This window comes from Lycium barbarum, chromosome 5, assembly GCF_019175385.1.
Source record: "Lycium barbarum isolate Lr01 chromosome 5, ASM1917538v2, whole genome shotgun sequence".
Classification (NCBI taxonomy): domain Eukaryota; kingdom Viridiplantae; phylum Streptophyta; class Magnoliopsida; order Solanales; family Solanaceae; genus Lycium; species Lycium barbarum.
The window spans coordinates 126,846,135-126,990,313 of NC_083341.1; the positions used below are offsets into that span (position 1 = coordinate 126,846,135).

Sequence of the window (144,179 nt, forward strand, 5' to 3'; positions counted from 1 at the left end):
AAGATCTAACATCAAAAATTAAAGTGTTCATGTGTTGAAAGGCTCACTAGGGTTAGTAATCTTCAAGATTTACTTGGGTATTAAAGCTAGGGTTTTACACAAGTTGATAACTTGCTCCAAAGCTCATTCTTATGGGATAAAATGTTAGTTTTTATGCTTATTTCATGTTATTAAGAATGCGTAGTTCTTGAATAACTTGGATGAGGAAATGAAGTAGAAAATGCAGCTTAAATATAGATTTCATGATGTTTTGAGTAGTAAGCTAACTTGAGTTATGATTCTTAGTATAAAATGGATATAATCATGTTATGGAAGGTAATAATGATGATGAGGAAGTGTTGTACAAAAATCTGCAAAGGGTTGGTGTGAAGTTGTTAGTATAAGTTGAATATGAGAATGAATATTGAAGACTTAATGGAATGTGACTACTTGATTATGATATTGCGAATGTTGTTATGGTTGTTAGGATTTGTTTTGTAATATGGCGGAAGTCGATGAAATGGGCGGAAGTCGATGAAATGGGCGAAATGCTGCCCAATTTTCATTAACTCATGAATTTGGCTTAACCACGGTATGAATCCTTCTAAATGTTGATTTTCCAAACTTCGACGGTGAACGTTAAGTAGTTAAGAAGATGAAGAGGTATGTAAGGCTAACCCTTCTTTCATTAAGGAATGATTCCACTGCTATATACCTTCTCATGAGTTCCATAATGTCTTCGAAATGACTTCATCTCTAGAGTTACTAAAGCTCATGATTCACGGTATTTTCACGATGTTATTACCTCCTTTATATGATAGTTGATCCTTTAAGGAAAGACGTAATGAAAACAATGACGATGATAATGTTGATGATACTTATGGATTCTTATGTATAAATGTATAAGTATGTATGGATATTGTCTAACACGGAGCTTTTATGGCCAGGTATAACGTCTATCGCGTGCACACCACTGCAATTGGGTACGGATAATACTGAGCCTTGGTAGGGCCAGGTATGTATAACACCGAGCCTTGTCATGGCCAGGTCTGTGAGACACCGAACCTCGATGGTCTGTTATGGTACTATTAGTATACAAGTAAGTAGTAGAAATTGAAGGTTCCTATTAGAAAAAAGGGGTAAGGAAACATGATGATTGTCGCTAGAGGTATAAATGGCTCTATTATTGTCACGACCCAACTAGGGGGCCGCGATGAGCACCCGGTGCTAGCCCACCCGGGCACCCTCTTAACTTACTCTAATGCTTACATTTAGGTGAGCCACACAATTAGGCATACATTTCCTTTCATTCATCAAACTAGTCCCATTTGGACAACAACACCTTTTATATCATCATAGGCATTTATGCCGCATCAATGTACATGGGCCGACGTGGCCGACAAAATGATATACAAAATATAGGCCGACAAGGCCAGACATATCTAACCATATACACGTGACTACGAGCCTCTAAGGAGAGTATGTCATAACACATGAGTGGGACAGGACCCCACTATGCCCATAATTATATACACAAAAGAATAAGTACCCAAAATCTATGGCTCCGAAGGAAATGGAGCTCTGCTATGAAATCTCTGAATAAGCAGCTATGGATCAAGTCTGTCTCCCTGTGCACCTGCGGGCATGACGCAGCGTCCACAAACAAAAGGACGTCAGTACGAAGAATGTACTGAGTATATAAAGCATGATCAACATCAATATAGAAGCATAATAAACAGCATATGAAGTAACATAGGAGGGGAGACAATAATATCATCATTAGGGCACTTACTTGCTTTCCATAGGGGCATTCCGTTTCTAGCGCGTATCCGTGTACATACATCCACATCCGTAATACATTACCCTCACAATCATTTACATCTCTTATACATAGCATGTTCGTACTCTTAATGATACTATATACATAGCATATACACATATATACAGATATACATAGCATACCCGACCATAAGGTTCGGTATTTCATACATACTTGGCCAACCAAGGCTCAAGGTTATATCTACCTGGCCCTACCAAGGCATCAGGGTTACCCGTACCATCTGCAGATGTGCGCGCGCGTTACGTAATCATATACATACACATACGTATATTCTACTCGGCGTCATAAGCTCGGGGTTTCATTATAGCCCTTCATGGGCACACATAAGTATAATAGCCCATAGGCACTTTTAGCATCATTATTATTATCATCCTCATTACTATCATCATCATTACTATCGTCATCCTTATCATTACGTCTACATTATATGCTTACTCGTCATATGAGGAGCGTAGTACAATCGTAGTACATATCAAGGATCGTGAGCTTACGAGCTCGGAATATCAATCATTTGAAGACAACATACTCATATAGAGAATTTAGAAATTTGGCTAAAGAACCATGCCTTATGAAATAAGGGTTAGCCTTACATACCTTTTCGTCGAATTATTCTACACTTGCACGTACTCCTCTGATGCTCACGTTTCTACCTTCATTAAGGTCATACTATCATTAGAATCGATAACTAGCACACATGGGTAAAGCTAGAGAAAATCGGGCAGCGTCTCCTTTATTTATACAACATTTGACCATATCGTAATTCGACTCCCAAACGTCAACAATACATTCACAATATCATAACAATAGCCATTAATCATCCACATTATCTAGATTTCTCAATTCGCTTCTAATTCACCTATATTCATGGTCATAACACCCAACTTCGTCCGTTCGCCTAAAATGTATAGTTCACGATTTTAACACCATTTATAACACATTCATATCACAACACAACAACATTCATGGTTCAATTCAAACTATTTCTCAAAACGTCACTATTCATCATTCATGACCCATTTTGCTATACCCTTCTAATGACCAAGCATTTCAACTCTCAAATACCTTAAACAACACATAATGTCATGAATCTTATCTTAGATGTTGTAGGAACGAGCATTAGTTGATAATACTCCACTTTGAGCAAAACCCTAGTTTTCCTCCATTTGGATTTCTTGACTTTAGATGATCTTTGATGGGTTCTTACTCTTGATTCCCTTGTTTAATGTTGTTGATGGCTTATAATCCTTGAAAACTTGTATAATAAATGTAGAGAGATGTTTTAGAGAGAGGAATTAAATGTTGAAATGATTTAATGAAATTGGTCCCTTATTTAATAACATTCAACTGATCTTTCGGGATCCATTATATGGTCCGTATAATTGACCGTGAAATGGGTCTGCCTTGCACCCTTCACTGTGACCATTTGACGGTTCGTTATACGGGCCGTATAAATTTATACGGTCCGTATAACTGACCGTGAAATCCCACCAGCGACCAACCTTCTCTGTGATGGTTTTACGGTCCATTATATGGTCCGTATAATGAGCCGTATAACCTATCAGTCCACTGAACATACTCTCGTCACTTCGTTTGATCTCCGATCCTTATGGAACCTTCTTAACACTTGTTCAATAATTCATTATCGATCTAAGGGACATTATAACTCTTCTCCAAGACCTCATTAAGTCCTTACCAACTCGTTAATCGTAATTCCTTTCCGATACTTACCAAATTCCTTGCCTTAACTTAGCCGACTTTCTCGCCTAACATCGGATACCTTTGAAACTTCACTTAGGATTACCAAACATCATTTCTTACTCATGAACATATCGTATACTCGTACCCCTTACTATTTCACTCATTCACGTACCAACGGAAGATTTTTCGAGGTGTAACATTCTCCCCCCCCCCCCCCCCTTAAGAATATTCGTCCTCGAATGTTAAAGTGTTCGGGATTTCTATAAAAATTTTGCCAGAGTTTTCCCTATAATATGGCATCACCAACCTGCCACAGCAACCCATAATATCGATGCCGCACAGGGCTATAACACAATAGCATAGAAATTTGGCCACACACGACCCAAAAGCATAAAAAGGAAAGCACACATACCTTATGATCTTGACGTCTCATCTTGGACTTCTTGTAGGGGCTGAAATAAATGTGGGTATTTGGATCGCATACTTTCTTCCGCTTCTCACATCATTTCCTCTCGTTTACTGCCTCTCCATAGAACCTTAACTGAGGCCACCTCTTTGTTTCTAAGCCTCCGTACTTGCCTGTCTAATATGGCAATGGGTACCTCTTCATAAGTCAATTTCTCTGTCACTTGTACATCATTTACTGGGACGATCCTAGTAGGATCTCCAATACATTTCCGGAGCATCGAGACGTGAAATACTGGATGGACTGACTCCAACTCGGGAGGTAGATCTAACTCATAGGCTACTTTGCCTATCTTTCGTACAATTTCATATGGCCCAATATACCAGGGACTAAGTTTCCCCTTTTTGCCAAACCTCATAACGCCCTTCATCGGCGACACTTTCAAGAATACCCAGTCTTTCACCTCGAATTCCAAGTCTCTTCGCCGATTATCCGCATAGGACTTTTGACGACTTTGAGCCGCTAACAACCGATCTTGTATGAGCTTAAATTTCTCTATGGCCTGCTGAACCAAGTCTGTCCCTATCAACTGGGCATCTCCTGTTTCGAACCACCCAATTGGGGATCTACACTTCTGCCCATATAAAGCCTCATACGGTGCCATTTGAATGCTAGAATGATAACTATTATTGTAAGCAAATTCAATGAGTGGTAAATAATCATCCCAATTTCCTCCAAAATCTATCATACATGCCCGTAACATATCCTCAAGAGTCTGAATAGTACGTTCAGCTTGCCCATCGGTCTGTGGATGAAATACCGTGCTAAGGCTAACTCAGGTCCCTAAACCCTCTTGGAAAGACTTCCAAAATTTTGATATAAACTGAGTCCCTCTATCGGAGATAATAGATACCGGAATGCCATGGAGTCTCACTATCTCTTTAAGATAAAGCTTTGCATAATCTTCTGCCACATAGGTCGTCCTGACCGGTAAGAAATGAGCTGACTTGGTGAGTCTATCCACAACCACCCATATGGAATCATACTTACGTCGAGAACGGGGTAAGCCTGAAATGAAGTCCATGTTAATCACTTCCCACTTCCAAGTTGGGATTTCTATAGCTTGCAACAATCCACCCGGCTTTTAGTGCTCGATTTTCACCTGTTGGCAATTTGGACATTGAGCTACAAATTCCGCTATATATTTCTTCATCCCATTCCACCAATATATAGACTTAAGGTCATGATACATCTTCGTCGCTCCGGGGTGAACAGAATAACGAGAACAATAAGTTTCCTTCAATATCTGGTGGCGTAAATCTGCCACATCGGGAACACATAATCTGCCTCGGCATCGGAGAACTCCGTCTCCTGAAATATCAAATGATGACTCCTCTTTCTGAGGGAATGTATCTCTGTACTGCATTAGCATGGGATCCTCATATTGTCGCTCCCTCACCTCTGCTACTAGCGACGAGACTGCAGAATTTTGAATACTAACTTCGCTGCTACCCGAGTCCACTACTCAGACTCCTAGGCTAGCTAACTATTGGAGCTCACAAGCCATTTCCCTCTTCTCTGGTCGTACGTTACTTAGACTTCCCATCGACCTGCGGCTAAGAGCATCAACCACAACATTTGCCTTTCCGGGGTGGTACAAGATATCAACATCATAATCTTTCAGCAATTCCAACCATCGTCGTTGCCGCAAATTTAACTCTTTCTGCTAGAAGATGTATTGGAGAATCTTATGATCTGTATAAATATCCACATGGACACCATATAAGTAATGTTTCCATATCTTTAATGCATGGACCACCGCGGCCAATTCTAAGTCATGGGTAGGATAATTCTGCTCATGTTTCCGCAATTGCCTTGAAGCATACGCAATCACCTTGCCATGTTGCATCAACACACAGCCTAGCCCAACACCTGAAGCGTCGCAATACACAACGTATCCTTCCAATCCCTCTGGAAGTGTCAGAACTGGGGCAGAAGTCAATCTACCCTTTAACTCTTGGAAACTACGTTCGCAAGCATCTGTCCACTGAAACTCTGCCGATTTCTGGGTCAACTTTGTGAGTGGTGCAGAAATAGAAGAAAAACCTTCAACGAACCTCCTGTAATAACTTGCTAAGCCCAGAAAGCTACGAACCTCCGTAGGAGTTGTTGGCCTTGGCTATGTTTTCACGGCCTCAATCTTTTGACTATCCACTCGAATACCATCGGCTGCAACAATATGCCTTAAAATGCCACTGAGTTCAACCAGAACTCACATTTGGAAAACTTTGCAAATAACTCTCGAGTTCGAAGAACTCCAAGGATAATACGCAAATGATCCGTATGTTCTGCCTCGGATCTAGAATACACCAAGATGTCATCCATAAATACTATCACAAATAAATCCAGGAAGGGCCTGAACACATTATTCATCAAATTCATAAATACTGTCGGCGCGCTCGTTAGCCCAAATGATATTCGTCGAAACTCAAAATGACCATATCTTGTTCTAAAAGCTGTCTTAGGGATATCTTTCTCCCTAGCTCTCACTTGATGATACCGGAACCTCAAATCTATCTTTGAAAACCATTTGGCACCTTGCAATTGATCAAATAAATCATCAATCCTCGGGAGAGGATATTTATTCTTAATCGTCACCTTATTCAATTGCCGATAATCAATGCACATTCTCAGGGAGCCATCTTTCTTTCGGACAAACAATACGGGTGCTCCCCACGGGGATGAACTAGGCCTAATGAAGCCTTTATCAAGCAAGTCTTTCAATTGCTCCTTCAACTCTTTTAATTCTGCGGGTGCCATTCTATATGGAGGAATAGATATAGGTTTAGTGCCTGGAAACACATCAACGGCAAAATCAATCTCCCGCTCGGGAGGAAGGCCTGGAAGCTCTTCTGGGAACACATCCGAAAATTCATTCACTACGGGAACTGACTGAAAAGTTGGCGACTCAGCTTCTACATCTTGAACTCGCACTAGATGATAATTACAACCTTTCGTAATCATTTTCCTTACCTTTAGGTAGGAAATAAACCTACCTTTTGGTGACGCCGTATTCCCTTTCCACTCTAAGACTGGTTCCCCCGGAAATTGGAAATGAACTACTTTCATTCTACAATCAACATTGGCATAACAAAAATCCAACCAATCCATGCCCATAATGACATCAAAATCTACCATTTCTAGCTCATGCAAATCAATCATAGTACGACGATCACAAATCATAACTACACAATCTCTATATACTCGGCTAGCTATTACCGATTCACCCACGGGTGTAGACACCTCAAAAGGTTTGATCGACTCCGGCTCAACTATAAATTGACCCGCAATATATGGAGTAACATATGACAATGTGGAGCCCGGATCAATCAAAGCATATACATCATGAGAGAATACCGATAATATACTTGTGACCACGTCAAGACAAGACTCAAGGTCTTGGCGTCCAACCAAAGCATAAATACGGTGCTGAGGACCGCTAGAACTGGGAGCTCTGCCTCTACCTCTACCATGGCCAACTGGCGCATGTGAACCTGGTCCCGTAGGGCGTACAGATGCTGAAGATCCCGCTACCGACCCCAATGGCTGGGTCCTACCTCTACCATGGACTGAGGGGCAATCACGCATAATGTGGCCTGGTCAACCACATGAATAGCAAACATCTGAACCTGATAGACATCGACCCCAATGCAACTTCCCACACTGGGAACAACGTGGTACAAGTGGCCTTGACTGGCCTGAATCATCTCTGAACTGAGGTCCTGAATAACTCGGACTCGGCCCTGAAAGAACAGATCTATCAAGACTCTGGACTGGAAATCGTGAAGGTGCACTGGTCATGGAATAGCCTGAATGTCTATGGAACTACTGCCTGTGTTCGCCTATGGACTCACTCATCGGGCCCGAAGATCTGGCCCTCTTGCTATGACCCTATCCTGCTCGCGCTCACTTATCCGTTGTTGTAGGCCTTCTTCTAAGTTCTGAACATGCGCCTGAATGCGTGTAATATCCATACCGTCCTGAAAGGACGCAGTCAAGCATTTATCCATCAAGTGTGGCCCTAAGCCCTTTACAAATTGGTGTACCCGGTCACCCATATTCGCTACCATGGCCGAAGCATACCTAGCCAAGGAATTGAAGCGGAGGTTATACGCTAGGGCACTCATACTACCTTGCCTCAAGTTCAAAAATTTATCGGCCCTAGCTCGCCGAACTTCTGGAGGCATATAATGACGGAGAAAAGCATCGACAAACTCTTACAATACTGGGGGAGGTGCATTGGCCCCCCGTGAAGCCATCCATACCGTATACCACTGGATCGAGACATCTCTCAATCTATATGACGCTAACTCCACCGACTCGGTGTCTGAAACATGTATCAACCGAAGCGTCCTTAGCATACCATCAATGAAATCCTGAGGATCCTCCTCCAGCTTTGACCCAAAGAATTTCGGAGGGTTTAAAGTAATGAAATCACGGATCCTTGCACTAACAGCCCAATCACCACGCCCTGAACTTTGCCTCTGAGTCTGGGACGCAACCAATTGAGTCAACAAATTAATGGCCTCTTTTACATATTGGCCAGAAGCATCCAGTGGAGGTGCTGGAGCTGGGGCTGAGGCTCTCTCATGCTCCTCAGTAATTGGCACTGTGTGGGAAGACTGAGATAGAGCCGCACTCTGGGACTCACTTGCCTCTACTACCGGTGGCGGCGCTCTTTTAGCCCGCTTTTCTGCCACCGTCTTGCCCTTTTGGGCTGCTGTAGCCTTTTTCTTTATAGGCATTTCTGAAATACACAACACACGATTAAGGAACAAGAATTTCTTACATCATAGCTTTATCGCACGATTCTTATGAAGAAAGAAGGTCAATCATTCCTAAAATATTCGCAGCTTCTTGTTTATAAGTGTGGCGCGCAACACACCCATAACCAAGACTCTATTAGACACGGCTCATAGACACACCCTAGGACTGAACTGCTCTGATACCACTTATGTCACGACCCGACTAGGGGGCCGCGATGAGCACCCGGTGCTAGCCCACCCGGGCACCCTCTTAACTTACTCTTATGCTTACATTTAGGTGAGACACATAATTAGGCTTACATTTCCTTTCATTCATCAAACTAGTCTCATTTGAACAACAACACATTTTATATCATCATAGGCATTTATGCCACATCAATGTACATGGGCCGACGTGGCCGACAAAATGATATACAAAATATAGGCCGACAAGGCCAGGCATATCTAACCATATACACGTGACTACGAGCCTCTAAGGAGAGTATGTCATAACACATGAGCGGGATAGGACCCCGCTATGCCCATAATTATATAAACAAAAGAATAAGTACCCAAAAGCTATGGCTCCGAAGGAGATGGAGCTCTGCTATGAAATCTCTGAATAAGCAGCTATGGATCAAGTCTGTCTCCCTGTGCACCTGCGGGCATGACGCAGCGTCCACAAACAAAAGGACGTCAGTACGAAGAATGTACTGAGTATGTAAAGCATGATCAACATCAATATAGAAGCATAATAAACAGCATATGAAGTAACATAGGAGGGGAGACAATAATATCATCATCAGGGCACTTACTTGCTTTCCATAGGGATATTCCGTTTCTAGCGCGTATCCGCGTACATACATCCACATCCGTACTTAATTATCCTCACAATCATTTACATCTCTTATACATAGCATGTTCGTACTCTTAATGATACTATATACATAGCATATACACATATATACAGATATACATAGCATACCCGACCATAAGGTTCGGTATTTCATACATACTTGGCCAACCAAGGCTCAAGGTTATATCTACCTAGCCCTACCAAGGCATCAGGGTTACCCATACCATTTGCAGATGTGCGCGCGCGTTACGTAATCATATACATACACATACATATATTCTACTCGGTGTCATAAGCTCGGGGTTTCATTATAGCCCTTCATGGGTACACATAAGTAGAATAGCCCATAGGAACTTTTAGCATCATTATTATTATCATCCTCATTACTATCATCATCATTACTATCGTCATCCTTATCGTTACGTCTACATTATAGGCTTACTCGTCATATGAATAGCGTAGTACAATCGTAGTACATATCAAGGATCGTGAGCTTACGAGCTCGGAATATCAATCATTTGAAGACAACATACTCATCTAGAGGACTTAGAAATTTGGCCAAAGAACCATGCCTTATGAAAGAAGGGTTAGCCTTACATACCTTTTCGTCGAATTATTCTACACTTGCACGTACTCCTCCGATGCTCACGTTTCTACCTTCATTAAGTCATACTATCATTAGAATCGATAACTAGCACACATGGCTAAAGCTAGAGAAAATCAGGCAGCGTCTCCTTTATTTATACAACATTCGCCCATATCGTAATTCGACTCCCAAACGTCAACAATACATTCACAATATCATAACAATAGCCATTAATCATCCACATTATCTAGATTTCTCAATTCGCTTCTAATTCACCCATATTCATGGTCATAACACCCAACTTCGTCTGTTCGTCTAAAATGTCTAGTTCATGATCTTAACACCCATATTCATGGTCATGACACCCAACTTCGTCCGGGTAGAGAGAGATGAAGATGAGGAGAAAGGAGAGAGAAAGAGCAGCGCATGTGCGGCGTCTGTTTTTGGTTGAAGGGGTTAGGGTTAGAGGATGAGATGTATTAAGCGTTGGGCCGGACGGGTCAGAAGCTGTGTGGGTTGGATCGGGTAAGTGATAGATTTAAAGTGGGTTGCTCCGTTTGGATGGAATGGGCTTGATTGTTTGGGCCATTAATTGGCTGAAAATATGAATCCTCCCTCCTTAAATTTTTTTGGGCTTCTAATTTAATAACTAGTACAATATATACTATGATAATTAGTGATTAATATGTAGAAAATAAAGGACTTAATCAAGTATAATTAATTTAACGAGTACAAAATCTGTAAATAAAATAATGATGAACCATTTTGAAATTTTGTGATAAAATAATGCTAGTTATGTTGATAGTAAAAATAGTGAAAATGAAAGTAGCAATATTAATAGTAGTAGCAATAAAATAATAATGAAAATAAAGTGTTTAGCTCGTCAATAAATTTAGAAGTCCAAAGAAATAAAATAGGAATAAAGGAGGGACGAAATTGGATGTCAACATTCATTGACTCATTAAATAAAAAATTCATAACAATTGAATCAAATAAGTATAGAATATGCATGTGATGTATAACTATAACAATCAAACACAATGTAGTAATAAACAACTTCAATATTGTTCCGTAAAATGAGTTTTGCTTAGCTTTTAAACATTTACTTAAAAAGTCTATCGCTAAATGAACAAAAAGATTATAACTCAAACTTAGCATTAAGAATTAATTATACACCACAAATACTTACAAGGAGGATCATACAAGAGGTGTTTGTTAGAGGTTCCCAGTGGACAACACTCACAAAAAAATTGGATGAGCTGATTTTCTAACCTTAGTCTACTAGTTTTGTTTATTGTTTGAGTTGTTTTGATGTGATAAAGGCTAGTTTTGATCGCTCCTAGGCTGTTCTGCCATAGTAGTGTTTTGACATTGGACAACAGTAACTATTTGTAATGAAAAAGTCTTTTTTAATTGCCAAAAAAGAATTAATTATACAATCGGATGTGGTACCAATTCTTAAATGGATTGCATCACGAACGAAGCTGACTAATCAATGCTTAAAAGTGATAAAGCTATACACGTATTTATAAATTATATATGTATAAAAATATTTATAAATTGTATATATATAATCGGATCGGTTTGGTCTCGGTTTGACTTTTTTTAGTTAAAACCAAACCAAACTTATTATGATCGGGTTTTTTTATCCAACACCAAACCAAACCAAACAAACCACTACTCGGGTTTTTTTTTTCCGGTTTGGTTCGGTTTGTCGGTTTGGTGCGATTTGTTGGTTTTCTTTGTATAGCCCTAATTACATGTATGGTCATCCAAGTATCAGCAGAGTCACTCAAGTTATTAGACCACTTTATCCACAAAGTCATTATAGCTAGAAAACTAAAGGGAGAATTTCATAAACCTCTCTCAAGTTTGATTTCATAACAATACTAACTTCCTTTTTTATTTCTAATATTACGCTTACATTCTTTATTTTAATTTTTTTGTAACAACTATTTTAATTAACTTGATTATTACTAATATAAAATTTTGTGTTTTGACAAATTTATCCTTTTATTTCTTTGGTTTAATTATTTTTTGTAATTCATTAGTCAAATCACAATGCTTCATAGTCCATTCACACGTTTTATAAATAAAAAAATTAGTCAAATCATGCTATGGTGGTGAAATTGTCGCGGCAGCACCGTAAGTTCTCTCACACGAAAAGCAAGTGCTAAACGTAGCTACCAAACCGGATGCCTTACGAGGAGTGAGGTATGGAGCCACTGGAGAATTCTTATTCAGTGTAGTTGATAACTTGATAGACTCCAGACATGATCAACTTAATTAATTATTAACAGGGGCGGATGATCTATGTAGAAGGATGGGGATGCCACGCCACCTGGACACTTCGGTAGAAACTTTGTATGTATAAACACATATGTATAAGAAATTCAATATATACGAATCTTGCCACCCGGACTAACAACAGAATGAAAGGTGCCACTGGCAAAGGGCATATACTCCAGACATGATCAACTTAATTATTAACAGGGGCGGATCCAGAGGCGGAAGGAGCACTATAACTTGGGGTTCAATTGAACCCCAAACTTTCGATGCGGTGTACAAATTTATGTGTAAAAATTTACAATAAATAGTGGATATGAACTCATAAATTTAGAAATATAATGGTTCAATGCTAAAAATTTTAGAAGGTTGAACTCCTAGAGTTTAAATCCTAGATTTGCCACGTAGGAGGGTGGGAATGCCACGCCACCTAGACGCTTCGGTAGAAACATTGTATGTATATGTGCATATGTATAAGAAATCCAATATATACGGGTCTTGCCACCCGGACTAACAACAGAATGAAAGGTGCCACTGGCAAATGGCATAGTAGAGCACACAAGTGAAGCGAGTTCGAATCTTGTGAAGCACTTTTTTTGGTTTGCTTTTTCGCTTGCGGAGTAAATACACGTTTTAGCTGATCAGCTCTATTCTTTAATTGTTCTTTATTTGTTTTGGGGTTCGAATCTAGCGAAGCACTTTTTTTTTACTTGCTTTTTCGCTTGCTGTGTAAGTACACGCTTTAGCTTATCACCTATATTCTTTTTCACTTTTTCTTTAATTGTTCTTTACTTGTTTTGGCTCTCCTCTTTTGCTTGCTGCTAAAGTACACACTTCAGCTCTATCTTTTTTATTTTTTTAAATCATTTTCTTCAATTCTTCTTTACTTGCTTTACTTTATTATCCAAATTAACTCTTTTTTTCCTTATTTAATTCTTGACTTCTTTTATTTACTCTTTCTTTAAGTATTAATCTCTCGATATGCGCGTTGCGTGCGTATTTGCGTGCATATCCCAAATCAATGAGTACTAAATTTCAAACATCACATAAATATTAATAAAAATATCTTTAATAGTAAATTATAATTTTCTTTTGTAAAAAAGGTATAGATAAATAATATTATGATTGAGTTTTTAAAATTTAAAGGATATTGTGATCTTTCACTGATGTTCGCGTCAGTGAAGATGACTGAGTTGAAGCTGCACTTCTTGATTCTTTCTCAACTATATATCTGCAACAACACACAGGACATTGGAGTATAAATACTAAACATCAAAACACTTATACTATTTAATTAATAAAAAGTATACCTACCGATAATAATCAACTGCACTGAAATGAGAGGATTGCCCAATATTACTCATATCAGGTGTATAACCCCTAAAAAGATACAAAAAAACCATTACTATTACCATACGTATAATAAAATAAAATTGTGCTATTACACAAAATAATAATTAAAAAATGGATATTTACCAATTTTCACCGTAATTTTGATTAAATTATTAGCTTAGAGTTTCCAGCGGCACTTGACCAGTCAAAATGTCTCCATAAGAACTCAAGTCCGTATAAGTGTTACCATGAGTAGGCTGGACTTGAGGGACTTCCTGACGAGTCCTGGCCAAGACTTCACTACGACTGTGAGGTATCTTTTCAACATACATTTCAAGAACATTGAGGGTGATTAGCCCCCTATATTCTTCCGGCACCTTTAAATATTCCTTCAAAGACTCATCATCAATGATATTCCATTTCCCATAAAGCACTAAACCTTGCGGTGCAATGGACATTGGATATCTGTCTATTATAGATAATCCATATTCACGATTACTTTTAATTCTTTTGTGTATGACATTGAGTAATGTTTCGTAATCTAAGGTAGTTGGAAACTTAACATGGTATTGTGGTTTAATACTATAACGATCAGTATTATTATCATGAAGAATCTCTCCATCCCAAACTAAAGAAACCTTAACAGTTGAAGGAGGAGAGGCCTTTTTTTTTATGAACTTTGGTGTTGAGTTTTTTTTCAGGAATTTGAAAAAAGATGACTTAAACTTATGAAATGAATGAGTTTTCACCTCGTCCAAAATTAAGATTAAATAGAAAAAATGTGAGCTAAAAGTGAACATTTAAAAACCGTGGGTTGCTAAAAAATACTACCTATTGCACAGGAATTTTCAGTGCAAAAGGACTTAACAACGCCGTTAACTGTTAAGTCCTTTTGTGCAGGAAATTCCTCCGCAAAAAGTAGTATTGTAACTTCTTTTTTTAGTGGGTATTTTGGATCAAAATCTCACTTTGAGGGTCAATTAAGTCGCGGACTCCTTGCTATCCTACCGTTTTCTTAAATGAGCAAAAAAATTGTATTGTATTTATGTACCCAAAAAAAAAAAAAAAAACTGTATTAGTTCTACAAATTGGTTTGGAAAAAAAAAACCTTATCCACATCTACTGGACGCACTGAACTATTTAAGTTAATTTAATTCTAAGTTAATTTAATTCTAAGAGAAGCATTATTATTAGCTACAATAGGTGAACTTGTTTTTCACAGGAGTAATATTCCTTTCTGCAATTATGAAGCGTTGTCACAAACTGCATAAGTAGCTTTTGGAAAAGGACTTCGTCCATTGGATCTAAATTTATAAACGGTTGAAATTGCGCCATTCACTTTCCCGTTGTCACGTCCGTAATTAGATTACATACATATATACGTACACCAAAACGAAAAAGCTAACAGTCTATGGCGGACGACGAGACTTGGTCCTTGACGTCAGGCCACAGGTTCCATTACGACATATTCCTCAGCTTCAGAGGAGAAGACACACGTCACAACTTCACCAACAAACTCTACAATGAACTGGTACGTAACGGCGTACGTACATTCATCGACGATGAAGGCTTAGATCGTGGCGAAGAGATCGCACCGAGTCTAGTCACCGCGATTGAAGACTCAGCGGCTACAATCGCGGTGATATCGGAGAACTACTGTTCTTCAAAGTGGTGCTTAGAAGAACTTGCGAAGATCACGGAATGCAAAAGACTATTGCTGCCTGTTTTCTATGGGGTTGACCCGTCGGATGTAAGGAGACAGAAAGGTCCGTTTGAGGAGCATTTTAGGAATTACGATATTTTGGTGGAACCACAGAAGGTTTCTCGGTGGAGAGAAGCTATGAAGAAAGCTGGTAATACCTCCGGTTGGGATTCTAGGCTCTGGTATATACTTTCATCCCTTTATCTTTTCCACTACTTCAAATTTTTTTTTTCTGTAAATAACTAGATGTATTATAAACCAAAATGAGAATTCAGTACAAATATAAAGCATTGTTACTGGACATTGTGCCCCAGTAGTCAGCTCAAGCTTAAAACCATAGCAAACCTCTAACAGCATCACAGATTACATCATCATAAGTCTCCTACAGTTACAAAACAGTCCATATCCTGCATGTAGACTGGGTAAAAGTTGAACTTCTCCAGCCACCTTTCAATCTTTTTCTTACTTGTAGCCCTCTGGTGCACCTCTTGTATGATCTGCTTAGTGAGATGATTAATACTTTGTGTTTTCTGTTGAAAAATACTCTGGTTCCTTTCCTGCCATATAGAGTATACTGCAATACCCAACACCATTCGATATACTTCTGCTTTGGGTGTTTTTCCCTTAGCTTTTTGCTCAGCCCAGCATAGTTCATCAGTCCAACCTTTTGGTTACTTATTATTTCTTCACATGCAGCAGGAAAAGGCCATAAAAGAAGGGTAAATAGAGGAACACCAGTCAATAGTTGACTTAAACCGGTGAATTTATAAAGTTACTGAAGCGTCCTAAAATTTTGCAAAGTTCAAAATACTAATTTTATATTACAATTTATATGTGTGATATTTTATACATATACTATTTAAGTATGTTTGGTTCGTCAATTTTTTCCCCCAAGGTTTATATGAAAATAAAAATCCACCCTAATTATTTTAGTCTGTTTGGCCAAGCTTATTTTTCCCTCAAAAGTACTTATTTTTTCAATAAGTGTTTATTTTAAAAAAAGTGAAGTGTTTGGTCAAGTTTTTGGGAGAAAATAAATGTTTTGGGAAGTAGCAGAAATAGTTTTTCAGAAGTTTAAAAAAAAAAAAAAAACTTTTGCCCAAAAATACTTTTTTGAAAAGTACTTTTGAGAAAAATACACATAGAAACACTTTTTAAAAGTTTGGCCAAGAACTAATTGCTGCTCAAAAGTAATTTTTAAATTAATTGATCAAACACAAACTGCTTTTGAAAAAAATACTTTTTAAAATAAGCTGTTTTTAGAAGTTTGGCCAAAGAGGCTATTAGTAAGGTAATAGGTTCATATAAAACCCATGCATTTATGAAAATAAAATACAAATATTCGGTTCAGTTTAACTCGTTTCTCAATATTTTATGGCAACAAAAATAAAAGGGTCAAAAATACAATATTTTCTTGGAAGCTCCAATTGGGTAGGTCTAATTATTTTGTCGAGAAGAGGTTAAATGCGAACTATCATTTTTTTTTTGGCGAGTTTCATACTCCAAAATCAGCCGTTCCTTTTTCCTACATAAACTATCATCATCTATGTATTAAAACATACTACCTCAATTATCAGTGGTTTCCTTTTCCTACCTGAAAATCCTAAATCATATCAATATCATATAGAAAAAGGGAACAACCTATTGAGGTGTTTTTTAAGTGCATAGATGGTGATAGTTTAGGTAATAAAAATGAACAACTAATAGTTCGGGTGTGAAACTCGCAAAAAAAAAAAATGTGATAATAATTCAACTGTGTTTTTGACCATTAACTCCTATAATTTTGGTAATGAGTTTGTAATAGTGTTACACACTTCAATGGTCAATATTGAGTAATAGTGATCACATTTTTTTATTTTTGGAACAGGCATTGATAGGTTTTATTTATAGTATCGGGGATGGAATTATTTGAGAAAACGTAGCTTGTTCAAGAAAAGTAATCACCAAGTCTCTATTAATCAGAGGTCTTGGGTTCGAGCCCTGGGTATGGAAAAATTCTTGGTAGGGAGCGCTCTCCCCGAATGGGACCTTACGTGGCGCAAATCCAAATATAATCGGGCTCCAATGCGAGTATCGGACATCAGGGGAAAATATTAAAAAAAAAAAAAAAAAGTAATTGCCGAGCGGCTTATTTGTTGCTAATATTGTTGGTAGAAAAAAGGGTGAAGCCCATGAGGTCTTTGCGCTTTAGGGGCTTTAAAAGATTTGAGTGCAGTAATAACCTCTGATTTTGTTAGAGGTGGTGTAAGTTGGAACTATTCAAGGAGGGGGTGTGCTAGATGCTGGAAATTTTTAAGAAAGTGACTGAGAAAGAAAGGAAATTGCTACTGGTAATAGATTGTCCATGGATCTTAAACACAATTTACAGACTTGAAATCTATCCGTATGGAGTGGACAAAACTCCCAAAATCTGTTGTTTAAACATATATTCAATAATCCTAATAATAAGTCTGACTAGATATTTATACATATATATTGTCTAAAGCAAATAACTAAAAAACCGTAAAGCCTAATCTGAGAGCGGTTGGAATATTGGTAACTGCTGGAGAGAATCCTGGAGACAGTTTCTTCAAGTTTGACTGATTGGTTCCACCTCACGTAAAGTTCCAAAATCTCTGTTTTCCCTTTCACGCTTTCTTTTTCTAAAATATGTCTTCAAAGGTGGGGTCGTATCAATACACCCCCTGAAAAGACGCCATGTCCTCAAGGCGAAAAGAAGGAAATTGACCAGCAGGTAAGTCATACTCTTCCCAACTAGCTTCTTCAACAGGACGATGACACCATCGAATGAGTAATTCTAAAGTTGAAATCCCAGGTCCTTTCACCCAGCGGTGTGACAAAACATTTTTAGGCTCCACAATAAATTCCAAATCAGCCGAAAGTGGTAATGGTGGAGGCGATGGAATATCAGCATAATCATGAGCAGGATGAAGCAAGGAGACATGAAAAATTGGATGTATCTTTGGCGTTGAAGGCAGCTGCAATTCGTATGCAACAGGACCCACTTTACGAACAATTTTATATGGACCAAAATAGCGAGGAGACAACTTCTCATTAGGACGTTTGACCAGACTCTTCTGATGATACGGCTGCAGACGAAGTAAAACAGTATCACCCACGTTAAAAGACTTCTAGTCGCTTTGAATCAACTAGGGATTTCATACGAGATTGAGCCTTCAAGAGGTTGGACTGCAGTAACTTTAACATCTGGTCACGGGCCAACAACTGCGCTTCAAGATCAGCAAGTTTTGTTTCACCAGGAACAAAAAGATGCAATGGTGGTGGCTCCATCCCATACACAACTTGAAAAGGAGTCATACTAGTTGATGAATGGTAGCCGGTGTTGAAAGAATACTCAGCCCAAGCTAAATATTGATACCATGATTTAGGCTTTTCATGATCAAAACAATGCAAATAGGCTTCAAGGAACCAATTAACCACCTCCATTGGGCCATCGGATTGGGAATGGTAAGAAGCACCCATACAAAGACGAGTACGACTAAGACGAAAAAGATCTTGCCAAAAAGTACTCAAGAAAATAACATCACGATCTGAAAGAATGGAACGAGGTAAGCCATGTAGCCGAACAATTTCCCTACAAAACAAAGCAGCCACTATTTTGGCAGTGAATGGATGAGATAAAGCCATAAAATGACTATATTTGCTGAACCTATCTACTACGACAAAAATAGTGTCATAACCATTTGAAGAAGGAAGACCAACAATAAAATCCAGGGAAATGTCTTGCCAAACTCAACTGGGAATTGGCAAAGTCTGCAAAAGACCACTTGGAGCCAAAGTTTCATATTTATTTTGCTGACAAATCAAACAATTCTGGACAAACAACTTAACATACTGCTTCAAACATGGCCAGAAATTTTTTGCAGAAACTCTTTTAAGAGTTTCCAAATATCCCCCATGTCCTCCGGTTGGAGAATCATGTACCTCAGCTAAAATCTTGGCTTTAAGCTCAGGATAATCAGGTATTACCAACTGAGATTTGTTGTAAAGATGGCTGGGCGACATTGAAAAATCCAAATGAGAAGGTCCGCAAAAAGTTGATCTAAAAGTTGCTTGGTATATGGATCAGCTTCATGTGCTTCCCTTAAGTGCTAAAATCTAATGAAATAGGCATTGCTAGAGTCAAAAGATCAGCATGTCGAGGGCGGCAAGACAATGCGTCAACTCTTTTATTTTCACTACCCGCTTTATAGGCAATAGTGAAATCAAATGGCAATAGCTTCATCAACAAATGTTGCTGTTCATCAGTAGTTACCCTCTGATTCAGGAGATATTTAGGCTGCAATGATCAGTTGTGACGATAAAATGCCGACCCAATAAATAGTGCTTCCACTTTTGTAATGCAAGAACTAAAGCCAATAACGCACGATCATATGTAGATTTAACCCGATTAGAAAAGGAAAACCCCTTACTGAAATATGCTAGAGGATGACTTTATTGAAGTAGAATAGCACCAACACCATCAGCCGAAGCATCACATTCAACAGTAAATTGTTGAGTGAAATAGGATAGACAAAGAATAGGTACTGATGTCAAGAGTCTTTTAAGATGCTGGAAAGCCACTTCTGCTTTTTGATTCCATATGAAAGCATCTTTTTTGGTCTGATCTGTCAAGGGACGAGCAATAATAACATAATTTTTAACAAACCGCTGATAATAACTCGTAAATCCCAAAAAACCTCGAAGTTCCTTCACACTCTTTGGTAGAGGCCAATCCAAGACCACAGTTATTTTTTCTGGATCCACGGCTACTCCTTTTTTGGAAATCACATGACCTAGAAACCCAATCTGAGGTTGCGTAAACAGACACTTCTTTGGATTAGCAAAAAAGGAATTGGTTAAAAGGAGGTGAAGAACTATCTGGAGATGGTTTCGTTGTTATTGGAGGGTTGGACTATAGATTAAAATATCATCAAAGAAAACCAAGATGAATGTTCTAAGATATGGTCATTCATTGCGGACTGGAAAGAAGCATTAGTGAGTCTGAAAGGCATTATCAGAAATTCATAATGGCCAGAATGAGTTTGGAAAGCTATTTTATGGATATCGACTGGCTGGACACGAATTTGATGGTACCCTGAACAGAGATCTATCTTTGAAAAAATAGTGGCGCCATGTAACTCATCCAGTAACTCATCTATATTGGGAAACAGATATTTATCTAGTACTGTTACCTTATTGGGGTTACGGTAATCAACACAAAACCTCCACGAATCACCTGTCTTTTTCACTAGTAGAACTTGTTGTAAGCGACAAATAGAAAGAGATAGAGAAAAAAAAAGAACAAAAAAGGAAAGAGCATAAAAAAACAAAGAAACGGACAAGGAACTAATTACTATTTAGGTAGGGACCACCTGCAAAATCAAACGAAACAGAAAAGCTTATTATCAGGAAGAGTGTCATTCGGAAGACCAAGAATAGGAAGACCAAGAATTGGATGAGCATGACTAGGCTAGCGAATGGACACTACTTGAATCCAGATTCTAGTAAAGTAGCAACTTGGTTCTCGATTTCAGTCTTTTGGCCATGTGGGTGTCACACCCCACCCTTGGTCAGGCGTGATTGGCACCCGGCACCTTACGGAAACCGAACGAACCAACTTATAACTTGTATTCTCTATGTCTCGAATGAAAAAATAAGGCTAAGGCTAGATATGAACGTAATATCATGTATAAGTATATGTCCAATGGACCCACGACGCCAATATAACGATCGACAGAACATAAGGAAGTTATACATAGGAACTGTCTACAAAGCCTCTATGAACATGACTGAAGTATACAAGTCGGGACAAGGCCCCCGACATGCCCTGAACAAAAATCATACAAACATATATACATCCAGACTCGACAGCGCTCCAGGAAGAAGTGGAGCTCACCAATCAGAACTGGTACCTGAAGGCAGCCTACGATAAAGGATCCTCGTCTTGTCTATCTACACCTGCGGGCATGAACGCAGCGTCCACAAGAAGGGACGTCAGTACGAACGATGTACTGAGTACGTAAGGCATGAATAACAACATAATAGTAAATATAGAACATAACATGAAATAAAAATAACCTGTATATCTGATTGCCTCATAAGGCGGATACCATGCATGCTTAGCTTTCTTTTGAAAAAAACATTCCTCATATATATATATACAAATAATAGTGTTGCGGAACGTGCAACCCGATCCATAAATAAATAATAGTGTTGCGGAACATGTAGCCCGATCCATATATCATATCATCATCTTGCATATATATTGCCACGGAACGAACGGCTCAATCCATTTATCCCATATATCCCACGTCCATGCATCCCGCGTATTTAGCTAATCAGGTGGCTATGCGTATATAACACCTCACCTTTCCCCTTACCCCATATGTACATATATATATATATATATATATATATACATATATATACACATTATATATATATATATATATATACACATTATATATATATATATATATATATATATATATATATATATATATATATATATATATATATATATATACACACACACATATATAACATAAGTAGCATGCATGAAAGCCTAAATAAAAGTTATCACTCTATCGGAGTGACGTAAGGTCGATAGCCTCCGACTTATATTATGGAACAATTATCATCGCTCTATCTCACCTTGAAGGAACAATGATTATAAGGTGAGATCAACAACAATGAGTGGAATCAAGAAAATCATAAAATAAGCTCAGTAATCTCATATGAGCATTAAAATCATAAGCTTTGGAATTTCTAGAATTAAAATCATCATCATCATATTCATCATAGAAAACATATCATCTTTAGTATCATAAAAAGCTTTTAAGAATCATGAACTTCTAACTTTTGGAAGTAAGAAGGTTATGGTAACATATATGGAATCATAGCATAGGAATCATGCCTTTTGAAAGGGACTAGCCTTAATATACCTGTTCAGCCTCCAATTATCTACAGTTATTCGTCCGAGCTCACAAGTCTACATTTAAGAGGATTCATACAATCGTTAGACTCATCGTAGTATATTTGAGCTAAGCTCTCAAGTCAAACTATTTTATATCCTGCTGAAAATCGGGCAGCATCTCCCTTGTTTATATGCCTAGCCCGGAATCTCAATTCAGCAACCAACAAAACAACAACAATACCAACATCAATAACACCATTTCCAACACCAATATGTACCATAAAACAGCCCACACGCTGTTTTCCAACTCCCATAACTAACCAACTTACTACACAATTATTTAACAACTTTGTCTCTGAGAATAAGCCTTAAATAATACCAAAAGAGAAAGATTCATACCTTATTACCAAAAGAGAAAGATTCATACCTTACTCTTGTTGAAGTAGAAATATCCCCGATATCCGCTTTGAATCCACGTCAAAATCCACCGCAAAACAAGACTACAATCACAACCATGCGCTATCCGGACCTAAACTAATATTCCGTCACTTGAAAATTGCTCTTTTTTTTTTATATTCTCACACCCTCAACTGTTTTTCTGGAATTTTCTAGGCAAATCTGATGAAAAAAGGGGGTTATTACCCTTTATATAGGGGTCAAATTCCGGGTGGGGTCACTGTAGTAAATTACTGTAGCAAGTCAGTACTGTAGCAAGTCAGTTCTGCTTTGTTAGCCGAACTTGTAACGTCCATAATTCTCTACTCCGATGTCCTATCGACGAGAGGTTTGTTGCGTTGGAAACTAAACTCGACGAAATTCATTTTAAGCTTTTGTTTCACTTCAAAACACTTCATATGCTAAGAGATATTCGTCCCTCAAGTTGGACCAAAAGTTTCACACAAAACATTACCCATTCTTTCTCCAAAGTTGTACTACTCCATTTCTTCCACTCATTTCCTTATAAAACCTTCCGGTATACCTTATATACATCCTTCACTCATTAAATATACTCAATACTGCTTGCTCCTTATATTCCAAAGTGATTTTACTTAACCATAACTCAACGTACTTATGTTTCAAATTTGATAAGTGTTTCTTCGAAGATACGGGGTGTAACAGTGGGTATATCGATAAGGTCTTATGTTTGGAGGTTTAGAATTTGGTAACAGAGGAAAAGCATGGGAATATGCTCTAAATGATGGAGTGATGTTGGTTCAGAAAACACCGAATGAAACTCACCTAAAAGTGTCTGAATTGCATTACCTGGACTCTCTCACAATTTGTGAAAAGATTGGAAGGAAGCCGTAGTGGAATTTGTCGATCTCATCCTTTGCAGTTTGTAACGTTTCCCTTGCCAAGTAAAAGTTATGAACATATCTTTCCAGTTAGCTTGAATGTGTTAAGAGAAGCCAGCCATTTGATACCAAAGACCAAATCAGCCCCTGCAAGAGCAAATGGGTAGTAATCTTGAGTGATTGTAGGGCCCGGCAACTGAATTTGAAGATTCTGGCTAACTTTACTGCAGCGGATGATGTCCCCATTCCCTATTTGCACACCGAATGTTGGAACTGATTCTACTGGCAGTTTATGCTCCTTAATAATGGATTCCGCCACAAAATTAAGTGTGGAACCACTATCCACAAGTATTAAAATCCGTCTCTTATTGATTTCACCCTGAAGCTTCATTGTAGTACCAACTGAATTTCCCAAAATGGCATGAAAAGAAATTTCAACAATGTCAGTTTCTTGAGGGTCGACATAGTCACCATCTGTAGCATTGACTTCATCAACACCATCTAATTGATCTCCTGCTGTAATCTCCATGAGTGACAATTTTATGGGTTTGCATATATGACCAGGTGCAAATTTCTCATGGCAACGATAACAAACTCCCTTCGCCATAAGATTTCTCCTTTCTGTATCCCATGAACCAGATTGAAAAGGTTGGGACGCGACTGGGTTGGAAGAAACACTGCTTCTTAAATTTTGATGTGCAGAGGAAGAAGTAGCGTCGTTCTGGGTATGTTTAACAGAGTGCAATGGGTTTTGTACGACAGGTCTATTGGTTGGGGTCCAATTGGACTCTCTGTTGCTGCGCATTGGGCTTAATTTATTTTCAAATTCAAGTGCCAAACTCATAGCCTTGTAAACTGTTCTGGACTTGTGAATTCTAACATCAGATTTAAGTTCCTCTTTTAGCCCATTCGTGAAAACCCCTAACCCTCTGTTTGGATGGTTGTTTCCCGTGGTTCATTAATGTACAGTATGGTATGGTACAGTATAGTGTTGTATTGTATTGTACAGTATTAATGAACGCAATATTTGGATAGACTGTATCGTTTGTTGTGGTTTAATAACATTTATATATTTTGATTTGACTGTATGGTATTATATAATAACTTGTAAGTTTACTAAAATACCCTTAACTCTTAATTAGAAATTAATTTATATATATATTAATAAAACTCTGGTAAAGAATAAAATAGGAACTTTAAAAAATAAGTAGGTAGTGGGTGGGAGTGGTGTGACATGGGTGGTTGTGGGATGAAAGTGGGGGCAATTGGTGGTAGGGTGGGGGTGAGTGGTTGTGGGGGTAGGATTGGGTGGTGTTGAGGGTAGTGGGTGGGGGTGGTGGAGGGATGAGTGGTGTGAGGTGGGTGCTGTGGGATGAGAGTGGGGGTGAGTTGTTGTGGGGTGCGGTTACGCGGTGGTGAGGGGTAGTGGGTGGTGGGGGTGGGTGGCAGAGGAGTGGGGTAGTTGGGGGTGAGGGTGGGTGGTAAGGTAGGGGTGAGTGGCGGGGGTGGGGGTGAGGGTAAGTGGTAGGGAGGGGCAGGGGTGGGGGTGAGTGGTATGGTGGGGTGGGGTGGGGAGGATGGTGGAGGGTGGATTATAATGGAAAAATGAAATACATATCCACGGAAAAACCACCAAATCGGTGGTTTAAAAAATTAGGACTTTTCATGGTTATATAATCATGGAATGAACAACGGGTTTACAACACCATATCACATAATTTTAAGAACAATGGAAACAAACATGGTTTCATAGCAAACCATACATTAATGAACCACGAGAAACCACCATCCAAACAGGGGGTAAGAGACAGTGATCTGGACAGTCTACGACTCTAGATGAACGTTTCGCAAATTATTGACGGTACTTTTGTATAGAACCAGTTTATCGGATGCTACAAATATGCTCGTCCGGATGTTGGAACTCCGCAAGATCATAATATTCTTGCAATACTTTAACCAGTTCTTCCCAATAGAGCAAAGTTCGCTCATGATTAATCCAACAGAAGAGATCAAGAGCATCACCTTCAAGATACATAGCGGCGACATCAACTTTGTGTTCATCTAGAGTTTGATAGTAGCAGAAATATTTTTCTGCCTCCAAAAGCCAACCTCTAGGATCCCCTCCTTTAAATCTGGGAAATTCCATCTTCATGTGTGGCCTCCGAGAAGGATTTTTTGGCCATCCTAGATTATTGATGTCTTCTTCTTTTTCTTGCCAAGTGTTTATGTTTTTTTCCTCCATTACGAGTTCGGTAACTGATTTCCTCTAGTTGGGTGCGGCCGGTCTGGGCTTTCAGCGTAGCAACAGCTTCTGCCATCGAATCAATTGTATGTAGTTTTGATGCTATGGCAAATAGTTGTTGGGAAAGAGATTCAACATTGGGAACGGCTTCTTGAGAATTAGAAGATCTGGTATTGACCATATTGGATCAACCTACTCTGATACCAAACTGTTAGATGCTAGAAATTCTTAAGAAACTGGCTAAGAAATAAAGGAAATTGCTACTGGTAATAGATTGTGCAAGGATCTTAAACACAATTTACAGCCATGAAATCTGTCCGTATGGAGTGGACAAAACTCCCAGAATCGGTTGTCTAAACATATATTCAATAATCCTAATAATAAGTCTGACTGGATATTTATACACATATACTGTCAACAACAAATAACTAAAAAACTGTAAAGCCTAATCTGATAGCGGTTGGAATATTGGTAATTGCTGGAGAGAATCCAGGAGACAGTTTCTTCAAGTTTGGCTGATTGGTTCCACCTCATGTGCATTTCCAGAATCTCTATTTCCCCTTTCACGCTTTCTTTTTCTAAAATATGTCTTCAAAGGTGGGGTCGTATAGGGGTGTGTGTGATGAAGGAGTAGGTTGAGACAATTTATGCCAGGTCAGCCTATAAAATGGAGAAAATTACAACCAAATACCATTTGACCATCTACTTTACAAAATATTTTACGCAGTGTATAGGTAGTGTATAAAGTATACTAAATATACATATGCTATATACACCTATATATGTAATATACATATTATATTCATACTTATACAGCCAAAGCATATAGGCAGTGTGTACTTCGATCATGTTTGGTAAACTAGATGGATGATGATTACATTTAGGTAAGTTTCCCTATAAAATTCTGATGGAGAATAACCCAGAGGGCCAAAAATGGCCATTGAAACATACAGACTTGGAAGGTAAACGCACACTCAAAGTACTATGCTTTGTATGACTTGTGGCTATGAAGGCTTGTCTGACTCATGAAAACCTAACGAAGAGGGGCTTTCAATTAAGTTCCACATGCCATCTATGTGAAAAGGAGGCTAAGGATAACTCTCGTTTATTCTTACACTTTTGTTATATCAACTATTGAAATGTTCCTAATATGGTTCGTATGAGCTGAATTATGCCAAAAGTAACAATTGATCTTCTGATGCCAGTGTAGTTGGGGGATGTGAGAAGAAACAGTGGAGAAAGAATTTAGCATGCATTTGGTGGACTATGTTGAAGGAAATAAATTTCAGATGTTTTGAGGATCAAAGAAATTCCATACAAAGAATAAAACTGAATTTTATATTGTTTTTTATTTTATTCTGGTGTAATAGCAACCTTGTAAATGATTGTGAATCTATGCTAGAAATCATATAGTCCCTGTAAGCTTTTGTCTAGGAGATCTCTTAGACAGTCAATCTAGAGATGTATTTTGTTTATCAATACAACATTTATGCTGAAAACATTCTATATACATTAGACATTCTCAAAAAATAATTTGTCATAAATATACATAGGATTGTATCATAAAATATCCCTATTATGCAACTTGCTTATCCTAGGGATTAAAACTTGCTCCTCTGACTTTCAGTATTGTCATATTTGTGCCAGGGAAGAAGCAGAGTTAATCCAATCTATAGTCAAGAAAGTTTTGGGAAAACTCGATAATACACCTATAGGTGTGGCAAAATACCCCGTAGGACTTCATTCTCGTCTTGATGAGTTGCTCAGGTTACTGAATGTTAAAGAAAATGGTGTGATAGTACTAGGATTATACGGAATGGGAGGAGTTGGCAAGACCACTCTTTCCAAAGCTTTGTACAATCAGTTTGTTGTGCATTTCAAGAAACGTAGCTTTATTTCAGATGTTAAGGAAATGGCAAGGCGACAAAATGGTTTGGCCACTCTTCAAAGCAAACTCATTGGTGATCTTACCTCAGGTGCTTCGCCAGACATAGATGATACTACTAAAGGTATCCAATTAATGAAGGAATATATGAAGAATGAGCCAGTTGCTATTTTTCTAGATGATGTGGACAATGCAGACCAACTTCATGTATTGGTTGGTGGGAGAGACTGGTTTCGCCGAGGAAGTAGAGTCATCATCACCACTAGAGATAAAAATGTGTTACTCCCAAGTATTGTAAACGAAAATTTTGAGGTAAAAGAGCTCTCCTCGTCCGAGTCACTTACATTATTTAGTTATCATGCGTTTGGAAGAGAGCAACCTCCTAAGAACTTTTCGGTTCTTGCTGAAGAAGTTGTAACACTCAGTGGGGGATTACCTCTAGCTCTTGAAGTTTTTGGATCTTTATTGTTCTACAAGAAAAGAATGAAGGAGTGGCAAGATGTGGTGCAAAAGCTGAGACAGATTCGTCCTGGTGATCTTCAAAAAGTCCTGGAAATAAGTTTTGAAGCACTAGATGAACAAGAAAAGTGCATCTTTCTTGATTTAGCATGTCTTCTTCTTAATACAAGGCTTGAGAGGGAAGATGCAATTGCAATATTTAAAGGTTGTGGTTTTGGCGCTGAAAGTGCAATAATAGAGCTCACAGCAAAATCGCTTCTTAAAATAGTTGATGGGAATGTTTTGTGGATGCATGATCAGCTCAAAGACATGGGAAGGCAAATTGTACAACGTGAGAATTTTGGAGATGTTGGTAAACGTAGTAGACTGTGGAATCGTGACGATATTACGGATGTCCTAAAGAACCATAAGGTATGGTTTTATGATCTTGTTGACACCTTTTGTATTTGTTGTATTGTTTAACTTGAAGTTAGTACATACATGCACATTGAGATGAAAACTAGAGATTCCTGTTTTCGACATGGTGGTTAAACGGCTAAACAAGGGTCTAATTGCTCATGTTGCTTGCCTGAACACAAGTTTCAAAATATCTTCTTTTTTTTTTTTAATAGAAGAAAATTATATTATCAGTGTAATTTAGTTGATTGTAGCAGGTAATTCATGCTCTTTTACTAGGCTTTTAATCCATGTACAGTGCAAACACTTACTTTTAATTGATTTTTCGAAGGATCTATTTGTATAAAAACTTTTTATGATGTTACTGAATAGTTTCTTTCTATGATCTTTCAAGTGAGGGGTACACTTTGAAAAGTATTTCCAACTGTAACTCTTTTAGTAATAGAAGTTGAATTTACTAGTTTAACAAAATACTCAGTGTATTTAGTACTAGTTTATTATAGATACAAGAAGATGCAACAAAAAGATACCTTCATTGGAACCAAGAAGCATTTTGAAGTTATTTGTCTTAATCACTCATTTTTTAATTGAGCATTTAACTTTTTGTTATTTGTCTTCTATCTTCCCCCTTTGATTTCCTTTTTATCTAATTTGAACAAATTCAAGGGCACGAGAAAAAATGAGGGTATTGTGCTTGACTTTGAGAAGAGGAAAGATCAGAACTCCAATGAAGTATCTCAGATCTATTTGAAGAAAGTACTTAAAAGGTGTATTGGCCAACGTAGAAAGGAAAATGGTGTAACATTTTGCACAAGAGATTTTCAGTGCATGGTCAATCTGAGACTCCTCCAAATCAATCATGTCAAATTGGTTGGAAATTTCAAGCTATTACCTGCTGAACTAAAGTGGCTGCAGTGGAAAGGCTGCCCTTTACAAGTTATTCCTCCTGAGTTACTGTCCCGAAAGATAGCGGTTCTTGATTTATCGGAGAGCATGATTACACACGTCTGGAAGAAGAAAAAGTGGAATTGCTACCAGAACAAGGTACGTGAATTAGTTGAACCAATCTCCTTTTTTACAACTTTGTTTGCTCGTAAGTAGGAAGAACAACAGGTCTCCTTTTTGACAATGACAACTTTCTCTGGTTGGTTATTAAGTTGGAAGTACTACATGTCCCTTTAATCATCTATAGATGATTTTTAGGGTCCGTTTGATATGAAGGAAAATGTTTTCCTGGAAAATAAGTGGTTTCTTGCTTATTTTTTGGTGTTTGATTAGTAAGCAAAAAAATTATCCTAAGAGCATTTAAATGTAATCTAGGAAAACACTATGGGGGTGGATATAGGGGTCGGGTGGCTTGGGTGGGTTGGGGTTGGGGTTGGGGTTGACGAGGAGACAACAAACTATGAACACCATGGAACTTGTTTTCCATTCTTCAATTAGGAAAGTTATTTTCGTCATTCTTAAGGACTTGTCTTCCTAGAGAAATTATGTTTCCAAAACATTTATACCAACCAAACATGGAAAATTTGAACCATTTTCCTCCATACCAAACACACCCTTAGATTCACAAGCTTTGTCAGGTAAGTGGCTAATTGTTTTTCAAGTTCTATGAAGCTGAAAGAAACAAAGGAAAGGTGCAGTTTTTATTCTTTTTAATTGAAATGTTTGTTGCTTCGTCTTCCCTTATCTAGGCGCTAAAATCTCTTCTTCCTTAATGTTTAATTTCTTGGCTTTACTGTTTACTGATCTCAATGGGTTATTCTGCTAGTCTCTCCCTCTCTCTCTCTCTCTTTTTTTTTTTTTTTCGCAATGACTGAAAATCTTCATCTGATAGATGGCAAAGCAGCTGAAAGTTATGAATCTACATAGTTGTCGCCAACTTAAGGAAATCCCTGATTTATCTGGACTTCAATTGGAGAAGCTGATTCTTGACCAATGCAAGGAACTGGTTAAGATCCATCCATCAATTGGAGACTTGACTACGTTGACCCATCTAAACATGAAGGACTGTCAGAGCATTTTGGCATTTCCAGATGATGTGTCGGGATTGAAACGTCTTGAAGTACTTATCCTATCTGGTTGCTCGAGTCTAAAGAAATTACCAGAGGACTTGAGTGGCTGGAAATCTTTGAGAGAGCTTCTTCTAGATGGTACAGCAATAACAAAGCTACCTAACTCTATCTTCCACCTGAAGAAGCTTCAGATGTTGAATTTAAATGATTGCCGGTGTTTGGAGTTGTTGCCTATAGCTATTGGGAATCTAAGTTCGCTGAGAGAGCTCTCTTTTAGCAGATCAGCTTTAAAGGAACTGCCTGATTCCATTGGAAATTTGAAAAATCTTGAGGAATTAAGCTTGAGAATGTGCAAGGGGCTCATCTCACTTCCTGATTCCCTTGGCAATCTTAAATCTTTAATAGGACTTTATCTTAATAACAGCTCGATAAAAGAATTGCCACCTTCCGTTGGTTTGTTATCTCATTTGAAGTTTCTTTGGGTCAACAATTGCAAGTACTTGAGCGAATTTCCCAATTCCATGAGTAGCTTATCGTCATTAGTTTGGCTTTGTCTAGAGGGGACCTCAGTTAGTGAACTAAGTTTCCAGTTAGGTAACTTAAAGTCTCTTGAGAAGCTTGAGATGGGAAACTGCGCGTCAATCAGATCTTTACCTAACTCAACTGGAAATATGTTATGTTTAACTACTTTGGACCTACACAATACATCAATTACTGAGTTACCAGATTCGATAGGCTTATTGGAAAGACTTTGGAAATTGAACCTGAATAACTGTTTGAATCTCCAACAACTCCCGGCTTCAATTGGAAGCCTTAAGAGTTTGTGTTACCTTTATATGGCTGAAACTGCTGTATCAGAATTACCCGATGAAATTGGAATGCTTTCAAACTTAAAACTACTGAAGATGAGAAAGAAACCACAGCATAGAGAGGATGAACTGCTGGACATGGTAGACCTGCATGTTGAAGAAAGCTCTAAACGCGTTACTCTTCCAGAATCATTTTCGAACCTCTCATCCTTGGAAGTCCTAGATGCTCATGCATGGAAATTCTCTGGCAAGATTTCTGATGACTTTCAGAAGTTGTCTGCTTTGGAAAAGCTCGACCTTGGACACAACGATTTTTGCAGCCTCCCTTCTAGCATGAAAGGACTTTGTGTTCTCAAGCATTTGCTTATCTCGAACTGCAGAAAGCTCAAGTGTCTTCCTGAACTTCCCTCAAGTTTGGAATGGTTGAATGCTGCAAACTGCTCCGCATTGGAAGATATAGCTAGCATATCAAATTTGGAATATTTGGAACAACTCCAATTCAGTAATTGCAAGAAGATAACAGATATTCCTGGCCTTGAAAACTTGAAATCTTTGGTAAGGTTGTATACAGTCGGTTGCAACGCATGCTTTCCTTCCATAAAAAGAAGGATTTCTAAGGTTCTTTCTCCTTTTATCCTCCATCTGGTTCTTTCACCTTTTCTCCTCCCTCTCTCTCTCATACCTCAAGATTATATATGCACTTTTATATCAAGTTGACTAAAACTCTGAATGCAGGATTCTCTAAGGCATATCAAGTATCTCTGTGTTCCAGGCAGTGACATTCCGGATTGGTTTATTCAGGAAGTACCTAACGTCTCAACTCGCAAGCACCGTGATATCAAGAGTGTGATCATTGGAGTAGTTCTCTCTCTAGACCAACAAGTAGAGGACAATTTCAGACACAAAGTCCCAGCAATCGTGGATATTCAAGCAATGATTACCAGACCAGGTGATGCTGAACCTAAACTTAAAAAAACTTTGAACTTGGAGGGGGTTCCTGATACAGATGAAGATCAGCTCTATTTATGTCGATTTCAAGAGCATAGTGATTTTATGTCCGTGTTGGAAGAAGGCGACAGGGTGCAAGTTGCAATTAGAGAGAATCCACGTTTTAATGGCCTCAAACTGAAGAAGCATGGGATGCACTTGGTTTACGAAAATGAGGATGACTTCGATGATAATGATGAGGATCTGTTTGATGAATCTCAGCAGTCTGTTTCGAAGAAACTTGCTAACTTTTTTAATTCTTTATGAAACAGTTCATAGCCGAAATGAATTCCGCATACATAGTCGAGGACAAGAATCGGACTATATAAAGACATTTATAAATGTGTGTATACTAAATGATTCCCCTATGTTAGTGGCCTGGCAAGTTTATTCAGAATAAACATTGGTGCAGATGGATTGATTGTGATAACCTGTACCTTTAACTAGCTACTGTCAATATATTTCATATTCCAACTCAGAAACTTAACAGGTCGTTAGTTATGCAGATTTAGTTATTTCATCTTTTACCCTGCATAAAAGAATACATAAATTGACTCATAACTTATAGTACATGTTTTAGTTAAGCGAGATTGTAAACTGGTAACCAAACACTATATTTGGTGTGTTGAATTTTATCCACAACAACTAAAATTCTACCAAACATAGTACTAGTTATGCTGGTTTTGATGTATAAATAATTCATTTCCTAACCAACAACCAAACGACCCCTGAATGCGTGTGAGTGCAATATAGCACAAGAGCACATATTGAGACTTCATTGAATCTAATCTTCCAATTTCAATATCCCAGCAATAGTTGCCTTGTTCATCTTTCAGCTGACTCTCTTTCTTCCCATAATTCAGATTTCTGGTCAGGGAGAATTCTTCATCTTCATTTCATGACATTAATTTCTTTGGTACCACATTTTCCTCATAATTAGCATACCGATCTTCAAGCCAAGTAAAATGATTTCAGTTTAGTTTATCAACTTTACCGGGGCATGGAAGTACTCAAGCTAAAGTAAATGCACCTAAAGAATGGCTACGGTCAAGTGATCCTGGAAGACCCTAGACTCGCTCTGATCCCTTCCTATGATGATGCCTTGATAGGTTTTTAAGAATTTAATTAGTAGATACACATAATTTTCCCTGACAAAAATACCAGAGCATAAGAAGTCCTAGAAGGAAAAGAGATCTGCCTGCCACCATTTCAAGTTTAAATTTTATGTAAAAGAAGATGAAGACTGCCCAAAGAAAATCTTCAATACCTGAAGGTGTTTTCTATGATATATTCTCTTGGCTTCCAATCAATTTTTTAATGCGTTGTAAGTGCATTTTTTAGATTTTGTAACTCTGTTGAATTAGATTAATCTTTTGTGAACACCATCAAAATCACGCTATCACCTTGATAAAAATCAAATTCCTTGCACACTCAAGGGATGAAGACTTTTTTTTTTTTTTACACCATAGTGGAATATAGAAAAGCCTCACTTTTTGTATAGAGGAATTAGATGGTTTTATAAAGGCAGAATACTTAAAAGACCCTTCTAAATTTGGCTATTTTATTTAAACTCCTCTTAAATTATGTCTGGTCCCAATTAACCCCTACACTAGTCTCTCTCTCTCTCTTTTTTTTTTTTTTTAATAATCTTTACCCCTCAAATAACCGCTAGTCCTAATTACTCTCTGTACTTGGCTTTCCTATAATCCAAATGATTTCAAATGACGTTTGGCGCGTGAGAGTGTAAAATAACAATTACATCGTATTAAAATCTGATTTGTAAAAAGAATATTTAGCCATTCCAACTACTATTTCCTTATCTCTATCCATGTGCCTCCATAAAAATACAACTCAATCTTTTTTCTTCTTTTACCATTTTTCTTTTGAGGGGTAACGATTATAGAAACGTCAAGTATAGAGAGGTAATTAGGACCAGTTATTCTTTGAGGGGTGATAATTATAGAAAAGACAAGTACATAAAGGTAATTATGAGCAGTTATTCTTTGAGGGGTGATGATTATAGAAAAGACAAGTACATAAAGGTAATTAGGACCAAGTATAGTTTAAGGAGGATTTGAATCAGGAGCAGATCCTATCAGATACGACGTCAGCCGAACCTAATCATGACTTTTTTCTTAAACTCTTTATTCTATTAAGAAATCTATTAAATATATAGAAATATTTAATTGTGAACATACTAACTAAGACAAGCTACGGGTTTTGTGAAAAATTCAGAATCCACAAACTTTAAATCCCGATTCCGCCTATAAATTCGGAATAAAACACACCAAATTCAAAATTATGTCGTTGTGGAAGTTAGATGTAAGTATGTAATCCTGAAGATAAGGTTCTGGACTTGATAGGAAAAACAGGAGAAAATTAGCAGCCATTTATATTTACGGCTATTTATTTAGACTAATTCTATTTTGTTTGGAACGTAATATGTAGTTGGACTCATCTTGGTTTTCTTTATTTCAATCATAACTTGCAAATAAAACTTACCCGCACCGGATGTTTACACCAAGTGTAGTTAAATTAATTATAGGAGATAAAGATAATGGTCTTCCAAGAGTATTATTATTTTTTAATAAATAAGAAACTTAAAAGAAGATTAGTAAAATCACAATAACCAACATTACCAACTTCTAGGTTTGCCGTCATCTTCTTTGTTTTATTTCCCCGCAATCATCTTCTTAGCACTTTTGCTGCATCTTGTCGCTTGAATATTATGTACATAATTGACTGTAGATATTCATAGTCCTCATCTCTCTCCCTAACTTTTTCTAAGTTCTAATTTTGTCTTTGTCAAATGCTTGGGTAAAATCTTGTCTTCTTCCACAATAGTTGTTATATGAATAAACACAAGACTGCAAAAACCATTAACTTGAAAAAAAATTAATCTTTGAAATAGCTTTCTTACCAATATTAACTAATCGCTCACTTTATGGTCAGGAGAATATCCGTTTAGCTTAATTTACTTTAGCTAATTGTTTAAGTTTGCAGGGAAAAAGAAATTGAAAAAAGATGGTTACTTTAAGTGTTTATGCAAATAAAATGATGGTTTTACTAGTACTAGAATATCAAAATCATAGAATCTTTGTCCAGTTATAGAATAAAGAAACACTATCGGAGTAACTAGCTAGATTATAAAGTATATTTAGTTATTATTTTTTATTTATGTGCAAAATAAATAAAAGTAAACTATGATTAAGCACTAATTGTTGTAGTTAGATTAAGTGACAAGTGTCATTTAGTTATTGGCTTGTGTAAACACCTGATACGGGTAAGTTTCTACTTAACTTGCATATCTAAAGATTTTATTATTACACTACCGTGGTACTTTCTTTTTGATGTTATTTTCAAGTTCTCTTATGAATTTTTTATTATGGCTGATGGAATACAGGCATACGCAGCGGAAGCAAATAGCTAGGATCGAACTTGCATGTAATAAAGACAACACATAATCAAGATCTTAATCAAATATAAAATTGATACTTATCTCTTGAAGCGTGAATGCAATCACGTATCTAGCCTTCAAGCACAAGCAAAAGTTGTCCACGCGTTCATCCTTCAGTTCCACAGTTTTCTGTTGTGTAACTCGAATAATACCAGAGTTTGTGAAATTCGTGTGGGCGAATTTCTATGAAAAAAGTGTAGAAACTTGTGAAACCCCTTGTCTTCTTATGGAATAAGACCTTTTTATAACTACAGGTTTTAGGGTTTAAACCCTTTTCCCAAACCTGATAGGTCTTTCTTTTCCACCAAGAAATCAGATTCCATTTAATTCGTTATTATTTAGGCACAGTAGGGACCACCGAATTTAATTAACGAGGCTTCCTATTATGGAATTAATTCAAGATATCTTAATTAATCCTACCATAATAAATTACGAATTATTCCACTAAACATTCGCAATTGCACTCCTCAATTCAATTTCGAAATCATACATTAAAACTTATTTAACTCCCCTTGTTAAGATTACATATACCAATCAATTACATTAAATTAAATTACTGACAATTAATTCATTAACTACTTGAATCCTTTATCTTTCCGCGTAACTTATATCATGTGACAGATACAAAATTTACCTGCAGGGTTTTCACATGAGATTTATAAGCATCCATAAAGGGGTATCATCAATCTCAAAGTCGAGACATGGATTCTATCAACTAATTATTATTTTATAAATGTATTTTGCCATTATCCAATTTATCAGGAATACATAGACCAGTAATTGAGTCATACCTTTTAATAAATCAAAATAATGAACAAATCACATTGATCATAATGACCATATCAAGATTAAGAGTATAAGTACATTTAATGAGCTAGAGAGATTGTTTTAGATATTTAGTACAAAAACACTTATCTCTACTTAGTCCGTTCAATACATACAAAATGTACTAGCACAAGAAGACGGAACTATACCGTTCCCATAATGAAGATACATTATATTTAATCTTGTGCTACAATCATACCAATGGCTTTATCCAATTTCCATCTTAGATTTGTGAACATAGGCTTTATACTTATAAGAACTTATCATTTAATCTTCCATGTATAAGTTAAACTCTATACACTAAATCATCTATTATATAAGTAAAGGACACACATACTAGTACCTGATCTATTTAACTCTTTATTAAAAAATGAATAAATAATTATTCTATAATAAATACTATATCCGAACACATGGTTAATAGTATATATTCCAACAATCTCCCACTTAGACTTTTAACCATGACAATTGTTAGAATATACCATGTCTAAATGCTTGGTTAATGGTATATACCCAACAATGATGTCGTATATAAAAAAGAGTACAAGTCCTAGAAGGAAAAGGAGAAAAACAATTATACATACACATTAAAGTTCCAAAAGGAACAGAATGAGAAGAAAAAAAACAAAAGCTAGCTGAACACAATGGAGGTTTTCTCATGGAAGTGAAGAATATGAAGAGTACTGCCGAAACAAAACTTGAAATTCCTCAAGATATTATTACTGATGTATTCTCTAGACTTCCGTCAAATCTTTAATGCATTTCAAGTGTATTTCTAGATTATGTAATTTTCTAATATCAGATCCCGATTTTGTTGACTTCCATCATAGCCGCTCTATATCCCGTCCTGATCATAGGACAAAATTATTCCTACGAACATGGGGCCGAGAAAACTTTTACACCATAGACTTAGTTGAGACAAACTGAAGCTTGCATTGTTCCACTTGAGAATTTGGATGGCCTTAACTATCCTAAATTCGAGTACGCTAAAGGTTCGTTCTGCTTATGGAGTGCATGTTTTCGGATTGCTGTTATTTGCAACCCTACTACAAGAGAGATGAGGTTTCTTCCTCGTCTAAATGTTGATGATGATTTAAGTTATCGATGACACTATTCATTGGGTTTTGACCCTGATAAAAGGAGACATAAAGTCTTGATGACACTTTATAATACAGAAAAGTCATCAAGACAATGGTTTTCACTCTAGGTCCGGGTGAATCACGGAGAGAGATCAAATCCATACCCTATTTTCACCTATTGACTAAGTCGGAAGGAATTTACATTGATGGAGTTATTGTTACTTTGGTTCAAAAATCAAGATAGCTGAGTTTAATTTTGGTGTGATGAAGAACATCGAACTAGCATAGAATTGTATTTTAACCTGATAGAAATTGAGGGCAAATTAGCAGCAATTTCTTCAAGATTTAGTGCTACAATACAACTTTGGATTTTACAAAATGCTGAAACAGAAGAATGGGTGCAACAACTTTCCATTACCCTTCCCAAGCAATATTCATCGTCACACTTTTATTGTAACACTCCTGATAAAGAGGAGATTGCAATAGTTGACTCAAGGCTCAAGCCAAATTGAATTTTATTGATAGAAACAACAATCCAGAATCACAAGTAAATCAATAGACGATGATGAAGAATAGTAAGGGCACTAACCTTGCTCCATTGCGGAAATAATTAGCTGAAGATATTCTCTCTTGATAACTAGTTATAAGATCTTCTAAGTCTTAGTACGCTTTTGTTGTTCTTTTCTAAGATGGGGTAGAACAAGAAAAAAGTACATACTGACTTAGGGACCACAACACTTATAATCTGACATCTCTTCCAAAAGGCAACTCTTTATAAGAGATACCATTTCAATTATAAGGCCCATCAATTATAATTAAAAATTAAATATGTTTCTATGCATAAATAAAGTCCATACTTATACCTTAATATTTCTATAACCCACATATATAATACATTATTAGATCACTAATATAGGTTCATTTAATTGATAGCAAATCAATATACATATACAATCATATTAAATATGTGAGTCCACTTAAATAAAAAATTACTAACAATCTCTCACTTGGACCACATATGTTTTTGAAAAATTGTACATAGTTAAAACTTTATAGTGCACTAGAATTTGCTATCGTAATAGAAATATTCCAAAACAATTTGGTCCATCAATTATACTAATATAGGATCAAGAAGGTTTTCATAACATGTATTCGTAGCTAAACCCATCAGTGGTCACAACATCAGTAAAATTAATGACATAGATCAAATATGGACGCATAGCATGGAAATTACATGTAAATTGATCCCAGTCATACCTATTCCCAACTGGTCCTACTTTATGACTTAAACCATCACTTTCTTATACTTTATGCAAAACTGCAGCAGAAAATCAATATCTTTATTTTTAGAGCTTTCGAGATACATATGGATATCATAATATTTATAAAACTTTAGTCTGTACAGAAATAAATTTATACATGTCAAACACATAAATAAAACAACAAACTCCCACTAAAGTGCCTCATCGTAAACTTTAACGATACCCATATGAGCAACATACTCATGAAATAATTTAGGTGGCAAACCCTTAGTGAGCGGATCCGCAATCATTGAGTTTGTACTGATATGCTCTATTGACACAAGAAGACTCTGAACTCTCTCCTTTACAACCAAAAACTTGATGTCTATATGCTTTGACTTTGATGAACTTGGGTTGTTCTTTGAATATAACTCAGTGGATTTATTATCACAATAAAGTTTCAATGGTCTTTCAATGCCATTGACTATCTGCAGCCCAGTGATAAAATTTCGTAGCCATATTCCCTGATTTGATGCTTCATAGCAGGCTATGAATGCAGCTTCCATAGTAGAAGAAGCTATTAGTGTTTGTTTGACACTTTTCCAAGAAATAGCTGCTTCATCCATCATGAAGACATAAACTGATGTGGATCTTCTACTATCAAGACATCCAGTGAAATCTGAATCGGAATATCCCACGATCTCTAAGTGATCTGACCTCCGATAAGTGAGCATGTAATCTTTGGTTCTTTGAAGATATCTCATAACCCGTTTTGCTGCTTTCTAATGATCCATTCCCGATTTATTTAAATATCTTCCCAACATTCCCACTATGTACGCTATATCATGACGCATACAAACTTGTGCATACATGAGACTTCTCACTGCAGATGCATATGGAATTTTGTCCATCTCTTTCTTCTCTATGTCCAACTTAGGGCATTGGTGGAAACTAAACTTATCACCTTTTGCCATAGGTGTATCTCCAGTGCACAATTTTGCATTCCAAATCTACTAAGCACCTTACCAATATAAGTCTTTTGCGATCGTCCAAGAATGCCTCTGGTACGATCTCTATGAATCTGTATACCCAGAACATAGGATGCTTCACCAAGATCTTTCATTTCAAATTTACTGGATAAAAATTTCTTGGTTTCATACAATAAACCTATATCACTGCTTACCAGTAGAATGTCATCAACATATAACACGAGGATAATAAATTTTCTCCCACTAAACTTGAGATATATGCACTGATCAACAGTGTTTTCCTTAAAACCAAAAGAGGTTATCACCTGATCAAACTTCCGGTACCATTGACGGGATGCCTGTTTTAAACCGTAAATGGAATTCTTAAGTCTACATACAAGATGCTTTGAATCTTTGGACTCAAAGTTTTCTGGTTACACCATGTATACCGTTTCGTCATTGTCTCCATTGAGAAATGCAGTTTTTATGTTCATTTGATGAAGCTCCAAGTCATAATAAGCTATAAGTGCCATAATGATTCTAAACGAACCTTTCGATGAAACTGGCAAAAAAAGTCTCTTTAAAATCTATGCCTTCCTTTTGAGTGAATCCCTTGGAAACTAGGCGTGCTTTATATCTTTCGTTGTTACCTTTTGAACCACGTTTGGTTTTAAAAATCCATTTACAAACAATCAGTTTCGATCCTTGCGGTAACTCGACAAGATCCCAAACGTCGTTGTCTTTCATAGACTTCATCTCACCTTTCATGGCTTCTATACATTTAGCAGAGTTTCCACACGTTTTTTCTTGACTAACAGTAATAGGATCTTCTTCTATTCCCATGTCAAAATCATGCTCTTGGAGATAAACAACATAGTCATCCGAAATTGTATTTCTCCTTTCTCTGCTAGATCTTCTTTTAGGCACTTCGACTTGAGGTTGTTGGGATATATCAACTTGAAAAGGTGGTATCATTGTGTTTTCTACATAGTCTTGATTTACAGGTTGAAAAGCTTCTGGTAAAGCTACTTGGTAACTTTCAATTGTAATTGTAAAAGGAATATTAATGAATTCCTCTTCAAACACAATTTGTCTATTTTGATCATTCCCACTATAATCAACATCTTCAATAAATTTAGCATTCCCAATCTTAAAAAAGGATCTTTTTGAGGGGTCATAAAATGTTAGAACCCGTATTTTTGTACATTGGAATAATCCGGATTAATTATGATAAGTTAAGGACAAAACAATTTCGGGATACAAAGTCGAAAATTTTTTACCTTCGATTTTATTCTGAGATATGAGTTGTGCATGAATTTGTTGGTATGGAACAATTAGGAAAATTTGGGACCAAAATTGGAATAGATGGACCTTGCAAATTATGCAATTTGTATGCATTTGGCCGTGTGGTTTTTTTTGGGATTGGCCCACCCAATGTGTGTTCACTTTTAATTGGAACAACACATGGTGTGGGCCAAGGCACCCTTGAATAAGTCTTCCACTAGCACAAAAGATGACCACAAGTCTTCATTTGCATTCAACACATAGAATTTTTTTTTTTTGAAGACTCCACCATTGGAGGCTCTCGGCCAACCTCCCCAAAAATTCAAGTCCCTTTTCAAGCTCTCCCAAAATTAATTCCTTGGTGTAAATCCACTATATTGAGGTCCCTAAGTAGCGTGGAGGTGTCGTTGGGGCGATCAACCCATTATTTTTCATCTTTTGGAAACCCTAGCCCATTGTGGAAATTGAAGAGAAAAAGTAAGATTTGATTATGTTTTGTATGTTATAAAGGTTGTATGCTTGTTGTAATATGTTATAATGGAGGAAAAATCATGAAATATAGTATGATTGGAAGTGGGTTGTGTGATGGGTGTGCTAGCCGTGCATATGGGTGTTTATTGTGTTGTGTTGAAACTATGAATTAATGCCTAGTTAGTTTGTTATGATCATTGTAAGGTGAAGAATGGTCGAGAATCATCCATTTATGTATATGTGTAGTGTTGGTCGAAATGGGTCATATTATATGACAATGAACGAATGAATATCGCTTAATGTTTTAGTCGTCGTCATTGTGAATCCTATGTTGGAAATGAATGTTCTATGACTCAAATGGATGTTGTGAATGTTGCGGACTGTTTTAGAGGTTATTGTATGTTTAATGTAATTGGTATATTGATGAGATAGCATTGTTAGAATGTAAATTGTAGATACGAACCATGATTCGGAAATGAAGAAAAAGTTAGAGGGGCTGTCTCGGTTAGGGGCTGTTTCGGGTAGCTTGGGAAAATTTATGGATTGTTGGAAAAGTTGTATAAATTGCTTAAAATGTATTGAAATGTTTTTGGTATGGGTTCGGGTTAGTATGTGAGCATATAAGCGTCGATTTTGGCTTGAAGGTAAGTCGTCGAATTGAATTTATGAAAGTTGATAAATGATGGCAAGAGAGCTATTATTGTTGAATTACCTTTCAGATTAATTATTAATGTTGTTAGGTTGGTTGTTGTGGTTGTTGTTGATTGATATGGCCGAGTTAAATTCTCGGGGTAGCCTATTTACAGGGGAAATGCTGCCCGAATTTCTGTAGAATTTAGGGCGAAATTGGAATTTATTGCCCAATAAGTCTTTAGCTGATGTTTGGCATTTTATGGCTTATTTTTAGATCGCGGGCAGCCCGAATCATAGTTTGGACTTAGCTTGAGTTGGATCATATTGGAGAGCGTTTGAGGTATGTAAAGTAACCTTTTTTTTTGGCATGCCTTAGTTAAAGTAGGCCATGATACGAGCCTCTAGGAAACTCTATTCTCGCAAATCCGAGCTTGTCTATGATTCGTATTTGTTTCCTTGGTATTCTTGGGCACATATGCCATAACATTGATCCTTATATCCTTGGAGTTTACAATTTGTAAAGATTTCATGAAAGCTGATTTTTGGTTCCAAAGCTTGTTCTTTAGCGATTCTAAAAGTTCAAACGCCCATAACTTCCTCAGAAAAGCTCGGATTGCTTTGAAATTTTCGTAGGAGTTTGTATGATATAAAATGAGTATGTTTTTCATAGCCGGGCTCAGTTCGGGTCTATACTCGTCCGTGGGTCCCGCGACGCCCTTTATGTAATTTCGGTAACTTTGGGAAGAAAATGTTATAATTATTGTTCCGATTTTTAATATGACTATTTTACTTATCTTTTGGATTTATGATAATGATTTTATGCATATGATTCCTCACTACTCCGCTCGTGCCCTATGATATCGTTCGCCGGTTCCCGGGCCGGTTCGGTTGTCGTGCGTATTATGATACATTCCGGTGTTATGCTGTGTTTATGGTTCACCGAGCTCCTCGCTCGAGGGCCGGGTTCCATATATGTTTGGCGTTATGCTGTGATTGGCGTTATGCTGTGTTGTGATGTGTGTCGGGGATTCGGAGATTTGAAACTTTCTGGTGTTATGCTGTGTTATGGCGCCATCGACAGGCGGGCGACCATATTTTCCTGTGCCCTATGCATAATTTATACTTTGGAAATAAACATTTTGATATTTTTGGATAAGTATTATTTTCCATACTTCTGATTCGATTACTGTTCAAGACTTATTTCTGTACCTTCTGCTTTGCATACCCAGTACATATTTCGTACTGACCCCCTCCTCCGGGGGCTGCGTTTCATGCCCGCAGGTACAGACACGCAGCCTGGTGATCCACCCGTTTAGGACACCCCCTTCTGCTATTCGGAGTGCTCCTCTCATTCCGGAGCTTATTATTTTGGTATATATATTTGTTAGTGCATTTATGTATATTCGTTCATGGGTACGGCGGGGCCCTGTCCCGTCATATGAGTCTGTCGGTCTGTTTAGAGGTCTGTGGACATGTTTGTGGGTTGGGGTCTTTCTGTACGGATGCGTGTATATGTTGTGTTTGGGCGATCCCATTCGCCGCGGCGGCCGGTCCGCATATGTTTAAATGTTGCTTTGTTGGCCCTGTGTGGCCTTTGTTGGTATTATCTGTGCGCAGGGTTAATTTGGATAGTCTGTAAAACAAAGGAAACTCTGCCGAAATTTTTCTGGAAATTATCTAAATTTGAAATATAGCCTTGTCGGCTTCTGCTATATACTTGAATGCGTTTGATAAAATTTGAGATAGCATTTGATAGATGTGTTTGGGTGCCCAGATCGGGCACTAGTCACTGCCTACTGGGTTGGGTCGTGACAGAAGTGCTATCAGAGCGGTTTGTCCTCGGAATTTCTACAGACCGTGTCTAGTAGAGTCTTGTTTATCGGTGTGTTGTGCACCACATCTATAAACAGGAAGCTACGGGACATTTAGGGTGTTTCCTTCCTTTGAATCTTAGATCGTCCGATAGGGCTGTGCTATTAGGATGATTCTGTTCTGATCCGTTGTTGTTTTCTTTCAGTGATGCCTCCGAAGAAGGCGACGGCCGCCCAGAAGAAATAGGGCTTGGTAGGAGAGATCGGCCGGGCTCAGAAGGGTACACGGACCCTTGCTCAGATGATGCGTGATATTGCGTCCCGGCCAACAGACTCTGCTACGTCTTCATCATCAGAGGAGTCTGGAGCACCAGCCGCTGCCACTAGGGATCAGGGGGCGGCTTCACTATCAGTTCCAGAGGCTCCAGCTCCCGCGCCTCCAGCACCCCAGCCAGGGGCGGAGGATAGGACATTAAGGGAGGCCGTATATTTATTGACTACTTTGGTAGCAGGGCAGGTTCATAGACAGGGATGAGGAGATGGTCGGGCAGACAGGCGTGACAGTTTGAGGGCCCGTGATTTTCTGACCTGTGGCCCCCCAGAGTTCTTCGGGTCAAAGCCCGTATAGGACCCTCATGAGTTTATTCGACAGATGCAGCGGACCCTGCGACTGATTAGTGCTTCTGATACAGAGTCAGTTGAGTTGGCGTCATACCGGTTGCACGACGTAGCAGCCAACTAGTACGAGTCATAGATGCTGTCCAGAGGTGAGGGTGCCCCTCCAGCTGTATGGGATGAGTTTACAGAGGCCTTCATGGCCCACTTTCTACCTCCGGAGGTGAGGCGCGCCAGGGTGGACCGATTCCTGCTGTTGAAGCAGCGGGGCAGGCCGATTCGGGAGTACAGCTTAGAGTTTGATTCACTGGCCCGATATGCGCCCACATATGTAGCTACCATGACTGACCAGATGCACCGATATATAGTGGGGCTGGATCTGTATTATGTTGACAGTTGTCTGGTATTGGCGGCCCAGCACGGTATGGATATTGCCCGTATACAGGCCCACGCCCAGGGCATGGAGGATAGACGCAGGGGGCGCCAGCCTGACAGAGTTGATGATAGGGGCCAGCCCAAGAGGGCTAGATCGTCCGGGTATTCTGGGGATTTCCGAGGCAGACAACCTCAGCAGCAGCAGCAGAGCAGATATCCTTCTCAGTCATCACGGGGTACACCCCCACAGTTTACCGGCAGGAGATCTGAGGGTGCCGGATATTCAGGGGCAGGCCCGAGCTCTAGGGCTTCAGGTTCACAGTTGGACAGAGGTTCCAGCAGTCAGATGAGGCCACCCAGACCTTCGTGTTCCTACTGTGGAAGACAGCACCCGGGGGAGTGTTTCCGAGCTACGGGTGCATGCTTTGTTTGCGGCCGTCAGGGCCATCAGATGAGAGATTGTCCGGTCAGAGGCGGTACAGGCAGTTCAGCTCAGTCTACCAGGTCAGCCGGTGGTTCATCTTCAGCTTCAGTAGCCATGCGTCCTACTGGACGAGGTACACCAGCATCAGCAGGCCAAGGCAGGGGTCGTGGTGGAGTTGTTGGTTCTAGCGGTCCTTTGAACCGCATTTATGCCTTAGCCAGCCGACAGGACCAGGAGGCGTCGCCTAATGTCGTCACAAGTATATTACTGGTTTTTTCTCGAGATGTGTATGCATTGATTGATCCTGGTTCCACATTATCGTATATTTCTCCCCTTGTTGCTAATAAAATTGGGATAGAATCTGAGTCGATAGAGCCTTTTGAGGTAGCGACACCAGTAGGGGATTCTGTTATAGCCAGTCAGATTTATAGAGATTGTTCAGTGATTATTTGTGGCCGTTGTACTAAGGCGGATCTGGTAGAGTTAGATATGACTGAGTTTGATGTGATTATGGGTATGGATTAGCTAGCTTCTTGTTATGCTACTGTTGACTGTCAAAAGAAGATAGTCCGTTTCCAGTTTCCGGGGGAACCAGTTATAGAATGGGCAGGTAATACAGCTTCGCCGAGGGGTAAGTTTATTTCATACCTCAAGGCTGAGAAAATGATCAGAAAGGGATATATTTATCATCTGGTTCATGATTTAGAGGCAGAGGCACCGACTCTTCAGTCAGTCCCAGTGGTTAATGAATTTGTAGATGTATTCCCAGATGAGCTTCTAGGTCTTCCCCCCGAGCGGGAGATAGAATTTGCTATTGATTTGTTGCCAGACACTCAGCCCATTTCTATTCCTCCGGACAGAATGGCACCAGCAGAATTAAAAGAATTGAAAGAACAGCTGAGAGATCTAGTGGAGAAGGGTTTCATTCGTCCTAGTGCGTCACCCTGGGGAGCTCCGGTATTATTTGTGAGGAAGAAAGACGGCTCGCTGCGGATGTGCATTGATTATCGGCAGTTGAATAAGGTAACCATCAAGAATAAATACCCCCTCCCCAGGATTGATGATTTGTTTGATCAGCTGCAGGGTGCCAGGTACTTCTCGAAGATAGACCTGCGGTCAGGCTATCATCAGGTACGGGTACGAGAGGCTGATATTCCCAAGACAACATTCAGGACCCGATATGGGCACTATGAATTCAGAGTCATGTCTTTTGGGCTGACAAATGCCCCAGCAGTATTTATGGACCTGATGAATCGGGTATTTAGACCATTCTTGGATATGTTTGTGATCGTATTTATCGATGATATTCTGGTTTATTCTCGGTCAGAAGCAGAGCATGCGGACCATTTGAGGACGGTACTTGGCACACTTCGGCACCAGGAATTATATGCTAAATTTTCTAAGTGTGAATTCTGGTTATCTTCAGTGGCATTTCTGGGACATATTATTGGGGCTGATGGCGTCCGGGTGGATACCCAGAAGATCGAGGCCGTAAAGAATTGGCCTAGACCTATGATGCCGACAGAGGTGCGTAGCTTTCTGGGATTGGCTGGTTATTATCGGAGATTCGTGGAGAAATTTGCTTCCATTTCAGCGCCTTTGACAAGGCTGACTCAGAAAGGAGCTAAGTTTCAATGGTCAGATGCTTGCGAGCGTAGCTTCCAGTTGCTGAAAGAGAAGTTGACTACGGCTCCAGTCCTGACTCTTCCCGAGGGTCCAGATGGGTATGTGATTTATTGTGATGCCTCTGGTATTGGTTTGGGATGTGTGTTGATGCAGCACGGCAGGGTGATAGCTTATGCTTCCCGGTAGCTCAGAAAACATGAAAAGAATTATCCTACTCACGATTTGGAGCTGGCCGCGGTCATTCATGCTTTGAAGATGTGGAGACATTATTTATATGGGGTTCACGTTGATATTTATACAGATCATAAGAGCTTTCAGTACATATTTAGGCAAAAGGAGCTGAACTTGCGACAGAGGAGGTGGTTAGAGTTGTTAAAAGATTATGATGTTGATATTCTCTACCATCCGGGGAAAGCTAATGTTGTGGCAGATGCACTTAGTCGCAAGTCTATGGGTAGCCTAGCAGACGTGCCATCAGGGAGGAAAGAAATGGTTCACGATATTCATCAGTTGGCTGGTCTTGGAGTTCGCTTGGCTGATTCTGGAGATGTTGGGGTTTCGGTTCGAGGTATTGCTGAGTCCTCTATTACAGAAGATATTAAACGGCATTAGTATGAGGATCCTATTCTGGCACAGTACAGAGATGCAGCTCCGGCACAGGAGAAGACTCCGTTTGAGATTTCACCTGATGGAGTGTTATTTCACAGAGGCAGATTGTGTGTACCTGACGTTGCAGGGTTGCGGCGACAGGTTATGAGCGAGGCACATTATGCCCGATATTCTGTTCACCCAGGGTCGACGAAGATGTACCATGATCTCAAATGCCTATATTGGTGGGACGGTATGAAAAGAGATATAGCAGAGTTCGTTGCTCAGTGTCCAAATTGTCAGCAGGTTAAGATTGAGCACCAGAAGCCCGGTGGGCTATTGCAGGAGATGGAGATACCGACGTGGAAGTGGGAGATCATTAATATGGACTTTATTACAGGTTTACCTCGCACTCCACGGAGGTACGACTCCATTTGGGTTATCGTTGATCGGCTGACAAAATCAGCCCATTTTCTTCCAATTAGGACTACATACTCAGCTGAAGATTATGCCAGGCTATATATTAAGGAGATTGTGAGACTGTACGGAGTTCCTGTGTCTGTTATTTCCGATAGAGGTGCCCATTTTACAGCTAAGTTCTGGAGATCATTTCAGGAGGGATTGGGGACCCAGGTGAGCCTGAGTACAGCCTTCCATCCCCAGTCCGACGGACAGGCCGAGCGCACTATTCAGACATTGGAAGATATGTTGCGTGCCTGTGTTATTGATTTCAGGGGTAGTTGGGATGACCATTTACCGCTTGTTGAGTTTGCTTATAATAACAGCTACCACTCCAGTATTCAGATGGCACCATATGAGGCTTTGTATGGCAGGAAATGCAGATCTCCGATCGATTGGTTTGACGTGGGTGATACTCAATTAATGGGCCCAGATGTAGTCCAGCAGGCGGTCGATAAAGTGAAACTGATCCGAGAGCGACTATTAGCGGCCCAGAGCCGACAGAAATCTTATGCCGATAAGCGACTCGACCGTTAGAGTTTCAGATTGGCGATTGGGTGTTCCTGAAAGTGTCACCGATGAAAGGTGTTATGCGATTTGGCAAGAAAGGAAAGCTCAGTCCGAGATATGTTGGGCCTTATCTGATTATTCGCAAAATAGGCAAGGTGGCCTACGAATTGGATTTGCCAGCTGATTTGGGAGCGGTACACCCGGTATTTCATGTTTCTATGCTTCGTAAATGTGTTGGTGACCCCTCCAAAGTTTTTCCTGTAGATGACATTCAGGTCACAGAGGAGCTATCCTATGAGGAGCAACCTATTGCTATATTGGATCGTCAAGTAAGAAGGTTGCAGAATAAAGATGTGGCTTCTGTTAAAGTACTGTGGCGAAACGACAACCGGGAAGAAATGACTTGGGAGGCTGAGGAGCAGATGAAGAAGAAGTATCCTCACCTATTTCCAGTACCTACAGGTAATTCAAAATCCTTACTTGATCATGTTGTTTGATGAATGAGTTGTTGATCAATGAATGAATTGTTGTGTTGGTTGTAAAGGAACCCCCCCCCCCCCCCCGGAACGCTTATAAGACCCCGTAAGACTAATCTAACATTCGAGGACGAATGTTCTTAAGTGGGGGAGGATGTTAGAACACGTATTTTTGTACATTGGAATAATCCGGATTAATTATGATAAGTTAAGGACAAAACAATTTCAGGATACAAAGTCGAAAATTTTTGACCTTCGATTTTATTCTGAGATATGAGTTGTGCATGAATTTGTTGGTATGGAACAATTAGGAAAATTTGGGACCAAAATTGGAATAGATGGAACTTGCAAATTATGCAATTTGTATGCATTTGGCCGTGTGGTTTTTTTTGGGATTGGCCCACCCAATGTGTGTTCACTTTTAATTGGAACAACACATGGTGTGGGCCAAGGCACCCTTGAATAAGTCTTCCACTAGCACAAAAGATGACCACAAGTGTTCATTTGCATTCAACACATAGAAATTGTTTTTTGAAGACTCCACCATTGGAGGCTCTCGGCCAACCTCCCCAAAAATTCAAGTCCCTTTTCAAGCTCTCCCAAAATTAATTCCTTGGTGTAAACCCACTATATTGAGGTCCCTAAGTAGCGTGGAGGTGTCGTTGGGGCGATCAACCCATTATTTTTCATCTTTTGGAAACCCTAGCCCATTGTGGAAATTGAAGAGAAAAAGTAAGATTTGATTATGTTTTGTATGTTATAAAGGTTGTATGCTTGTTGTAATATGTTATAATGGAGGAAAAATCATAAAATATAGTATGATTGGAAGTGGGTTGTGTGATGGGTGTGCTAGCCGTGTATATGGGTGTTTATTGTGTTGTGTTGAAACTATGAATTAATGCCTAGTTCGTTTGTTATGATCATTGTAAGGTGAAGAATGGTTGAGAATCATCCATTTATGTATATGTGTAGTGTTGGTCGAAATGGGTCATATTATATGACAATGAACGAATGAATATCGCTTAATGTTTTAGTCGTCGTCATTGTGAATCCTATGTTGGAAATGAATGTTCTATGACTCAAATGGATGTTGTGAATGTTGCGGACTGTTTTAGAGGTTATTGTATGTTTAATGTAATTGGTATATTGATGAGATAGCATTGTTAGAATGTAAATTGTAGATACGAACCATGATTCGGAAATGAAGAAAAAGTTAGAGGGGCTGTCTCGGTTAGGGGCTGTTTCGGGTAGCTTGGGAAAATTTATGGATTGTTGGAAAAGTTGTATAAATTGCTTAAAATGTCTTGAAATGTTTTTGGTATGGGTTCGGGTTAGTATGTGAGCATATAAGCGTCGATTTTGGCTTGAAGGTAAGTCGTCGAATTGAATTTATGAAAGTTGATAAATGATGGCAAGAGAGCTATTATTGTTGAATTACCTTTCAGATTAATTATTAATGTTGTTAGGTTGGTTGTTGTGGTTGTTGTTGATTGATATGGCCGAGTTAAATTCTCGGGGTAGCCTATTTACAGGGGAAATGCTGCCCGAATTTCTGTAGAATTTAGGGCGAAATTGGAATTTATTGCCCAATAAGTCTTTAGCTGATATTTGGCATTTTATGGCTTATTTTTAGATCGCGGGCAGCCCGAATCATAGTTTGGACTTAGTTTGAGTTGGATCATATTGGAGAGCGTTTGAGGTATGTAAAGTAACCTTTCTTTTTGGCATGCCTTAGTTAAAGTAGGCCATGATACGAGCCTCTAGGAAACTCTATTCTCGTAAATCCGAGCTTGTCTATGATTCGTATTTGTTTCCTTGGTATTCTTGGGCACATATGCCATAACATTGATCCTTATATCCTTGGAGTTTACAATTTGTAAAGATTTCATGAAAGCTGATTTTTGGTTCCAAAGCTTGTTCTTTAGCGATTCTAAAAGTTCAAACGCCCATAACTTCCTCAGAAAAGCTCGGATTGCTTTGAAATTTTCGTAGGAGTTTGTATGATATAAAATGAGTATGTTTTTCATAGCCAGGCTCAGTTCGGGTCTATACTCGTCCGTGGGTCCCGCGACGCCCTTTATGTAATTTCGGTAACTTTGGGAAGAAAATGTTATAATTATTGTTCCGATTTTTAATATGACTATTTTACTTATCTTTTGGATTTATGATAATGATTTTATGCATATGATTCCTCACTACTCCGCTCGTGCCCTATGATATCGTTCGCCGGTTCCCGGGCCGGTTCGGTTGTCGTGCGTATTATGATACATTCCGGTGTTATGCTGTGTTTATGGTTCACCGAGCTCCTCGCTCGAGGGCCGGGTTCCATATATGTTTGGCGTTATGCTATGATTGGCGTTATGCTGTGTTGTGATGTGTGTTGGGGATTCGGAGATTTGAAACTTTCTGGTGTTATGCTGTGTTATGGCGCCATCGACAGGCGGGCGACCATATTTTCCTGTGCCCTATGCATAATTTATACTTTGGAAATAAACATTTTGATATTTTTGGATAAGTATTATTTTCCATACTTCTGATTCGATTACTGTTCAAGACTTATTTCTGTACCTTCTGCTTTGCATACCCAGTACATATTTCGTACTGACCCCCTCCTCCGGGGGCTGCGTTTCATGCCCGCAGGTACAGACACACAGCCTGGTGATCCACCCGTTTAGGACACCCCCTTCTGCTATTCGGAGTGCTCCTCTCATTCCGGAGCTTATTATTTTGGTATATATATTTGTTAGTGCATTTATGTATATTCGTTCATGGGTACGGCGGGGCCCTGTCCCGTCATATGAGTCTGTCGGTCTGTTTAGAGGTCTGTGGACATGTTTGTGGGTTGGGGTCTTTCTGTACGGATGCGTGTATATGTTGTGTTTGGGCGATCCCATTCGCCGCGGCGGCCGGTCCGCATATGTTTAAATGTTGCTTTGTTGGCCCTGTGTGGCCTTTGTTGGTATTATCTGTGCGCAGGGTTAATTTGGATAGTCTGTAAAACAAAGGAAACTCTGCCGAAATTTTTCTGGAAATTATCTAAATTTGAAATATAGCCTTGTCGGCTTCTGCTATATACTTGAATGCGTTTGATAAAATTTGAGATAGCATTTGATAGATGTGTTTGGGTGCCCATATCGGGCACTAGTCACGGCCTACTGGGTTGGGTCGTGACATAAAACTTGAAATATCCCGACCTTTCTGAGTAACCTACAAAGTAGCAACTAATGGTCCTTAGATCTAGTTTCTTTTCATTAGGCTTGTAAGGCCTAGCCTCAGCAGGACACCTCCAAACATGTAAGTGCCTAATACTAGGCTTCTTACTTGTCCACAACTCGTATGGGGTTTTAGCTACTGATTTGTTTGGAACTCGATTTAATAAATAAACTGCAGTTTTTAATGCCTTCCCCCAAAGCGAATTAGGTAAAGAAGAATGACTAATCATACTTCTCACCATATCCTTAAGAGTTCGGTTTCGTCTCTCAGCTACACCATTTTGACCCGGAGTTTCCGGCATAGTGTATTGAGGAACAATTCCTCACTCAGTAAAAAATTTAGCAAAAAGGACTGGACATTTTTCACCTGATCCATCGTATCTGCCGTAATATTGTCCTCCACGATCAGATTTAACAGCATTGATTTTCTTGCCTAATTGATTTTCAACTTCAGCTTTGAGAATTTTGAAAACATCCAAAGATAGTGACTTCTCATGAATTAAATATAACTAGCCATAACGAGAGTAATCATCTATAAAATTAATAAAATATTGTTGGCCATTCCAGGAAGCCGTAGGGAATGGACCGCAAATATCTGTATGTATCAACTCTAAAGGTTCTTTACTCCTATAAGCATCCTTTTTTTCTTATATTTGTTTGTTTTCCCTTTCTGCATTCTATATAGATTTTCAGATTTTGAAGTCTGATAAATCAAGGGAATCAAGAATTCCTTCTGACACAAGCCTTTGGATTCTTTGTTTTGAAATGCGACCCAATCGCTTATGCCATAGCATTGATGAATTCTCATTTGTTAATCTATGCTTAGTACCATAATTACTTGAATGCAAGTTTTCATTGTTGCATGAGGCTTGACTGTCTAATTTATATAATTTATCAATTAGAGTACCAGTTCTGACAACATTAGAATTTAGAGAAATACGACAAATTCCATTTCCAAAAGAACAAGTATATCCGGATTTGTCCAAACAAGAAATAGAAATTAATTTCCGTCTAAATGACGATACAACAAAAGTTTCCTCCAATTCCAAATAAAAACCAGTATATAATAAAATTCTAAAGACACCAATAGCCCCCACAGTTGCCTTATTGCCATTGCCCACATAGATGTATCTTTCAGCATCAACTGGTTTTCGGCTCCTTAGACAGTCCTACATAGTGACACTTCTGTGAGTAGTTGCACCCGTATCTATCCACCAAGTGTCAATAAGTACCATAGCCAAATTCACTTCTGAACAAATAAAGTTGAGAAGTTTACCTTTCTTTTTAAGCCAGGCAGCATATTTGGAACAATCTTTCTTCATGTGGCCAACCTTCTTACAAAAGTAGCAGGGGTCCTGTTTCTTTTGATCCTTAGGTGCTGATGTTCCTTCGACTACAGTTTCTTTATGCTTACTTCTGTTTCGCTTATGTTGAGGCATTTTTTGTTCCAGAAATAGATGCAAAATGAGCACTTTCAATCTTCTCTTGTTTGAGTCTATCTTCTTCTTGCACACACATTGAGCTATCAACTCATTCAAAGTCCATTTTTCCTTTTGGGTATTATATGAAACTTTGAATTGACTAAATTGTGTAGGAAGAGAGATCAAAACTAGGTGCACAAGTATGTCATCAGACAATTCAAGCTTAAAGGCCTTGGGTTTTGTCACAAGATTAGACATCTCCATAATGTACTCCCTTATGTTTCCTTTGCCCTTGTATCGCATTGAAACAAGCTTATTAAGAATAGTACTTGCTTCAACCTTTTCGTTAGTAGCAAATCGGTCTGCAATTTCCTTTAGAAAATTTTTGGCATCTTTATTCTCTATTATACCGCCCCTTAAGGATTCTGGAATTGAGTGTTGCATCATCATCAAGCTCATGCGATTTGATCGCTCCCACTTCTCGTATGTGGCCTTTTGTTCATCAGTGCTTGTTGCATTCAAGTCTGCAGGACGATCAAATCTTAATGCATAGTCGAGATCCATGCAACCAATCACAATCATGATGTGCTCTTTCTATTTCTTGAAGTTTGTGCCATTAAGCACAAGAATGTTGTTCATGTTGGCAGATATAGAAGAGACTATAAAATAAAACAAGTCATGCTCACAATTAATCATTCATAAACCATGTATATGTGAAGATAATTTTAAATAAAACTGAAGTAACAATGATAAATAATTTTCTTTTTTTAAAAAACTATATATTTATCAAACAGATATACATAAAGTGGGCCCATCTCAAGATACTTAGCACAATATTATCATTTAGTCTTTGGACAAATTATAATTCGTAAGTGGTACCCTTATACATAGTTCATGAACATTGATTACTAAAACGGCCTAACAATATGCCTTTCTTTGGACCGACATATTATCAGCATGACATTACTAAATGTATCACATATTCATGACTATCCATAATCTGGCCAAAATAATCTTCCTTTGGGATAATTATTTCGCATAGATATAACATGCTCACATGCCCAAAACAAATAAATTTAATCTAATAGAGGTAACTTTGGGAACACATCATACTTGTTTATTCAATTTGAAACAAGAAGCACACATGATACAATAATTATTGTTTATCAAATCAACAATTCTTTAATACTTTCATTTAAAAGACAAAATACCACAACAATTAGAAAGTATGAATTGAAAGTGCCAAATAGATACATCTGCGAAAAGACACTGCATAAACTTTTACGAAGTATTGTTTGAGAAGGAAAAAAAAAATCTTGATATCTAGAAATTGAAATAAAGAGACAAAGTTAACTTCCAGAAAGAGGATCATGAATTTTATTTCTCAATTTGAAACAAGCAATGGCTGGATAAGATTAATAAAACAGCAGAATCTTGTCTTTTGTCTTTCTTCTTCCCATTGTTCTCGTTAATCAAAAAAACACATCTAATGATTTAACTAGACTGGGCTCTAATACCACTTGATAGAAACTACAATCCAGAATCATAAGTAAATTAATAGACGACGATGAAGAACAGTAAGGGCACTAACCTTGTTCCATTGCAGAAATAATTAGTTGAAGATCTTCTCTCTTAATAACTAATTGTAAGATCTTCTAAGTCTTAGTACGCTTTTGTTGTTCTTTTCTAAGATGGGGTAGAAGAAGGAAAAAGTATATACTGACTTAGGGACCACAGCACTTATAATTTGACATCCCTTCCAAAAGGCAACTCTTCGATTATACCATTTCGATTACAAGCGTCAAGGTCCATCAATTATAATTAAAAAGTAAATATGTTTCTATGCATAAATAAAGTTCATCCGTATAACTTAATATTTCTATAACCCATATATATAATACTTTATTAGATCACTAATATAGGTTCATTTAACTGATAGCAAACCAATATATATATATATATATATATATATATATATATATATATATATATTAAATATGTGAGTCCACTTAAATAGAAAATTACTAACATTTATTGTATGATTTGAAGAAAGAGACGTGGAGACAAATTGAAATCTTGGGGCTCGCATATAAGGATAGGATTATTGGTATCTGTAGTTATGAGGATTGGCTCTACTCATTAGGACGAATTTGATTTTTCTTTTTAATTTTCTATTACATTTACCGTCAGTAAGTTGATGATGTTATGTTTGGAGTTTGATTAGAGTTACAAAACAATGTTTTATACTCCTATATAGGTTGCAGGTCCCTAATGAATTATTCATAGTAATATTGTTCGAAAATTGGCACTTTTTGTCTCTGGAACTGAATTGTACACTTTTGATTCATCTTGTGAAGCATTGATTGTTAAATTGTTAAGCTTCCTGCATACTAACAGGCTGCCTTCGCTGGGAAAGAAGTTCTGACTGATGCATAACGTGAATCTAGCTTAAAAAGATAAGAGTCCGGCACCTAAAGGGTACCTTTTTCATCCAAAAATGTCAAAGGGGTCCTGGGCTACACGATAAACCAAAGCGGATTTATTGTGTAGCCCTACACGATTTACCCAAATATTAACGGTTTCCCGTCTGTTCCATCTTCAATGAATTTAAAAAATATATATATATATATATGTAAGGCAAATATTTGCCAAAGTTATTTTTGCAAATCTTGTAGGGGTACACGATTTGCCTAATATAATTTTGCAAATCTGGTACCCCTACATGATTTACCTTAAGTGACATGGTTCAACCAGTTCTCAATACTATGCTTGCTTCACTGCATATAATGGATTTATTTATTTATTTATTTATTTATTTTAAAACTGGTAATGTATTTAATGGATCACTTTACTGCTCCTTTCTACTCTTCTTATTGTATAAACATCACATGATGCTTATCTAAATGTGCATTTATTTTACAGAAAAGGCTCAAATATGCCATCGAATTATCGAAAATGGCTCATTTATGCTACTCGTCAATAGTTTGGCTCATTTATATCATCAAACTTTAGGAAATGGCTCATTTATGCCATCGAACTATAGGAAATGGCTCATTTATGCCACTCATCAATAGTTTGACTCATTTATGCCATCGTCTGTTATCAAAATGACTCATCCATGTCATATTTCATTAAAGCTGGTTTTACAATACCATATATGACAGGTGGCCTCCAACTAGAATATGGTTGTGGGTGGGCAGGGCGTATGGGTGGAATTTTTTCTTAATTTGATATTTAAAATTGGGCTGGTTTAATTAAATGACGTAGACCTCTAATTGGAGGTCACGTATCATATCTTGTATTATAAAACCAGCATTAATGAAAAATGGCATGGATGAGTCATTTTGGTAACGAGTAATGACATAAATGAGTCAAACTATTGATGAGTGGTATAAATGAGTCATTTCCTATAATTCGATGGCATAAATGAGCCAAACTATTGACGAGTGGCATAAATGAACTATTTCCGATAGTTCGATTGCATATTTGAGCCTTTTCCGTTTATTTTATTATTTTCCAACTGAAAACTTCAAGGAGCAACTTTTCACCTCTAGCTTCCCAAATTCTCTCAGGTCATTTTCTCTGGTAATCATTCAGATGATGATATTCCTACTGCTGGGAGTAGAATCAGTGGAAAGGGAACTAAGATACAGATCAAGAATAGGTGGGCTCTAAAAAGATACCTAGTATTATTCCTATTTGAGAAATTTAATTAATTTCCTCTGGCTATGGTGGCCTGAGGAGACGTAGGGGTCGGCCGAAGAAGTATTGGGAGAGGTGATTAGACAGGATATGATACACCGATATGGAGGTCGAGGATTAGGGTATAAGGTTAGTAGATAATCGAGCGTTGGCTAGTTTCCCTTATTAGTATTATCATTATTATAGTATATATTACTCTCATACTATCTTATTCTTCGATTTTATTACCTGTTAGTTTCCTTTGTTTCAATTATCATATTATTTATTATTGTTACTGTTCTTTTCTCCATTATTTTCTACATGTCTTCTTCACTATTATATTTTCTTTTCTTATTGATTTTAATATGATTTACTTAAGACGAGGAGTATCCCTATCGAAATAGTCTCTCTACATTCATAAGGTCGGGGTAAAATTGTATATACACCGTCACTCCAGACTCCCCTTATGAGATCACACGGATTATGGTGTTTGTCATCAGGTAACAAATTTTATAAAATTTCTGATGTAATTTTTAAATATGAAGAGTTTATTTTTAAAATATTAAATAGCGCCGATTTCGAATTGGAACTCAAGATAATTTGGTACTCTATTTCCGGCCATTATTTTTTAGACAAAACGAAACTTTGATAGTCATAATTAGTAGCTACTAGCTAGTAATGTAAGTTGAAGAGTTTATGTCCAAAACATATCACCGCAGTCGCCTCAATAATCTAATATAACTAAATTGTATTACTATTTCAAGTAATATATAATCAATCTATCAACTATACATCAATTCCAGATTAGTCAAAATGGGCCATCTAAATCTTATATGCAGCCATTCCCCTCTTGTGACGTTCATAATTAATCTATGAATAATGTTGCATAAAAAATATCAGAACTATCGATACATAGATACAAGATGAGGTTGCCAAGTGTGTTCGGGATGGTTACATAAATAATGTACATTCTCTATCGTTTTCTTCTCAGCTGATTTTGCTACAATCTCACAGCCAACTAGCGTCTATAACTGAAGAATTAACAGCAAAAGGTATGAAGAATGTGTGTGAAAGAATAAACAGCTAATTCTACGTATCCGCTAAAGTTGTCTAGGAGAGCACAGGGTTAAAGAGGAAAATTTGTACAAAATTTCAGGAACTCAGCTCTTTTTAGGTGCCTTTGGCCGTGTTTTCATCATGCTTGCTCTCCGAGCCACATCCCACGCCTTTTGAGGTGCCAAGACGCCAGCCTGAGATGCAAAAAATGACTCATAACCAGGTGAATCAAAGGCGAAACCAGTATGCTTCGATTTCTGTCCAGGCAATTGCATTATGGCATATCTCCTTGCTTCGTCTGGAGAAAGCTCGTTCTGAATCTCCAATAAACCAACCCTGCTAGTGTCAATCTCGTGCTTGTGAATTTCCTGAACAATCTGATAATCATATGGGAAAAACCATCTTTGTGCCCTGAAATGGAGCAACTAGTAGTGTTAAAAGTGAGCTATTTTCAAGTCATACAATAAATTAGGGAAGTAGTTGACTAGAGAATCGAAGCAAGAGCAAGGCCTCATTTGTTTGTACTTAATGAAGGTTCAAATCTTAAACATTCAGATCTCGCTCATTAAGTCTATTTTGTCAATATAAAGTTCAGTGGGTGGTTTCCCAAACTACACGGTGGAGTTCGACTCCCCATGTCCTTCCCTCTCTCTCCAACTACGTAAAAGAGAAACTAGACTAGGAAAAGGTTTACTTCAAATGTATCGAGCAGGCTGTGCCGCCTAGGGACTTGCTGTGCAATGTTACTTGCAGCGTAGAAGAGAACAAACAGCAGAAAATAGATTTAAATTGACAATGCGAGTGAGACGAAATTATAGAGGATATTGCATCTCAGGTAAAGTCAACTGCTCCTCGTTCCTTAAAAAATATACGAAGGTCAAGATCTGGTGCAGTTCTCATAGAATCGCAATCAGCAAAACAGAGTGAGAGACACTCCTTGAGGCATAACAAGGTTAAGAGAAAAGATATCAAATTGGTGCAGTACTTTGTGAATTTACATTTTCATTAACACATTTTTATTTAGACTCTGATATATCCTCAAGAGGCAGCAAATTTGTGAATTTGAAAGTAAGTTTAGATAAAAGAACAATTAAGCAAAATGTGCTATACTGCAATGTAATACATAGTATTCCAAATAGTTTAAGAAAATTTACTCCAGAAACTTACCCCTGATATAGGAAGTCAACAAAAAGTGCAGCAACTGGTACAAGAAGCAGCGTCAGGTAGAAATACAATGTGCTCATCAGGACAAAGATGACTAAATAGATACCCTCCTGTGGTGAATACAATCGAACCACGTTAGAAAGTGAACTGATCTTAATAATATGGCAAAACATGTACGGAAACTCACCTGTTCTTTGTGCAAGTGGATACCCGAGTAGATAAAGACAAAAATGAACCATAATAATATGCTCCCTCCAACACTAATGTGATGCCACCTTGTAATTGTGTTGCACATCATAAGGAGACGCAAATTGACAGTTACAACAACACAGGTGTAGGCCATTGTACTGACATCCCATAGGCCAAACATCCTGCCAGCTGAATTTATGCCCTTCGTGCTCGATGAAGTTACGAAATTATACAAGACTAATGATTGATATACTGCAAAAAAAGCCCAGGTAGCCACAACTCTCCATTTGAAGTATGTATTTCTAATTCCTTCTCTGTATAACTCAGGATATTTCTTGGAGAGAGATGAACTGACATCCTAAAATTCACAATAAATGTGTATGAACAACAACAAACAACATCATAGTTAGAGAAACAGTCATCACCGTCACACATTGTTAGAGCTGAGAAAAACTAAAATGAATACCTTCTCGAAAAGCCCAAGAATAATAACAGGAAGCGCTGTGAAGATCACATTGTAGAGAGACTGGAACCAATCATCATAGAACCTTTGACCAGAGAATCCAGTGCGGAAGGTAAACCAAAACTGAGTCAGTGTAAACATCAGATTCTTGTAAAAGAAATATGTCACCACCTGCATATAAAACTTCCTGATCACATAACATCCCGAATAGATCATAAAAGTTTGCACACAGAAGACCAGATGAAGGTAAACCTTGCATATTCTAAGGTATGACCAGCGCCCATGGACAAGCAATAAATCAGTGAGAAAGCGGAACTGAGCTATTGCAAAATCACTAGACATCACTGCTTGCATTCCCTCCTGTCCACTTATTCCAACACCAACATGAGCAGCTTGAATCATACTCACATCATTAGCCCCATCACCAATACTAAGAGTAATTCTCTGTGCCCCCTTCCTAACCAAGCTGGTCACCTGAAAGCAATCAGAAAGTGGCTAAATATCTTCTGCCTACAATTTTGACAATCAAAAAGCTCATCCTAACTTCACAAACATTATAGTAATTTTTATTTGTAACTTCAAGAATATCACCAAAACACTAAACTGTAATGGTGACTCTTGAAGAAACCAAAAATGTTGATAATGAAATGTGAACCCCAAAAGAGCATTTCAAGACATACAAATATGCCAAGGTTATTACAAAGTGATACAGTGAGACAAGGAACAGATTTGATGGAACCTATCATAATGTGTATAAACTTTGAAGCTGCCAGGCAGATGTCACAGACAGAAACTAAGAATGCCCCCATTGCATGAAGGGATGGATAAAAAACGGAGACTGCATCCATGTTTTTACTTTAAAAAATCATGTTTCGGCGTGAAGAAGCCAGTTTGACCATTTCCAAGGTGGCTAAGGACTTCACCTGAGCTTTCTGTAAAGGAGAAACACGACAGCAAACCACTGCACTGCAATTCAAGCTCAAATTCAACAACATTACACGAAGACTCGGGTCTAAGGCATACATTAAGCACTTCCCATCAATTACAAGCGCTAACTTTGGTCCAGATGCCGAATGAAGAAGCTCTTGCGCTTCGTCATAACATCTCCTGAGCTCATTCTTGACCGTATCTTTCATAAAACGAGCAAGCTCCACTTGGTCACCCTTGTGAAAAAACACAGTGATTGTTAAATGTTGTGGACTTCCCAACTGACAAACAAGAAGATTAAGAAATGCTGCTCACTCTATCTTCCAGTTCTCTGATTTCATCAGTTTCAGAGCTAATAACAAATTGTTTCATGCTGTTATTGATCAAATTGCATGCTGCAACACACAAGTGAATCAGGATAAGATAGTACATAGAAAGTAAATATCAACAAATCACAAACTGCCTATTAGTTATACCAACCATAAGCAATGTTTATTGCTGTTTCCAGTTTATCCCCAGTAAGCACCCAAATCTTAATTCCAGCCCTTGAAAGAGTCTGTATGCAGGCAGGTACACCTTCTTGAAGCTTGTCTTCTATGGCAGTGGATCCAATCAAGACAAGATCCTTTTCTATCAGTTCTGACACCTGTGTAAAGCAACACACTCAGAAAAATAATGACATGTGAAGAAGCACTTTGAGTTTAACCGCCAGTAAAACTCTAGATGAAGAATAGTAAAAGAAGATGAGCTCCAGTTATGCAACGGATGGAGGAATTAAACTGGGTGGCTGAAGAAAGACTCTGGTGACAGAGAACAAAGAGTATATCCTATCAAGTCTGGCTACAAGGGCACTAAACGCTACACCAACAGTAGTCTGGCCATGGAAGGCTATCTGGAAGCTAAAGTTCCCCCATAAGCTGGATTGATTTGGGTGATTGTTAGTAGTGAGGCTTGGCTTGGGCAGGATAATATAACGAGAAGGGTTCTCTCTCTGTGCATCAGGTGTTTTGCGCGAGAGGGGGACAGATTCAATAACCATCTTCTCTGTTTATTGCTCGGTTGCCAAGGAACTGCGGAACCTATTCTCTGTTCATCTTAAGATGGACCAACGGAGTTAAAACTTGTTCTTTGGTGCTGGAAGGGAACAGAGATCCAGAAGAACAGGAGGAACTTATGGCTATAACTTTGTGCATTCTGTGGGTGTTATGGAAAGCAAGAAACGACAGGAAGAAGCTCTTCAGTGCATCAACTGAAATATTCATCTCTCCTTTTTGTATTTTTGGCGTAATCTTCTAAATGTGAACAATGTAGATGAGTGTTAGATTTTATCAGCTCCCTCCATTACTGACAACGTATGCTATTTTCAGCTTGTACATGTCTGCAAAGCTACACTAATTTTGTGCTATAATCAATAATATCATACTCCCTCTGTCCCATTTTAAGTGTCTTACTTTCCTTTTTGGTCTGTCCCAAAAAGAGTGCCTATATATTTGGTAAGTTGACAATTCAAACATCCTACATAGCAAGTTTATAACCACAAGATTCAAAGGAAATTTTAGTACATTATACACATCTTTAATTTAGGACCACAAGATTCAAAAGTCTCTATTTCTTAAACTCCGTGCCTAGTCAAACTAGACATTTAAAGTGGGACGGAGGGAGTACCTTTTTTTTTTTTTTTTTTGGGGGGGGGGGGAAGGTGAGAGAGAAAAGAGTTCCAAGCTACAGTACATTCTTTTTTCACTTATCCCAAGCCCGCTGGCCAACTAATTCTTTTTATGCTTAACCATCTGGTACATACCAAAGCTCAATGGTCAACTAATCCAGATTCACACCGAGTAGGATCACCAAGGGGGTAAAGTGCTCCATACCAAGAAGTTTTCCATTCCCAGGGCTCGACCCAAGACGTCTGTTTAAGGGTGAAGAAATCTCAACCATCCACCACATCCCTTGGTAGTAAGCCAGAGTACGTAGTGATAAGAACTAGCATCATTAACGAATCATCAAAATGTATCTCTTAATATACAACCTTCATCCATTATATTCTTCAGATTTAAGAATATCGTAACAACTGATAACAGTAGGCAACAAGACAGGAAATCCACTATGAACTGTTACCAATAAGCTTTGTTTTCTTTTGATACCCAGAAATATCCGACGGTCACTGGCGCACGGTTCGGATGCTGATGGATAATGGGCCCACCCTTTTACCCTTCTCCACTTAAATACCAGGCTTTTGTCAGCGGCGGAGGTTCGAACACATGAGGTGCCTAACTCACACATCACTGACTGGTCTCTTACCACAGGGAAAATTACTAATAAGCTATTAATGAAGTTTAATTTACATCATCCATTCTCTGGAATACATCAAACTATACTTTGAAAGCAATTTTGTAACCTACGCCTGGCACCTTGAGCCGAAAGGATAACAAGGGAGGGAACTTTTGACAATCTAGACTACATGCTGAACAAGACAACCCTCGCCAAAAAGGACTAGCAGATTTTCAAGAAAAGAACTTAACTGTGCCAAACAATATATTAACAATCATTACAAAAAGTCACCTCTAAAATGTAACAAAGCTGGAAAATATAATAGTAGTTTGAACCACTGATACGCACCTCATCCAGTTTCTTCTCTCGCTCACGAAGAGAAGATTTTGCTTGAATGAATTTTTCATTCCAACTTTCATACAGATCAGGGTTTAGATCTCTGTAAGCCAAGCAAAGTGTACGAAGTCCAGCAGCACCAAATTGCTCCAAGTGCTCCCTAGTTCTTTTCTTCAAATCATTTTCTCCATTGCGCAGCCTCTCATAAATAACATTATCTGCACCCTGTCAAAAGAAGGTTCTATGATAATTTTCTAACAAGTAAACCAAGTAAAAGATCCTTCTTTGTAAACTGCCTACCTTGCAATAGAGTACCAATCTGCCATCAGGATAACGACATACAACAGACTGACGCTTTCTCGTACTGAATAAAAAAAAAGATAACAGTTAAACCTCATACAATCACACAGACAATGCACATAGTAAGTGAGAGAGTCCAAACACCTGTTGAATTCAAGGACATTCAAGATCTCATAGGGAATATCTTGAATCTGTCCCATCTTCTCAACGTGTGATTCACGCACATAAATCAGTGTTGGAGTACGCCTGCAAAATTGTAAAATTAACAGCGGACCAGAAATAAATAAAATAGCGAGCAGTAACAATGGCACAAAATAAGCAACCCTAACTCTTTCCATAATTTGATACCTTAACTATGTATGAGCAGAAAATGCCTTCTGCTAACAGTTCTAACAGAGAATTACTCTTTCAATCAATCAAATACCAACAATATACTCTTTCTTACCTAATCTTCCACAAAGAAAAATAGCATGCAATTACAAGTTGACAGCTCAAGAAAATAAATGCCAACGGACATCACTAGATTTCTCAATTCTTTTTTGTTTTTTGTTTTTTTGAACAGGTAACATATTGGTATTATATATATATATGAGCTACACCAAAAAAGTGTAGTCCTATATAATTATAAGTGAGTTGTCTAATCAGCAAAAAACCTATCATTTACCCCTGTTTGGATGGTTGTTTCCCGTGGTTCATTAATGTATGGTTGTCTATGAAACCATGTTTGTATCCATTGTTCTTAAAATTATGTGACATGGTGTTGTAAACCCATTGTGATTCCGTGGTTATATAACCATGAAAAAGTTCGGTTTTTGTAACCACAGATTTGGTGGTTTTTGCGTGGTTACCTATTTCATTTCTCCATTATACCCCCACCCCACCCTACAACCCACCCCCACCCTTCCCTTCCACCCACCATCCCAACAACCACCCACTACCCCTCACCACCACCCCACAACCACTCACACCCACCTACCACCCACTCCCCCCACCCTCATCCCACAACCACCCACCCCTCCACCCCCACCCACTACCCCCCCCCCCCTAACCACCACCTACTTATTTTTTAAAGTTCCTATTTTATCATTTACCTGAGTTTTATAAAAGAGTTAAGGGTATTTTAGTAAACTTACAAGTCATTATACAGTACCATACAATCAAACCAAACAATGCAAATTTTATTAAACCACAACAAACGATACAGTCTATCCAAGCATTATGTTCATTAATACAGTACAGTACAATACAACACCATATTGTATCATACCATACTATACATTAATGAACCACAGGAAACAACCATCCAAACAGAGTGTTAGACTCTCATAAGTAAACCTCAGGAATAAGCTCTGCTTCTTGAGAATATTGCTGTTCACACCAAAAATAGAAAGGACTAACAATTCATCTTCATCTTCCGGATAGAGCTGCTTTTCTCCTCAAAAATCTCTGAACTCCTCTCCTTCCATATTGTCCACCAGATTTCTCAATTCTCTGTTCACTCTACAATTAAAATCTCGTACCCCCCCCCCCCCCCCCCCCACCGCAAACAACTCAACCACCCACCAAAAAGGTGATTATTATCCTTATCTAACCTGGACTATTCTTGGACTTATAGTTTAGTGTAACAGAATTCTCTGTTAAGAATCTGTAAATGTTTTTAACACCAGAAACAGCATTTCACTTTCAATTTGAATCTCTTCTATCCATGCTTGAAGAAATTAAGAATAAAATTACAAGCACAGATTTACATGCACTCTCCTATGAAATAGTGATTGGTTTCACCACTTAGAGTTGGAGAAAACAGCATTCCTTAAGTCTTACAGGCACATAATTTATGTTATTTACCTCCTAGGCCTCCCATATATATTCACATTATGAACAGATTCACGACAAAATTGTATCACTTCCAGCAGCATAAATGTAACAGAAATTCTACTTTATCTTTCTGATAGGGCTAACAAAAATTGTAAGTATCCACGCACTTGTAGAAGAAGAAGCCAAAGTTCTTTGCTGCTGCGACCAAAGCAGCTTCATCAGGAGACGCTGCCTGATATCGTATTTTTTCTGGGGTCTCCTCACCTTCAGGAAGCACGGTATGACATATTGCAAGGCATCTGAAAAATTCCTGAACAAACAACCTTGGTCATCGTTAGGTTAGAGGTCTGTGAGTGCTAAAGAAGAAACAGACAGCATTTTTGTGAAGGGTTGCACCATATCAACTCTAATATGAATGGGATATTCACATGCAAAAGTTACTAACCGAGTTTTATATTCCCCAAAAAATCCATATATAAAAATTGTTTATATAAATGTTCACCTTTTCCTTAATATACGGCCCCAACATGCTCCCCATATAAAAGGAAACAATTATCAAGTCTTCTCTTAATAACGCAGGAAAGATGGGCATTGAGTTTAAGACGAAGGGAGTAAGAGAACGGAAGTCAATACACAATGAGTTGCACACAAATATCAATGAACGCCACAGAAATAACTAAATATAAAAAAAACTTAAAACAAGGCGAGGATAGAAGTTTTCCATTTGTCACATGGTGAGACTTACACTTTAGGTATATCCGATTTTTGTTAACTTCGTGAACAACAACAAAAAGGTTCTAAAATAAAAATAGACAGAGAGAGAGAGAGAGAGAGAGAGAGAGAGAGAGAGAGAGAGGGGGGGAGAGAGAGAGAGAGAGAGGCAATCACTACGGCAGCAGTAACTTTCTGGTTTTTTATTTAACAGCAAGTTAATGATATTTCATTGTTCAAACAGACACTCGGGCACAAACCAACTGATTTTCGTGGTTTTATTCCATATAATAATTCAATATAATACCTTGCATGCATCAGGATTAGGTTCATTCCTCCAGGCACCTCGCATCAGGCGAGCATCATCAAAATTGAAACCTTTTTCTCGTGCCTCGTTTGATGATTTTTGAACCTATAACAATTCTCTAAATCAATACAGTGCAAAGCCATGAATCCTTTTATAAATTATTCTTAATTTAAAGGTCGTTTACCTCAACTCTCATTCCAGTTCTTTGTGCGGTTCCCATCTCAATTTCTGTAATACCACTGCCATATATCTCTCCTCCAATAGAACACTTGAAAAACTCCATCAAGTTCCTCGTAAGAGTTCCAGTTTTGTCAGAAAATATGTATTCCACCTACATCACAGATTGACAGTTAAAAAGCACAGGATAAACTAGAGCCAAAGGTAACAAGGACACATTGCATTGCGAGCAAATTAATTTCACCAAACTAGTCACTGACTAAAAATTACCTGCCCAAGTTCCTCATTCAAATTAGATGTCCTTGCCTGTGCAGGAGTGTTACTCTCAGCATGGTACATGTGTAAGTCATTGTTGATAAATTTTGTGGATTGAATAAACTTAATCATCTGTAAGTGAAAACCAGAGAAAAGATAAGAAAAAGAGAAAAAGATACGTCAAAATCAAAATTCTGCATAACACAACAACAAAAACCGCCATAAGATCTACCTCAACAGAAACATAGAGAGAGATGGGAATAATCGGTGAATAGAGAGTGATTAAGGTGAACATGGTCAAAGCAGCAACCTGCGCTCAAACCAAAAGAGTAATCAAAAACAAATACAAAGAAAAAACAGTAGAAACACTGAGAAGGTCAACAAGTCTAAGAGAATCTAATAGTTACCACAAATCTATTGTCAGGATTGGATTGTGCGTCGGAGCTGCTTTCAAACCGTAAATAAAAATATTTCTTATTGATGAAGATACCACTGCAAAGATCCAAGCAACCTTTTCAACACTGAAGTGAATATAAAGCAGTGTTCTAAAGTGGCAGATAAGTTGTAGAAACTAATCGAACCTGCCAATAGCTCCCAATAGACACATGCAGAAGAGAACACTAAAAAGAGTTAGAATAAGTTTATCAAGTTTCTTCTCCAAAGAGCTTCTCTTGGAAGGAATCTTCATGGCGTTCATCATAACCTGCAGTGGAAACGCAGTTGACGATTTACTTTAAATACAAACCTAACCAAAGAAGGAAAGGAAAACTAAGGACACAAAGCAAAGCGATAAATATAACCCAATTGAATATTCGTCAAAGACAGGAAGTTCCTAAATCTTTAAGCACAAATATCTATGATTAGAATAAAAGAAAGGAATTTTACTGAACTCGTTAATGGCATGAGTAACCTACTTCTTAAAATTATTTTTGAAATATGGCCAGCAAAATGAACCCGTGCTCCCAAAAAAAGAAAATGAAAGAGGGAGAGGGGAGAGAAAGAGATAGATAGTGTATATGGGCATGTGGTAGCTTATAACTTAAAATACAGAATATACCTTTGTTTCATGCCCTGTGAAAATGACAGCCCCAACAATGTACTGTGTGTTTCTCAGACTGCAGCCCTGTAAAAAATAGAGGAAATATCAGGAAGGAAAACGCAAATCAAATTCAACAAGTATACTTTCTCTGCATCAGAGAAGAAGTATAGCAAAATAGCAGAGAAACTCCAAATGTAATGCACAAAATGGAAAACACAAGGACTCAGGTCATCTTAACATGAACCACCAATAAGAATCAATAATTGAGTCTTGACAGTACTTACCAAAGTACATTGGAAGAACCAGAGAGAGAAAACAAAAGAAGAAAAATAAAACACATGGGAAAAGACTAAGTACCCTTAATAGAAGTTGATTTGGACCGAGTGGCAAGGTTTGCTTTTGAATTATCAGATTGCCAGCAAAAGTGTATAATGAGTTATTAGGTTGCTCACATTGTACTTCTCCTGGAAAGACGAAACATGCAAGGAAACATAAGACATCCTTCAAAGGCATATCCGTGCGTGCATTAGAATCAAATAATCAAGATTTCACTCAAGACATAACAAGATCATCATCATGTGATATAAACAATATACCAATAGCATATCTGTTATAAAGCATCAGCAGGGGATGATACATACTCAAGGGTACAAATCCAAAATATAAGCTGTCCGTTTGCAGTAACATATATTTAAACATGAGTCCGTGTTTTCATTATGTGCACAGCATGTTAACAATTGCACAACATGTGCTTTTAACGCCAATGTCAGAATATAAGTATTCAACAGTGTATGACCTATTAAACTTACATGCTAAGTAAATAAAATTAAACCATAACTATTTGTGTTAAAATTCTGTAATCAAGATAACATCAAAAGGCGTGTTTCCCCAATTCTGATGGTTGTCGTTGATTCTACCTAGTCTGATGCTTAGGAAGCAGAAAAGAAGGAGAAAGCTAGATTGAAGGAATTCAACTTCCTATTTCAGATGCTAAATTACAATAAAATGTTGGCTCAAATTTAAGATGATGGCCTTTGGACATCAGAAATTCCACATACATGTATAATCGTGCAGAGACATTAGACTGAGCTGCAGCAGCACAGAAAGACCAACCTTTAAATTCAGAGACTTTATCGGGAGTTACATAATCCCAGGTTTTCTCTAGTGCTTTTCTGATCTTTAAATTAGTTTCACCATCCAAATTTGCGGTCTGCGGTAATCAGACGGTAGAGATAAGAGACCAGTGCATGCATTTATGGTATATAATAATATTCCTTTTGGAATAAACTAGACCAAACTTGTTTTTTCACAAAAGGAAATTAAAAAAGATCGTTTTGATGCAGACCAAGTACAACCTCAATGTAGCAGACCCCATCAGGGTTTGTGCTGGCAAGAAAAAGAAGATCCGCTGGAAAGAACTCATCCTGCTTAACCTGCACAAGAATAGCTAACTTATACCACCTTAAATTCTTCACTGGAAAAAAGAGTATTTCCTAGATTTTGTCAAAAGTTTACAAAACAAATTTCTTTGAAGTACTGCAGCTATTTTTGAGAAGCAGATTTGAATTCCTTCCCGTAAATTTTTTGCTACCGAGAGAGAGTGGAGTGTCTTTTCCATTTGACAATTCTCCATTTCATCCTAGAAGGTCTACCAAAGTTGAATGATAGCCAGATAGTCATATCCCTAAGGTGGAAGCTCACTGACTGAGCTGGACGCAGATTGGTGTCTCTCTATAACTCCTCAGATCCAACCCCACAAAAATACGGACTTAGCCATTATAAATTTAGAGTTTAGATCCAAAGTTCTCAGCTACTAGAGCTTACCACTACTTCAGTAAATGAAGTATTCCAGTATTTATCTAATCTCTTGTTTAATGATGAGTAAAACAGCTTTATTGATACCTGAGTTGTGTGCTACCAATTTATATAATGAGAAAACAGTCTTAAATCTATGATTAGGTAGGTCTGCCTCTATTTCATTAATGTAGTTTTGGAGCTCACTGAATAGCGGATCTTTGGTCTGTAATATGGCATTGCTCCAATCGAGGATGGAGTACAGATGGTGCCAGTAAGGGGCAGGTAAATCAGTAGTCTAGCATCTTTCTCAAGAACGATTGAGAGGATGTCAATACCAGTTATTCAACATCTTCCGCAATGCATGTGAATCCACCAAGAGGGAAATGTACAGTAATATGAATTCATATATCTTAGTAGTTAGCTCTCAACATGGCTCATTCAAAGCCAGCATTTAAAAGGACATGCATGTGACTAACTGGTGTCACAACCAGACATCCAACTCTGATATCATCAAAGGCAGATTCTAAACTCACATGTATGCAAAAAGAAACATATCCACAACAGCTTAGACGTATACAGACTTTCTCCTTTGATGAGTTGTAGTTCAAGAGTTTGAGGCGTGGAAACAACCTCTTTCCAAAATTGCAAGTAGAAGGTTGCTTTCTCTTAGCATATACGCCCACTCTCTCCTACCCCGTACTAAAGCATTTAACTAAATAAAATTTGATTAGCTAAATGCTTAGGTGACTTAAGCCTTAAATAGTTTGATGTCTCTCCAGATTTTATGATCAGAACAAAATCTCTTTTGAAACTATGAGATCAAAGAGTCGGGTTAGTGTTGGGAAAAAGTAATATGTTGGAGCCAATTGAGCACTTCACAATAAAATGACAAACAATAAAAATATGCATTCCAACACTTCTTTTATAAACTGATATGGTCTGTAGTTCCACTTACCTAGGTTACCCTAGTACAATCTCCAAACATGTCAGTCAACTAGGAAACTGGGTATATATGGATCAGTCAAAGCAGAGATAAAGCCTTCTAAAACATGAATGTACCCATGTTAAATACATAATTGATCATAATAAACAGACACAGGTCCATCGCCATTAACATAATAACAAACTAATGGAAGATAACCTCCACATAACAAGCTAACAAAAGATAATTCTTATGTCAGAAAACAGACAAAACAAAAGTCGATAATGAAAGCCACAAACACAGAGCTCGACCGAGAAAGCTGCATAGCTTGTTGGATATAAAACAGGAGGCCATCTATCCTACAAGACCTAGAGCAAAAGAGAACACAGAATTGCAATGACTGCTTTGTACATATACACTTACTCTCACAATATCTCCAGCCTGCAGCTTCTTCCAAGGTACACAGACCCATTGCTGATCTTGAAACACGTCTATAGAAGTATTGTTAATTGACAAGTCATTCTGAAAACGCTTCTGCAATAATATCAAAGGAATAAGAAAAGAAAATGTAAGCAAATAGGTCAAATGCAAAAGGGAAAACCCAGTAGTCTGTTAGTTATCTTGAGAATGTCATAAAAATGGCGTTTTATGAATCAAAAGTATGAGAAGGAAATGGAGCAACCAGTACTCACCCAATCCTCCCAAGCCTCCTTAATAAGAGAGACAAGAAGCACCAAGCTCAAAGGAAGCACATTCGTTATTGGACTTACAGGACTGCATTAAAGAAATACTTTTCAGAAGCATTAAAGAAATACTTTTTCCTGTGCTTTGATTATCCTGTGTTATCTGTGTCGCTTGCATTATTTCATTTCATATCGCTTTGATTCTCTTAACCTTATCTGACTTCTTTTTACGCTTTTATTGAGCCGGGGGTCTTTCGGAAACAGCCGTCCTACCTTGGTAGGAGTAAGGTCTGCGTACACTCTACCCTCCCCAGACCCCACGATGTGGGATTTCACTGGGCTGTTGTTGTTGTTGTTGTTGTTTTCAGAAGCAAATACACAGGAAACATAGCTCATCTAATACAATGTACCGATTCGCTTCTAAAACAATCTCTGAGAATTTGTTTTCTTTTTTTGTTAAGAATGCTTCTAAAACAATTTGCAAGATGACTTTTATCATCAGAACACCAAAATAAGGAGAAATTCAATTATTCTACACTCAATTCTCATGATAAAGTAATCCTCCACTTACCCTCTTTTTTTTTTTTTTAAATGAAGAAAGCAATCCCCCACTTACTCTCACAAGCACATCCTCCCTCAACTTTTTGGTGTTTGAGAAGAGAAAATAGAGAGGATAAGTTAACCCACATAATACATGCAGATAACAGAAATTGACATACCTGACTGGAGTGCACGACAAAATTGAGATCATAAGGAAATACAGATTAGCCACCCGCCTGAACTGTCAGTATAAAAAGAAGGGTGAAGAGATAAGATGAAGATTATAGAAAGACAAGCATTGAAAAATACAGCTAGATGGGCTCTTTATCCACATTTACAGCTATGTAGTAACTAATCTAACTGAAATGTAATCGATAATATCCCACCATTCTAAATTTCTAATATGCTAATATTTCCAATTTTCTCAGCTATCAATCTAATTTTATTCTGAAGCACATTGACCAAAGTGCCTAGGGTCCTAAATTCCTGAAACACATGAACTAGGAGTCTAGGACATCTATGAGGCACATGACTCAATGTCATTTCGTGCATTTAGTTGGTCTGATGCCCCAATAGGTCACAAGTACATATGTGCCCACCTAGGCTACAGTAGAAGGGCTCACACTGAGAGCTGAACTCATTCCTAGTGTATCTATTAGTTCACCAGAATATATAACTTTTTCTTTTAATAGGTGTCCACCCAAAGAAAGAACTATTAAAGAGAAATGAGCAAATTGACCATTTGAGTTTCGTTTCTACATAACAGGCTGTCAGCTGAAGCTCTCTTCCTACTAACCAAACGAGCTCAAAGTAGAAACTTTGTCCAAGTTACTTTTAAAGTTACAAGGATTAACATGTAGGTGGAAAAGGGAATATAGTCCGAGATCTGCCAAGGGAAAAGGTATTCATATGTTCACTTTTAAAAAATATAATAGAGAGGAAACAACTCTTATTACTTTTCTGTTTTCTAATAAATACAGTGGGGTTATATCTTACACTAGTTTTTCATGAGCTTTTTCTTCACCAGGGCCATATTGCATGCATGAACCTACTTAAAAGTCTTTCTAGTTGCTCAAGAAACTTCTCTCTACAGCCTCTGCCGATAGGTATGAACATGACATACATGATTTAAATGTGGTCGCTCCAGGGAGTTATTGCAAGATCATGTGACCTCTGTATTAAACATCCTGCATAATAAGCTCATGGATACCTGATTTGACAAAATTTTGTATATCTGGGAAGTTTCCAAGTCACTTTTAAAGTTACAAGGATTAATTAATATGTAGGGGGGAGGGTGGAATATATTTAGAGATCTTTAACAGAAAGGTAATCATATTCTAGTTTTTCATGAGCTTTTTCTTCACCAGTTCCATATAGCATGCAGGAACCTACTTCAAATGTTTCTAGTTACTCAAGAAACTTCTCTCTACATCCTCTGTTGATAGGTTTCAACATGGTATACATGATTCAAAATGTGGTCCTTCCAGGAGGAGTTATTGCAGGATTATGTCACCTCTGTATTAAACATCCTGTATAATAAGCCCATATAGACCTGATTTGACGAAGTTTTATAATTTCTGGAAAGTTTCCAACTTACAGTATAAGCTTGGTAGAGATACAGAAACTTAAATGGGTGAAAGAAAAACTAGAATACACAACATGGGAGATAAGACAATTTACCTGTTCAAATAACCCCTTTGGCAAGAACGTTATGATGTCATACTTTGTCGTCGACACAGAATTTCCCTGAAAAGGAAAAGGGAATTCACCACATCGACTCAGGGCAATTTAACACTTGTACGGAACATGATTGTATATGGACAGCACTAGACAGCTAATATCTGGGAGCTTCCTTAATGAAGGAATTAAGCGATCCTGATCAGTGTAAGGCGAGTTTTGTAGCTTACAACTTATCTCTTCACAGACAACGTAACTGAAAATTATTTTTATATGTATGTCACTACGCAGCTAAAATTTGAAAGCTTTCTTGATAAAGCAATTAAGTGATCTTTGTTAGTGTTTGGCAAGTTTAAATTGCTTTCTGGAAGATAAGCACACTTTACAAAATACATTCTAAATGATTTAACAACACTGATTGAGGACATAAGTAACAGTTAATCCAGATAGGAATGTGATAATATTTCGTTGTCTCTCTTTAATCCAGTAAAGCTATAAGTACCAACAAGAACACGCTAGACACCCTCGGGATGAAATTTAAGTAAGCAAAAAAAATAGCAGCAGAAAATTGTCTAGTCTTATTGCATGTGTAATGCATTCAAAACATTGTTAGGTTGTTAACACACATCAACCAATCCCTAAACCCACATTTCGCCTATCTAAACCAATGCATTTGATAATAATAATTAACAAAAACCAAAGACTTGCACGGGGAAAATAATCATCAATAACAACAATATACCCAGTGTAATCCCACATGTGGAGTCTGGGAAGTGTACGCAGACCTTACCTCTTGGCTCAAGTATAAACCATTCTAAACCAATACATTTGAAGATAATTAACAATAATATATACCTTGAATTTGGTGAGAGAATTGGCATCACGATCATTACAAAAAACGGTACGATGACCAGGTGCTTGTGGTTGTACTTTACCCAAACGAATATTCTTAGAAGATGCTATACGATTCCTCATCGCTACATCTGCACCACCCGATCCAGATCCTCCTCTCCATCCACCCGCCATCCCTTCTAGAATCTTCTTCTCCAAAAACCGAATATTCGCTTTGATCTCAACGGAATATTCTCCTTCTTCTTCTTCTATAAATGATTTGATCTCACCGGACGGAATATTCCGATTTTTACGGACCTACGTGGCCGCCGGTGCGATTCTTCTTCTTTTTCTTCTTATTAATAAATCGGGTATATTTTATGTAGTTGATTTTGGTGTATTGTGAATTAAGTTGAACGAAGTTGTTGAAGAAGATGAGTTTTCCAAAGTTGAATTTTTCATAAATTTAATGTTTTCTTCTTCTTCATACGCCTGAAGGACTTCTTCTCAACCATTTTTTTTTAACCGCGTTGAAGAAGAGGAATATTTTTGGAAAAAACAAAACGAAAAAAAATATATATATTAAGTTATAATTTTGAGAGTCAACTAAAAGTTTATTTGATAGGAATTATTTTTATATGTTTTTAAATATATTAAGTTGTTAATTATTATAATTTATAATATTTTTTACTAAGTTAAAGTTTTTATATCCGAATACATGGATAAAGATTGGAAATTTGAATGTTGAAATTTCAATGTGTTATATAATTGTGTCGTTTGGGTAATATTGTATTTAAACCTAAATAATAGGCTTAATACATATGCAACCTCCTAAATTTGCTTTTTTTTTTGCACCTCAATTATGTGTTATTCTCACTGAACTCCTGAATTTGGCCTCAAATGTGTCAATCAAACACAATCCAAATTACATAACATATATGGTGAGTTTCATTTTCTTTAGCGTTGCGCGTGGGCGTCAATCGCATCCTACATGGAAAATTCAACCAATTAAAAATCCTCACGCATTTTAATTATACACATCATTAAAATATGTGTATAACGATCTTTTTTCAAGAACCAAGCAATTCGGCCAACCAGGAATTGAAGACCAGCCTTTTGAGATTGATTTTGAACCTTTTTTGGGATTATGGAATAACATAATATGATCTGGTGTTGCTTAATATTTTTGGCTTCTTATTTTCCAGTTTTGGTTTCTTATTTTTCATTTTTCAATTTTCAGTTTTAGCTTCCAAATTTGATTTCTTATTTTCCATTTTTGTTATTTGATTAGTTTAAGTGGTGCTTCTTCACTTGTATAACACAGTGGCACATTTCTTCCTATCTGATGTGTATAAAATGGGTACGGTGTTTTAATTGGTTGAATTTTCTACGTAAGATGCGACTGACATTCACGCGCAAGGCTAAAGAAAATGAAACTCACCATGTATGTTACTGTATAAGTTGGATTGTGTTTGATAGACACAATTGAGGCCAAGTTCAGAGTTCAATAGAAACAACACTCAGTTGAAGTGTCAAAATGAAAAAAAAAAATAAAAATTTAGGGGCCTGAATATGCATTAAAGCCTAAATAATATGAAAATAATATGTTAGGTTTATACGCGCTATAGAGGGCGTTTGGGTGATATTGTATTTCGCAATGATTTTCCTATTTTGTCCTATTTTATTTCTATCTATATAGCAGCAAGGACTTGGTACGATACGATACGCATGCTTAGTGCTAATGTGCGCACTGGCGCATTGTAACTGCAAAACCGTTGAAATTTTCAGGTACGTGGCGGTTATTGGCTCTTTCAATCGTGTACGTCGTGTTGGTTTATGGTTATTGTAATCTTTTGGGTGTCAATTTAGTAATAAGCAACCAATTACAAAAAGGTCCTAATCTTATAAACTTTGATGGGTGCTTTTTCACCAAACTTTGAGGGTTGAATCATGCTCCATTTTGTTGTTAAGAAATTGGTGCAAGTGTAATTTGGTCAAAAAACGCCCATGTAAGATGTTTTTTTCACATTGAGTAGCTAGTCTCAAACATCGCACCCTTTTCCATTTTTCAAGGTTGCCTCACAGAAAACTAGAAATTTTGCCACATTTTTACGCAATTCAGTAGCTTATTGTAATATTATTAGAAAAAAAATCTTATTTTATAGTGAAAAAGATACTTTTAAAAATAGTTTATTATAGAATGACTTCTTGAATATTTTCAGTTAAGTATATATACACTGAAAGTAATCGAACAGAGATTTTTTGTTAAGCAAAATATGGAGTAAGAGATAATTTTAATGAGATAAAAGAGTGGGATGTGACAGAAAAGACCAGTTAAGGATTGAAGAATAGATAACAACTGAGTTAAATACGGTGGAAATAGCAAATTTTCGAGTTAGGAATTGTCCAGAACAAAATGCGTAAATTGATGAGAATATGATGCATCCTTTCTCGTTTTGTCATCTCTCTTTATTATCTACCGACATTTTTTTTTCTGAGTTTACCATATCTTTAAACGGTATTGCTAGTAAATTGAAGATCCAACAACGTTTGATTTGGTATAAAGTGTAATGTCTAAACTCATTGAATCCTAAGAATGGAGTCGCATTTGATACGAAGCGTTTTACTACCAAACTGGTTCAATCCTGAGAATGAAATCGCATTTGATAGGAAGCGCTTTATTACCGAAATAAAACTTTACAGCACAAATCCATATTAGTCGGACATCAAAGTGAGTGCTTTATTATCGAAGTATAATTTTCCGGCACAAATCCATATTAGTCGGATCCCAAAGCGATTACTGACCACCGAGTAGGAAACCAAAACAAATCGCTGAGAGCAATCGAAACACAAACACGTTGATTCCCCCCATTTACAAGACTTGATGCTATCTACTATCTCTGGTGAGACTCAACAATTTTGAGTTACCTTAAACGAGAGTGGAAATTATATGCGTGTATACTTCCAAAGAGAGTTTTCTCCCCGTTGATTTGTTTGTTTGTTGTCTTTTTATTTTTATTATTCTGCTAATAGAAATTAAAGTTTGGATTTTTCCATTGGGGTGTCTTCGCTACCTTAGATCCTAAAAAATCTTTAAGTATATAAATATGTGGTGGTGGTAAAAATAATAATAATAATAATCTGCGGGTTGCAAAATGTCTATATTTTCTAGTTTTGTGATAGTTTCACAGGAAGAGAGCAAAACACATTAGCGGGGTTTAGCCTTTAGGACGGAACAGAACACTTTATTAAGCTAGTATAGAAAGACAACTTCAGAATCTTGACACACCCAATTCTATACATATCAAATAGGCCTTTTCACAAGAATACTTGTCATTTTTAACAGCTGTGCTTAGTATTCACGAAAGAGAATGTGGTGCCTGCTACAAGTATAAAAAGATAGATGCTTTACCAACGAACGAAGTGGAAGATGTGGTTGTCTGTCCATCAGCTGTACTAGACATTCAACAACTCTGTGCCTGATAAAGATACCGGATATAAGCTCTCTAAGAAACCTTGACTAGCCATGTCTGCCGATCATCAGAGGCATTAGACTCCTAATGATCTTATTAACTTATGGTGTTCTTTCAAATCCTCCACCAAGCTGCATATGCAACCAATTTGGTGATGTTCCCCTGGCATACTCCCTTGTAGCTTGTGAACCAAACGTCATTGCATTTGCCATCGCATTTGTATCAAATGTCTGCTGTCCGAACTAGAAAAATTAAAATATCTTGTCATCAGTTTCATGTAGGATTAAAAATTGAGGAAAACACTTCTCCCAGTACAAATCTTTTTGTTATCCCACTCTTTAAGACCATAGAATATTTTCCATTTTCAGACCTAATAATGTATCTCCTCCCCTTGTCTTTACAACTATTACCTTGGTTTTTTCGTTACAGTTTACTAATTTATCAAAACCTAAAACCCAACGCACTGTTCCCTAACTCCCTCTGATCCACAAAAATTGGCAGTCCCACGTGCATAAAGTGTTTAAAGCGAGATACAAATAAAAGACATCCAGGAAAAAGGACCAAATTCAAAGAAACGAGTATTCCACCAGTCATTTTATCGGAAATGCTTATGGTCACGAGTTTTTGAATCAGAGTAAGTACTGTTGTTTGGCCATAAAATTCTAAGTAGTCCTGAACATATCTTCTGGCTCAGTAGTCTCAGAAATATATGGTACATATGAATGATGTTTAACCAGCAAGTATTACTTCAAGGAGCTAATGACGAAACATGAAACAAGGACAGATTGCTGAATGCAGACACAAGGCATTTATTTTCCCCATCCCCCAAGAAAAAGAAGGTGGCCAGTTAAATAGTATAATCAAGGTTGCCAGGGGCACATTTATCGACTCATTAGCTGAAAAAGGACAGATGTCAAATTAGGGCACAGAATCACCCACAATCCAGTAAGCTAGAAGGTAGGTCAGATTGCACTGAGTCGGCGTTGCTTAAAAAACAAAGGTATAGAGCAGTTTAAGAAATGATACATATGGCCAAGGTGGTCACTACTAATTGGTCATTGATGTGCACAAGTACAGAAATGAACCCATTGGAATGAGTAGTTCATACAGCACTTACATCTTTAGCTGGAAATCCTTCTATGCTTGGCGTTCTTGAATTAACTGCTTCAAGCTTCATCGATAGAAACTGCAGAATCAAGAACATGTATCACCACAGAATTCTCACAATTAGAACACACCAACAGCTAACAGGATAGATGCTAATACATTCTTTTTGTTATCCTGTGTGGCGGAGAGGGTGGCGAGCATACCTCAACCTGGTGCTGTAATGATTGAACATAATTTATTATCTCATCAAGGACGAGAGCTTTGCCAATAACCTGTAACCGGACAAACAATCAAACTGAGTTTTTTCCATCCATCTCATTTCAACCAAAAACATTAATTCAGCTTCAGATGTTTATTCTGAGTTTTTTCCATCCATCTCATTTCAACCAAAAACATTAATTCAACTTCAGATGTTTATTTATTTATTTGTTTATATTTCACGGGTAGCCATTTATGTTAAATATCATGAAGAAAGAAGTTCGACCTCCACCATCCCATCTCCATTAATGTGGCGAAAGCCAGTAGCTTTGAGACAGTTCTAGGTTCACTAGATTAGATATCCGTAACCAAAGGAACACCATTGGTCTAATTTTTTTTATGAGAAGGAACGTTTGTTGGTCTAGTTATGGATTATTTGGACAGTAATATGATAACGCCCAAAAACGCTAGACTCGTCATCAAGGCCATGGATGTAGCAATCAAGAGCTTTGAGTCAAGGAGCACAAAGTATCAAATAGCTGATTTAGCTTATTTTAACTAGGATGTGGCCTAAGGACATTTAGGTAATTATCTACGTCTTATGTAACCCTTAGTATAAATAGTTGTCTTTAGGGTTTTGGTTCATATTTTTTGATAATGTGAAGATACTCTTTGAGAGTTTATGGAATTGTCCATAACCTCTTCATTGGACCCTCTTGAATTCTTCCCTAGTAAGAATCCATGTATGAGTTTCAGTTCCCTTCTCCCATGGATTACAAGTTTGTACTTGAATGCTTAGCTGCTTTCATTATTTGCTATTAATCATTTCTTTCTTCTAAATTTAGTCCCCCTCCTTTCTAATTCTAGTTGTATCTTCTTAGTTCTATCTAGTTGTCTCAGTTTATATATTCTTACACTTCAGTTGTTATCATAATAAATGAGAGGAGCACGTCTGATATGTAGTAAGAGCTTGGGCATGGAATATACAAAGAAATCCACGTGCTTTTGTTAAAAAGCAACCAGTTCAAACAAGATCAAGTTTCAAGAAATTAAGAAAATTGATAATTTTTGGATAAGACAGGTTCATATATTGAATATGTCAATCAGAACGGGCAATAAATAAAGGTTCCACCTAAATAACATGGGACAAGGGCTTTACTTATAAATGATAAAACAAAATACAAGTTCGACCTAAATAACATGGATTGACTTTACTTGTCAAAATAAAATAAAATACTATGGGATAAGGGCTTTGTTTGACAAGTAATTCATCGCTAAAATGCTAAAGCTAAATCTTCATTCCAAGAATAAGTGTCCTTGTTGCAACATTATCTGTTGGAGATTTGGAGTCTAACCTTCACCGAATTAGTATGTCCACAAAATCTGAAAGAAACATTTGTGAGGCTTTGTCTGAAGTTTACTATGGGAGCAGGCTTTGCTAGTGAACCTAAAAATATGTCATCTCGCTTAAAGGTGGGGACGCTCCAAAAGTCTTAGTATCAGAAAGTATTTAATCAAGTATCATTACAAAACAGAAAAACAGCAGATGAAAACCAAGCACTTCTGATTTTAAACAGTGAAAAGAAAGCGGAAGGTGCAGTAGCGCACCTTATTACAACCAGGGACTATATCTTGGAGGACTTTCATCCTCTCACTTATCTTTTCTCTCCTAGCCTGCACAACAAATAGTCCAATCAGCAAAAGACCATATTTGTCATATATAACCATCATTTTATATCATGTCAAACCTGTTACAGCAAAAAGTCTAACATTTGACACCGAATTAGAAGAAAATAAATTAGTCAAAATTACTCTTTCTGCTAGACTGTGACTATCAGTAGCTTGACCCCTCCTTGCTCGCACATGAATATAATCTTTTGGTGGTTCAGCAAGCTTTGCAGGTTGTTCTGTAGATTTTCCTGAACTCCCTTCCCCATCACCTCTAGATTGGCAATTCTCATTCGATCTTCTAGCTTTCAGCCGCTTACTATCAGAATCAGTCTGCTCAAATCACCAAATTAATATTAATAGATTTAAGTCAAAAATTAACAAGACAGAAAAAAATAATCACTTTCTCACAATGCATGTTCAATATAAGAAATTTGATTTCACCTCCAATCAACCAACTAATTTTCAATCCCACACTAGTTAGGATTCACAATATGGATCCTCCACACACACCATTTTGTTTGAGCCCATTTCTTCCCAATACTGGCAAATAATTTGTATTTTAAACCAAGATTCCACTTCTCCTAAGCTGGAGAATAATTAAATGTCTAATCACCTCGAAAGTACTTAATAAACATGATTCAGATAGAATAGTGAGAACAAATCAACAGCCAATATCTTCACTATGATTATTAATGATGGAAACAATGAAGTAACCCTAAGGATCAAATAAGCAATGTACTCTACTCGCTCTTCTCAAGTTATCCCCAGTTTTTCTTTATTCAGTCAAACCTCTCTATAACAACATCGTTGGTTCCGAGATTTTTTGACTGCTATAGGGAATTTGACAGTTAAAAAATATTTGGCTATTGTAGGCAAAAAAGATGCATAAAATCTAATTTTCCATTTTTTAGTGTTATAAAAAATAACAAAAATATTTAATGCTGCTATGGAATTAGGAACTTAAATGCCAAATCTTAAGCTTATTCCCGCTTTGTATAAATAAGGAAAATCTTTTAATATATTCATATAATATTCTTTGCCAGAAATAAAGTATCAAAATATTTGATCAAAATCTCTAGACCTATTATTGGTGATCTTAGAGATTCTATTTCTATAAACATCATTACTTAATAAGAAAATAGTTGTTATAGAGAGTTAATTTTACAAAGAGTGTACTCTTATAAAGATAATTGGTGTTATAGGTAAAAATTTGTTATAAAGAGGTAAAATGTAACATAAAAAGCCGGTTCCGAAAAAAACAGAGGTCTGACTGTATCAACTAACAGTATAGTAGAATTAACTTACATCGCAGTTGTTTCTACAGCTAAATATAGTAGAAAAATAAGTCAACTTGATAGAATACCAGGCTACAATAGAATTTACTTAACATTAGGCAGTTACTAGAGCTAAATAGTAGAAAATAGAGGTTAATTTGGATAGTACTAATAGATTAGAATACCAAGCCATTGCCGCTAGTGGAAACTCCTTTATTAGCAAATTCATCATCCACGTGTCGCTTCCTAACTGAACCACCGCCACTGTAATTTGTATTCTTCGGAATATCACTCACATTATGCGCCGCCGCCGTTGACGGTGGCGGCAAAGTATACGCCGTGGCGTCTCCACCGGCATTGATAGGAAACTGCCAGATCTCAGCCAAATTAAACGGCGCGGCGTGGTTCATTATGGAAGGTTGAGGATCCATTTCAAAACCCGATCCGACTTTGAGTCCGATGGAAATGATGATGAAGTGTTGTTAGGCATTCGCGTAAGGAAATGTGAATTGAGAAGCAGATATAAAGGGAAGTTGTTGGGTTACCTACTGGCGTACACTAGCGACCACCACCAGAGAAGAAGGGGAGGGGGAGGGGGGGGGGGGAGAGGAGACTTTGAAATGACTTTGAATGAGGTTTTTCTGGAGGGTCCAGTTCCAGCTTTTATTGTCTTGTGCATGTATGTCTACCTCAACTCCGTACCATTTAATTCTTGCATGTTTAGTGTTCCATAGTTATATATGCTTCTCAATCAAAAATGAATTACGGGATTATTAATGTTGGATTAAAGCTTGTTTAGACAGAGAACTCAGGCAGCAAGTGGTCGAGTTCAGGAAGATAAATGATAGGATGATGACCATTAAGTTAGTTTTGCTAAGTTAGTTTTGCGAGGGCTAACTTTTAACATAATTAGTGCTTATGCTTCGTAGGCGCGTTTGGACAAGGATGTCAAAAGACGCCTTTGGGAGGAGTTGGACGAGGTTGTGAGAGATATCCCACTTAGTGAAAAACTATTTGTGGGAGGCGATTTTAATGGTCACATAGGGATCACTTCAAGATGATATGATGATGTGTATGGTAGTTTCAGCTTTGAAGATACAAATGAAGGAAGAGTTCCGCTGACCTCGCGAAAGCTTTTGAATTGGTCATAGCTAACACGTGCTTCCAGAAGAGGGAGGAGCACTTGATGACCTATGGTAGTGTGATGGCTAGGACCCAGACAAATTACATGCTGCTTAGGAAGTGTGATAGAGATTTATGCAAGGACTGCAAGGTTATCCTGCTAGAATCCTACAACCCAACATAAGCTTGTGTTATGTATTTAGATATGAAAAGGAAGAAAAAAAGGGTTGTATATGGTCTACCGAGGATTAGATGGGCAGGTCTGACTAAAGTCAAAGCCCAAGAGATTGGGGAGAAGTTAATGGTTATAGGGGCTTGGTGGAGTAGAGCATGGGGATTCATATAATATTTGGATTAGGACAGCTGATTGCATCAGGGAAGCAGCTATAAAAGTGTTAGGCGTCGTGAGGGATAACCCGGGTGGGCTTAGAGGGGATTGGTGGTGAAACGAAGAGGTCCAAGAAAAAGTGGAAGCCAAGAAGGCTTCCTATGCGGCGTTAATGGAGAGCTTAGACAACGAGGATAAAGGGAAGAATAGGAAGAGATATAAGACGACAAAGAAGGAAGCGAAGCTAACAGTCACGATGGGTAAAACGATCGCTTTTGAGCACTTGTATGAAGAGCTCGAGCGCAAAGTAGGGGATAGGAAGCTTTATAGGCTCGCCAAGGCGAGAGAGAATGGCCCGCGATCTGGACCACGTGAATGGCATCAAGGACGAGAATGTCAATATGTTGGTAAAAGACGCACATTAGACGGAGATGGCAAACGTACTTCCACAAGCTTAAATAATGAAGGAGACAAGATATTCTGTTGGGGGAGTTAGTTCATTTTAAGAGTCGTGAGATTTTAGGTATTATATGTGCATAAAGACTGAGAGGTCGAGGTGTCATGACCCATTTTCACTAAGTTGTGCGGGCACCTACCTTTTCTACCTCGGTAAGCGAACCTCTATCCTAATAATTATAGAAAAATATAAATAAAGCGGAATAAGATAGAATAATGTAAGTCTCACAATAGGATATAAAATTGCGGAAATAAAATAAATCCACCCCAGTATCTGGTCTGGTCGTACAAGAGCATCTAACTAAATACTACAAGTCAAAATAATAACACATCAATAGTCTCAAAATCATGTCTTAGAATGAAAATCAAGACATAAATAAAGGAAGAGTCTACGGGCAGCGAACGTCCTCATGCTCACCTGAAAGACTCGAATCAACAATCTCGAATATCAACCACGATGAGTAAAAGTCGATCCCACCTGGTACTCTGCATTTATAAAAGAATGCAGCAAGTGCAGGTCAGTACAAACAACAAGTACTGGTAGGTATCATAGGCTGACTAAGACTAGCTAACGTATATAAAGATAACAAAGCAGGATAAATACATAAAACCAACAGTACAAGTCAACACGAATCCACATCCATAGTATAAGTCATCACCTATGTTATAGCTTCTAAACCCAACGGTGCCAAGTCTCAGTATAATCAATCCGAACCAGGACATCACAATGGTATCACAACAAGTCATCACCTATGTTATAGCATCTAAGCCCAATTATGCCAAGCCTCAGTATAATCATTCTGAACCAGTACATCACAATAGTATCACAACATATCACCAGAAATCAAAAGGTACAATGTAATGTAATAATGTATATATGATGAATGCAATGCATATGCACCGTACATATGTACTCCGACGATGGAACATCAAAACTCGGCAGCACAACCCATGGGGGGCCCGCGAAGTCCATGTACCACTCGCTCCGGAAAGTGACCTAGGATCACGAGCACTCTCTCGATCCCGGCAAGAAACATCGGGCATTATACACTCATTTGTTCCCCGCAAGAAACCTCGGGAAACGTACACTCAGTCCACTTAGGTTAATGACCTCAGATCACGGACTCTTACTTTCTTTTACACTCTCGAGTAGAAACCTCGGAGGCGACACTCTGTCACTTACCATCATCAGTACCACAACCATGCAATATCAATGAATCATGAAAATGAGTATGAATACGATGCAATGTAACATCAATAACTAATTTAATCCCAAACAGTACCACTCAGGGCACATAAGTAATATCAATAATAAGGCTACACAATAAGCCACAATGAAATCACAATCTCTCAATACCGATCAAGTAAAGTACCGCAATATCATAGTCATGATATATCACTAGTCATGATTACCTAATGTCTCCACGTGGCAATGAGCCAATAAGTAACTAGAACAAGATAAGTAAATCAACACAACGGGGTGGCTAGCCCCCAAATTAAACAACAAGGCCCAACCTAAGACAATATCCAACCCAACTTCAAACCTGAAGTTTACATGCATTCTCCAACAATATCATCTATGTCACACCCTATTTTAACCGGGTAGATTTAAGAGTATGACGTATTGGTGATTCCTGTTTATTTTGTTTTAAGGAGTCGCCACCTAATTAATTTAACGGTGAATTAGGACACCTAAATATTAACTAAGGGAAAGGTAAAACTAAACCTCAATTAATAGTCTGCTTAACCAGTGTAATTCTAGGTAAGAGCTCTATATTATCCTAAAGGGAAGGGGTTAGGCATCCTTCAGAATCCGTTAACTTACGGTTATCCGACCAACTTAGGTTAATTAATTAAGATTAAATATAAAATTTAAAATTTAGAAAATGACTTTAAGATATTGCTGGAGTTTTTTAAAAGAAAATGATATTAGTTGAAATAATATTTACAGAAAATATATAATAATTTGTATAAAGAAACTTTAAATGCCTTTTTAGAATAAGACTTATAAAGGTTATTAAGACTTAATATGAGAGACTATTGAAAACAAGATTAATATTTGTATAAAGGGGAATCTTAGGATGCTGTTTTTGAATAAAATTTATAATCGTTAATAATAGTTTCAAAGGAAGTGGCATTAAGATGAAGTTTGCAAAATGTGATGATTTACCTAAAAATAGAACAAGATGCGAACTTACACGATAAATATTTGAACGAACTAAACAATGGAGTATTAATTGACTTTGCATTTGAAGTGTATAAGCGAGATTATGTTTTATTAACTACATTCGGCTAAAGGCTAAAGGTGTGCATAATTCGAACAAAACTTAAAGACATATTTGTGAAATATCCTTTAATTTTCTATTTTTTGCGTGTTAATAGCGTTTAAAACGCCTAGTATAATAAAGTATGATTTGTTGATTCAAAATATATGGTCAGGCTATTTTGAAAAATCAATTATTCTTAAAATAAATATTATGAGTATTTAGATAGTCTTGACGTAAAGACGAATAAAACAAAAGAAACGAGCACGAAACCTACGAAATTAATAGTTAGTTTTCCTAAAGTTAACTACTCATTATATTGAACTAACCCACTAAGGTTCATCTAAGTCGACAGGATAAAAACAAAATAGAAGGTTAGTCGCATGATACATTTTAAACACATAAAAAAAAAAGAGCAAATTATATCAAATGGGCCCAGCCTATTTTTTGAGACTGCTGTTGCTGTGGGCTTCGGCCCAGTTCTTTTTTTTTCTTCTTCTGCAGGCCACGGATTGGGCTGACACGGAGAGGGGATTTCGTTGGGCTTTAGCCCAACATCGAATGCGGAAGTGGACGAGTCTCTCGGACTCGTATGCGATGATCATGCAACAAATGAAAAGGAAAAGGATTAGTGCACGATCATCACATGGGAAACTTAAAGACAAAGTATTCATGTACAAATGAAACATTCAACCCCAAAAAAAAAAACAGAGAGCTGGCCATCGAACTGATAACACTTGAAACGAATGAAATGGGCAGTGAAACCGAGATACCGAACAAAACAGTCAAATAAATAGATGCAATCCCAATTAAAATGACAGCAGTCCAGAATTAAGGCACACTTAGGCTAACCAATTAAGCATCAGGTCCTCAAGCACTACCAGTTTGCATAACAATACACAGGAATGTTCAATTAAACATATCGACTATTTCATAACAATGATAGAGAGAGATATTATATTCATACGGAGAACCAAATATAAGAAAGACAAACAAGAAGGGCCATGTGCAGGGGTTCACCATGTCAACACAAACAAGATGCGAAAGTGTAAAGCTTGCAATTTAAGCAGAAAAATACAACACCAGCAAGAAGGGATGCAAATGAACTTAAATATTCAGTGATAATTCATAACTGATCCTTAATCTTAGACAAGCTTTGTAGCATAAGACCAGTATACAAGAGACATGCAGGACATATTTGTATTATAATTCAGATGAATGAAAGGGAACGAAGGAAACAATTATGACATGCAGTTTCAGCCACAATTTGAGGAAGGGGGTAATACGAGGTCTTTAAACAAAGCCAGTGATTTAGATTTGGCACCTTCCTGAGATAAACTCACTATCCAGACCTCAACTTAGGCCAAATGTTAGTGTGAAACTTAATACACAGGGAATTAAATAGCACAGTTGACCAAATGTGTATTAAACTGAATCATGACTCATTCATTTTTTAACTCAGATAAGCAACCAGATAAAAAGTTGGTTGATTGCACTATCATGTTTAACCAAGCAGAATCGCATCATGTTTAAACCTTAATATTATCATGTGAAACTATTACTAACTCGTTTGACCCAACAACATGTGAATCTTCCTAACTAATCAGTTCCAACGAGACAACATATAAATCATGACTAACTAGAGCAAACCAATATATGACACGCATTTGGCATAGACAGACTGATTTCATGAAAAAAAAAAAAAAACTAACAGATTGACCAGCTACTTCAATAAATGGCAAATGACCAAACTAATCATGATTGAGTAGATATTGTTAGTAATTAGCGATTTCCAGGGGTTCCAAACTTATATCTATTTGTCAAAATTAGCTAGGCATACTCGTGTGAACCAACATCAACATCAAATAAACTAATTAATCCGCATATGGTCAACAACCAACGACTTAACAATAATAATTAAACCTAAAGCAAACTTATTAAGACCAATTCTAGACTAATCTTGAATAAACGCAATCAAATATTAAACGTACAGATATAAACCGCAACTTGAAGGAATTATACTAAAAAGAGGGAAAGTTTACCTTCTTCGGGTGCAACGAAATGGGTGCAAAGCCTCAGATCTACACTCGAAGACTATTGAAACAAAGCCGTTTGAATTCACAACAACAGGCACAAGCAGATCGAAACAGGAAAAACAAACATCCGAATATTTGGACTCGGTGTTTTTGAATGATTTAAACCACTATAAAACTCGATATTTTGGAAATTTTAAGGGTGACTCAGAACTCTTATTTCAGAGGGGGGGGGGGGTGTCAGATTTCGTATCTTGAACGGAATAGGGTAGGGGTTTTCGACAGAACTAACTGTTCTTCGAGAATGTTTTCGATCCAAAAAATAGGGGTTCAAGAACTTATTTTTGCGAGTGGATTCTTGCCGATCCCCCCTCTAGACGACTAAAGATGGGATTATTTATAAGATGGATTAGGGTTTTGTGTTTGAGAGGAGCGGACAAAGGAACGTGGGGACAGGGTGTGGTGGAGGCGTGGTGTGTCAGAGGTATGGGTGGGAGTGACAGTAGCGAGTGGAGATGATGATGGTGGAGACAGGTGTGGTGCGGCGTGGGGTGTCGGTGGTGAAGTGGGGATCACGTGGTGAAGTGGGGGTATGGGTGTAGTGATGGAGGATGGATGGTTGCTGGTGATGGAGGTGGGTGGCGACGGAGATGGGAGATGACGACGAGAGAGGGAGGCGGAGGAAGGTGGGGGGAGGTGAAGCGGCGGTGATGAGGTGGGAAAGAAATGAGGGGAAACCCTAAAAGGGTTCCCCTTATTTTCACTGAAATGGGTCAGACCCGGTTCATTTACGGACCGGGTCAATTTTTAGACCGGGTATTAAAAGAATGGGCTAACGAATTAAAACACGGACTGGTCTAAAAATTAAGGTAAAAAATATAGGCTGGTTAAAAAATATTTATGAATTGATTGGACTTTGATTTGGAATCCGATAAATCAAAATACGGACTGAGTGCAAGAAATAGTTTGGCTTCTAAATTTAAATAAAAGACTTGTTTAAATAACTTCTGTTAAAATATTGCTCAATACAAAATATGCAATCCTCAATGTCCGGATAAAAATGGCGTTGTGATAGCCGTGCAATAATGTTTTGAAAATCCGCACTGAAATAAATACTATTATTTAATTATGCAAAGATAAATGCGATGTATGTGCGTAAGCTGGTAAAATGTCAAAAATGATAAAAATTGTAATAATAATAATAATAATAATAATAATAATAATAAAAATACGGTAAATAATAATAATTGATAGAATGATACAATGGCGGTATTGATAAGAGGCTAATAATTATAGTAAACATAATATATATATTTTTTTTTTCCAAAAAATATTAGAAGCTTAAAAATAGGTATTTTGGCAGAGAGACGGGACAAAATTGGGTGTCAACAACTTGTCCCTCTTTGCCCGGTAATGATGAAAAGAGTTGTCGGGCAAAGACGTTGACTTAGTAGCCTATTTTGTCCCGGCTAAAGGAAACTTGAGAGGATTATGACCGGACTCCGGTCTCTGAGTTGCCTACATATCTCGGGCTATACGAGAATCAGGTCGAGTGTAGTTCTGGGACAATTACGACACTTGAACCCCAATTGGCGCAAAACTTGCAAAATATTGTCCCAGTGCTGAATTATGATAACACTGGGTATTGTGATAGAAACTTTAGAATTCTGAAAATTGAATTGCTGGAACGCAAGAGAATACTTGCAATTAGAGACGAGTGTTCGAGGTAGATCTTTGACCCGTGTCGGGAAGTTTGACTATCCTTCCCGACAAATTGCCCCAGTTCGCTGCCGAAGAAATAGTTCCACGATTTGATGTGTGATGCCAACTTTGATATTGCCAAAAGCCATCAGCTAAAAACAAATGTTAGCAATAAAGAAATATATGTAAATAAGGCAGGGTTGGAGAAGTTACACTTGCAACCCCTGCTTCGAAAGTTGAATCCACATTCGGAGGTGGATGCCGGAACTGAAATATAAGATTCCCGCATTCGGAGGTGGGTGCCTGAACTTGAATATAAAATACCCGCATTCGGAGGTGGGTGCCTGAACTGAAATATAAGATACCCGCATTCGGAGGTGGGCGCCTGAACTGAAATATAAAATTCCCGCATTCGGAGGTGGGTGCCTGAACTTGAAATATAAGATACCCGCATTCGGAGGTGGGTGCCTGAACTTGAAATATAAGATACCCGCATTCGGAGGTGGCGCCTGAACTGAAATATAAGATACCCGCATTCGGAGGTGGGTGCCTGAACTTGAAATATAAGATACCCGCATTCGGAGGTGGGTGCCTGAACTGAACATTGAAATACCCGCATTCTAAGGTGGGCGCCTAAATTGAAAATTGACATACCCGCATTCTAAGGTGGGTGCCTAATTTGAACATTGAAATACCCGCATTCTAAGGTGGGTGCCTGAATTGAACATTGAAATACCCGCATTCTAAGGTGGGTGCCTGGATTGAAATTGACATACCCGCATTCTAAGGTGGGTGCCTAAATTGAACATTGAAATACTCGCATTCTAAGGTGGGTGCCTAAATTGAAAATTGACATACCCGCATTCTAAGGTGGGTGCCTAATTTGAATTTTGAAATACCCGCATTTTAAGGTGGGTGCCTATATCATGTCCACTTCCCATGGTGCAAAAATGTAAATCCACATCCACTTTCAGGGTGCAGAAAAATAAATCCAAGTCCACTTTCACTGTTCAAAATATAAATCTACGTCCGCATTTCACGGTACAAAATATAAATCCACGTCGACTTTGACGTCCGTATTATACGGTACAACAGTAAATTTACATCTACTTTCACGTCTGCATTATACGGCGCAAAAATAAATTCACTTTTACTTTCGAAACATAAATCTGTATCCACTTTCTACAATTATATGTATATTTTTGTAATATAATTCTACTCCCACTCCCATACTCGTATCCACAATATAAATGTAAATCCACGTCCACTTTAGAGATAATATTGTAAAAAGATATCCACATCTTACTCGATGTCCCATTGTGACGGGGGTTAAATCTATAATTAACCCCACAATTTGATATACGATGCAATATTTCGATCTTGTTATCTTATTAACATACTTCATTCTAAAAGAATTTGATAATGATTTGAACATGTATGAAGTGATGACGAAATTGAGGAATTCTAACCAATAACAGGTGATCAAGGTCAGTGTCCATGATTATATGTATTCGATCCATCGATGAATGTCACGAGCTAAAACAACTGTTAGTGATAAGAATCAATAGCTGGGTCTAAAAGAATTATACTTACAGCCCTTGGTTGAGAAGATGAACTTGTGTCCACTGTTGCAATTGAAATTTCGTGATGAGTGGAACGACGCCCACCGTTCGGCATAAGCTACCTTTGCATCCACGCTGAAGAGTATTTGCATTTTGAAGAAAGTTAACTTTTTGATCACGCCCATAATTTAATACATGCACCGTGTTCATGTTAATTGGACCTGTCTCAACAAAGAAAAATTGTGAGTTTAAAAGAAAATTGGTTGACTTGTGCATGTCGGGGAACTTGGCCCTTGAATTGACTTTTGTCTCGATCGCGTCCACGTTCTTCGATGTCTCACCACATATCTTGCTTTGCCGGGGAGTTTCAGTTATAAAAAAAAATGTATTTTGAAAATAAAAGTAATGAGATTTGGATGACTTTGAAAGGAAATACTTAGTGGCTCTAATATGTAACATGATTAAGAAGACTCGATTTTTGAATTTACTCACATTTTAGAAATATGGATGGACTTTTGTTTAAGACCACTTTTATGCTACTTCTAAAAATTTGTCCCAGTTTCAGTCTTAGAGATGCTTGATTCTGGACAATTGAAAAATAAGAACTTATAATGAAAGTTTTCGAAAGTGATTTGACCGACTTCGAAATTTGTCCCAGTTTCAAGTCCTGGAAACGCTTGGTTCTAAACGATCGAAAAGTGAGAAAGTTGTAATGAAAAAATTTTGAAAGTGATTTGACCGATTTCAAAAATTTGTCTCAGTTTCAAGATACTAAGACACATGAATTTAAGCGGTGGGGAAGACCAAGTTTTGTATAAAAATCCTTATGTATTTTATAGGAACCAAAATGTTTGGACAAACTGAAAAATTTCAAAATAGAAGGGCCGAACCCGCCTCGGGTTGCCTACGTATCCCAAAGGAATCAGGCCAGACGTAGTTCGTGGTAAAAATAAAGACTTTTGAATTTTTTTTTTTTTTTTTTTTAATAAAGGGGGGGCCGAACCCGATATAGGTTGCCTACGTATCCAAAAGGAAATCAGGCCACACGTAGTTCCACCCATACAACAAAACACTGAAATATTTTGAAAAAGTGGCCGAACCCGATGTGGGCTGCCTACGTATCCAACAGGAAGTCAGGCCAAACGTAGTTCGTTACAAACAAAATGACAGAATCTTAATTTAAAAAGGCCGTAACAAAACATAGAGGCAACATGACAAAAGGAACTAAATGTTCTAGTTGATGCCTCCGGCCTACTACAAAAGGAAATTTAAACTGAAAATACTGAAACTCCCGACGAACCGGGGCTAAGATAGAAGTTCAATTTTGCAACTCAGGTCCTGGCTCAGCAGCCTATAAAGTCAATATTTCAGCAAAGTCTTTGATTATCGCAGCATGATCATCTTCATCTTCCACGAACAGGTTCTTGACTCCCTCCACGATATCATCATAGGCAACTTCAACAATCAGATCTGAAGGTTTTGAGAAAGTTTGATCAATGGTAGGAATAGGTTTTGGCAATGCAATCTCCTTCCTTTTATTCTTTCGTGCTTTCTTCACTTCTTCCTCAGTTGGCTCATATCCCAAACCGAATGTAAACTGTTGCGTAGGGAGAACGACTGGCTCAACCCGCCCATTTAGTGTTTTCCCTAGCCCAAAGCCAGGTAGGTACCCATTTCTCACCATTTCTTTTGCAACCATAATTGCGGCGCATGATCTTTTGGATTCTTGAGTTTGACACACTTCACTCTCTTTAGTGACATTCACAACCTCCCAAGCATGGTAAGCTGCTCCGTCGAAACCTCCTTCTGCCTCGATGAATGGAGTGGATTGCTCTATATAGAAAGACGTGTCTCCTTCTCCATGTATACATATTTGTTGTTGATCCCACTCGAATTTGACAGTTTGGTGCAAAGTAGATGGTACAGCCCCAGCCAGATGAATCCACGGCCTACCTAACAGCATATTGTATGATGTGGAAATATCAAGTACTTGAAAGTCCATAATGAATTCAACAGGGCCAATCAACACTTTCAACTCTATTTCCCCAATAGGACGCCTTGGATCCCCATCAAATGCTCGAATATTCATATCACTGGTCTTGAGCTCGCTAACATTATATCCGATCTTCTTCAGACTTGTTAATGGACAGATGTTGAGTCCAGAACCCCCATCAACTAATACCTTAGCCACAAACATGTTACGACACTTGACAGTTATATGGAGTGCTTTGTTATGCATGCATCCTTCCGGCGGCAATTCTTCATTATCGAAGCTGATTCGATGACTGTCAAGCACGCGCTCAATCCTCCCAGCTAACGCCTCACTAGTTGTTTCGCTTGGAACATATGCTTCATTCAAAATCCTCAACAGTGCATTTCTGTGCATATCTGAACTCAAAAGCAAAGAGAGAATAGGAATTTGAGCATTGGTCTTTTTCAACTGATCCACAACTGAGTACTCACTAGCTTTAATTTTCCTCAGAAATTCTTCTGCTTCGAATTCAGTCACGACTCTTTTGGGAGGTACGTTGGTTTCCTTAAGTTGCCCCAATCTAACTAGTTCTTCTGGAGAATAGCACCTCCCAGACCTTGTCATTCCTGACGTCTTAACCTTGTCAGTGATCGTGTCCTTTCCTCGACACTCCATCACAGTTTGTTGATAATTCCATGGTACGGCTTTTGTATCGAGCACTGGCAACTGATTTGGTGCTCGAACTACTTCCACAGGTATTGATGAAGCTCCTAATATCTCGACAGGCACACAACCCCTTATCACTACAGCCGGAGAAGCAACGGCTACAAAATCATGATCCTCCACACGATCCACAGGCACTATAAATTCGGCTGGGTCGTCAACATTTTCATCTATTCCAATCATATTAATCGTGGCCCCATCATGGGTCGGGAGTGGATTGTTAACCACATTTGGTGTTGGTGGTTTGACCGTGATCTGTTTTGCTTCAATAAGATCCTCAACCTTATGCTTCAATGCGTAACAACGATCAGTGGAATGGCCTTTTACCCCTGAATGATATGCACATGTTTTAGTGAGATCAAAGCTTCTGGGTAATGGATCTGGAATTCTACCTTCCACAGGATATACTAAGCCTGAAGCTTGCAGCCTTTCAAAAACAACGCTCAGTGGCTCTCCTAATGGTGTGAAATTGCGAAACGGTTTATTTGGGCGAGGTGCGGATGCATTGTTTGGATGATGAGTTTGTGATGGTGGAGCTGGATATGTTGGTGGTCGTGGAGCTCGATATGCTGGTTGTGTGTTGTAAACAGGGTAGGATATTTGTGGGGATTGAGGTTGGTAAGATGACAAAGCTTGGTCATAGGGATGTGGAGAATATTGGAAATATTGTGAGTGGTGAGCGTTAGGCTGGTATCGCGGGGGTCATTGATGGTGGTATGATGTGTTTCCCAAAGCCATTACCGATGCTGCTTCTTTCTCTTTTTTCTTTCTGTTTCCGAGAGTACCAGTTTGTATGGCCCTACTAGTAGACTGTAAAGCCGCAAGACTTGTTATTCTCCCTGTCTTAATGCCATCTTCGATCATGTCCCCGGCTTTGATCACCTCTGCAAAAGTCTTTCCACCCATTGTCACCAAACGTTCATAGTATTCCGGCTCTAGCGCTTGAATGAAGAAAGTAACCATTTCTGTCTCCTCCATGGGTGGGTGTACTCTAGATGCTTCTTTCCTCCACCGTATAGCATATTCTCGAAATGATTCGGTGAACTTCTTCTTCAACTTTGTAATTGAGATTCTGTCAGGAGCGATCTCAACATGAAACTTGTAGTGATCCACAAAAGCATTTGCCAAAACATCCCAAGTACGCCATTTGGTTGTATCTTGCTTGGAATACCACTCCAAGGCTTTCCCACTCAAACTTTGATTGAATAGTTTGACTCTTATCCCTTCATTCTTTCCTACGCCAATCAACTTTTCACAATAGACTTTCAAATGAAAGAAAGGATTTCCTGACCCATCAAACTTCTCAAATTTTGGAATCTTGTAACCTGGTGGCAATTCTACCTCGGGGAATGCACATAATTCTTCATATCTCACGCTTTGATTACTACCCAGTCCACGCAAACTTCTCATGGCATCCTCCAAACTTTTGAGCTTTCTATTTATCATTTCATCATTAACTGACCGTGCTTCATTTTCAACTTCGACATAATGATCAACATCTGTGCGACATTGCCCTTGAATCTGTGTCATGGGTGGAGCTGTGGTATAAGTATACACTGGCGGAACTTGATGTGTATTGGTAACATCATGTGCCGGCGGTATGAACTGAGCTTTTGAAGAGGTGGCTGTAAATAAAAAAGGAGCATTTTGAGTGAGGTGTTCGGAGCGAACTGGCTGAGAAGTGGTAAAATAATTTGTTTGGTTAAATTCGTCCAAATTTGGAAATGGAGGTGGCACAGGCAAAGTCTGACGAACTCCTTGGGACGGAGTCATATGTGGTGGCGTTTGAGAAAATGACCGGTTGTGAAGTACCATGTGACTTAATTCAGCAACTCGTCGCTCCAGACGAGCAATGATCTCCAAATGTGTTTCTGGTTCATTAGAAGGTGTGGGATCACTCGTGATCGGTAAACTAAGAGATGGCTCAGATGAAGTGGTTGCATTGATCAAACTTTGATCCATTTTAGAACGAGTCTTTTTAGTTAACCAGATGATTAGTGATGAGTCAGAGTCTGATTTCTTGGCTCTAGACCGTGTGAAATATGGATGCTCCGCCAGTTCCCCTTTAGCACAAGTCAACCTTTTATTTTGAAAATAAGTTTAAAAGAAAAAAGATAAAACAATAAAAGAAAAAGAAAATGAGTCAGTATACGGTAAGGACATATTATTGCATATAAACACATTATTGCACATAATACATCGCGTTCTATAATGCAAAGGACCTCTTTATGCCAGAGGTAGGCCTAACGAACATTTGAAGGACAAACATGTTTTTTATGTGTCATTCCATAACTCTTTCTAAACTAATTTACAAGAATAATAAAAATTTATTACATGCCAGTCAATAATACAATTCAAAGTTAATCTAAGATATCTAATACTTCAACTCCACTAATTTCCTTTGGCTGTCTTCAAACCTCCGGCATTAATTTTGGATGCTCCACAACAACCTGCGACAAAAGGTTAGTTTCCTTGAAATATTTATCTATGGAGTATTAGGTCCACATAATCCACATATTTGTCCTTCAAATAATGCACATAAATAGTGAATAGTGTCACTTAGAGTCATAGACTCATTTGGACATTTGGTAAGGTTGACTAATGAACTTAATACTCCAAGGGTATTAAGCCTCCTAGGTTTAAAATGATGCATGTCCTTACAAGGTTTTGGTTTTCGCTCTACCTAGATAGACTAAGAATGGTTTTCCTATGACACAAGGCTCCCCCAAGCGGACAACTTGGAAGTGGAAAGTCTGTGGCCGTCGACTGCACCGCCGATCGACTAAATCCACAAGACCAATCCAACTAAAGGGGTAATTTAGTAGTGCACGGGCGCAAACTGCGAAGCCGCTTTAAGTGTGTGAATATGTGTGAGTTTTCCAGGAGTGGAAGAAATATGAGCGGAATGCCAATTTAAGGAAAGCAATAACATACATATTACATAGAAAAATGCATATAAAGAATAAAACAATAATAAAACATTTAAAAACATATAAAGCAAAAAATACAAGAAAAATAAAGCAAAACAAACAAAACATCCAACAAATTATTTATTAACCTAAGTTGTTATGGTCATCTCCCATCCCCAGCGGAGTCGCCAAGCTGTCACACCCTATTTTAACCGGGTAGATTTAAGAGTATGACGTATTGGTGATTCCTGTTTATTTTGTTTTAAGGAGTCGCCACCTAATTAATTTAACGGTGAATTAGGACACCTAAATATTAACTAAGGAAAAGGTAAAACTAAACCTCAATTAATAGTCTGCTTAACCAGTGTAATTCTAGGTAAGGGCTCTATATTATCCTAAAGAGAAGGGGTTAGGCATCCTTCAGAATCCGTTAACTTACGGTTATCCGACCAACTTAGGTTAATTAATTAAGATTAAATATAAAATTTAAAATTTAGAAAATGACTTTAAGATATTGCTGGAGTTTTTTAAAAGAAAATGATGTTAGTTGAAATAATATTTACAGAAAATATATAATAATTTGTATAAAGAAACTTTAAATGCCTTTTTAGAATAAGACTTATAAAGGTTATTAAGACTTAATATGAGAGACTATTGAAAACAAGATTAATATTTGTGTAAAGGGGAATCTTAGGATGCTGTTTTTGAATAAAATTTATAATCGTTAATAATAGTTTCAAAGGAAGTGGCATTAAGATGAAGTTTGCAAAATGTGATGATTTACCTAAAAATAGAACAAGCTGCGAACTTACACGATAAATATTTGAACGAACTAAACAATGGAGTATTAATTGACTTTGCATTTGAAGTGTATAAGCGAGATTATGTTTTATTAACTACATTCGGCTAAAGGCTAAAGGTGTGCATAATTCGAACAAAACTTAAAGACATATTTGTGAAATATCCTTTAATTTTCTATTTTTTGCGTGTTAATAGCGTTTAAAACGCCTAGTATAATAAAGTATGATTTGTTGATTCAAAATATATGGTCAGGCTATTTTGAAAAATCAATTATTCTTAAAATAAATATTATGAGTATTTAGATAGTCTTGACGTAAAGACGAATAAAACAAAAGAAACGAGCACGAAACCTACGAAATTAATAGTTAGTTTTCCTAAAGTTAACTACTCATTATATTGAACTAACCCACTAAGGTTCATCTAAGTCGACAGGATAAAAACAAAATAGAAGGTTAGTCGCATGATACATTTTAAACACATAAAAAAAAAAGAGCAAATTATATCAAATGGGCCCAGCCTATTTTTTGAGACTGCTGTTGCTGTGGGCTTCGGCCCAGTTCTTTTTTTTTCTTCTTCTGCAGGCCACGGATTGGGCTGACACGGAGAGGGGATTTCGTTGGGCTTTAGCCCAACATCGAATGCGGAAGTGGACGAGTCTCTCGGACTCGTATGCGATGATCATGCAACAAATGAAAAGGAAAAGGATTAGTGCACGATCATCACATGGGAAACTTAAAGACAAAGTATTCATGTACAAATGAAACATTCAACCCCAAAAAAAAAAACAGAGAGCTGGCCATCGAACTGATAACACTTGAAACGAATGAAATGGGCAGTGAAACCGAGATACCGAACAAAACAGTCAAATAAATAGATGCAATCCCAATTAAAATGACAGCAGTCCAGAATTAAGGCACACTTAGGCTAACCAATTAAGCATCAGGTCCTCAAGCACTACCAGTTTGCATAACAATACACAGGAATGTTCAATTAAACATATCGACTATTTCATAACAATGATAGAGAGAGATATTATATTCATACGGAGAACCAAATATAAGAAAGACAAACAAGAAGGGCCATGTGCAGGGGTTCACCATGTCAACACAAACAAGATGCGAAAGTGTAAAGCTTGCAATTTAAGCAGAAAAATACAACACCAGCAAGAAGGGATGCAAATGAACTTAAATATTCAGTGATAATTCATAACTGATCCTTAATCTTAGACAAGCTTTGTAGCATAAGACCAGTATACAAGAGACATGCAGGACATATTTGTATTATAATTCAGATGAATGAAAGGGAACGAAGGAAACAATTATGACATGCAGTTTCAGCCACAATTTGAGGAAGGGGGTAATACGAGGTCTTTAAACAAAGCCAGTGATTTAGATTTGGCACCTTCCTGAGATAAACTCACTATCCAGACCTCAACTTAGGCCAAATGTTAGTGTGAAACTTAATACACAGGGAATTAAATAGCACAGTTGACCAAATGTGTATTAAACTGAATCATGACTCATTCATTTTTTAACTCAGATAAGCAACCAGATAAAAAGTTGGTTGATTGCACTATCATGTTTAACCAAGCAGAATCGCATCATGTTTAAACCTTAATATTATCATGTGAAACTATTACTAACTCGTTTGACCCAACAACATGTGAATCTTCCTAACTAATCAGTTCCAACGAGACAACATATAAATCATGACTAACTAGAGCAAACCAATATATGACACGCATTTGGCATAGACAGACTGATTTCATGAAAAAAAAAAAAAACTAACAGATTGACCAGCTACTTCAATAAATGGCAAATGACCAAACTAATCATGATTGAGTAGATATTGTTAGTAATTAGCGATTTCCAGGGGTTCCAAACTTATATCTATTTGTCAAAATTAGCTAGGCATACTCGTGTGAACCAACATCAACATCAAATAAACTAATTAATCCGCATATGGTCAACAACCAACGACTTAACAATAATAATTAAACCTAAAGCAAACTTATTAAGACCAATTCTAGACTAATCTTGAATAAACGCAATCAAATATTAAACGTACAGATATAAACCGCAACTTGAAGGAATTATACTAAAAAGAGGGAAAGTTTACCTTCTTCGGGTGCAACGAAATGGGTGCAAAGCCTCAGATCTACACTCGAAGACTATTGAAACAAAGCCGTTTGAATTCACAACAACAGGCACAAGCAGATCGAAACAGGAAAAACAAACATCCGAATATTTGGACTCGGTGTTTTTGAATGATTTAAACCACTATAAAACTCGATATTTTGGAAATTTTAAGGGTGACTCAGAACTCTTATTTCAGAGGGGGGGGGGTGTTAGATTTCGTATCTTGAACGGAATAGGGTAGGGGTTTTCGACAGAACTAACTGTTCTTCGAGAATGTTTTCGATCCAAAAAATAGGGGCTCAAGAACTTATTTTTGCGAGTGGATTCTTGCCGATCCCCCCTCTAGACGACTAAAGATGGGATTATTTATAAGATGGATTAGGGTTTTGTGTTTGAGAGGAGCGGACAAAGGAACGTGGGGACATGGTGTGGTGGAGGCGTGGTGTGTCAGAGGTATGGGTGGGAGTGACAGTAGCGAGTGGAGATGATGATGGTGGAGACAGGTGTGGTGCGGCGTGGGGTGTCGGTGGTGAAGTGGGGATCACGTGGTGAAGTGGGGGTATGGGTGTAGTGATGGAGGATGGATGGTTGCTGGTGATGGAGGTGGGTGGCGACGGAGATGGGAGATGACGACGAGAGAGGGAGGCGGAGGAAGGTGGGGGGAGGTGAAGCGGCGGTGATGAGGTGGGAAAGAAATGAGGGGAAACCCTAAAAGGGTTCCCCTTATTTTCACTGAAATGGGTCAGACCCGGTTCATTTACGGACCGGGTCAATTTTTAGACCGGGTATTAAAAGAATGGGCTAACGAATTAAAACACGGACTGGTCTAAAAATTAAGGTAAAAAATATAGGCTGGTTAAAAAATATTTATGAATTGATTGGACTTTGATTTGGAATCCGATAAATCAAAATACGGACTGAGTGCAAGAAATAGTTTGGCTTCTAAATTTAAATAAAAGACTTGTTTAAATAACTTCTGTTAAAATATTGCTCAATACAAAATATGCAATCCTCAATGTCCGGATAAAAATGGCGTTGTGATAGCCGTGCAATAATGTTTTGAAAATCCGCACTGAAATAAATACTATTATTTAATTATGCAAAGATAAATGCGATGTATGTGCGTAAGCTGGTAAAATGTCAAAAATGATAAAAATTGTAATAATAATAATAATAATAATAATAATAATAATAATAATAATAAAAATACGGTAAATAATAATAATTGATAGAATGATACAATGGCGGTATTGATAAGAGGCTAATAATTATAGTAAACATAATATATATATTTTTTTTTTCCAAAAAATATTAGAAGCTTAAAAATAGGTATTTTGGCAGAGATACGGGACAAAATTGGGTGTCAACAATGTAAACATACGCTTCGCTAATCGAAGTCTCACCATAAGGTAAACCATAACCTACCTGGAGAGCCGAGCAGCGAAGTCTCCAATGATCAAACCTTAGTCTTTCCCTTCCTTTGAGCCTGGAGATAATGGAAGTCTAAATATATCTGAATCATGAAATTAGAATCAGAAAGAAACATCATTCGAGCCTTATTTCTATTCAAGACTCAAATCCCAACCTATGGAATGGGGTTTATGAACTAGAAAGATGGAATAAGAAATCTATAGGTCTCAACATGAAATTAATGTTCTAGGTGATCAATTCCCATCAATTATAAGCTAGGAAAACTAACAAATCACTTAAATTCAGATTCTAGGCAAAACCCCCAAATTTCGGTATGAACCCTAACTTCCAATTTCATAAATTAGCCACTAATTAGGAAGGAATCATGCAATAATAGATTCTAATCATCAATTCCATGCTTAATGAAGCTAAACCAATCAATAAATCAAGATTTAATAGCCTAAAGTGAAGAACCCATTGAGCCCTCTTTTAATCCTCAAGCTCTCAATGAAACTAGCATGATAATGGATTTCTAAGGTAGTAAAGTAATCACGGAATAGAAAGGAAAGTGAAGGGACTTACCAAAATGATTTTCCCCCAAGAAATGCCTTGAAATGCTCCCAATAGCTCAGTTTTCAGAATGGTAATGAATGAGAAACTTAGGGCTTTTAACACTCATTTAATGAATCTAACTGCCCGACACAGTTTCCGCGCACACTCTAACGCTTCGATGGTGCCGCTTTGACGGTCCCCTGACCGCTACAGCGGTACTGCACAGTTCACACGCTACAGCGGCAAGGCAACCGCTAAAGCGATATCGCTGTTGCGGTACTGGTGCCACCATAGCAGGCACCAGACACCAGAATCCCCCAAGTTTCACAATCCCAACCCGAAATCCCGACTATCACTCGAGGCCATCTGCCTACATACCATATATGTAGACATACATAAAAACACGCTACGAATGCGCTCGTGACCTCGGAATTCCCAATTGAGGTCTTGTTGACTGAGTCAACCCCCGATACCTCAAAACTAACTTCCCAACTCAAGTCCCAAAATGCACTCAAGCGCATTGGGAACCGAACCGGATATACACAAAAGTTCTAAAAGACCATTCGGACCTTTTGGAATCGACGGATTCTCGAAAAAGTTCTGTTTTCCTAAAAGTTAACTTGAGTCAACTTTTTTTCGCTTTAAGCCTGAATTTCCCAAAAAATTTCCCAAATCTTATCCAAATGCCTTGGGAAGCGTGTCAACGGGTCCCCTTAGGTCAAATGTGAACTAAATAAGCTCGGAAAAGGGTCAAAAGTACCTAAAAGACTATAACGACCAAACGGGTCATTACATGAAGGGGCGTAAGATGGGAGGGGAAGAGCGACTGGGATAGATGAGATGCTTATGGATTTTTAGAAGAATGTAGGTGAGGCGAGTATGGAGTGATTGACTAGGTTTTTCATTGTCATTTTTAGAATGACTAAGATGCTAGAAAAATAGATGTGGAGTACAATAGTTCCATTGTACAAGAACAAGGTTACTATTCAAAATTGCAACAACTATAGGGATATCAAGCTACTAAGCCATACTATAAAAGTTAGGGAGAGAGTGGTCGAGATGAGTATGAGGACGAGTGTGTCTATCTACGAGAATCAATTTGGATTCATGCTGGGGCGATCGACTACAAAAGTCATTCATCTTGTAAAAAGATTGACGGAGCAGTATAGGGACAAGAAAGAGACTCACACAGTGTTTATTGACCTGAAAAAGCCGTACAATGAAGTTCTGAAAGAGGTCCTTTGGAGATGTTTGGAGTCTAGAGGTGTACATATGGATTACATTATGGAAATTAAGGATATGTACAATGGATCCAAGACCTTACTAGAACAGTGGGGGTGACTCACAACATCTTTCAGCCAGGATGGAGTTGCACCAGGGATCAACCCTTTGATGGACGAATGGACACGGCATATTCAAGGAGATGTCGTGGTGTATTTTATTCGCATATGACATAGTACTGATTGACGGGACTCATCATGGAGTTAACGATGGCTTGGAAGTTGGCGACAAACCCTAGAGTCTAAAGATTTTATGCTAAGTAGTAATAAGACAGGGTATATAGATTGCAAGTTCAATGACATGTCGTAGGAGGTGGAGGTGGAAGTGAAGATCGATGCGCAAGTCATATCCAAAAAGGTAGTTTCAAGTACTTTTGGTCCATAATCCAAGGAGACGGGGAGATTGATATGGATGTCGCACATCGTATTGGAGCAGGGCAGGTAAAATGGAGGCTCGAATCCGGGTACTGTGCGATAAAAATATGTCGCCAACTCTTAAAGGTAAATTCTGTATAGTGTTGGTTGGACCGATTTTGTTGTATGGAGTAGAGTATTGTCCAGTCAAAGACGCTTACATCTAGAAAACGAGTGTAGAGGATGCTCAGATGGATGTGTAACCATACGATGTGATTTAATAACGAAGTTATACGGAACAAGGTGAAGTGGCCCCATTGTGGACAAGATGAGGGAAGAGAGACTCTTAAAGGTAAATTCTACAGAGTGGTGGTTGGATCAATTTTATTGTATGGAGCAGAGTATTGTCCAGTAAACAACGCCCACGTTTAAAAGACGAGTGTAGTAAAGATGAGGATGCTCAGATGGATGTGTAAGCATACTAGGAAAGATACGATTAATAACAAAGTTATACGAAACAACGTAAAGTGGCCCCACTTGTGGACAAGATGAGGAAAGCGAGACTGAGATGGTTCAGCCATGTGAAAAAGAGGTGCGTGGATGTGCCAGTTAGGAGAGTGAGAGGTTGGCTATAATAGGAGTTAGAAGAGGTACGCTGAAAAGAACCGGGGATGTGATTAGACAGGACATCACACAACTTCAGCATACTGAAGATCCTAGATAGAAAGGTGAGAAGGTCGAGTTTTAAGCTAAAAGGTTAGTAGGTAGCTGAGTGTACCCCTTATTACTAGTATTAGTTAGTAATCATGTAGTTCATATCTTCAATGTGTATTACTATATGTTGTTTCCTTTTCTTTTTATCTTGCTATCTGTTGTCATATTTTTATTGATACCAAATTTTAATTATCTTTTTTTTCTTTTGAGCCGAGGACACACTGAAAACAAAGAAGTGATAATTTATATTCAAAAGTAAATAAATTAAGAAAGCGCTTCATTTGCGTACATTTTAGAAATGCCAAACTTTTTTAAAAGTCAAGAAAGTAGGGAGGTACCTAACGGCTAGGAGTTAAGCCAATCGTGTCAAGTAATTATCTGATGAAGTACGTTGGTCTCATACTCTCATTCATGAATCTTTGAGAGAGTCGCTTTCTCACTTATCATTAATCTTTTGGGTTCGGGTTTAGGAACTAATTAAAAGGGAGTAGTACTAATCATTATCAGAGGGAGGTTTAATTAAACCAGTACTCCTTTCAGATAAAAAATAGTGTTCACTTAGCCATTTATATACATTTTAAGAAAATACTAACTCCTAGGAAAAAATAGGTAATTTGACTAAATTATCCCTAATTAAATAGATATTGGGATTCGATCACTTAATACTTAATAAGGATAATTTTGAAAGAATAAGATTAATTATTTCTTAATTTGGTAAGTGGACACTCTTTTTGAACGAAAAAAAAAGTAAGTGGACACTCTTTTTAATCGGAGGGAGTAACATTTTGGCTTTCTGAATGTTCATTTACTAATGATTGTTATAATTATGATTACGCGGGTCTTTTTTGATCAAACTCATTTTTTTTTGGTGAACATCAAACTCATTAAAAGAAGCTTTATATATATATATATATATATATATATATATATATATATATATATAATTATGAGTACGCGGAACTTCTTTCACGAGGAGCTTGACAAGTAAAATGGACCGGAAAAAGTAATTTCTCCTTCTTACAGATGTCGCTACAGTTAAGGACCACAAGAGTTGACAAATTACATTTGGAATCCTACGTAAAAGGAACATTAGCGTTGGTGGAAAGAGGAAACATTCCTTTAGGTTACGTAATTCAAGAAGTTTGTTTTGATTTTTCTTATTTATTTGTAGCAGTTATCTGGAATCTCCCCTCCTTCTAAATTTTCTTTTTACTTTTGCCTTTGTTGCAAAGAAAAGAGGAGTATTCCTCTATCAGTATATGTATTTTTGTTCCTCCATTGCAATATAAAGCCTTAGTACAGTTCAAGGTAGCTCATCTTATGAAGAAATAAAGTTGATTTTTTGGAGGTATAAAAAATTCTAGATATTTAGTAAGGGATCTAGAATAGTCTAGCGTAGAATATTGGATAATTATCCTAAAGAAAAATCTAGATATTCTAGAGTAGTAGTAGAAGATAAAGTTTACTAGATTTTTCTTGTAGATATATCTAGAATAATTTCTAGAATCATCCCTACACAAGTATAAATAGGGATGGCATTAGTCATTTGTAATGAACCCACTTCAAAGTAATACAAGCAAATTCAAGAAAGTCTTTCTTCTATAATCAAGTTCTCCTATCTAAAATTTTTCTTCTCCTTTCCAAAGCTTTCTCTTCTTTAGTTGAATCTTCCAATCTTAGTAACGATCTTGGGCTAGCAGAAGGTCTTTCCGATTTACCTTTTCTTCTGCTAGATTTCTCTACACATCTAACCAAAATTTGGAGATTATATTCACAAATCACAAGTAATAATTTTTTCTTTTGTGATTGACCATAATAAGAATTAATTCTTAATTCAAAGAGAATACATGATCTAGAATAAGCATCTTCTGAACAATATTCTTTCGATTAAGCTATTTAGGCTTCCAAAATCTCATAGATACAAAAGTTCGTCTCATGATATTTTTTACGTTGTTATTATTGTTATTATTATTATTATTATTATTATTATTATTATTATTATTATTATTATTATTATTATTATTATTATTATATTATTGTATTATTCTACGTACGTAATCGATGGTTTTATTTATTTAAATTCCTCCCGCTATAATTAACTAAAGAATAAATATAGGGAACTTATGGCATATGACCAAACTCCTTTTTTTGCTATTGACCCGTAGCAATAAACCTTTTATCATAAATGGCAAATTGAGAGCTAGTTTAAACAGTTTTCATGCCTAACTAATTAGATTCCAAATATTTTCATTTTATTTGACATATAGAATTAGAGTTGAAGATAGAGTTGTGTGTCGTTATACTTTTGACAAGGAATATTTTGAAATAATATCATGCTTAAATGTACTTTTCAAATCTGAAATACAACTTCAAAAGTAAAATGTGAGTTATAAACAAGTTATAAGCTGTTTTCAAAATTTGAAATACAACTTCAAATTTGATTTGAAATTTTCATGATCAAACACCGATTTTCGAATGAAAAAAATTTGTTTTTAAAAAGTGAATTTTTTTATGACCTAACGGGTCCTAATATCTTGAAAATTGAACTATTCTTTTGGAGGTTGTCAATACGTTTGATGACGTTCCAAAATCAAATTCTCAGTAGTTGAACTTTTAAATTTCTACTTTCGAAGTTCTCTCGCTTATTCTCTTTCGGTCTATACAATTAATGACAATTATTCTCTTTGTCTCATTTTAACAGTCATTTAACTCTTTTTATGTCCATTAAACAAAATATAATATAAATTTAAGAAGCTAACCCCATTTAATAAAAGTAAATTAATTTCTTCCTCTCAAATTCTATGGATAATTAAAGGTATAATTGAAAATAATTATCAACTTTAATCTTGAATTCCTAAAGTGAGAATTATTTTAGAATAGTTTCTTTTGTGAAAGTAACTGGTCGTTTGGTAGTGAGGAAATATATGTCCTGTTAGTACAAAACAAAATAGTATAAAATCATTATCCCATTTCAAGTCTTTTACAATGCCACTTGAGAAATTACATGAGATTCTTAACTTTGATCCTAAATTTTCTTTAAAAAAAGTCTCACTCAGTGTTCGATAACTATATAGGGATCGTTCGATTAAATTCTAAATTCTCGTCAGGAAGTCTCAGGTGCCGTTTGACCATAAATATCAAAAACGAATTCACTTTTTTTGGAATTTTTCCTATTGCCAACAACTTGAATCGCAAGTGTTACAATCACTTCGAAAGTACTGTTCAATTGAATATTTCCTGCTCCAATTATTGATTATGTAAAATGAAGAATAAATATGTTGTAGGGGACCAAGGATGTGTCTTTTAGAGCTTAAGCACGTAGCAATATGAAGTGTGACTAATTACTCAAAATAGTTAGACAAAAGTGGTCCAATCAAAGTAATGTTTGGTTTAAGTATGTCAAATATGGTGTCCTTTCCAAATCAAAACTTGTAAAAAAAAAAAAGTACTATGATAACCTCACTGTGGCTATGTTTTTTACTGTTTAGCTTGTTCAAGAAAGTTCTGTTTTTACACGAGTCATTTCATGATTTGCATTTTGCAGGCATGGAAAATGATTTCTGTTTTATCAGCTGGAATTTATTGTGAATAAACAGTTGGCACAAGAATATAAGTATATAGGGTGTAAATCTGGTATTTATAGGACTAACACTACTAGTTGAAATATTCGTTTTCTTATTCGATCTCTTTAATAGTAGCTACTTCTAAAGACTGAAGTTTGAGATACTCGTCACATGCATGATGCATATAAAGAAATTGAATGATGTAAATGTGCTAAGGACTAACTAAGTTAGAGCCTGTGGGTTGGTCAATCTGATTAAATTAGTTGATAAGTATGAAATGTTAAAATAATATTTTTAGGTTTTAGAGTCAATTTTATATAAAGCAGTTATATATTTAGATATACTGAGATGGGCGCACGTTAAGTGAGGATAACTAACGTGCACCACTTCACCATGGCTAAGCAAAGGAAGAAGAAGAAGACGAATGTAACGGCGCCGCCGGATCCCAAAACAACTCCGGCTCCAACAGAGGAAGCTACGCAACTCGTTACCCCGGAATCTGGGATCCCACAAACCCTAGCCCCAATTAATTTAGGGCAATGGATGGTTGGGAGAGGCAGTGCTCCAACGGTATTCCACCAACCAATAGTTACAAAGAAAATACTCACCTAGGAGAAGATACCTACCCCTCCTCGAATCCCGCTTGTGTTGACACTAATAGTCCAACAAGAGGAGATTATTCAGCCACCGGAGCAGACAACAAATGCAGCGACGAAGTTGATGTTCAACAATGATGAACCATACTTGGCTGAGTTGGTAAAAGGTAGTTGAACCCTGCGTACTGGTAAACCACTTGAATACTTTCCTCCGACTCTGAAGATGGCATCAAAGTGGGGAAAATGTGTTCGAGTGTGATTGTTGAACAGAAAGAAAAATGGAGCTTAGCTCTGATAAGATACGTAATTGGGAGAATGCATGCGTTTAAGGAGATGCTGAAATTTGTCTACGAGGTATGGAAATTCGTAGCCACACCTCAGGTATACACTCATGACGATGGTTATTTTCTCTTTAAATTCGAGGATGAAGATGATAAACAAAAAGTGCTACAGAGCGGCCCCTATACGTTTAACAACAAACCCTTTATCCTAAACAATGGATCCCTAATTTTCAAATAAAGAGTGAACAAATGCGGGAGATACCCATCTGGGTAACTCTACCTGGACTTCCCATTGTATATTGGCTCTTGAAAACTTAGGGCGACTTGCTAGCTGTTTAGGGAAGCCAATCTGTATTGAAGAGAGGATTGCTTATGCAAGGGTGTTAGTTGGGATGGACATAACTCAGCCCTTACCTGATGCCATTTCATTGAGGATCCTGATGGCAAATGTAGAACTCAGGAGGTTGATTATGATGGCAACCTAACTATTGTCAAGAGTGCCGACAATTTGGCAAGCACACTAAGGGTTGTAAGCTTGCCACCAAAGAAAAGGCACCAATAGTGAAAAAGAGGAGAGGAAGAACAATTCCCACTTGGATGTCTAGAACAGCACCAACTCAAGCTGAGCATACCAAACCAGAAGAGAATCCAACTGTTTCACACAATTCCACTGAGAAATCTCAAGAACCTCAGACTCAACCAATCCATCTTGAGCAAAGCATAGTAGTTGCACAGACTGAGGCTAGTGCGGCTGACAAAGCTACAGAGGTGGTTGACACAGAGGGGTCTCCTGAGGAAGCTAGGGCCCAAGCAAGGGGCAAACAGAAAGTGAATATAGCTCCCTAAGAACCTGTTCAAACTGTTAATAGTAAGGAAATTGAACATTACTTGAGGAGAAATAATAATGCTACTTTGAAGATAGGAGAAAAAGCTCCATCCAAAGTAGTAGAGGGCCCCTCACAAACCAAAAAATATCCCCCATGATTTTTGGATCATGGAACATTAGGGGGCTTAACAGGCCCTTCAAGCAGAGAAGGAACTCAAGACCTTCTTGCTAAAGAATAAAGTGGTCCTACTGAGCTGTATTGAGACTAAAGTAAATGGAATGAAAGCAAGTAAAGTTAAGAGGAATATGGGTGCTGATTGGGACATCTATGTTGATTACTCACAGGACACCACTGGAAGAATTTTGGTCCTTTAGAAGAGTCAACAGGTCCTACTTCATGTGGAGTTTGCTACTCCTCAAATGGTACACTGTTCAATTAAGGACATGAATTTTGAGTTCACTTGCGAGGCCACCTTTGTTTATGGGCTGAATACTATCTCAGGCAGACAAGAAATTAGAGTCACCTTAGGCAGATAAGCTCTCTGATTACTGAACCTTGGGTTGTACTTGGGGACTTCAACACCATCCTCTCTGTACATGTGTCACGACCCAAACTGATAGTGCCATGACGGGCACCCGGAGCTAACCCACCGGGCACCTCTCATCATACTTTCACAATCATATCTAGGTGAGCCACATGGCCTGCTAACAATCTCTATGCATCAATAATGCCATTTCCATTGGGCTAAGGCACCTTTTATAGCAACATCAACAAACACGCCCATATACATATATACAAGCCAACGAGGCTGACAAAATGATATACAAAATATGAGCCAACAAGGCTAAAAGACATCTAACTGTACCCAGCTGTCTACAAGCCTCTATGAAGAGTATGAAACATCATCATATAGACGGGACAGGGCCCCGCCATGCCCATATGTATATAAGAATAGTACCAACAGCCGCAGCTTCGGATCAAATAGAGCTCTTCTAAGCAATCTCTGAATAAGCAGCCTAAGGATCATGTCTATCTCTCTGCCCACCTGCGGGCATGACACAACGTCCATAAACAAAAGGACGTCAGTACGAAAAATGTACTGAGTATGTAAAGCATAATCAATAGTATAATAGAAGCATGAAAAATAACATAAGATGGAAGAGTCATGGGGTGATAGAGCCATTTATACCTCTAGCGACGCTCTTCATATTTACTTACCCTTTTCTAATTGGAGCCTTCCATTACATACACTTATATATATATAGTAGTATCATACCCAACCATAGAGTTTCGGTGTCTCACGTACCCGACCATGACAAGGCTCGGTGTTATACGTACGTGGCCCTACTAAGGCTCAGTGTTACTCGTACCCAACTGCACTGGTGTGCGCGAGATATATATCATACCCGGCCATATAAGCTCGGTGTTCTTAATAGTCATACTTTGATATATATAGTAGTACATACGTATCCTCAACATCATCAGCACTTTCATTATATCCTTCCTTAGAGGATCAACCATCATAGGATGAGACCAATGGTATCGTGACTTCGTGGGAATATCAAGAATCATGAGCTTTAGTGATTCTAGGAATGAAGTCATCTTGGAAGACATTATGGAATTAACGTGAAGGTATACAACAATGGGATCATTGTCACGACCCAACCCCGTAGGCCGTGACTAGTGCCCGAGTTGGACACCCTAACGAACTTATCCAATTCGAATCACATACAGATAGCATATACTGGCACAATTGTCACACGCTGCCTTAAATTATATCAAACTATCTCAGACACATTTCAGCACAACCAGATGCATATACATATATCAAAAGCCGACAAGGCTATCAAATGGCACAACGGCCCCAAAACGTATACAAAATGCACGCCGACAAGGCTGCCATAACGAGTAGGATCATACAAACACATCTGAACAGAAGTAGACACACACACCCACAAATACGTCTACAGACCTCTAAACAGACCAACCGAAACATATGGCGGGACAGGGCCTCGCCGTACCCCTGAACAAATGTATACATATGTGACGAACGAACATATATACCAAAATGTAGGCTCTGGAATGAGAAGAGCACTCCAAACAGCAAAAGGGGTGTCCTAAACTGGTGGATCACCAAACTGTGCGTCTGTACCTGCGGGCATGAAACGCAGCCCCCCGAAGAAAGGGGGTCAGTACGAAATATGTACTGAGTATGCAAAGCAGAAAATACAGAAACAAATCTGAGGCATAAACAAAATAGTAGTACAGAACATAAGTATAAATTCAACATATCAAAATGTTTACTTTAAAACATAAGTCATGCGTAGGGTACAGAAGAATATGGTCGCCCGCCCGTCGATGGCGCCATAACACAGCATAACACCAGAAAGTTTCAAATCTCCGTACCTCCGTCACATATCACAACACAGCATAACGCCATACACAACATAACACCAAATATAAGTGGAACCCGACCCTCTTTGGCGAGTAGCTCGGTGAACCATAAACACAGCATAACTCCGGAGTATATCAAAGTGCGCACGACAACAGAACCGGCGAAAGATATAACAGAACGCACGAGTAGAGTCGTGAGTAGTCATATGCATAAAATCATTATCATGAACTCAAACATAAGTAAAATGATCATACTTGAAAATCGAAATAATAGTCATAACAAATTCTTTCAAAAGTTCCCGAATTACATAAAGGAAAGTCGCGGGACCCACGGACGGGTATTGACCCGAGTCGGGCCCGCCTATGGAAAACATACTTATCATACGCCATACAAACTTCTACGAACATATCAAAGCAATCCGAGCCTTTATGTGGAAGATACGGCATTTCGTAGTTACGGAATTTCTTAAAACAACTTTTTGTACAACATATGGAATTCAATTACTTTGAAACATAATGGTTCATATTTCATCACATCATACATAAGAGTGCCAAGAAATATATAAGGATCATAACGTGCTCGCATTTCGAATTTGGAATTTCCTCGAGGCTCGTGATATAGCCTATTGAAAACTAAGACATGCCAAAAGAAAGAAGGGTTGCACTTTACATACCTTTAGCGTTTAGTCGTATTATACTTGTACTTGCTGCCCAAAAACACTTATCCTATATCAAGATATCAAGAGCTACAATTAGTCTACAAAGGAATTTAATACGTATTTCGACGCTCACAATCCCTTTCTAACATTTAAACGACGTTTCGTTCGCATTCAAACCAACTAGTGCTACAAGCTAACATTGCTAATCATTCTTTCATATATCAATCCAAACTTGTTTAACATGACTTAGGGGACTTTGGACAGCTTGCACATCATTCAAATCAGTCCCAAACTCACGGCCAAACAGCACATACCACAATACCATTTTCACTTAGCAATTTTCCAATTTTAACTTACAACGACAACAACACGTTTTATAACATTACTTTCACGATTCTTGGAACTGTTTTAGCATCATTTTTATTCTTACAACAGCCCACAAATCATTTCAATTTCAACTTGAATCATTGCACTTCACTTTCACTATATGTTCATAACAACATTCAACATTCAACATACACTAATTCACATCTAACCTTAAAACAGTCCACGGTTTTGGACTGCTTGTATACTTCAACATGATTCGTTTCTTTAACACCTCAATTCACATATTCAACATGCATACAATACACCACAATGCCCATAACAACAACAATCAAAACTTGGCACAAAACAGTCCACAATCCCCCTAAAACAGTCCCCTTACACGGCTTCAACACCATTCCAACAACTTCATGATTTTCATCCATTTATCCATACTACAACACATTCAATCCACTTCCAATACATGTACAAGAAGGTTAAACATGATTCCATTAAAGCCTACAACACACGGCTCATTTAAATTTTAAGAAAAATAGTCCAATACCAACATGCAACATCATAAACCAACTTCTACAATCTTTGTTCATTTACATATGTTGACACACATTCAATTCATCAACAATACATGCAAAATGAAACCAACCATGGCTTCACCAAGCTCACGGCTCACCCCCTACTTCAACCACAACAACAATCCCACAACAACATGCATGAATTATACATTCAAATCATCATACAACACAAGGAAAATTATCATTCTTACCTTACAACTTGTTCTTCAACCTTGGCCGACATTTCAACCCTATTGAAATGCTACACCTCCTTATTTCTTTCCAATAACTACTCCACGTTGCTATACACCTTTATAAGGGTTGAAACACTTGAAGAAAATATATTTTTTGAATCTACTTGGAGAACCCAAATCTGGCCGTGAGCTATAGGAGCTTGAATGGCAGCCTTGTCGCGCGTGCATTTTGTATACGTTTTGGGGCCGTTGTGCCATTTGATAGCCTTGTCGGCTTTTGATATATGTATATGCATCTGGTTGTGCTGAAATGTGTCTGAGATAGTTTGATATAATTTAAGGCAGCGTGTGACAATTGTGCCAGTATATGCTATCTGTATGTGATTCGAATTGGATAAGTTCGTTAGGGTGTCCAACTCGGGCACTAGTCACGGCCTATGGGGTTGGGTCGTGACAATCATGCCTTAAGGAAAGAAGGGTTAGCCTTACATACCTCGTTGCCTTCTTAGCTATCTAACGTTCACCAACAAAGCTTGAGAAATCTACATTAAAAGGATTCATACCAAAGTTAAGTCCTAAGGACACTCTTAAATTCAAACTAGGACAACTCATGAGCTAACAAAAAAGTTGGACAGCATTTCTCCTATTTCATCAACTTCCACCATATTGCAAAACAACTCCCAAACAACTATGAGGACATCCACAATATCATAATCAAGTAGTCATATTCCACTGAGTCTTAAAATTTATTCTCATATTCAACTTATATCAACAACTTCACACCAACCCTTTGCACAATCTTATACAACACTTCCTTGTCATCATTAGTACCCTTCATAACAAGATTATATCCATAGCATACTTGTTGACACCCAATTTTGTCCCGCCTCTCTTCCAAAATACCTATTTATGCTCCTAACATTTTGTGGAAAATTAAAAAATATATATATTGTATTTACTATGATTATTAGCCTTTTATCAAAATCGGGGCTTCATTATTATATTTCAGTTACTTATTATTATTATTATTATTATTATTATTATTATTATTATTATTATTATTATTATTATTATTATTATTCACAATTTTTATCATTTCAGTATTTTACCAGCTTACGCACACGCATCGCATTTATCTTTGCATAATTAAATAATAGTATTTTATTTTACTGTGAATTTTTTAAAAATATTATTGCACGACTATTATAACATCATATAATTTTATTACCCGAGTTCTAATAATTACACATTTTGGTATTATGTGATATTATGTCATTCTCAGTACATCGTTAATCAAAATGAGTCTCTTATTTAAATATTGGAAGACAAACTGTTCCTTACACGCAGTCCGTATTTCGACTTACCGAATCCCAAATTAAAGTCCGATTAACTCCTAATATCTTTTGGACTAGCCCATATCTTTTATCTCAATTTTTAAACCCAGTCTATGTTTTTAATTTTAGCCCATTCTCAATACTCAGTCCAAAATGGACCCAGTCCAAAAAATACCGGGTCCGACCCGCATCAGCTCCAACATAAGGGAAACCCCTAGGGTTTCCCTTTATTCTTTTACTCCTTCCGCCGCTCAAACCCCCTTCCCCTTTCCCTTCTCCTTCTTCGCCTCTCCCAACCCCACCACCGCCGCCTGCGCTGTCACCCACTATTCCCTGTTCCCCGCCACCACACCGCTACCCCACTCCCACGCTCCTCGTCCCCACCTCGCCGACGACCCCCACACCGCTACCCCACCACGCTCCTCGTCCCTACCGCGCCTCATCTCCCTCTCTCCACTCATCTTTGTCCCCGCTCCTCTCAAACTCAAACCCGAAATCAGTCTATAAGTATTCGTTTCATCAAACTTTCTCAAAACCTTCAGATCTAATTATTGAGGTTGCCTATGATGATATCGTGGAGGGAATCAAGAACCTGTTCGTGGAAGATGAAGATGATCATGCTGTGATAATCAAAGACTTTGCTGAAATATTGACTTTATAGGCTGTTGAGCCAGGACCTGAGTTGCAGAGTTGGACTTCTATCTTAGCCCCAGCCCGCCGGGAGTTTCAGTAATTTAAGTTTAAATTTCCTTTGTAATAGGCCGGAGGCATCAACTAGAACATTTAGTTCCTTTTGTCATGCTGCCTCTATGTTTTGTTACGGCCTTTTTGAATTCAGAGTTTGTCATTTTTGTTTTGTAACGAACTACGTTTGGCCTGACTTCCTGTTGGATACGTAGGCAGCCCACATCGGGTTCGGCCACTCTTTTAAAATCATTTCAGTATCTTTGTTTATGGTTGGAACTACGTTTGGCCTGACTTCCTGTTGGATACGTAGGCAACCCACATCGGGTTCGGCCACCTTTTCAAAATATTTCAGTGTTTTGTTGTATGGGTGGAACTACGTGTGGCCTGATTTCCTTTTGGATACGTAGGCAACCCATATAGGGCTCGGCCCCCTTTTTTATCAAAAAAAAAAAAAAAAAAAAAAAACTCAAAAGTCTTTATTTTTATCACGAACTACGTCTGGCCTGATTCCTTTGGGATACGTAGGCAACCCGAGGCGGGTTCGGCCCTTCTGTTTTGAAATTTTTAATACCTTCGGTTTATCCAACCATTTTGGTTCCTATAAAATACATAAGGATTTTTATATAAGATTTTGGCCTTCCTACTTTTTAAATTCATATGTCCTAGTAACTTGAAACTGGGACAAAATTTTGAAATCGGTCAAATCGCTTCCAAAAACTTTCATTATAAGTTCTCACTTTTCAATCGTTTAGAGCCAAGTGTCTTCAGGACTGAAAACTGGGACAAATTTTTTAGAAGTAGCATAAAAGTGGTCTTAAATGTTTAACAATTTTAAATAAAAGTCCATCCATATATTTCTAAAATGCGGATAAATTCAAAAATAGAGTCTTCCTAATCATTTTACCTATTAGAGCCACTAAGTATTTCCCTTCGAAATCGTCCAAATCTCGTTATTCTTATTTTTGCAAAATACACTTTTATGACTGAAACTCCCCAGGCAAGGCAAAATATGGAATGAGGTATCGAAGAACGTGAACGCGACCGAAACAAGGATCAATTCAAAGGCCAAGTTCCCCGACCTGCACAAGTCAACCAATTTTCTTTTAAACTCACAATTTTTCTTTGATGAGACAGGTTCATTAATATGAATGTGGTGCATATTTGACTCTTCTTAAAATTTTAATTATGCACGTGATCAAAGAGTTAGCTTTCTTCAAAAGGCAAATATTCTTCAATGTGGATGTAAAGTCAGCCTGCGCTAAACGATGGACGTTGTTCCACTCTTCATGAAATTTTGATCGCAACAGTGGACATGAATTTATCTTCCCAACCAGGGACTGCGAGCGTAATTCTTTCAAACCCAGCTATTTACATATTCTCATCACTAACAGTTGTTTTAGCTCGTGGCATTTCTCGATGGATCAAGTGCACATAATCATGGATTTAACCTTCTTCAAAGTGGATACTGACATTGGACACCTGTTATTGGTTTGAATTCCTCAACTTTGTCATCACTTTGTACATTTATTTCAAGTCGCTAACAAGTTCTTTTAGAATGTGGTATTTTAATAAGATAACAAGATTGAAATCTTGCGTCGTATATTAAATTGTGGGGATAATTATGGATTTCACTTCCCTCACAAACGGAACACGGATTAAGATGTGGATATAAATGTGGATACCTTTCTACAATACTATTTTTTTTTGGACGTGGATTTACATTGTGGATGTGGACGTGGAAGTAGAAGTAGATTTATATCGTGGGAAAGAATGTGGATTCATATGAACATTGTGGACGTGCAAGTGGATTTATTTTTAAAGTTTGTGAAAGTGGAGGTGGATTTATTTTCTCGCACCGAGGAAAGTGGATGTGGATGTATTTCTTTTTGCATTGTGAAAGCGGATGTGGATTTATTTTTTGTACCGTATAATACGGACGTGGAGGTGGATGTGGATTTATTTGTTGGACCGTATAATACGGACGTGGAAGTGGATGTGAATTTATTTTTGGTACCGTATAATACGGACGTGGAAGTGAATGTGGATTTACATTTTTTTGTACCGTGAAATGCGGACGTGGATTTATATTTTTGCACTGTGGAAGTGGACGTGGATTTATTTTTCTGCACGTGGAAGTGGATGTGGATTTACATTTTTTTTGTACCGTGAAATGCGGACGTGGATTTATATTTTTGCACTGTGGAAGTGGACGTGGATTTATTTTTCTGCACGTGGAAGTGGATGTGGATTTACATTTTTTTGTACCGTGAAATGCAGACGTGGATTTATATTTTTGCACTGTGGAAGTGGACGTGGATTTATTTTTCTGCACGTGGAAGTGGATGTGGATTTACATTTTTTTTGTACCGTGAAATGCGGACGTGGGTTTATATTTTTGCACTGTGGAAGTGGACGTGGATCTATTTTTCTGCACGTGGAAGTGGATGTGGATTTACATTTTTACCGTGAAATGCGGACGTGGATTTATATTTTTTGCACTGTGGAAGTGGATGTGGATTTACATTTTTGTACCGTGGAAGTGGACGTGTATTTTATATTTCAGCTCAGGCGCCCACCTCCGAATGCGGGTATTCTATATTTCAGTTCTGGCGCCCACCTCCGAATGCGGGTATCTTATATTTCAGTTCAGGCGCCCACCTCCGAATGCGAGTATTCGATATTTCAGCTCAGGCGCCCACCTCCGAATGCGGGTATTCTATATTTCAGTTCAGGCGCCCACCTCCGAATGCGGGTATTCTATATTTCAGTTCAGGCGCCCACCTCCGAATGCGGGTATCTTATATTTCAGTTTAGGCACCCACCTCCGAATGCGGGTATTTTATATTTCAGTTCAGGCACCCACCTCCGAATGCGGGTATTTTATATTTCAGCTCAGGCGCCCACCTCCGAATGCGGGTATTCTATATTTCAGTTCAGGCGCCCACCTCCGAATGCGGGTATCTTATATTTCAGTTCAGGCGCCCACCTCCGAATGCGGGTATTCGATATTTCAGTTCAGGCGCCCACCTCCGAATGCGGGTATTCTATATTTCAGTTCAGGCGCCCACCTCCGAATGCGGGTATTCGATATTTCAGTTCAGGCGCCCACCTCCGAATGCGGCTCAGGCGCCCACCTCCGAATGCGGGTATTCTATATTTCAGTTCAGGCGCCCACCACCGAATGCAGCTGTTGGCTTTTTGACAATATCGAAGTTGGCATCACACATCAACTCGTGGAACTATTTCTTCGGCAGCGAACTGGGGCAATTTGTCGGGAAAGATAATCAGACTTTCCGACACGGGTCAAAGATCTACCTCGAACACTCGTCTCTAATTACAAGTATTCTCTTGCATTCTATCAATTCAATTTTTCAAGAATTCTCAAGTTTCCATCATAATACCCAGTGTTATCATAATTCAACACTGGGACAATATTTTGCAAGCTTCGCGCCAATCGGGGTTCAAGTGTCGTAAGTATCCCAGAACTACACTCGACCTGATTCTCGTACAGCCCGAGATATGTAGGCAACTCAGAGGCCGGAGTTCGGTCATAATCCTCTCAAGTTTCTTTTAGCCGGGACAAAATAGGCTACTGAGTCAACGTCTTTGCCCGATAACTCTTTCATCATTACCGGGCAAAGAGGGACAAGTTGTTGACACCCAATTTTGTCCCGCCTCTCTTCCAAAATACCTATTTATGCTCCTAACATTTTGTGGAAAATTAAAAAATATATATATTGTATTTACTATGATTATTAGCCTTTTATCAAAATCGGGGCTTCATTATTATATTTCAGTTACTTATTATTATTATTATTATTATTATTATTATTATTATTATTATTATTATTCACAATTTTTATCATTTCAGTATTTTACCAGCTTACGCACACGCATCGCATTTATCTTTGCATAATTAAATAATAGTATTTTATTTTACTGTGAATTTTTTAAAAATATTATTGCACGACTATTATAACATCATATAATTTTATTACCCGAGTTCTAATAATTACACATTTTGGTATTATGTGATATTATGTCATTCTCAGTACATCGTTAATCAAAATGAGTCTCTTATTTAAATATTGGAAGACAAACTGTTCCTTACACGCAGTCCGTATTTCGACTTACCGAATCCCAAATTAAAGTCCGATTAACTCCTAATGTCTTTTGGACTAGCCCATATCTTTTATCTCAATTTTTAAACCCAGTCTATGTTTTTAATTTTAGCCCATTCTCAATACTCAGTCCAAAAATGGACCCAGTCCAAAAAATACCGGGTCCGACCCGCATCAGCTCCAACATAAGGGAAACCCTAGGGTTTCCCTTTATTCTTTTACTCCTTCCGCCGCTCAAACCCCCTTCCCCTTTCCCTTCTCCTTCTTCGCCTCTCCCAACCCCACCACCGCCGCCTGCGCTGTCACCCACTATTCCCTGTTCCCCGCCACCACACCGCTACCCCACTTCCACGCTCCTCGTCCCCACCTCGCCGACGACCCCCACACCGCTACCCCACCACGCTCCTCGTCCCTACCGCGCCTCATCTCCCTCTCTCCACTCATCTTTGTCCCCGCTCCTCTCAAACTCAAACCCGAAATCAGTCTATAAGTATTCGTTTCATCATCCATTAAAAGGGAGGTTTTTTTCGATTCATGAAATTCCCCTAGAACCGGAGGATTTTTTGGATTGAGGAAACCCCCCAAGAATCGAAGCTTTCAAATCGCGAGAAAAACCCCTGAAAAGTTAAAGTTCTGAAACAGTTCTGGGATCATCTGAAACCCTTCTGAAATAAAGAGTTCTGAGTCATCCTAAAGTTTCCAAAATATCGAATTTGTAGTGGTTTAAATAATTCAAAAAATCGAGTCCAAAATATTAGGATATTTGTTTGTTTTTCCTGTTTTTGTCTGCTTTGTTTGTGCTGTGAATTCGAGTATCGCGAGCTCTGGTTCAGTAGTCTTCGAGGTAGATATCGAAACCTTCGCCTCATTTCGCTGCACCTGAAGAAGGTCAGTGATTCCCCTTTCCTTTATTTTTGCATTTTTGTTCGATTTCTTTGATTATTTGTAATTGATTATGTATTCGGTTGGTATGTTTTATGATTAAGCATGTTTTAAGTTGCTGTTTAATTTAGTTACTATGTGGCATGGGCTAGATGTTATTAGCCTTAAATCCTATTAAGTACATGTCTGGTCTTAGATTACCTGAATCTAGCTGCATGTTTAGTTAATCCAATGGGTTAAAATCAACTTGCATATGGCCTTGTTTGGATTCGTATGAGCTCATGTGAATTGCAAAGAGCAAGTCATTTCTATTCTCCTAGTGGCTTACTCTCTATTAGACATTGGGTCACTTGTGCAAATGATCAGTGTGATTATATTTTGCTAGCTGGGATATCTTGTTTGGTCAGAATTTCTAAGATACTTATGTAGCATGTTGGATAGCTTATCAGATCTCTTTGGGACTTTATAAGTGGCTGTTTAGTTTTTTTGGTAGTATAAACTCACCTCTAAGCATGTATATGTCAATATTTTTACAGTATTTCAAGGAGATATTTGGCCTTAGGAAGTTTAAAATTTGTTGTATGTTAAACCTTTATGATAAGCTGCATACCAGTTTTGTATAAGTTTGCTTGGATCTAAATTATGTTCATAAAGATAAAAGGATAACTGATTTGGTTTGTCAAACCGATCAAGACATTGTATGCTCTTTAATGACTCTGTCTAAAATGGTTAATTTGCTATTGGCTTTAATATCTAAGGATTTCAGAATGTGTTTCCTTAAATGAACAAAAATCCAGTTATGTGCCTTAGTTTGTTGTGGCTTGTTTGCTGTTGGGTTTGATTTTCAGTTTTTAGTGGTTTAATAGCACTTATGCGTTCATATATGTCTTCTGTGGTAACTGTTAGTTTCAGTTTGGGTAGCTTAGCAGCATTTATATGTGTTTATGATTAATTAGTTCAGTTTCAGTTTAGTGGTCAATAGTACTTATATGTTCATTTATTTTAGTTTCAGTTTTAATAGCATTCGTATATTCATACAAGCTCATGCGTGGATGATCATGTTAATAACGTTTCAGTTTCTGACTTGTTGGCATGCTCATAATTAAGGTCTGTTTCATTCAGTTATATGATGTCTTTGGTTTAGAAAACATGTTAAGTTGGTTCTCTGTGTATCTTAAGTACGAATGATAGCCTAAATGTTATGCGTTAGGGTAAATAACATCATGCTAATTACTGCTGTTTGTTTAAAGCCCGAGAAAGTTTATTATCATGAATGTATGTTGTTTGTTTAAACCTAAGTTTGATCTGTGTTAGAGTGTGTACCTGTGAACATATGATATGATGTCACTTTTCCTTCAATGTTGGTGATATTAGTTTGGGATTATTCCCTTGCGTTCAAGAATGAAAGCATAGATCAGTCTTTGAACCCGATAATTCCTTTTTTTTGTCGAATGATATGTTTGCAATGTTGAGCTTTAAATGTATGCCAATGTGTTTATATGGCTCATGAGAACCTCTGTATTCTTTCCATGTTGTCTGAAGTTGAATGAGGAATTTGAGTTGCTTTTGTATGCTTGGCCCCTTTATTTCATGAATATCATAGCAGTTTTTAAGGAATAAATATGCTGAGTGTATTTATATATATCTTCTGTAAATGTATGTATACATGTACGTTTAAGGCTACTTAAAAATGAGTGATGTGTTCTGCTGCCTACACTGCCTCTCCCCCTCCCTTCTTCTTCTTGTTTGGCACTGTCACGATTAAGTAAACATCAGATATGCACGATATATATACTTTATATGTACTCTAGTGTATATGAGGTTGTATATTGTGTATACCCATAGTGTATGGTACTATTCTTGATAAGATGGAATTGATATGTGTCGAACCGGGCTGGTCCTTTAATGCTACATTCTTAATCACTGTTTTGGGCTTTTCTCTACCATCATTTGCATTCTACTTGTCTTTAAGTGTATTTGGACTTTTCTTTTCCTATCTGCTTGTTCTTTCTTGATTTTCTTTATGCAATACAGCAGATACCACTATGTTATACTTGATATATACGCTAATATGTGTGATCATGTCCAAGTGCTCTCCCTTTAAATTCATGACGAATTAGTTATTAAATGAAGATACCCTCTAACCTCCATTTTCCTTTTCCTTCTCATTTTTTGCATGACCATCGCATACGAGTTCGAGGGACTTGTCTCCTTTTCCGCACTCGGTGTTGGGTCAAGGCCCAACATTATCTCCTCTCGGGTCAACCTACACCTACAGCGGATAAAATATTCTGGGCTAAGCCCAACAGCAGCCACGGATCCGCAGCAGCACATAAAAGAAATCTGCTGGGCCGAAGCCCAACAGTAAACAGTTTCCAGCAGTGGCCCAAATAGGCCGGACCCATTTAACAGCAGCCCTTCTTAAAATATGGGCTGAGCCCATTTTAAATTATCTCTCCTTTATTTATTTTGTGCATTTAATTTGTATACTAACCGTTTGTTTGTTTTTATTTAGTTTATATAAACCTTAATGAGTTAATAGATTTAGTTTAGTAATGGGTAGTTAGTTTAAAGAAGACTAATAATTAATCCCATAAGTTTCATTTTCTTCTTTTCACATTAAAGTTATTTATAGAATCTATAATATTTACTTCTAGAATAATTGATAGTATAAATTAATATATTTTTTTAAAGGAATCATATTTTATTTCTTGTTATCTTAATTTCAAAACACCACTAATACGCAAAAATATAAATTCAAGCATATTTCATAAATAACCCTTTTAAGTTTGAATCAATCACGCATATTTTCAGCTAAGCGTAGTTATCATCGTTAATAAGAAATGGTAAAGAAAACTCACTTTCTTTTAATCCTATTTATAAGCTTAGATTTTTCTACATTGCTATAATCAAATAATACGATTTATTCAAAGTTTCAAGCTGTCAAATCTCTTCTCAACAGCTATTATTTATGGGCAAATTATCATATTTTATACAAATCTTATATTAAACAGCATTTTATTTTAAAGTTTAGCCACATTTATAAGTCTTCTTTAAATGACATTTTTTATCTTAACAATGCTTATAAGTTTTATTTCATGCAAATTATCACAGTTCCTATAAATCTTATTAAAATATTATCTTTTATTTAAGGCTTCATCAATATTTTCAAGTCCCATTTAAATTTTTAGAATCTTCACTTACACACGTTATTATGTTTTTCTACGAGTATTATTTTAAACAACACTATTATACTTTCGTCTAAAACCTTAACCACATTCATAAATCCTATTTTCAAAAAATGGCATTCAAAGTCTCTGTTATACAAATTATTATATTTTCTATAAATCTTATTTTAACTAACATTATTTTCTTTCAAGATTTTAGCAATATCTAAAAATCATTTTCTAAATTTTAAGCATTTTATTTACTCTCAATTAATTAACCTAAGTTTGGTCGGATAACCGTAAGTTAACGGATTCTAAAGGATGCCTAACCCCTTCCCTTTAGGATAATATAGAGCCCTTACCTAGAATCACACTGGTTAAGCAGACTATTAATTGAGGTTTAGTTTTAACTTTCCCTTAGTTAATATTTAGGTGTCCTAATTCACCGTTAAATTAATTAGGTGGCGACTCCTTAAAACAAAATAAACAGGAATCACCAATACGTCATACTCCTAAATCAACCCGGTTAAAATGGGGTGCGACAGCTTGGCGACTCTGCTGGGGAGTTTAGGTTCTTAACCATAACAACTTAGGTTAATAGTTAATTTGTTGGATATTTTGTTTGTTTTTCTTTTTTTGCCTTTATTATTGCTTTTTCCTTATATGCTTTTGGTTGTTTTTATTTTATTCCTTATGTAAATTTTCTATGTAATATGTATGTTATTGCTTTCCTTAAATTGGCATTCCGCTCATATTTCTTCCACTCCTGGAAAACTCACACATATTCACACACTTAAAGCGGCTTCGCAGTTTGCGCCCGTGCACTACTAAATTACCCCTTTTAGTTGGATTGGTCTTGTGGATTTAGTCGATCGGCGGTGCAGTCGACGGCCACGGACTTTCCACTTCCAAGTTGTCCGCTTGGGGGAGCCTTGTGTCATAGGAAAACCATTCTTAGTCTACCTAGGTAGAGCGAAAACCAAAACCTTGTAAGGACATGCATCATTTTAAACCTAGGAGGCTTAATACCCTTGGTGTATTAAGTCCATTAGTCAACCTTACCAAATGTACAAATGAGTCTATGACTCTAAGTGACACTACTCACTATCTATGTGCATTATTTGAAGGACAAATATGTAGAATATGTGGACCTAGTACTCTATAGACAAATATTTCGAGGAAACTGACCTTTTGTCGCAGGTTGCGTGGAGCATTCAATTAATGCCGGAGGTCGAAGACAACCAAAGAAATTAGTGAAGTTGAAGTATTAGATATCTTAGGTTCATTTTGAGATGTATTATTGGCATGTAATAATTTCTTATTCTTGCAAATTACTTTTAGGAGGAGTTGTGGAATGATACATAAAAGACATGTTTGTCCTTCAAATATTCGTTAGGCCTACCTCTGGCATAAAGAGGTCCCTTGCATTATAAAACGCGATGTATTATGTGCAATAATGTGTTTATATGCAATAATATGTCCTTACCGTATACTGACTCATTTTCTTTTTTCTTTTTCTTGTTTTATCTTTTTTCTTTTTAAAATTTATTTTTCAAAATAAAAGGTTGACTTGTGCTAAAGGGGAACTGGCGGAGCATCCATATTTCACACGGTCTAGAGCCAAGAAATCAGACTCTGACTCATCACTAATCATCTGGTTAACTAAAAAGACTCGTTCTAAAATGGATCAAAGTTTGATCAATGCAACCACTTCATCTGAGCCATCTCTTAGTTTGCCGATCACGAATGATCCCACATCTTCTAATCAACCAGAAACACATTTGGAGATCATTGCTCGTTTGGAGCGACGAGTTGCTGAATTAAGTCACATGGTACTTCACAACCGGTCATTTTCTCAAACGCCACCACATATGACTCCATCTCATGGGGTTCGTCAGACTTTGCCTATGCCACCTCCATTCCCAAATTTGGACGAATTTAACCAAGCAAATTATTTTACCACCTCCCAGCCGGTTCGTTCCGAACCCCTCACTCAAAATGCTCCCATTTTATTTACAACCACCTCTTCAAAAACTCAGTTCATACCGCCGGCACATGATGTTACCAATACACATCAAGTTCCGCCAGTATATACTTATACCACAGCTCCACCCATGACACAAATCCAGGGACAATGTCGCACAGATGTTGATCATTATGTCGAAGTTGAAAATGAGGCACGGTCAATTAATGATGAAATGATAAATAGAAAGCTCAAAAGTTTGGAGGATGCCATGAGAATTTTGCGTGGACTTGGTAGTAACCAAAGCGTGAGATATGAAGAATTATGTGCATTTCCTGAGGTAGAATTGCCACCAGGTTACAAGATTCCAAAATTTGAGAAGTTTGATGGGTCGGGAAACCCTTTCTTTCATTTGAAAGTCTATTGTGAAAAGTTGATTGGCGTAGGAAAGAATGAAGGGATAAGAGTCAAACTATTCAATCAGAGTTTGAGTGGAAAGGCCTTGGAGTGGTATTCTAAGCAAGATACAACCAAATGGCGTACTTGGGATGATTTGGCAAATGCTTTTGTGGATCACTACAAGTTTCATGTTGAGATCGCTCCTGACAGAATCTCAATTACAAAGTTGAAGAAGAAGTTCACCGAATCATTTCGAGAATATGCTATACGGTGGAGGGAAGAAGCATCTAGAGTACACCCACCCATGGAGGAGACAGAAATGGTTACTTTCTTCATTCAAGCGCTAGAGCCGGAATACTATGAACGTTTGGTGACAATGGGTGGAAAAACTTTTGCAGAGGTGATCAAAGCCGGGGACATGATCGAAGATGGCATTAAGACAGGGAGAATAACAAGTCTTGCGGCTTTACAGTCTACTAGTAGGGCCATACAAACTGGTACTCTCGGAAACGGAAAGAAAAAAGAAAAAGAAGCAGCATCGGTAATGGCTTTGGGAAACACATCATACCACCATCAACGACCCCCGCGATACCAGCCTAACGCTCACCACTCACAATATTTCCAATATTCTCCACATCCCTACGACCAAGCTTTGTCATCTTACCAACCTCAATCACCACAAATATCCTACCCTGTTTACAACACACAACCAGCATATCGAGCTCCACGACCACCAACATATCCAACTCCACCATCACAAACTCATCAGCCAAACAATGCATCCGCACCTCGCCCAAATAAACCGTTTCGCCATTTCACACCATTAGGAGAGCCACTGAGCGTTGTTTTTGAAAGGCTGCAAGCTTCAGGCTTAGTATATCCTGTGGAAGGTAGAATTCCAGATCCATTACCCAGAAGCTTTGATCCCACTAAAACATGTGCATATCATTCGGGGGTAAAAGGCCATTCCACTGATCGTTGTTACGCATTGAAGCATAAGGTTGAGGATCTTATTGAAGCAAAACGGATCACGGTCAAACCACCAACACCAAATGTGGTTAACAATCCACTCCCGACCCATGATGGGGCCACGATAAATATGATTGGAATAGATGAAAATGTTGACGACCCAGCCGAATTTATAGTGCCTGTGGATCGTGTGGAGGATCATGATTTTGTAGCCGTTGCTTCTCCGGCTGTAGTGATAAGGGGTTGTGTGCCTGTCGAGATATTAGGAGCTTCATCAATACCTGTGGAAGTAGTTCGAGCACCAAATCAGTTGCCAGTGCTCGATACAAAAGCCGTACCATGGAATTATCAACAAACTGTGATGGAGTGTCGAGGAAAGGGCACGATCACTGACAAGGTTAAGACGTCAGGAATGACAAGGTCTGGGAGATGCTATTCTCCAGAGGAACTAGTTAGATTGGGGCAACTTAAGGAAACCAACGTACCTCCCAAAAGGGTCGTGACTGAATTCGAAGCAGAAGAATTTTTGAGGAAGATTAAGGCCAGTGAGTACTCAGTTGTGGATCAGTTGAAAAAGACCAATGCCCAAATTCCTATTCTCTCTTTGCTTTTGAGTTCGGATGTGCACAGAAATGCACTCTTGAAGATTTTGAATGAAGCATATGTTCCAAGAGAAACAACTAGTGAGGAGTTAGCTGGGATGATCGAGCGCGTGCTTGACAGTCATCGAATCAGTTTCGATAATGAAGAACTGCCGCCAGAAGGATACATGCATAACAAAGCGCTTTATATAACTGTCAAGTGTCGTAACATGTTTGTGGCTAAAGTGTTGATTGATGGGGGTTCTGGACTTAACATCTGTCCATTAACAAGTCTGAAGAAGATCGGATATAATGTTAGTGAGCTCAAGACAAGTGATGTGAATATTCGAGCATTTGATGGGGCTCAAAGGCGCCCTATTGGAGAAATAGAGTTGAAAGTGTTGATTGGTCCTGTTGAATTCATTATGGATTTTCAAGTACTGGATATTTCCACGACATACAACATGCTGTTAGGAAGACCGTGGATACATCTGGCTGGGGCTGTACCATCTACTTTGCACCAAACTGTCAAATTCAAGTGGGATCAGCAACAAATATGTATACATGGAGAAGGGGATACGTCTTTCTATCGAGAGCAATCCATCCCATTCATTGAGGCAGAAGGAGGGTTCGACGGAGCAGCTTACCACGCTTGGGAGGTTGTGAATGTCACTAAAGTGGGTGAAGTCTGTCAAACTCAAGAGTTTAAAAGGTCATGCGCCGCGATTATGGTTGCAAAAGAAATGCTGAGAAATGGGTACCAACCTGGATTTGGGCTAGGGAAGACATTAAATGGGCGGGTTGAGCCAGTCATTCTCCCTACGCAACAGTTTACATTCGGTTTGGGATATGAGCCAACTGAGGAAGAAGTGAAGAAAGCACGAAAGAATAAAAGGAAAGAGGTTCCATTGCCAAAACCTATTCCTACCATTGATCAAACTTTCTCAAAACCTTCAGATCTAATTATTGAGGTTGCCTATGATGATATCGTGGAGGGAATCAAGAACCTGTTCGTGGAAGATGAAGATGATCATGCTGTGATAATCAAAGACTTTGCTGAAATATTGACTTTATAGGCTGTTGAGCCAGGACCTGAGTTGCAGAGTTGGACTTCTATCTTAGCCCCAGCCCGCCGGGAGTTTCAGTAATTTAAGTTTAAATTTCCTTTGTAATAGGCCGGAGGCATCAACTAGAACATTTAGTTCCTTTTGTCATGCTGCCTCTATGTTTTGTTACGGCCTTTTTGAATTCAGAGTTTGTCATTTTTGTTTTGTAACGAACTACGTTTGGCCTGACTTCCTGTTGGATACGTAGGCAGCCCACATCGGGTTCGGCCACTCTTTTAAAATCATTTCAGTATCTTTGTTTATGGTTGGAACTACGTTTGGCCTGACTTCCTGTTGGATACGTAGGCAACCCACATCGGGTTCGGCCACCTTTTCAAAATATTTCAGTGTTTTGTTGTATGGGTGGAACTACGTGTGGCCTGATTTCCTTTTGGATACGTAGGCAACCCATATAGGGCTCGGCCCCCTTTTTTATCAAAAAAAAAAAAAAAAAAAAAAACTCAAAAGTCTTTATTTTTATCACGAACTACGTCTGGCCTGATTCCTTTGGGATACGTAGGCAACCCGAGGCGGGTTCGGCCCTTCTGTTTTGAAATTTTTAATACCTTCGGTTTATCCAACCATTTTGGTTCCTATAAAATACATAAGGATTTTTATATAAGATTTTGGCCTTCCTACTTTTTAAATTCATATGTCCTAGTAACTTGAAACTGGGACAAAATTTTGAAATCGGTCAAATCGCTTCCAAAAACTTTCATTATAAGTTCTCACTTTTCAATCGTTTAGAGCCAAGTGTCTTCAGGACTGAAAACTGGGACAAATTTTTTAGAAGTAGCATAAAAGTGGTCTTAAATGTTTAACAATTTTAAATAAAAGTCCATCCATATATTTCTAAAATGCGGATAAATTCAAAAATAGAGTCTTCCTAATCATTTTACCTATTAGAGCCACTAAGTATTTCCCTTCGAAATCGTCCAAATCTCGTTATTCTTATTTTTGCAAAATACACTTTTATGACTGAAACTCCCCAGGCAAGGCAAAATATGGAATGAGGTATCGAAGAACGTGAACGCGACCGAAACAAGGATCAATTCAAAGGCCAAGTTCCCCGACCTGCACAAGTCAACCAATTTTCTTTTAAACTCACAATTTTTCTTTGATGAGACAGGTTCATTAATATGAATGTGGTGCATATTTGACTCTTCTTAAAATTTTAATTATGCACGTGATCAAAGAGTTAGCTTTCTTCAAAAGGCAAATATTCTTCAATGTGGATGTAAAGTCAGCCTGCGCTAAACGATGGACGTTGTTCCACTCTTCATGAAATTTTGATCGCAACAGTGGACATGAATTTATCTTCCCAACCAGGGACTGCGAGCGTAATTCTTTCAAACCCAGCTATTTACATATTCTCATCACTAACAGTTGTTTTAGCTCGTGGCATTTCTCGATGGATCAAGTGCACATAATCATGGATTTAACCTTCTTCAAAGTGGATACTGACATTGGACACCTGTTATTGGTTTGAATTCCTCAACTTTGTCATCACTTTGTACATTTATTTCAAGTCGCTAACAAGTTCTTTTAGAATGTGGTATTTTAATAAGATAACAAGATTGAAATCTTGCGTCGTATATTAAATTGTGGGGATAATTATGGATTTCACTTCCCTCACAAACGGAACACGGATTAAGATGTGGATATAAATGTGGATACCTTTCTACAATACTATTTTTTTTTGGACGTGGATTTACATTGTGGATGTGGACGTGGAAGTAGAAGTAGATTTATATCGTGGGAAAGAATGTGGATTCATATGAACATTGTGGACGTGCAAGTGGATTTATTTTTAAAGTTTGTGAAAGTGGAGGTGGATTTATTTTCTCGCACCGAGGAAAGTGGATGTGGATGTATTTCTTTTTGCATTGTGAAAGCGGATGTGGATTTATTTTTTGTACCGTATAATACGGACGTGGAGGTGGATGTGGATTTATTTGTTGGACCGTATAATACGGACGTGGAAGTGGATGTGAATTTATTTTTGGTACCGTATAATACGGACGTGGAAGTGAATGTGGATTTACATTTTTTTGTACCGTGAAATGCGGACGTGGATTTATATTTTTGCACTGTGGAAGTGGACGTGGATTTATTTTTCTGCACGTGGAAGTGGATGTGGATTTACATTTTTTTTGTACCGTGAAATGCGGACGTGGATTTATATTTTTGCACTGTGGAAGTGGACGTGGATTTATTTTTCTGCACGTGGAAGTGGATGTGGATTTACATTTTTTTGTACCGTGAAATGCAGACGTGGATTTATATTTTTGCACTGTGGAAGTGGACGTGGATTTATTTTTCTGCACGTGGAAGTGGATGTGGATTTACATTTTTTTTGTACCGTGAAATGCGGACGTGGGTTTATATTTTTGCACTGTGGAAGTGGACGTGGATCTATTTTTCTGCACGTGGAAGTGGATGTGGATTTACATTTTTACCGTGAAATGCGGACGTGGATTTATATTTTTTGCACTGTGGAAGTGGATGTGGATTTACATTTTTGTACCGTGGAAGTGGACGTGTATTTTATATTTCAGCTCAGGCGCCCACCTCCGAATGCGGGTATTCTATATTTCAGTTCTGGCGCCCACCTCCGAATGCGGGTATCTTATATTTCAGTTCAGGCGCCCACCTCCGAATGCGAGTATTCGATATTTCAGCTCAGGCGCCCACCTCCGAATGCGGGTATTCTATATTTCAGTTCAGGCGCCCACCTCCGAATGCGGGTATTCTATATTTCAGTTCAGGCGCCCACCTCCGAATGCGGGTATCTTATATTTCAGTTTAGGCACCCACCTCCGAATGCGGGTATTTTATATTTCAGTTCAGGCACCCACCTCCGAATGCGGGTATTTTATATTTCAGCTCAGGCGCCCACCTCCGAATGCGGGTATTCTATATTTCAGTTCAGGCGCCCACCTCCGAATGCGGGTATCTTATATTTCAGTTCAGGCGCCCACCTCCGAATGCGGGTATTCGATATTTCAGTTCAGGCGCCCACCTCCGAATGCGGGTATTCTATATTTCAGTTCAGGCGCCCACCTCCGAATGCGGGTATTCGATATTTCAGTTCAGGCGCCCACCTCCGAATGCGGCTCAGGCGCCCACCTCCGAATGCGGGTATTCTATATTTCAGTTCAGGCGCCCACCACCGAATGCAGCTGTTGGCTTTTTGACAATATCGAAGTTGGCATCACACATCAACTCGTGGAACTATTTCTTCGGCAGCGAACTGGGGCAATTTGTCGGGAAAGATAATCAGACTTTCCGACACGGGTCAAAGATCTACCTCGAACACTCGTCTCTAATTACAAGTATTCTCTTGCATTCTATCAATTCAATTTTTCAAGAATTCTCAAGTTTCCATCATAATACCCAGTGTTATCATAATTCAACACTGGGACAATATTTTGCAAGCTTCGCGCCAATCGGGGTTCAAGTGTCGTAAGTATCCCAGAACTACACTCGACCTGATTCTCGTACAGCCCGAGATATGTAGGCAACTCAGAGGCCGGAGTTCGGTCATAATCCTCTCAAGTTTCTTTTAGCCGGGACAAAATAGGCTACTGAGTCAACGTCTTTGCCCGATAACTCTTTCATCATTACCGGGCAAAGAGGGACAAGTTGTTGACACCCAATTTTGTCCCGCCTCTCTTCCAAAATACCTATTTATGCTCCTAACATTTTGTGGAAAATTAAAAAATATATATATTGTATTTACTATGATTATTAGCCTTTTATCAAAATCGGGGCTTCATTATTATATTTCAGTTACTTATTATTATTATTATTATTATTATTATTATTATTATTATTATTATTCACAATTTTTATCATTTCAGTATTTTACCAGCTTACGCACACGCATCGCATTTATCTTTGCATAATTAAATAATAGTATTTTATTTTACTGTGAATTTTTTAAAAATATTATTGCACGACTATTATAACATCATATAATTTTATTACCCGAGTTCTAATAATTACACATTTTGGTATTATGTGATATTATGTCATTCTCAGTACATCGTTAATCAAAATGAGTCTCTTATTTAAATATTGGAAGACAAACTGTTCCTTACACGCAGTCCGTATTTCGACTTACCGAATCCCAAATTAAAGTCCGATTAACTCCTAATGTCTTTTGGACTAGCCCATATCTTTTATCTCAATTTTTAAACCCAGTCTATGTTTTTAATTTTAGCCCATTCTCAATACTCAGTCCAAAAATGGACCCAGTCCAAAAAATACCGGGTCCGACCCGCATCAGCTCCAACATAAGGGAAACCCCTAGGGTTTCCCTTTATTCTTTTACTCCTTCCGCCGCTCAAACCCCCTTCCCCTTTCCCTTCTCCTTCTTCGCCTCTCCCAACCCCACCACCGCCGCCTGCGCTGTCACCCACTATTCCCTGTTCCCCGCCACCACACCGCTACCCCACTTCCACGCTCCTCGTCCCCACCTCGCCGACGACCCCCACACCGCTACCCCACCACGCTCCTCGTCCCTACCGCGCCTCATCTCCCTCTCTCCACTCATCTTTGTCCCCGCTCCTCTCAAACTCAAACCCGAAATCAGTCTATAAGTATTCGTTTCATCATCCATTAAAAGGGAGGTTTTTTTCGATTCATGAAATTCCCCTAGAACCGGAGGATTTTTTGGATTGAGGAAACCCCCCAAGAATCGAAGCTTTCAAATCGCGAGAAAAACCCCTGAAAAGTTAAAGTTCTGAAACAGTTCTGGGATCATCTGAAACCCTTCTGAAATAAAGAGTTCTGAGTCATCCTAAAGTTTCCAAAATATCGAATTTGTAGTGGTTTAAATAATTCAAAAAATCGAGTCCAAAATATTAGGATATTTGTTTGTTTTTCCTGTTTTTGTCTGCTTTGTTTGTGCTGTGAATTCGAGTATCGCGAGCTCTGGTTCAGTAGTCTTCGAGGTAGATATCGAAACCTTCGCCTCATTTCGCTGCACCTGAAGAAGGTCAGTGATTCCCCTTTCCTTTATTTTTGCATTTTTGTTCGATTTCTTTGATTATTTGTAATTGATTATGTATTCGGTTGGTATGTTTTATGATTAAGCATGTTTTAAGTTGCTGTTTAATTTAGTTACTATGTGGCATGGGCTAGATGTTATTAGCCTTAAATCCTATTAAGTACATGTCTGGTCTTAGATTACCTGAATCTAGCTGCATGTTTAGTTAATCCAATGGGTTAAAATCAACTTGCATATGGCCTTGTTTGGATTCGTATGAGCTCATGTGAATTGCAAAGAGCAAGTCATTTCTATTCTCCTAGTGGCTTACTCTCTATTAGACATTGGGTCACTTGTGCAAATGATCAGTGTGATTATATTTTGCTAGCTGGGATATCTTGTTTGGTCAGAATTTCTAAGATACTTATGTAGCATGTTGGATAGCTTATCAGATCTCTTTGGGACTTTATAAGTGGCTGTTTAGTTTTTTTGGTAGTATAAACTCACCTCTAAGCATGTATATGTCAATATTTTTACAGTATTTCAAGGAGATATTTGGCCTTAGGAAGTTTAAAATTTGTTGTATGTTAAACCTTTATGATAAGCTGCATACCAGTTTTGTATAAGTTTGCTTGGATCTAAATTATGTTCATAAAGATAAAAGGATAACTGATTTGGTTTGTCAAACCGATCAAGACATTGTATGCTCTTTAATGACTCTGTCTAAAATGGTTAATTTGCTATTGGCTTTAATATCTAAGGATTTCAGAATGTGTTTCCTTAAATGAACAAAAATCCAGTTATGTGCCTTAGTTTGTTGTGGCTTGTTTGCTGTTGGGTTTGATTTTCAGTTTTTAGTGGTTTAATAGCACTTATGCGTTCATATATGTCTTCTGTGGTAACTGTTAGTTTCAGTTTGGGTAGCTTAGCAGCATTTATATGTGTTTATGATTAATTAGTTCAGTTTCAGTTTAGTGGTCAATAGTACTTATATGTTCATTTATTTTAGTTTCAGTTTTAATAGCATTCGTATATTCATACAAGCTCATGCGTGGATGATCATGTTAATAACGTTTCAGTTTCTGACTTGTTGGCATGCTCATAATTAAGGTCTGTTTCATTCAGTTATATGATGTCTTTGGTTTAGAAAACATGTTAAGTTGGTTCTCTGTGTATCTTAAGTACGAATGATAGCCTAAATGTTATGCGTTAGGGTAAATAACATCATGCTAATTACTGCTGTTTGTTTAAAGCCCGAGAAAGTTTATTATCATGAATGTATGTTGTTTGTTTAAACCTAAGTTTGATCTGTGTTAGAGTGTGTACCTGTGAACATATGATATGATGTCACTTTTCCTTCAATGTTGGTGATATTAGTTTGGGATTATTCCCTTGCGTTCAAGAATGAAAGCATAGATCAGTCTTTGAACCCGATAATTCCTTTTTTTTGTCGAATGATATGTTTGCAATGTTGAGCTTTAAATGTATGCCAATGTGTTTATATGGCTCATGAGAACCTCTGTATTCTTTCCATGTTGTCTGAAGTTGAATGAGGAATTTGAGTTGCTTTTGTATGCTTGGCCCCTTTATTTCATGAATATCATAGCAGTTTTTAAGGAATAAATATGCTGAGTGTATTTATATATATCTTCTGTAAATGTATGTATACATGTACGTTTAAGGCTACTTAAAAATGAGTGATGTGTTCTGCTGCCTACACTGCCTCTCCCCCTCCCTTCTTCTTCTTGTTTGGCACTGTCACGATTAAGTAAACATCAGATATGCACGATATATATACTTTATATGTACTCTAGTGTATATGAGGTTGTATATTGTGTATACCCATAGTGTATGGTACTATTCTTGATAAGATGGAATTGATATGTGTCGAACCGGGCTGGTCCTTTAATGCTACATTCTTAATCACTGTTTTGGGCTTTTCTCTACCATCATTTGCATTCTACTTGTCTTTAAGTGTATTTGGACTTTTCTTTTCCTATCTGCTTGTTCTTTCTTGATTTTCTTTATGCAATACAGCAGATACCACTATGTTATACTTGATATATACGCTAATATGTGTGATCATGTCCAAGTGCTCTCCCTTTAAATTCATGACGAATTAGTTATTAAATGAAGATACCCTCTAACCTCCATTTTCCTTTTCCTTCTCATTTTTTGCATGACCATCGCATACGAGTTCGAGGGACTTGTCTCCTTTTCCGCACTCGGTGTTGGGTCAAGGCCCAACATTATCTCCTCTCGGGTCAACCTACACCTACAGCGGATAAAATATTCTGGGCTAAGCCCAACAGCAGCCACGGATCCGCAGCAGCACATAAAAGAAATCTGCTGGGCCGAAGCCCAACAGTAAACAGTTTCCAGCAGTGGCCCAAATAGGCCGGACCCATTTAACAGCAGCCCTTCTTAAAATATGGGCTGAGCCCATTTTAAATTATCTCTCCTTTATTTATTTTGTGCATTTAATTTGTATACTAACCGTTTGTTTGTTTTTATTTAGTTTATATAAACCTTAATGAGTTAATAGATTTAGTTTAGTAATGGGTAGTTAGTTTAAAGAAGACTAATAATTAATCCCATAAGTTTCATTTTCTTCTTTTCACATTAAAGTTATTTATAGAATCTATAATATTTACTTCTAGAATAATTGATAGTATAAATTAATATATTTTTTTAAAGGAATCATATTTTATTTCTTGTTATCTTAATTTCAAAACACCACTAATACGCAAAAATATAAATTCAAGCATATTTCATAAATAACCCTTTTAAGTTTGAATCAATCACGCATATTTTCAGCTAAGCGTAGTTATCATCGTTAATAAGAAATGGTAAAGAAAACTCACTTTCTTTTAATCCTATTTATAAGCTTAGATTTTTCTACATTGCTATAATCAAATAATACGATTTATTCAAAGTTTCAAGCTGTCAAATCTCTTCTCAACAGCTATTATTTATGGGCAAATTATCATATTTTATACAAATCTTATATTAAACAGCATTTTATTTTAAAGTTTAGCCACATTTATAAGTCTTCTTTAAATGACATTTTTTATCTTAACAATGCTTATAAGTTTTATTTCATGCAAATTATCACAGTTCCTATAAATCTTATTAAAATATTATCTTTTATTTAAGGCTTCATCAATATTTTCAAGTCCCATTTAAATTTTTAGAATCTTCACTTACACACGTTATTATGTTTTTCTACGAGTATTATTTTAAACAACACTATTATACTTTCGTCTAAAACCTTAACCACATTCATAAATCCTATTTTCAAAAAATGGCATTCAAAGTCTCTGTTATACAAATTATTATATTTTCTATAAATCTTATTTTAACTAACATTATTTTCTTTCAAGATTTTAGCAATATCTAAAAATCATTTTCTAAATTTTAAGCATTTTATTTACTCTCAATTAATTAACCTAAGTTTGGTCGGATAACCGTAAGTTAACGGATTCTAAAGGATGCCTAACCCCTTCCCTTTAGGATAATATAGAGCCCTTACCTAGAATCACACTGGTTAAGCAGACTATTAATTGAGGTTTAGTTTTAACTTTCCCTTAGTTAATATTTAGGTGTCCTAATTCACCGTTAAATTAATTAGGTGGCGACTCCTTAAAACAAAATAAACAGGAATCACCAATACGTCATACTCCTAAATCAACCCGGTTAAAATGGGGTGCGACAGCTTGGCGACTCTGCTGGGGAGTTTAGGTTCTTAACCATAACAACTTAGGTTAATAGTTAATTTGTTGGATATTTTGTTTGTTTTTCTTTTTTTGCCTTTATTATTGCTTTTTCCTTATATGCTTTTGGTTGTTTTTATTTTATTCCTTATGTAAATTTTCTATGTAATATGTATGTTATTGCTTTCCTTAAATTGGCATTCCGCTCATATTTCTTCCACTCCTGGAAAACTCACACATATTCACACACTTAAAGCGGCTTCGCAGTTTGCGCCCGTGCACTACTAAATTACCCCTTTTAGTTGGATTGGTCTTGTGGATTTAGTCGATCGGCGGTGCAGTCGACGGCCACGGACTTTCCACTTCCAAGTTGTCCGCTTGGGGGAGCCTTGTGTCATAGGAAAACCATTCTTAGTCTACCTAGGTAGAGCGAAAACCAAAACCTTGTAAGGACATGCATCATTTTAAACCTAGGAGGCTTAATACCCTTGGTGTATTAAGTCCATTAGTCAACCTTACCAAATGTACAAATGAGTCTATGACTCTAAGTGACACTACTCACTATCTATGTGCATTATTTGAAGGACAAATATGTAGAATATGTGGACCTAGTACTCTATAGACAAATATTTCGAGGAAACTGACCTTTTGTCGCAGGTTGCGTGGAGCATTCAATTAATGCCGGAGGTCGAAGACAACCAAAGAAATTAGTGAAGTTGAAGTATTAGATATCTTAGGTTCATTTTGAGATGTATTATTGGCATGTAATAATTTCTTATTCTTGCAAATTACTTTTAGGAGGAGTTGTGGAATGATACATAAAAGACATGTTTGTCCTTCAAATATTCGTTAGGCCTACCTCTGGCATAAAGAGGTCCCTTGCATTATAAAACGCGATGTATTATGTGCAATAATGTGTTTATATGCAATAATATGTCCTTACCGTATACTGACTCATTTTCTTTTTTCTTTTTCTTGTTTTATCTTTTTTCTTTTTAAAATTTATTTTTCAAAATAAAAGGTTGACTTGTGCTAAAGGGGAACTGGCGGAGCATCCATATTTCACACGGTCTAGAGCCAAGAAATCAGACTCTGACTCATCACTAATCATCTGGTTAACTAAAAAGACTCGTTCTAAAATGGATCAAAGTTTGATCAATGCAACCACTTCATCTGAGCCATCTCTTAGTTTGCCGATCACGAATGATCCCACATCTTCTAATCAACCAGAAACACATTTGGAGATCATTGCTCGTTTGGAGCGACGAGTTGCTGAATTAAGTCACATGGTACTTCACAACCGGTCATTTTCTCAAACGCCACCACATATGACTCCATCTCATGGGGTTCGTCAGACTTTGCCTATGCCACCTCCATTCCCAAATTTGGACGAATTTAACCAAGCAAATTATTTTACCACCTCCCAGCCGGTTCGTTCCGAACCCCTCACTCAAAATGCTCCCATTTTATTTACAACCACCTCTTCAAAAACTCAGTTCATACCGCCGGCACATGATGTTACCAATACACATCAAGTTCCGCCAGTATATACTTATACCACAGCTCCACCCATGACACAAATCCAGGGACAATGTCGCACAGATGTTGATCATTATGTCGAAGTTGAAAATGAGGCACGGTCAATTAATGATGAAATGATAAATAGAAAGCTCAAAAGTTTGGAGGATGCCATGAGAATTTTGCGTGGACTTGGTAGTAACCAAAGCGTGAGATATGAAGAATTATGTGCATTTCCTGAGGTAGAATTGCCACCAGGTTACAAGATTCCAAAATTTGAGAAGTTTGATGGGTCGGGAAACCCTTTCTTTCATTTGAAAGTCTATTGTGAAAAGTTGATTGGCGTAGGAAAGAATGAAGGGATAAGAGTCAAACTATTCAATCAGAGTTTGAGTGGAAAGGCCTTGGAGTGGTATTCTAAGCAAGATACAACCAAATGGCGTACTTGGGATGATTTGGCAAATGCTTTTGTGGATCACTACAAGTTTCATGTTGAGATCGCTCCTGACAGAATCTCAATTACAAAGTTGAAGAAGAAGTTCACCGAATCATTTCGAGAATATGCTATACGGTGGAGGGAAGAAGCATCTAGAGTACACCCACCCATGGAGGAGACAGAAATGGTTACTTTCTTCATTCAAGCGCTAGAGCCGGAATACTATGAACGTTTGGTGACAATGGGTGGAAAAACTTTTGCAGAGGTGATCAAAGTCGGGGACATGATCGAAGATGGCATTAAGACAGGGAGAATAACAAGTCTTGCGGCTTTACAGTCTACTAGTAGGGCCATACAAACTGGTACTCTCGGAAACGGAAAGAAAAAAGAAAAAGAAGCAGCATCGGTAATGGCTTTGGGAAACACATCATACCACCATCAACGACCCCCGCGATACCAGCCTAACGCTCACCACTCACAATATTTCCAATATTCTCCACATCCCTACGACCAAGCTTTGTCATCTTACCAACCTCAATCACCACAAATATCCTACCCTGTTTACAACACACAACCAGCATATCGAGCTCCACGACCACCAACATATCCAACTCCACCATCACAAACTCATCAGCCAAACAATGCATCCGCACCTCGCCCAAATAAACCGTTTCGCCATTTCACACCATTAGGAGAGCCACTGAGCGTTGTTTTTGAAAGGCTGCAAGCTTCAGGCTTAGTATATCCTGTGGAAGGTAGAATTCCAGATCCATTACCCAGAAGCTTTGATCCCACTAAAACATGTGCATATCATTCGGGGGTAAAAGGCCATTCCACTGATCGTTGTTACGCATTGAAGCATAAGGTTGAGGATCTTATTGAAGCAAAAAGGATCACGGTCAAACCACCAACACCAAATGTGGTTAACAATCCACTCCCGACCCATGATGGGGCCACGATAAATATGATTGGAATAGATGAAAATGTTGACGACCCAGCCGAATTTATAGTGCCTGTGGATCGTGTGGAGGATCATGATTTTGTAGCCGTTGCTTCTCCGGCTGTAGTGATAAGGGGTTGTGTGCCTATCGAGATATTAGGAGCTTCATCAATACCTGTGGAAGTAGTTCGAGCACCAAATCAGTTGCCAGTGCTCGATACAAAAGCCGTACCATGGAATTATCAACAAACTGTGATGGAGTGTCGAGGAAAGGGCACGATCACTGACAAGGTTAAGACGTCAGGAATGACAAGGTCTGGGAGATGCTATTCTCCAGAGGAACTAGTTAGATTGGGGCAACTTAAGGAAACCAACGTACCTCCCAAAAGGGTCGTGACTGAATTCGAAGCAGAAGAATTTTTGAGGAAGATTAAGGCCAGTGAGTACTCAGTTGTGGATCAGTTGAAAAAGACCAATGCCCAAATTCCTATTCTCTCTTTGCTTTTGAGTTCGGATGTGCACAGAAATGCACTCTTGAAGATTTTGAATGAAGCATATGTTCCAAGAGAAACAACTAGTGAGGAGTTAGCTGGGATGATCGAGCGCGTGCTTGACAGTCATCGAATCAGTTTCGATAATGAAGAACTGCCGCCAGAAGGATACATGCATAACAAAGCGCTTTATATAACTGTCAAGTGTCGTAACATGTTTGTGGCTAAAGTGTTGATTGATGGGGGTTCTGGACTTAACATCTGTCCATTAACAAGTCTGAAGAAGATCGGATATAATGTTAGTGAGCTCAAGACAAGTGATGTGAATATTCGAGCATTTGATGGGGCTCAAAGGCGCCCTATTGGAGAAATAGAGTTGAAAGTGTTGATTGGTCCTGTTGAATTCATTATGGATTTTCAAGTACTGGATATTTCCACGACATACAACATGCTGTTAGGAAGACCGTGGATACATCTGGCTGGGGCTGTACCATCTACTTTGCACCAAACTGTCAAATTCAAGTGGGATCAGCAACAAATATGTATACATGGAGAAGGGGATACGTCTTTCTATCGAGAGCAATCCATCCCATTCATTGAGGCAGAAGGAGGGTTCGACGGAGCAGCTTACCACGCTTGGGAGGTTGTGAATGTCACTAAAGTGGGTGAAGTCTGTCAAACTCAAGAGTTTAAAAGGTCATGCGCCGCGATTATGGTTGCAAAAGAAATGCTGAGAAATGGGTACCAACCTGGATTTGGGCTAGGGAAGACATTAAATGGGCGGGTTGAGCCAGTCATTCTCCCTACGCAACAGTTTACATTCGGTTTGGGATATGAGCCAACTGAGGAAGAAGTGAAGAAAGCACGAAAGAATAAAAGGAAAGAGGTTCCATTGCCAAAACCTATTCCTACCATTGATCAAACTTTCTCCAAACCTTCAGATCTAATTATTGAGGTTGCCTATGATGATATCGTGGAGGGAATCAAGAACCTGTTCGTGGAAGATGAAGATGATCATGCTGTGATAATCAAAGACTTTGCTGAAATATTGACTTTATAGGCTGTTGAGCCAGGACCTGAGTTGCAGAGTTGGACTTCTATCTTAGCCCCAGCCCGCCGGGAGTTTCAGTAATTTAAGTTTAAATTTCCTTTGTAATAGGCCGGAGGCATCAACTAGAACATTTAGTTCCTTTTGTCATGCTGCCTCTATGTTTTGTTACGGCCTTTTTGAATTCAGATTTTGTCATTTTTGTTTTGTAACGAACTACGTTTGGCCTGACTTCCTGTTGGATACGTAGGCAGCCCACATCGGGTTCGGCCACTCTTTTAAAATCATTTCAGTATCTTTGTTTATGGTTGGAACTACGTTTGGCCTGACTTCCTGTTGGATACGTAGGCAACCCACATCGGGTTCGGCCACTTTTTCAAAATATTTCAGTGTTTTGTTGTATGGGTGGAACTACGTGTGGCCTGATTTCCTTTTGGATACGTAGGCAACCCATATAGGGCTCGGCCCCCTTTTTTATCAAAAAAAAAAAAAAAAAAAAAAAAACTCAAAAGTCTTTATTTTTATCACGAACTACGTCTGGCCTGATTCCTTTGGGATACGTAGGCAACCCGAGGCGGGTTCGGCCCTTCTGTTTTGAAATTTTTAATACCTTCGGTTTATCCAACCATTTTGGTTCCTATAAAATACATAAGGATTTTTATATAATATTTTGGCCTTCCTACTTTTTAAATTCATATGTCCTAGTAACTTGAAACTGGGACAAAATTTTGAAATCGGTCAAATCGCTTCCAAAAACTTTCATTATAAGTTCTCACTTTTCAATCGTTTAGAGCCAAGTGTCTTCAGGACTGAAAACTGGGACAAATTTTTTAGAAGTAGCATAAAAGTGGTCTTAAATGTTTAACAATTTTAAATAAAAGTCCATCCATATATTTCTAAAATGCGGATAAATTCAAAAATAGAGTCTTCCTAATCATTTTACCTATTAGAGCCACTAAGTATTTCCCTTCGAAATCGTCCAAATCTCGTTATTCTTATTTTTGCAAAATACACTTTTATGACTGAAACTCCCCAGGCAAGGCAAAATATGGAATGAGGTATCGAAGAACGTGAACGCGACCGAAACAAGGATCAATTCAAAGGCCAAGTTCCCCGACCTGCACAAGTCAACCAATTTTCTTTTAAACTCACAATTTTTCTTTGATGAGACAGGTTCATTAATATGAATGTGGTGCATATTTGACTCTTCTTAAAATTTTAATTATGCACGTGATCAAAGAGTTAGCTTTCTTCAAAAGGCAAATATTCTTCAATGTGGATGTAAAG

General features: G+C 37.8%; 4 protein-coding genes across 7 annotated transcripts; 1 reads left to right on the forward strand and 3 right to left on the reverse strand.

Annotated features, from left to right (window-relative positions):
- Positions 1–14,797: 14,797 nt before the first annotated feature.
- LOC132641462 (disease resistance protein RPV1-like) lies at positions 14,798–33,002 on the forward strand. 2 transcript variants are annotated; one of them, XM_060358464.1, is made up of 5 exons: positions 14,798–15,672; positions 27,594–28,701; positions 29,353–29,730; positions 30,524–32,065; positions 32,246–33,002. In XM_060358464.1, exons 1-5 carry the CDS (start codon positions 15,200–15,202, stop codon positions 32,762–32,764), a joined length of 4,020 nt encoding a protein of 1,339 aa, XP_060214447.1. In that variant the 5' UTR covers positions 14,798–15,199; the 3' UTR covers positions 32,765–33,002. The 2 variants fall into 2 exon arrangements, with proteins under 2 accessions (XP_060214447.1, XP_060214446.1); XM_060358463.1 differs by having other exon boundaries at positions 14,799–15,672; positions 30,524–32,128.
- Positions 22,032–24,727, reverse strand: LOC132641461 (uncharacterized). Its single transcript, XM_060358462.1, has 2 exons — positions 22,837–24,727; positions 22,032–22,484 (listed from the first exon to the last, which is right to left on the reverse strand). The coding sequence occupies exon 1, from the start codon at positions 24,546–24,548 to the stop codon at positions 23,775–23,777; it is 774 nt and encodes a 257-aa protein (XP_060214445.1). The 5' UTR covers positions 24,549–24,727; the 3' UTR covers positions 22,032–22,484; positions 22,837–23,774.
- Positions 33,003–58,547: 25,545 nt separating the features above from the next.
- Positions 58,548–75,664, reverse strand: LOC132641463 (phospholipid-transporting ATPase 3-like). 3 transcript variants are annotated; one of them, XM_060358465.1, is made up of 27 exons: positions 75,138–75,664; positions 74,286–74,351; positions 72,785–72,846; positions 72,075–72,156; positions 71,806–71,916; positions 70,019–70,096; positions 69,777–69,873; positions 69,021–69,127; positions 68,682–68,747; positions 68,206–68,327; positions 68,032–68,116; positions 67,857–67,934; positions 67,640–67,756; positions 67,377–67,523; positions 67,193–67,297; positions 66,342–66,484; positions 64,504–64,605; positions 64,360–64,423; positions 64,072–64,284; positions 61,933–62,098; positions 61,768–61,847; positions 61,449–61,688; positions 60,778–60,999; positions 60,529–60,696; positions 60,061–60,420; positions 59,877–59,983; positions 58,548–59,120 (listed from the first exon to the last, which is right to left on the reverse strand). In XM_060358465.1, the coding sequence occupies exons 1-27, from the start codon at positions 75,306–75,308 to the stop codon at positions 58,814–58,816; spliced, it is 3,666 nt and encodes a 1,221-aa protein (XP_060214448.1). In that variant the 5' UTR covers positions 75,309–75,664; the 3' UTR covers positions 58,548–58,813. The 3 variants fall into 3 exon arrangements, with proteins under 3 accessions (XP_060214448.1, XP_060214449.1, XP_060214450.1); XM_060358466.1 differs by having other exon boundaries at positions 72,785–72,841; positions 75,138–75,211; XM_060358467.1 differs by lacking the exons at positions 69,777–69,873; positions 70,019–70,096; positions 72,785–72,846; positions 74,286–74,351; positions 75,138–75,664.
- A 2,673-nt stretch (positions 75,665–78,337) lies between these two features.
- Positions 78,338–83,652, reverse strand: LOC132641465 (transcription factor BHLH089-like). Its single transcript, XM_060358468.1, has 6 exons — positions 83,022–83,652; positions 81,704–81,892; positions 81,500–81,565; positions 79,897–79,965; positions 79,704–79,772; positions 78,338–78,828 (listed from the first exon to the last, which is right to left on the reverse strand). Exons 1-6 carry the CDS (start codon positions 83,265–83,267, stop codon positions 78,688–78,690), a joined length of 780 nt encoding a protein of 259 aa, XP_060214451.1. The 5' UTR covers positions 83,268–83,652; the 3' UTR covers positions 78,338–78,687.
- Positions 83,653–144,179: the final 60,527 nt, after the last annotated feature.

Bases quoted from the DNA above. Each gene is read 5' to 3' on its own strand.
- LOC132641462 (XM_060358463.1), top strand. From the start codon at position 15,200: ATGGCGGACGACGAGACTTGGTCCTTGACGTCAGGCCACAGGTTCCAT. The intron at 29,731-30,523 runs GTACGTGAATTA...TTCATCTGATAG, and splicing joins GGAATTGCTACCAGAACAAG to ATGGCAAAGCAGCTGAAAGT. The intron at 32,129-32,245 runs GTTCTTTCTCCT...CTCTGAATGCAG, and splicing joins TAAAAAGAAGGATTTCTAAG to GATTCTCTAAGGCATATCAA.
- LOC132641461 (XM_060358462.1), bottom strand. From the start codon at position 24,548: ATGAGTTTGGCACTTGAATTTGAAAATAAATTAAGCCCAATGCGCAGC.
- LOC132641463 (XM_060358465.1), bottom strand. From the start codon at position 75,308: ATGGCGGGTGGATGGAGAGGAGGATCTGGATCGGGTGGTGCAGATGTA. The intron at 61,848-61,932 runs GTTGGTATAACT...TGTGTGTTGCAG, and splicing joins AGCAATAAACATTGCTTATG to CATGCAATTTGATCAATAAC. The intron at 60,421-60,528 runs GTATTCATTTTA...TGTGAATTTTAG, and splicing joins TTCTTGGGCTTTTCGAGAAG to GATGTCAGTTCATCTCTCTC.
- LOC132641465 (XM_060358468.1), bottom strand. From the start codon at position 83,267: ATGGATCCTCAACCTTCCATAATGAACCACGCCGCGCCGTTTAATTTG. The intron at 81,893-83,021 runs GTATTCTAATCT...TGATTTGAGCAG, and splicing joins CCACTAGCGGCAATGGCTTG to ACTGATTCTGATAGTAAGCG. The intron at 78,829-79,703 runs GTAAGTGCTGTA...TAATTTTTCTAG, and splicing joins AAGGATTTCCAGCTAAAGAT to TTCGGACAGCAGACATTTGA.